Source organism: Narcine bancroftii, chromosome 1 (genome assembly GCF_036971445.1).
Source record: "Narcine bancroftii isolate sNarBan1 chromosome 1, sNarBan1.hap1, whole genome shotgun sequence".
Classification (NCBI taxonomy): Eukaryota; Metazoa; Chordata; class Chondrichthyes; order Torpediniformes; family Narcinidae; genus Narcine; species Narcine bancroftii.
This window is the reverse complement of record NC_091469.1, coordinates 144,779,005-144,923,183: the sequence shown is the minus strand read 5'-3', so window position 1 is coordinate 144,923,183 and position 144,179 is coordinate 144,779,005. Positions and strand designations below refer to the sequence as shown.

Genomic DNA, 144,179 nt, shown 5'->3' with positions numbered 1-144,179 from the left:
ACCGATAGTGCCCAACATATAATGACTTGTAGACTTGGCATTCTTCACATCAATACATTTACGTTATTGCGCGGGATAGTAATTATCTGTTATATTTGTATTCATTAGACTTATCATAGTTTAAGCAAGATATTTTTTTTTTTTTGTTCGTATACACAAGCCACGTGACGTTACGTAAGGGCATTGTACTGTCGGGATGGTAGGAACCATTTTGATTTGAATAAAGGCACAACACTTCCTTGTGCGAGTGTATTTTTTCAGGAAACAATACACAGCCCATCCCATCCAGGTCACACTCTCACCAACCCCTTCCATCAGAAAGAAGATTCACCAGTACAAGGTCACACACAAACATATTCATAGATCGTTTCTTTCCCACCATGATCAGACTCCACAATGAGACTCCACTGATCCCTCTCTTTAAATCTGCACTTTTGTTCTGAGATTTAGTTCACTTAGTCTGAGAAATCCCACTGGAAAACAAGTTCTATCACTTTGGCCTGATACACAATGAAAGGTGAGGTGGAAGGTTGTGTTTTTGGACTGGAGGCCTGTGACTAGTGGTGTGACAGGGTTTGTTGTTTGTCACCCATATCAATGAATTAGATGAAAACATGCATGGCCTTATTATATTGTTTGCAAATGACACTAAATAACAAAATCAAATCTTGAATGGTTGGGCAGGTAGGCAAAGGAATGGTTGATGGATTTTAATAGAGTTATGTGGGGTATTTCCTGTTGGGAGTTCTAACATAGGTAGTGCTATTCTTGATCTTCATGTGGGATTAACACATAACTGACTTTATTTTCCTTGCATTGCTTCAACTGACTTGGCGACTCCCCCATCATATGTCACTTCCGGTTTCCACCCAACCAAGCACGTTGCATGTTGGGAAATCAAGTTCTTATTTACATGCATACTGACGCATCTTTCTCCTTTCAAAAGAAAACATCACAAAAGTATCTATATTCCCTGGCCAGTCTCTTTCCGTTCAGTAGCTTTCAATTAGTCTCTGAAGTGGTTTAATAGTCCTTTATGGTCTGCTATGTGTTTCTGAGATCAGACTTTTGTTTTCATTTGGCTAAAGAGAATCATTTGTGAAGATTGCTGCATTGTAACTTTAGTGAGTGGCTTGGAATTACCTATGCTTTTTTGAAACCTCTGTTTCTCTGGATGTACTATGCTCTTTGGAATCTCTTCAGCAATCCCACCTTTGGTTATGTAAGATTTTCACAGAAATAACCCATCGTTAAATATTATGTCTTGGCTTTGCTTTGCAGACCAATTGTTTTATTCAAACATACATATTTCACAACGACCTGAAGAAACACACAAAGATCAGCGTGTACAGAGCCATTGTCATACCCACGTTCCTGTTCGGCTCCGAATCATGGGTCCTCTACCGGCATCACCTACGGCTCCTAGAACGCTTCCATCAGCGCTGTCTCCGCTCCATCCTCAACATTCATTGGAGTGACTTCATCACCAACATCGAAGTACTCGAGCTGGCAGAGTTCGCAAGCATCGAATCCACGCTGCTGAAGACCCAACTGCACTGGGTGGGTCACGTTTCCAGAATGGAGGACCATCGCCTTCCCAAGATCATGTTATATGGCGAGCTCTCCACTGGCCACCGAGTCAGAGGTGGACCAAAGAAGAGGTACAAGGACTGCTTAAAGAAATCTCTTGGTGCCTGCCACATTGACCACTGCCAGTGGGCTGATATTGCCTCCAACCATGCATCTTGGCACCTCACATTTCGGTGAGCAGCAACCTCCTTTGAAGAAGACCGCAGAGCCCACCTCATTGACAAAAGACAAAGGAGGAAAAACCCAACACCCGACCAACCAATTTTCCCTTGCAACCGCTGCAACCGTGCCTGCCTGTCCCACATCGAACTTGTCAGTCACCAACGAGCCTGCAGCAGACGTGGACATACCCCTCCATAAATCTTCATCTGCAAAGCCAAGCCAAAGAAAGAAAGAAGGACATATTTCGTATTTTCAATTCTGCCATTACTGTTTACACTGGGTAAGTTTTCTGGATTGATCTTCAAAAATATTAATTGACAAAGTGACCACAACAATCACTTCAATTTCACGACATCGTGTTTACTGGGATGAGGCACGATGTTCACTGACACTAAGTTCATTCTGCGGGGCATTGTAATAGATTTCTCCCTTGTCATGAGCCCAAAGGACCCCAAAACCCAGCAGCAATAGACATTCACCAAGACAAATAGTTACTTAAACAAAAGTTGTTTTTAATTATCTTTAAACATGAAAACAGAATCAAACTTTAACTTATCTCTATTAACTTAACTAACCCAATTAACCCGCTTCTAATTCTAAGTGCACGTGTATGTAATGTGTGGGTGTAAATTTAAGAAAAGTTATTTGGTTCATAGTTCAATCTCACTTCTTCCAAGTTCACTGGTCGCAGGCAATTCTTAGACTGTGCACAGAATTTAACATGTATAAAGTTCACCAGGCTTTGGTGCTCAAAAAGTAAATGGTTACCACTCAGGAAGGTTCTCGTAGGTTTGCAGAGAGTGATGTGTGGTTGCAGAACATCCACAACTGAGGGACCACCATTAGTCATTTCAATGCCTTGCTGATGAAACTTGCCCCATCAGGGTTCTCCAGATGATAACCTCTTTCTTTTAGGCTTTCAAGGAGTTCCTTTCTGTTCTACTTATTCCAAGAGAAACATCAGACAGATAACACTTCCAGCCATCCGCCACTCTGGAGCTTCTGTTTCAGTTCCAACAAGCTTCTCCTGCCTTGTCACAGCTTTCTGTGTCACACACAGTCAAAGACTCCCTTCTGTCCATCTGTCTCTCTCTCTCTCTCTCTCTCTTTCTCTCTGAGATTCAAACTGCCAGCAGCATGTCCTTCTCTCTCTCACTTGCAAAACCCCTGACCTTCTCCAGAAAACAACAGGCGTTTCTCTTTTGGTTAATCTGTTGTTTTTAGGTAAAGAAGAACCTCTCAATGACCTTCCTGTGAAGAGCTATTAGGAGACAGCCTATGGCTTTAACGACAATAGTCCATTCATTCACTTCAATTAACAGCCACTTGTGAAATCTCCATAGCATTCTCCATCATTTCTGTAAAGTCACTGAATATGAATTCTTCAATACTTCAAATAGTATCCGTTTTAAAGTGTGTGTGTGTATATATATATATATATATATATATATATATATATATATGTCACCTACTCTGCTTTTCCCAATTTATCTTCCAAATACATTCCCAAATATTCCATCACATCTTCTCTTTATTGTCACTGGCTCTTTCTTGTGCCTCTTGAAATGGTTGTTCTTTTGCTTGCTGTAAATAGAAAAATGCTCCTCCTTCAAAATCATCTTCATTAATGAATTTGGACTTCTACAAAGAATTGGTTTTGTTGTGGACTCCTCAAAATCAGGATTGATTAAACTTTTGTTGAGCTATCTGGAGGCCCTGGGCTCTTTTCACACTGTTCCACTTCAGAATCAGGATTTATTGTCATGAACAAGTCACATAATTCGGTGTTTTGCAGCAGCGACATTTTGCAAACATTCATATTATAACCATCTTATGACAATGATATATATAAAAAAAATAAAAATATTAGTCCATGGAGAAAAAGACTGTGTCTTTGGTTCATTGATCGCTCAGGAATCTGATGGCAGCAGGGAAGAAGATGCCCCTGTGCCACTGAGTGCTCGTCTTTTGGCTCTTGTACCTCCTTCCCTATGGTAGCAGAGTGAAGATGCCGTGGCCTGGGTGGTGGGGGTCTTTGAGGATAGAGGCTGTTATTTTAAGGCACTGCCTCATGTCGATGTCCTCGATGGAATGAAGTCCAGTGCCTTTGATGTCGCAGGCCGAGTTAACAACCCTCTAGAGTTTAGTCTTGTCGTGAGAGTTGGCACCTCCATATCAGACAGGGATGCAGCCAGCCAGAATGCTCTCTACGGTACACCAGTAGATGCTTTCAAGAGTCTTCAGTTTCAAACTGAATCTCCTCAAGCACCATACAAAGTATTGCTGCTGGTAAGCCTTCTTTGTGATTGCATTAACATGGAGGCTCCAGGACAGTTCCTTGTAGATGTTGACACCCAGACATTTGAAGTTCTTGACCCCTACAGAGCCCTTAATGAGGACTGAGTCACGCTCCATCTATTGTCCACTTGTTCACCTACTTGAGGTTCCTGTGTATAGTTGCATCACCTTTTCAAATTGTGAAACACTTACTTTCCTCTTATTAGGAATCTGATGAACCATGGGAAAATTCTATTATTTCTGGTTGAATGTTCTGCAGATGATCGAGTTGTTGCTCCCATTCCTTCTGTTCAGCAAGTTCCAGATGTTCCTGTAATTGTCTATTTTTGTCTTCTAGCTGGCATAAGATGGCATCTTTATTTGGCAAACTCATTTTCCAGATTGTCATTCTTGTCATGTACTGAGGTTGATTCTCTCTGTACATTAAGGTAGAACTTCTCCAAAGTAGTTATCCTTTCTTCCTATCTTCAATCAACAAAGCCATTATGAAAACTCTTTTCATCAGGTCGAGCTCTTCACATGCACACAGACCTAATATTGGCTGTATTCTCTTTTTGATAATCAGAAGCTATGACTTTAGATGCTGCCCTCTGTGCTTCAAGGTCACCTTATAGCCCCCTTTCACTGGAACATTCTCTCCAGTGTAACCTATCACTTTTAATTTTACAGGATAAGTTTTGCTCTTTATGATGAAGGTCTGGAAATCATCCATAGATAACAGATTCAACTGGGCCCCAGTGTTGAGCTTAGATGGAATTGCTGTCTCATTCACAGTCTGTAGTGAATCCACAAAGAATTCCTCCATTTCTTTATCCACTGTAAAAAGTTTTATTTGGTGTCCCCTGCTTTGCAGCACTTTTCAAAATGATTCTTCTTCCCACATTTATAGCAAGACACATCTTTGGAATATGTGTACCTTTCCACCTGCAGCATTTGCTTTGGGAAACTCTTGGTGCTCTGGTTATCTGTTTATGCACTGTTGTGTCTATCCTGTGCAACTCCTTATAATGTGGTCTCTGCTGCCCTACACATATTCACAGCCTTTTCCAGATTCTAATCTTTTTCACACAACAGTCTTCTCTAAGACCATTATCTGGGATTCCACAAACTATTCTGCCTTTATTTTTCAAACCTCCAATTCTCAGGACTTACACAATGTCTGAAGCTAGACTAAGTATTGGTCAAATCTCATACCTTGTTTCTGGACACAGGAAAAAAAACTTGAATCTCTCAAACATAATGTTTTTACTTGGAACAAAATACTCCTCTATACCCCTTTCACATTTGTAAGTGATCCCAGGAATTAACCACCAATCGGCCTTTAAAGTGTCTAGTGTGAAAGCAAAATCATCTCTCGCCGGGAATTGATGGCCTCAACCCCTAGTACAATCCCCGTTGTCTGCAGATGCTGATGTTGCAATTAGGCAAGTGTAAAATGGGTAATTCCATTGTGGGATTTAAATGAGCCAAGTTTTTGTGTGAGTACGGGAACGTGAAGGAAGATGATTAAAATGAAGGTATCAACTTTGCTGTAGGAAAAATTGGTGGTGCTATAGCACACAACTTATAAAGACCATGAAAAAAAGCAAAGACAGACCTGACTTCCCAGAGGGCCATTGACAGAGAAACCCCTCCTTGAAAACTCCATTCTTGCAGCTGGGCATATAGCCTTTTTTCTGCCACATGGAATTCTGGGAGGGCAGGCCCACCATCACTTTTTCCCACAGCATTTATAAATTGTGTGCTATAGCGCTACCAACTTTTACACCCTGTTTAAAAATTGTCCGCTATTGCTATTTATTGCTAGTACTTTCCCATGGTCCCATATAAAGGTTTATATAGGTTGGCACAACAACAACTGGGGCTGAAGGGCTCATGAAACTTAATTATGTTATAATTAGGCATAATTAATTTTGTTCAAATATAACATCATAATACTTTGATCAGGTCCACCATGACATCACCAGTAGAAGGTAGAACAGTCCTAACCCTGGGAATGGCTCTTTGCAAGTGTGAAAGTGTTCAATGTTCAAGTTAGGAGTGGTCAAGTGTGAAAAGCCAAACCCCCATTCCTATCCCAGGACATTGAATGGCCAATTTAGTCGGATGCAAGTGTAAAAGGGGATACATTTTGTCACCAGAGTGTCCAACATGAAAGCTGTCTCATTAATTTGAAAAATTATTTGTAATAGATGTCCAAGGCATTTTTAACCCTGTGATTGTACAGATTCTATCACGGATTCTATCACCGATGTATATATGTGTATATTGTAGTATAGGGAACTGACCCGGGAGTCAATGGAGGGTTGTAAAAAAAAAAACAGGGGGGGGCAGAGAGAGAGACTGGTGGAAGGTTAGGGGCTGTAACAGTCGGGGGGCCTGATCATCTGGCGTGACCACCATGGTAATGGGATTGGGGCCGCTAGAGTCGTGTTGCTGATGGGCTCGTTGGGTGCATGCTCCATCTCACTCAATTCCCCAACGGTGTCGTTGACAGGCTGGCCTGAATTGTTGCCACTGCCACTGGTGGGGTGGTGCCGATCCCTGTTCAAGCACGTGACCTAGGGGAGAAGGAGTTGGAGGAGGTTGGGTTGGGAGCAATGCCAGGTCCAATCCGGCTTGGGCTTGGTCCCTTACCGAGACTGTGTCCTCCCGCCCGTCCGGGCACACAATGTATGCATAATGCGGGTTTGCATGGAGGAGCATCGCTCAGTCAACCAAAGGGTTGTTCTTTGAGTACCAGACATGGCGTTACAAGAGGACAGGTCCGGGAACCTTGAGCTATGCCGGCGTGGTTGTTCCTGATTCGGATTTCATCGGGAAAGAGAACATCCTTTCATGGGGAGTGACATTCGTTGTGGTGCATAGGAGGGAGCGGATGGAGTGTAGGGCACTAGTGAGTATGTCCTGCCAGTGAGTGGTGGGGAGGCCTTTGCACTGGAGGACAACTGTGACCGCTTTCCAGATGGTGGCATTTTCTCTTTCGACCTGCCCATTATCACGTGGGTTATAGCTGATGGTCCTGTTTGAAGCAATACGTTGCTGCAGGAGGTACTGCCGCAGCTCAGTGTTCATAAACGAGGATCCTCGGTCACCGTGGATGTAACTGGGGTACCCGAAGATGGTGAAGATGCTGTGCAAGGCCTCTATGACTGAGGAAGCAGTCATGTCCGAGCAGGGCACAGTGAATGGGAAGTGAGAGTACTTGTTGATCACCTTCAACCTTACAGTTGGTCGACGGTAGGGGCCCCTTGAAGTCCACGCTTAGACGTTCAAATGACCGGGTGGCTTTGATGATGTGGGTGTTCTCTGGGCAGAAGAAGTGGGGGTTGCACTCAGAGCTCACCGGGCAGGCTTGGGTCATGGAGCGAATCTCCTCGACCGTGTAGGGCAGGTTGTGGGCCTTAACGAAGTGCACGAACCTAGTGACCCCCGGATGACAGAGCTCCTTCTGGAGTCTCTGCAGCCTGTCCAGTTTTATATTGGTGCAAGTCCCCCTGGAGAGCATGTCTGGTGGGTCGTTGAGCTTAGCAGGCCGATACAGTAATTGAAGTCTGTGCTGGAGTCAGGGTCAGGGACTGGGTGGCTGTTGCTCTGTGTGGGCAGTCCAAGCGGGCCAATGTCATCGTGTCAGGGGTGGAGTGTACCTTCTGCACTCCCCGCCTGCCCCATGATGTCAGGTGCTGCTGCGCAATCGAGCCCTCGCTCTCATTGGACGAGAGTTCCGATGAAGAGAGGTCTGAATGAAGGAATGATGGTCGGGCCTCACACGAGGCACTGTGTTTGGTGGTGGCCATTTTGGAGAGACAGAATACAGCAAAGTGACAGTTTTTAAGGCACTTCTGGCACCTGGCTTTCCTTGCTGGACACTGCAACCTGCTGTGCTTGTCCCTCCCGCAGAAGTAGCACTTCGGGTTCGCATCAGGCAGTGTAGTGGCGGCAACCAGGCCATCGGTGGGCCGTGGGGTAGTAGGGTTAATGGGGGGCATCCTACTCACTTCATAACGTGGGGTCCAGCCCTGAGAGTAAGCCTCCATACTTAAGACCGCATCCTCCATCGTCTGTGTGATGCGGGTCGCGTCCTCTAGGTTTTCTCCCCCGTGTTCTAGCAGGCGCTGCCTCACCCCTTTCGATTGGACCCCAGCCACATAAGCATCCCGAATGAGATTGTCGGTGATCTCAGCACCAGTTCTGTTTGTGCAGGCACAGGCTTTGCCCAGTAACCTTAGTGCTTGGAGGTAAGCTCTACAGGACTCACCAGGCAGTTGCCTCCTGGTCGCTAGCTTGTACTGGGCATAGATCCTGTTCACAGGTCATTCGTAGAGTCCTTTCAGCACCTTGGTGGCTGCAATGTAGGTGGCTGCATCCTGGATGCTCTCGTAGACCTTTGGGAAGACCATAGACACCAAATCTAGTAGTCGATGGCTGTCCTCCTCCATAGCAGGGTCAGGTAAGCTTCGTAACACCTCACCCAGTGCTTGAAGTCATTCAGGACAGTAGTTAACTGCGGGTTGATGTTGAGGCGTTCCAGTCGCAGATAGTACGGATTCTATCACCGATGTATATATGTGTTTATTGTAGTATAGGATGGCTGTGATTGGCTGAGAGTGTAGGCACGGGCACCAGGCTTCACTCCATCGAGGACATGGACATGAGGCAGTATCTTAAAAAGTAGCCTCTATCCTCAAAGACCCACACCACCCAGGCATGACCTCTTCCCTCTGCTGCCATTGGGGAAAAGGTACAGGAGCCTGAAGACAAGCACTCCGTGGGACTAGGACAGCTCCTTCCCTTCTGCCCTCAGATTCCCAAATAATCAATCAACCAATGACCCTGCCGTACTTTTCGTGCACCACTAATTTTATTTTTTAAATGTATAGTAATGTTGTAAGATGGTTTCAACATGAAAGTTGCCACTGTGATATTTGCTGCAAAAAAAAATGAATATCCTGACTTGTTCTTGAAAATAAATTCTGATTCTGAATGAGTTGAGAAAGGAATTTTCTTTGTTGTGGAAAAGCTTGATCAATTCCTATTGTGCAGGACTGGATTTAGTGATTTCAGTTCATGAGTGGTCAATTTCAGCAAAGAGAGCAGCGAGAATACGGAGAGAGGCCACTTTCTTCACTGCAATTAAATGCAGAAATTTGTAAGGAAATGAAACTGAAGGAACAATGTTCAGGCACATGGTTTGAATCAACAACCTTTGTATTGGAAATAGTGAAGGACGAATTTACAATTATTATGATGGACATTGCCAAGAAGGGACAGAAATAACATCCTATAATATATAAACAAGAAAATGCTAAGAGGACAGATTGCATCGGTCAACCCAAAGTACCATAACTAAAAATACAAATGATTGATGGAACACATTTGTGTTCGATGTGTTCACAGAGCCGTCATGCCAAATGCATTGAGGAGACATCTTAGAATTTCACACTGAGCCCAAGTGATTTACTGGCTCCGATTGGAGAAGACTTTGAAGAGGATGTAGATAAGTTTGTGGAGCCAAAGTTTCTTTACAGAGATAGAAGCAGATAGAGGTTTTTCCAATGAGTACACTTTTTATTATTGTAAGATAGGATTTGACAGCTTTTGTACTCACCTGGAATGGATCGAGGTGAGAGTTAAAGACCTGAGATCCAGTTCCTTTTGTCATCACTCACTAGATGAACATGTATTAAACAATGGTCCTCAGCAATACCCCTGAGCATAAAGCCTTGCAAAAGGTAGCAGATGCAGGCCAGGACATCACATTCAAAACCCTCCCCACCATTTAGAACATCTACAGGGAACACTGGTGTCAAGGAGCAGCAGCAATCATCAACGATTCTCACCACCCAACACATGCTCTGGTCTCATTGTTACCATCAGGAAAGAGGTATAGGTGCCACGGGACTCAAAAACAGCGACTCCCTCATCCACCATCAGACTCCTCAACAACAAACTCAGTCAGAGACTCATTTAAGGACTCTTACTTTTCACCTTTTTATTTTTCTGTACTGTTTACATTTCTGCATATCTTCTTGAGTACAGTTTTTGCACTAACAGTAAGGGGTAATTCTGCCTCGCCCACAGGAAAAAGAATCTCAGGTTTCCATGTGATGCCATGCATGTACAGTATGCGATGGTAGCAGCAAGATCAGAGCATGTGCTGGGTGCTGTGGATGCTTGATAGCAGTGTTCCCTGTAGATGTTCTGGGTAGTAGGGAGGATTTTGCTTGTGATGTCCTGGGTTGCGTCCACTACCTTTTGTAGGGTTTTGGTGTCCCCATACTAGACCATGATGCAGCAGGACAGCATACTTTCCACCACACATCTGTCGAAATTTGTCAGGGTTTCCAATGTCATAGTAAACCTCTGCAAACTCTAGAGGAGGTACAGGCGTTGGCGTGCTTTCTTTACAATGCCATTAGTCATAATCTATTGTCATAAACCAAAGGGCAATAAAAATTATGAGCATTTTGGTAAATTTTTGTCAAGGTTGTAAGACAGGCTGAGTGGTGGGCCATGCAAGATATATTTATATATCTTTAGTTCTTTTGCATAAGGTTTCAGAGTTCTGTGCTCGGATGTGCTGAGAGCCTGCATGCCATACTGGTTAGATATGTTGAAAATGCCATAAGGGGAGTTGGCTTTATGCATCTCATGCTAAAAGCCTCTAGAATGAGCTATATCCTGTCTCAGAGACCTATTTATGCTTAATCTTTTTGTCTATATTTTGAGATTTTTTTATGATCAGTTCTTAATCCTTGAAATTTTTGCATTTATAGAGTGAACTGAGGACCTGATGACTCTACAGATCAAAGGATTAAAATGTCACAAATTAACTTTATTTGGCCCCAATGACGAATGTCTCTGGTAGCAAGTATCATTTTTCATAACTGCTCTGAGGCAGATCAGATTGGAAAAGCATGGTGATCTTGGCAGTTTAAATAGCTTTAGGCTCCTTGCCATCTGAATCATTTGGATATGAGTCTTTTTTTTCCCCCCGATAAGATATTGGACATTGGCTCGAACAGCACTGAAGACTGATTTGTGCGTGAAGTGTGGGGGAAGGGGAGAACCTGCATTTGCTGTCAATCCATCGAAATTCCTAAAAATTAGGTCAAGAAGTCTTTTCATGCAACCAATGCAAGAGTTACCTCAGAACTATAAGTGGTATTGCTTGAGATGGGTTAAACAAGAACGACTACAGATGTTGGGGTCGAGTGTAATGCAAAACTGTGGTGGTGAAACTCAGGAACCCTTCATCAGGAATGTCAGTTTCCCTTACGTCTTATGGATGCTGCATGACCTGTTGACTTTCTCCAACACATTTGTGCATTGTCAAGTCAAGTTTATTGGCATCTGATTGTACAAATACAACCCAATGAAACAGTGTTCTCCAGTCCTTGGAGCAAAAACTTGTAGGCACACAACCAGTCATAACACACATTCAGACACTTAATACATAGGCAAGATAAGTATTACAGTGATATAAATAATTACATAGATATAATGTGAGCGGTTCCTTTGGTCGTTCAGCATTCTCACTGCCCGTGGGAAGAAGCTATTCCTCAGCCTGGTGGAGCTGGCTCTGATCCTCCTGTATCACTTGCCTGACAGGAGCAGCTGAAAGATGCTGTGTGCAGGGTGGAAGGGGTCCTCAATGATTTTGCATGCCCTCTTCAGACAACGATCCTGGTAGATCAAGTCTATGGAAGGGGAGGGAGACTCCAGTGATCCTATCTGCCACTCATCATCCTGTGGATTGACCTCCGATCCATTTCTGTACCGTACTTTGATGCAACCGGCCAGGATCCTCTTGATAGAGCTCTGATAGAAGGTTGACATAACAGTGACTGGTATCTGGCTCGCTTCATTCTTTTCAGGAAATGCAGTTGCTGTTGTACCTTCCTGACATTGCTTGAGAGGAAATAGACATGAACACAAGTGGACTCTGCAGATGCACTGAAATTCTTGCTTGCTGCAGTCAAAACAGATCTGTAAGACTACAACAGCATTAAAAAAATCACTGCAAAATAGAACATTACACTACAGTACAAGCCCTTCAACTAACAACAATCTAAACTGGGGTCCCCAAACCTTTTAGACCGTTGACCCCTTCAGGGACTAGGTGGTCCTTCTTTGACCTCCAGGCATGGAATCCCGGCACTGGATGGGGGGGGCTGGAGGCTTAACTGGGGGGGTGGTGCTGGTTGAGGGGGGCTTGACAGGGGGGCAGCCACCTTGAGCTGGACGTTAATTTGTCCTTCATTTGGGAGTGTAGGGCCTACATCCTCAAACAGAGGACAAATTAAGGGGCAGAAAGGGCACTTAGCTGTTAAATGCAATGCCCAGGGGTCTGCAGGCCATGTGTGGCTGGCTGGCACATGTGAGATGAGGGCAAAATGTGACCATGGCACTCAAAGTTCTGGTTGGCGCGTGCACAATGAGGGGGAAGCATGATAGTGGGGCACAAAGGTTCATGGCAGGTAAGCCCCACATTGTGCTGGACCGGGCGGGATTGTGGGGGAGACGCTATTTTAAATCAACCCCTCACTTACATTATTGATCCCCCCCTCCAGAGTTATCAACTTTTTTTTGACTCTGCCATTTATCGACACCCTGGAAGATCCCATTGACCATTTTGAAGACACCTAATCTAAACCCTTCCCTATCCCACTTGCATAATCCATTGTTCATGCATCCATGTGTCTGTCTAAGAGGATCTTAAATTTTCCTATTGTACCAGCCTCCACCACCACTCATGGTAATGCATTCCAGACATCCACTAATCTCTGTGTAAAAACAATTTAGCTTTAATATCTACCCTAAACTTTCCTTACCTTAAACTCTGGAAAAAAATGTGGCTGTCCCTTGAGCTATGCCTCTCATAATCTTGTAGACATCTATTAATTTACCTCTAATCCTTCTTAGCTTTGTTAACCTGGCATCATAAGACACATTCTCCAATCCAGGCAACATCCTCCAAAGTTTCCATATCCTTCCTTCTATGAGGCAACCAGATCTGAACACAATATTTCATTTGTGACTTAACCAGAATTTTATTTAGCTGCAACATTAGCTCATGGAACTTGAACTCAATCCCCAAGCCAATGAAGGCCAGCATGCCACAAGCCTTCTTAACTATCATATCAACATATGCGGCAATCTTGGGAGATCTATGGAAATGGTCCTCAAAGACCCTCTGTTCTTCAACACTGTTAAGAATCATGTGATTAACCATGTACTCCACCTTCACGTTCAACTTTCCAAACAGCATTATGTCACACATCTGGATTGAATTCCATTTGCCACCAGTCCATCCAACTCTGCGTCCTGTCTATATCCTGTTCTTCTTCTTTGGCTTGGCTTCGCGGACGAAGATTTATGGAGGGGGTAAAAAGTCCACGTCAGCTGCAGGCTCGTTTGTGGCTGACCAGTCCGATGCGGGACAGGCAGACACGATTGCAGCGGTTGCAAGGGAAAATTGGTTGGTTGGGGTTGGGTGTTGGGTTTTTCCTCCTTTGCCTTTTGTCAGTGAGGTGGGCTCTGCGGTCTTCTTCAAAGGAGGCTGCTGCCCGCCAAACTGTGAGGCGCCAAGATGCACGGTTTGAGGCAATATCAGCCCACTGGCGGTGGTCAATGTGGCAGGCACCAAGAGATTTCTTTAGGCAGTCCTTGTACCTTTTCTTTGGTGCACCTCTGTCACGGTGGCCAGTGGAGAGCTCGCCATATAATACGATCTTGGGAAGGCGATGGTCCTCCATTCTGGAGACGTGACCCATCCAGCGCAGCTGGATCTTCAGCAGCGTGGACTCGATGCTGTCGACCTCTGCCATCTCGAGTACTTCGACGTTAGGGGTGTGAGCGCTCCAATGGATGTTGAGGATGGAGCGGAGACAACGCTGGTGGAAGCGTTCTAGGAGCCGTAGGTGGTGCCGGTAGAGGACCCATGATTCGGAGCCGAACAGGAGTGTGGGTATGACAACGGCTCTGTATACGCTTATCTTTGTGAGGTTTTTCAGTTGGTTGTTTTTCCAGACTCTTTTGTGAAGTCTTCCAAAGGCGCTATTTGCCTTGGCGAGTCTGTTGTCTATCTCATTGTCGATCCTTGCATCTGATGAAATGGTGCAGCCGAGATAGGTAAACTGGTTGACCGTTTTGAGTTTTGTGTGCCCGATGGAGATGTGGGGGGGCTGGTAGTCATGGTGGGGAGCTGGCTGATGGAGGACCTCAGTTTTCTTCAGGCTGACTTCCAGGCCAAACATTTTGGCAGTTTCCGCAAAGCAGGACGTCAAGCGCTGAAGAGCTGGCTCTGAATGGGCAACTAAAACTGAAAAGTGGCAAAGCAGCAGGTATGGATGGAATCCCCCCAGAAGTCTGGAAGGCTGGCGGCAAAACTCTGCATGCCAAACTGCATGAGTTTTTCAAGCTTTGTTGGGACCAAGGTAAACTGCCTCAGGATCTTCGTGATGCCACCATCATCACCCTGTACAAAAACAAAGGCGAGAAATCAGACTGCTCAAACTACAGGGGAATCACGTTGCTCTCCATTGCAGGCAAAATCTTCGCTAGGATTCTACTAAATAGAATAATACCTAGTGTCGCTGAGAATATTCTCCCAGAATCACAGTGCGGCTTTCGCGCAAACAGAGGAACCACTGACATGGTCTTTGCCCTCAGACAGCTCCAAGAAAAGTGCAGAGAACAAAACAAAGGACTCTACATCACCTTTGTTGACCTCACCAAAGCCTTCGACACCGTGAGCAGGAAAGGGCTTTGGCAAATACTAGAGCGCATCGGATGTCCCCCAAAGTTCCTCAACATGATTATCCAACTGCACGAAAACCAACAAGGTCGGGTCAGATACAGCAATGAGCTCTCTGAACCCTTCTCCATTAACAATGGCGTGAAGCAAGGCTGTGTTCTCGCACCAACCCTCTTTTCAATCTTCTTCAGCATGATGCTGAACCAAGCCATGAAAGACCCCAACAATGAAGACGCTGTTTACATCCGGTACCGCACGGATGGCAGTCTCTTCAATCTGAGGCGCCTGCAAGCTCACACCAAGACACAAGAGAAACTTGTCCGTGAACTACTCTTTGCCTATATCCTGTTACAACTTACGAAAATCCCTACTACACTATCCACAACACCTCCAATCTTCATAACTTCTGCAAACTTACTGGCCCATCCTTTCACTTCTTCATCCAGTGGTGTCACTGTTAGTGTAGTGGTTAGCACCACACTACTACAGTGCCAGCAACTGGGGTTCAAATCTGGCGGTGACTGTAAGGAGTTTCTAAGTTCTCCCTGTGTCTGCGTGGGTTTTCTCCGGGAGCTCTGGTTTTCTCTCACCATTCAAAATGTACCAGGGATGTTGGTCAATTGTGTGTAATTTGGCAGCACGGGCTCGGAGGTTGAAAGAACCTGCTACCTACCGTGCTGTATGTCTACGTTATTTTTTAAATTGTCCAGGCCATTTATATATGAAAAACTCACAAAGAGCAGGGAACCCAGAAGAGATCCCTGCGGAACTCCACTAGTCACTGACCTCCAGGCAGAATGCGTTCCATTTACCATTACACTCTGTGCAGGCAAGCCAATTCTGAATCCTCATATCCAAGATCCATGGATCCCTTGCCTCAGGATTTTCTGAATGAGTCTACCATGACGGAACTTACTAAAATCCAGATACACCACATCTACTGCCCTTCCTTAATCGATATGACAAAACACAAAAAAGAGATAATAAATACAAAAGGATAGATGAATAAATATTCACAGTTGCAGTTAAAGTTAGTGAAAAATGTTACATTTCAGTGGTGAACACCTATCTTTTTGTGATCCTGAAGTAGTTTATGGCTGGGGCAGGTGCAGTGCAAGGAGGTTCAAGAACCTGATAGCTGTTGGAAAGGATATATAGCAGATTCAGAGGCCTGTTATGAAGCAAAGTTTAAACCACCATGATCTTGAGAAGTGAGATGAATTGATTTTGAGCAACAATCTGTAAGTGATATATAACCATGTTAGAAAATTTAGAGTTTTAGAACCAGTGTCTCACAAAACTGGCCAGTTTTATATTACTATTTACAAGAGCTGGGAGTGTGCAAATTGTTTACTGCTCTCCTAACACTGCCACAGTGACATTTCCGGAGTTAAACAGAAGCTGGGGTCCAGTGCAGTGAAATTCATCAGGTCATCCAGCATTCCATAGGAAGCAAAAGGCAGTCTACGTTTTGGACCTGGGTCCTTCTTTAAGAATTCAGAAAATCAGGCAGATGCCCTAATAAAAAGGTGGGGATGGGGGGAGGGCAGGCAAAGAAGCACAAGGGAGCAGGTGATAGGTGGACACAGAGAGTCTCTTGCTGGCACTAGATGGAGAAAGATGCTGAGGGCATCACAGATATTTTTTTTTTTAAATTCCTTTCATTCTTTGAAACAAAATAAAATACCCAGCTTCCATAACAATCCTCTACCAATTTAATTCCCTTCTGTTCCCACATTTTCAAAAGCTGATTATTTCATGAAAAAGAAAAAAAGTTTATTACGAAACAAAGGATTTTTAGCCGAAATTTTGCCTTCCGCACCTATAATTCCATTCTTCTTAGTCCATAACTCCATTAAATGTTCCAACATTGGTAAATTATAACTCTGTAAAAGCTGAGAATTCCATTTATAAATAATAATGATCCATCAATCTGATACAACTCGATCTTGGCCCAAACCAAAAGTTTATCCACTTCAAACATCCTATTAATATATTTCAATTGCTCCAATTCATAATAATTCTGAAAATGAGGAAATTGCAGTCCTCCTAAAGCATGTTTCCAAGTCCATTTCGGCAATGACACACTCGCCGTTTTACATTTCCATAAAAATTTCCTCATTAAAGCATTCAGATCGTTGAAAAAAATTTGGGGGAAAATTCTTCAAATCTCCTGTTCACTTATTATCAGGTTAGAGCCTCACTGTTGGAAAATTTTGGGTGTACACTCCAGTTACCTAGGCGGTCTAAATTTGAAAGTTTACTTATTGAAGGGGGTAAGAGAGGATTTATATCTGAGATGTATGCTTTATTACAGAATGTGATACCTAAGCCGGAGATTCATAAATCTAAATTAAAATGGGAAAAATATTTATCTATAACTATTTCTCAAGGTGATTGGATGACTAAAATTGCACAGATTGGTTCATTATAATTTTATATACCAGTTATATTTAACTCCTGGGAAGTTAAGAAAATATGTTTATTTCTTCTGATTTATGTTTTAGGTGCCATAAAAAAGTTGGCTCTTTCTTGCACTCTACTTGGTTATATGAAACAGAGAAACCTTTTCAGAATAGAATTAACAAATTTTTAGAAGTTTTACAAATTTAAAATTTTGCTTGACCCTATGGTATTTTTATTGGATTATATTAAGAAATTAAGTTTGGAATTAAAATTAGATTGCTTTTCTATGATTGGCAGCTGTGGCAAGAAAATGTTTAGCAATTACTTGGAAAAATGAAACTGATTTAAGTATTCAACAGTGGCATTCGGAAATGAGGTCTTGTATTTCATTGGAAAAGATAACATATAATTTATGTAATAATTATCCTTTCTTCATTAAAATTTGGAGCCCGTATATGAGATATATGAGTTTGAATTGGTAATGGTTTTTTTTTTCCTCCACAGTTGTTGGGATTGCACTAAACCATGGCAATAGTTGAAGGTTATTATGCAAGTTGGTCTCTTCTTCTATCTTCTATTCATGAATGGCCTAAATAATCCAATTAAATGTAAGAATGTTTTAAGTGTGTTTAAAAGGCTTCAGGCTAACATTAAATTTGCACAGGAGGATATTTGATGGGAGGATAGTCAGCATTGTTTTTAATTTTGGAAAGACCAACAATTTCATTTTTCATCCCAAGCTAAAATTAAAGGAGTTTCAATTTTTATTGATTCTTTCACTCTGTTTATACATTTTGATTCAGTTTTTAATTATAACTGGTTCCCTATGTAAAACGAAGATTGAGCTGGTGAATATTTGTGCTCCTAATTTGACGATCCAGTCTTTTTTGAAACATGTATTTTCATTACTGCTGAATTTGAAAGAGCATATGTTGCTTATGGCTGTCTCAATCCTTTAATTGATAGATCAGCCTCGAATCAGATACTCCCAAATAAATCATCTACTTTGATTAATTCCATTTTGTTGGACGCGGGGCTTCTGGATCTTTGCAGGTGATAAAAAAAAATGTTCTCTCAGGTTCACCATAAATATTCTAGGATAGATTATTCCTTTAACTGTTACTCCACTAGCACAATCCATTTCTGCTGCTAATTATCAAGCGATTGTAATATCTGATCATGCGCCATTGAAGCTTTCAATTAAATTGTCCGATGTAACTTCCAGTTCCAGCCAACGGTGGTTTAATTTTACTTTGTTACAGGATGAAAAGTTCACTAACCTCATTGAAGAACAGACAGCTTACTTTTTTTGAAATGAATTCTACTAAAAGCATGTCTATCTTGAGATTATGAGATTCTTTGAAGGTCTATCTTTGAGGTCAAATTATTTCTTACTTAGCGTGGCTAAGAAAGCAAACAAATAAGGAAAGAATGTTGTTGGTTAATAAAATTAAAGAATTTGATTGATTATATTCAGTAGCTCCTAATTCTGACTTTTATAAAGAGAGAGTGGAACTCCAAATGCAACATGATTTGCTTTAAACTTACCCAATTTAAAGCCAATAGCTTGAATCCATAAGCCAGTTTTACATTCAAGGGGAAAAATCTGTTAAGTTATTGGCTAGTCAATTGAAAGCAGCAATAATTAAAAGACAGGTTATGAAAATTCCATAAGCAAGACTATTGATTATGATGAAATTAATAAGGCTTTCCATGAGTTATATTCCAGTTTGGACAAATCTGATTTTCGATATAATTCAAGTTCAATAAATAATTTCCTGGTCGATTGACCAATTCGCATAACAATTGTGTATCTTTAGAGGAACCTATATGTGAGAATAAGATTTTTAAAGATATTACTTCTCTTCAGTCGGGTGAGGCACCTGGTCCAGATTGGTACACGGTTGAGATTTTCAAATCATTTGCTGACCTATTTGTTCCTTCGTTATGTAAAGTGTTTCAGAAATCTCCCTCTTTGGGAATCCTGCCTCAGACATTTTATGAGGCATCAATTTCTTTAATTCTTAAAAAGAATAAAGATTCTACTGATTCTGCTTCTTATGGACAAATATCATTATTAAATGTTGATTCAAATTTTTTTCTAAAATTTTAGCTAGTAGGTTGGATAATGTTCTTCCCTGTATTACTGATAATGATCAGATTGGGTTCATTAAAAATTATTAGTCATATTCAAATATCTACAGATTAATGAATATAATGTCATTTCATTGGATTCTGAGAAGGCATTTGACAGGGTGGAATGGACTTATATTTTTGAGGTTTTAGAGAAATTTAATTTTGGCCCTGGTTTTATTTCTTGGGCTAAACTTATCTATCACAATCCTTTTGGATCTGTTGTTACAAATAATCAAACATATTCTCTGTTTATGCTTCAATACAGAACTAGTCAGGGCTGTCCTCTTAGCCATTTACTGTTTGATCTAGCTTTGGAATCCTTAGCAATTGTGTTTCAAGATTTGAATGATATTGGGGGAAATAGCATTCATAAAATATCCTTAAATGGAGATGATATGTTGCTATATTTTCAGATCCAGATAATTTTATTCCTTCTATGTAATCTTTCATGTTGCAATTCATTTTTTTTTCTGGCTATAAATTAAATCTTCACAAGGTAAACTACTTCCCCTGAATATTTAGGTACCTATTTATGAGCATATACAGTTTAAAGGTTGTAAAGGGTTATTTTACCTATCTTGGTGTTAAAATTCCTAAGAAGTGTAAGCTAAATTTCTTTCCTTTGATTGATCATCTGAGTCAATCCCTCTCTGGGCGGTCCCATTATCATTATCATTAATGGGTCGTGTTAATGAAATCAAGATGATTATTTTACCTACATTTTTGTATTTATTTCAAGCCATTCCAGTTTTCATTCCGTAATCATATTTGGATATTATTGATTCTAAGATATCTCCCTATATTTGGCAGAATAAAAATGCAAGGTTAAATAAAGCTCAATTACAGAAATTGAAAAAGGATAGGGGCTTGACTCTACCTAACTTCAGATTTTCTTATTGGATAATTAATATTAGATATATCATATTCTGGATATTTTTATTCTATTAGATTTAAAGTCCATCATGGATAAATCTGGAATTGAAATCGGTTGAGAGATTTTCAATAGTTTCTCTTTTGGGAGATGCCCTTCCTTTTGCGCTTACCAAGATTAGTAAATTGATAACCAATCCTTTACCCAAGCACATACTATGGATATGGTTTCAGTTCTGAAGGTTCTTTGATTTTTAAAAAATTACTCTATCTAATTTTATTCTAATTATTTTTCTTTTAACCATCTGTGAATGACTGAACTTCTTCTTTTGGAAGGGTAAGGGTATTCTTTGTTTTTGGGATTTGTTTATGGAAGATTATCTTATTCTTTTCAGCAACTTTCAAACAAATGTGGTTTACATAATTCACATCTGTTTGGATATTTTCACATTAGACATTTTTTGAATGCTCTATTATGTAATTTTCCCGGGCTATATCATTTGGATGTGGTTGATGGTATTTTTTGTTTGAACCCCGCCTAGAAGGGTTGAATAGAAATAATATATGATATGTTATTAAAATTCCAACCAGTCTTGTGATAAATTTAAAAGAGCGTGAGAGCAGGAGCTTCAACAATCTCTTTCTGCAGAGATATGGAAGAAGTTTCTTAAACGAGTTAATACCTCATCAATGTGTGCTCGACACTCCCTTATTCAATTCAAGGTAGTACATAGGGTCAATATGTCTTTGGACAAACATGCCCAAATTTTTCCTAATCTTAATCCAATCTGTGACAGGTGTAATTCACAAGTGGCTTCATTGACCCATATGCTTTGATCCTGTCTGGTTTTGGAATGATATTGGAAAGATATCTTTGGTCCTCTTTCAGCAATCCTTGCAATTGATTTACAACCAAATCCCTTAACTGCTCTTTTTGGAGTTTGGGGAGCAGTTGTAGGTCACTGGCAGGCATCTTCTCATCAGATGATAGCTTTCACTACCGTAATAGAGCAATTATTTTTTGATAGAAGGAGCCCACTCCTTCTACTGTCATCTAATTGTTTGAATTTTGTGAAAATTAGAAGTGCCACATTTGATTGGTCTATTAAATTTGAAGAAACTTAGTGCCCATTCATACATTATTTTTGTGTGATACAAGTTCCAATGTTTTTCTTTTGGAGTTGTTGTCCCTTCCTGAGACTATCAAATTTCTCTTATGGGTGAGGAGCGGACTTCTTATATCTGGTGAATGCTGTTCCAAGGCTTTCCAGTGATTTTGTTTTTCATACTTACTTTTATTTATAGTATAGGGGGGTTTAGTATGATGTGAATTTCTTTTTCCCTTTCACTCTGTATGGGGAGATGAAGGCTATTATTTTTCATAGATTGTTGTATATTATAATCTTGTGAATCATGTATCCTCACTTTCTCTGGGAACTGTCTATTGTTTGTTTTATATTACATTAAAATTCAATAAAAAAATTGAAAAAGAAAGATAGGTGGATACAGGTGGGATGGGGATGGAACAGAGAAGTGACAAGGGGAGAGGGAGGAGGGCTGAGAAAAATAGCTGTCTGATAGGAGAAGGAAGGAAAAGGGGGTGGGAAGCTGGAGGAAGGGAGACAGTGGGATTAGGGGAAGAGAGAGTCTGGGGAAGATGTTTAGGGAAATTGGAGGTTGATACCATTGGGTTGGAGACAGCTGAGATGGAATATAAGGTGTTGTTCCTCCAATTAATGAGTGGCCTCAATTTGAGGCCATGGACTGATATATCAGTGAGCAGTGGAGTGTGGAATTGAAATAATTGACCCTAACGAGTACTTCAGTGCTTATTAAGCTACATTGGTGTAAACTGAAAGCCATATGCAATGAGCAATAAGATTTCAATCCTTTTTTGAGGGACTGCTGGTATTCAGAGTTATAATCAGACAAATTAATAGCCTTTGTTAGCATGGAAGTTGGTATCCAATTGCACTAATCCATGGACAATATAAATTTCTAGTCTTCTCATCATCAATCCTCCTTAACCTTGATCCATTATGAACACAGAATGGTTAATTCATCGGTGGTAAAACACTGTTGTATGTATTTGTCTGGTCGGGCTCACCCATTTTGCTGGCTGTATCTGTGGCCCCTCCCTCAGTCTTTGAATAATTGATGCCGCATCATCATCTAGATAATATTATTGGCATGTTTCTGCTTCAGGATATCAAAAACTATTGAATATTTAGCAACAGTTATCGGAAGCAACCAAAATGGGCACCAACATAGCACTCATCACTGGTGCTCCTCAACGCATGTAAACTCCTGACTATTTTCCTTCCTCACCCATGGCTGTACTGTCCCAACACTATTTCCCATTTGCTGGTGACACCATATTCATAATCTGAGTATCAAATAATAGCAAGATGGAATACAGAAATGAAATTGAAAATGTAGTCGCATGGTGCCATTAACCTCTCCTTCATGGTCAACAAAATGGAGGAGATGACTATTGACTTTATCAATCACTTTGTTCCTCACAGTCTTCACCTTCAACACCTTTATGCTGGTCAACAAGCTCCAAACCTCTGGCCTCTGCAACAATCCCCCCTGCCACTGGATCCTTTACTTCCTCATCAGTCAATACGAATTGGAAACAACATGTGCTCCTCATTGACTATCAACACAGGCGCACCTCAAGGTTGCATGCTTAGCCCACTGCTTTACTCAGTAAACACCCATGACTGTGTGGCCGGGCACAATTCCAATGCTATCTACAAATTTTCTGATGACACCACAGTTGTCGGCAGAATCGCAAAAGGCAATGAAGAAGCATACAGGAGGGAGATAGATCAGATCATTCAATAGTGTCACACCAACCACCTTGCACTCAATGTTAGCAAAACTAAGGAGATGACTGTGGAGTTCAGGAGAAAGTAAGGAGAACAGATCCAGTAGTGGAGTGGGTGAAGAACTTCAAATTCCTGGGTGTCAACATCTCTGAGGATCTGTCCAGGAGCCTCCATGTCGATGCGATCATGAAGAAGGTTTGCCAGTGGCTATACTTGGTGAGGTGTTTGAAGAAATTTGGTGTGTCACCGAAGACTCTTGAAATCTGCAGGTGTACCATGGTTAGTTACCATCGCTGTCTGGTTCAGAGGTGCCAAGTCTCAGGACGAAAAAAAACTCCAGAGGCTGTTAACTCAATCTGCGACATCATAGGCACTAGTCTTCTCTCCATCGAGGACATCTACAAGAGGCGGTGTCTTAAGTAAGCAGCTGTTATTCTCAAGGACCCCCACCACCCAGGGCCATGCTCTCTTCACGTCGGGGAAAAGGTACATGAGCTTAAAGATTAGCACTCAGCAGCAAAAGGACAGCTTTGTCCCCACTGCCTTCAGATTCCTGATGATCAATGAACCAAAGACACTGCCTAACTTTGACTTTTGGTGCACTATGTTTAGTTCTTTTTGTCTGGAAGTTTGCACTGTGAATGCAGAACAATTAATTTTGTGATTTGTTCATGACAATAAATTCTGATTCTGAACACTTAATGGTGCTATCAAGCTGCCCTTTCTTGGTGTTCATTGCTCTTTCTTTTCATTGTAATCCTGTAGATTTGGCTCCTGACACAGCTGAGGGAAATAACCTGTCAGTCTGCTTGCAGAAGAACCCTGAGTGTTTTGTGACAAATAAACTTAGTCAACGTTCTAACTGCAGAAGAAAGAAGCATTTGGTGAAGCTTTAAAAAATAAGAACAAGATAAATGCCATCATCCGGGACTGTTAGCCTAATGGTTAGCACCTGAACTGCAGCGCCAGCAATCTGGGTTCGAATCCAACACTCTCTGTAAGGAGTTAATATGATCCCCCCCGTGTCCGTTTGGGTTTTTCCAGGTACTCCTGTTTCCTCCCACCTTCAAGGTTCAAGGTTCACGGTTGCTTTTATCGTCACATATTAATATATACAAATGTAATATACATGATATACTTCAACTTTTGTCTGCTGTAAGGGAAACAAAGTGTCATGATGAGGTTTGCACAGTGTTCCTAACAAAAGGATGTCTCCAGTGCTCCCACAGCCTCTGCAGTCGCACAGACTCCAGTTCAAACCATCAGCAACCCACGCTCCAGACAAAATCCTCCAATACAATCTGTGCCCGAAGCCCTTTGGGAGAACTTCCGGAGCTCTTTACAATTTATTTATTTATTTTTATGCACACAGCACAGTATTCGGCCCGGGAGTCTGCGCTGCCAATTTACAACCAATTAACTTACACCCTCCGGTACATTTTGAATGGTGGGAGGAAACTTGAGCACCTGGAGGAAACCTGTATAAGCACATGGAGAACAGAAAAACTCTTTACAGACACTGGGAGATTCGAAACCTAGTCCCGATCGCTGGTGCTGCACTAACCGCTAGGACAACTCTACCGTCTTTACTTGTCATCAGAACCGTATCAAATCCCAGTTTTGATACCTGGTACCCATGAGCCAGTTTCCAGCAGCCTGCAGCTGGTTCCTTCAACTGCTGGTTCACCACCATGGTCATTTTCCTATGCTTCTCTTCGATAGGGTGTGTTCTCCCTGTTTCTGGGTTGCTGCTCTGGCCCATTGCTCCCCTGGATTCTGCAATCCCTCATGCCCATCTTGGGCACAGACCCTGTGGGTGCAGGATTTACAAAAAGCACTGTTGGCTCCTTTAACAGGCCATTTAAAGACAGAACAGAGCTGTCAGCATTAGAAGCGAGCAGTCCAAAACTGCGGAGCAGTGTTTTGTCTCTGCTCCCCGCTCTCTGGGCGGGCAGTGCTGTTAATGTTTATTTTCAAAAGAAGAATGATTGGAAGCATTTTGGTTTGCGATGATTGATACTAGTGATAGAGAAACCTATTGCTTTGACCTAACTCCAAAGCACAAGTTGCATTTTCAGTAGCCTCGCAAACCTTCTGAACATGAGTTAATGATTCAGCAGTTTTTTCCCCCCACGGCTGCTTCCTGACTTGTTGACTAAATCTCCCATCTGACTCCTCTCTTTCAAAGATCATCAAGATGTTCCCAATACAGCTGTTGCATTCTGAAATGAGGCAGGGTCTCAGAAGAAGTGGACAGGAGAAGAAATGGTCAATGGCAAACAGCATTTTGCACATCTTTCCAATTTTATTTCTTAAACTTAATATGGGACAAAAATGAATACCAAGGTATTGATGTTGACATTTTGGTCAAGTTATGTCTCGAGTAATGATGTCATGGCTGCTGTCTGCATGCTATCTAAACTACAAGTCTTTGTTGTCCGACAGAGGGGAGAAGATTTATTGCTTCAGCTTGTGAAAGTTGATAAGATTAATTGTGTTTTTAGTTGTGTGAGTCACAGAGAGACCCGCAATTATGAAATAAACTACCACTACATTCTTGTGGGAAAATTAAACAAAAAGTAAGGTGAAATTAACTTGAATATTTTTAAAAGCAAAACTTCATAATTATACAAAAAATATGTCTTCAATCATTAGTAAACATAATTTCCTGTAAAGATTGCAATCCTTTTTTTCAAGCTGAGTTGCTAATGTTAACCATCCAAAAGGATGTCATGACTTTAGATTCTGTTGGTAGTAGCTCTTGAGAACCAGATATAAATAAATCCGTAAGTCACCCATTTAAATTATATTTAACAATGAAAGATAGTAATGAGATGAAATAAACAACAGTGGCATTTTAGTAACATAATATAAGGTAAACCTGTTATCAGGAAAATTACAGAGAGTGACTGAAATCAATGAAGAAGGGGAGAGTTTTGAAGGATGAGAGGGTTTTAAAAATTTGAATTTACATTAATATCCGTTCACCCTACTGACCCAGGTCAGCATTGTCAGATCCATCTCCAACAGTGTCATCAAGATAGCAGATGGCGCAACAGTAGTCGGCCTCATCAGCAAGAATGAAGCGTGACACTACGGAGAAGAGGATGAAAATCTTGTAATGTGCTGTGAGTGTAACAACCCAAGTCACAACATGGACAAGACAAAGGAGATGATCGTAGACTTCAGGAGGTCCAGCAACGAACATCTTCCACTACATATCAACGGCTTTGTAGCGGAGAGGAGTGGAGAGCACCAAGTTCCTCGGAGTTCACTTAACTAGAAACCTATCATGAACACACAACATCTCCTCACTTGTTAGGAAGGCACACTTCCTAAGAAGACTGAAGAGGCCAGGGCTACCTGCTACCATTTTGTCGACCTTCTGTTGGAGCTCCATCGAGAGCATCGTGGCTGTCTGCATCACAGGGTGATCCAATTATTGCAGAGAAATAGATTGGAGGTCAATCCACAGGACTATAAGAGTGGCAGAAAGGATCACTGGTCTCCCTTCCCCCATGAATGTGATCTACCAGGATCGTTGTCTGAAGAGGGCCTGAAAAATGATTGAGGGCCCCTTCCACCTTGCACACAGCATCTTTCAGCTGCTCTCATTAGGGAAGAGATACAGGAGGCTCAGAGCCAGCACCACCAGGCTGAGGATCAGCTTCTTCCCACGGGCAATGAGAATGCTGAATAGCCAATGGAATTGTTCTCATGAACCATCCGAGACTCTCATCTTCATGAAACAATATTTATTTATTTGTATATATGATCAGTTCTCCTGCCTATGCATTGTTTGGCTCTGTGTGTGTTATGTCTGGTTGTGTGCCTGCGTGTTTTGCACCGAGGACTGAAGAACGCTGTTTTGTCGTGTTGTACTTGTGCAATCAGATGGCAACAAACTTGACTTGATTTTTGAGTTCAGGACAGCTGAAGACATGAGAAGGAAACGCAAGAACTGCAGATTCTAGAACCTTGAGTGAACAAAGACAGGCTCGAAGGGGTCAAGAGGTCAGGCAGCATCCATGGAGAGAAATGGTCAGTCAGTGCTGTGGCCTGGGCCATTTATCAAGGCTAAAGTGGAAAAATGAGTTAGCATGCATAAAAGGAGGAACAATTATATGTTTTAAAGATTTTTTTGGTCAATCATTTTAATATATGAGCCCCAGCACAGTGGTTGAGCAGATGGCACTCCTGCCGAACAGTGTTAGAGCCGGAATAAGATGCTTTTTTATAGATTTAGACATACAGCACAGTGATAAACACTTTGGGAATCTCCTGTATTGCCCACCCCCCTCAAAATCCACAAATTAATCTACAATCCCTGTACTGTTTTTGAAGAGTGGGAGGAAACTGGAGCACCTGGAGGAAACCTGTATAAGCACATGGAGAACAGAAAAACTCCCTACAGACAGTGGGAGATTCGAACTCTCGTCCCGATTGCTGGTGCTGTAAAGGCATTGCACTAACCGCTAGGACAACCCTACAGCCCTTACTTGTCCTCAGAACCGTCTCGAATCCCAGTTTTGATACCTGGTACCCATGAGCCAGTCTCCAGCAGCCCGCAGCTGGTTCCTTCAGCCACGGAATCCTCTCACCATGGACACCTTCCTATGCTTCTCCTCAATGGGGTGTGTTCTCCCTGTTTCTGAGGTCCTGCTCTGGCCCCATTGCTCCCCCGGATTCTGCAATCCCTCATGCCCACCTTGGGCACAGACCCTGTAGGTGCAGGATTTATAAAAAAGCACTGTTGTCTCCTTTAACAGGCCATTTAAAGACAGTACAGAGCTGTCAGCATTAGAACCGAGCAGTCCAAAACTGCAGAGCAGTGTTTTGTCTCTGCTCCCCCCTCTCTGGGGTTCACAACTACACTAACTGTGCCACCCCTGACCTCAGGTGCAGTTTGTACGTCCTCCCTTAGACAGCTGTGGATTTCCTGCGGATGGTGTGGGTTATCTGCACATCCAAAGGACTTGGTGGAAGGATCAATGGTCTGTCATCAGTGAATGGTAGGAGAATGAGACTGGAGACAATTATGAGAGAGAATATGCTGCAGAAAAGTAAAATGGGGTGAAATGCTCTGAACTGACATGGAGAGTGGGCTGAAAGGCCTCTTTCCATCCTGTGTGAGGTACAGAAGCTCATTGGGGACTACCAAAGATATATTCAAAAAGGAGATGGTTGGGGCCTTACTGGCTATAGGGATCAATGGATTTGAAAGGGAGAAATCTGTAACAGAGGAAGAATCAGCCATGGTTGCATTGAATGCACACATCTCCTCACCTGTCAGGAAGGTGCAACAGTAACTGTCAAGGTTACCAGCCACCGTCTTTCTACCGGGAGCTGTATCAAGAGCATGCTGGCTGGCTGCATCACAGTGTGGTATGGTTACTGTAGAGCAGTGGTTCCCAAACTTTTTTGGGCTGCTTCTCCCATGGGAAGTGAGGCCACTGAATGAACCGCTCTTACAAATACTCTGAGACCCTACTCTTTATTAAACAATATTTATTTATGTTTACATATGCATATACATACTGCACATGTATTATTCGTCTGTATATGCGTTATATTTCGATGTGTGCTTGCATGTTTTTTGCAGCAAAGTCTGGAGAATGCTGTTTCAAAGAAAGCTTATTGTCATCTGATTGCTCAAGTACAACCTGATGGAATAATGTTTCGCTGGGTTAAATTTGTACAACTGGACGATAATAAATTTGTATTCGAACTTGTAAGGGTGGACAAGGCTCAAAGGGCAAAAAGATCCATTCCTGTCCTGAATTTCTCCAATTCTATGAAAGGAAAGTGCGAAATTAAAATAGAAAATACCTGAAATCATCCAGTATGTTGCCTGGAATGGGATTGGAAAATAAGTCTGAGGAGGTAAGGTTGGAAGAGCTCTCTTTGGAGCGAAAAGGATGAGAGGAACCTTAAAGATTCTGAGAGGCATAGATAAGGTGGACAGTCAGCACTTTTTTTTTCCCCCAGGGAGAGGACATCTGTACAAAGTGAAGGGAGGGAAGTTTAGGGAAGACATCAGGGGTAAGTTTTTCACACAGTGAGTTGTGGGTGCCTGGGATGGTGGTGGGGGCTGTGAAATTAGGGTCATTTAAGAGACTCTCGACAGGCACATGGATGCAAAAAAATTTGGAGGGTTAAGACATAGGGAGGGTTTTGGTTAGAATATATGCCAGCACGACATCACAGGCCAAATCACCTGTATTATGCTGCCATGTTCTGCAGTATGTTCTATGGCCAGAATATCATCCAAAAATATGATTCAGTCTTTTTAACTGTGAGATACCACAATATTCACAGTAGCCCTTTCCACACTTGCATCCCACTAAATTGGCCGTCTGTATCCCAGGATAGAATGGGGATTTAGCTTTTCACACTCGACCACACTGAATGCTTTCACACTTGCAAGGAGCCATCCCTGGGGTTAGGACTGTTCTACCTTCTACCGGTGATGTCATGACACACCAAGTGATGGTGGAACTGCCCTAAATCCTTAATCGATGTATTATATTTGAACAAAATTAATCATGCCTAATTATAACATAATTAAACTTTATGCACAGCACAGTATGAGCCCTTCAGAGCCTGTTGTTGTGCCGACCTATATAAACTGCGTGGGAAAGTTGGTAGCGCTATAGCACACAACTTATACAGCATGGGAAAATTGGTAACTTTTTCTCATGGTCTTTATAAATTATACACTATAGCACTACCAACTTTCCCACACTGTTTAAAAATTGTCTGCTATTGCAATTTATTGCTATATATTTCTCTCTCTTCTCTCTCTCTCTCTCTCTCTCTCTCTCTCTCTCTCTCTCTCTCTCTCTCTCTCTCTCTCTCTCTCTCTCTCTCCCCCTGTGTGACTTTCCCATGGCAAGCTTTATACCTTCATTTTAATCATTTCCTCCTACATGTTCCTGCACTCAGGCAAAAACTTGGGTCATTTCCATCCATTCTACACTTGCCTGATCTCAATGTCAGTGTCTGCAGATGCTGAGGATTGTACTAGAGGTCAAGGCCATCAATCCCCAGCATGAGATGACATTATCTGACGCCAGCATTGAGAAGAATTTCCTTGCACATTAGACACTTTAAAGGCTGATTGGCCATTAATTCCTGAGACCACTTGCGAGTGTGAAAGGGGCTAATGATACTCCAATACGATGAACCAGCAGGAAATAGCAGTTCCTGCCAACACCAAACTTGAAAGCAATTTTTTTTTGTTATGTATTCACTGATTCAACGTTCTACTGGCCATTCACAGCGGTCTGGGTCTGTGTTTGCATTGTGTAGAATGAGGTGATAATTATTAGAAAGGTGTTGCATTTATTGCTGATTTTTACACAGCTCATTTTGGCCCAGGGCACCTTTGACACCTTTGCTTAACTGTTGGCACTAAACTGCCAATTTTATAGGATAACTGGGGATTTTCCACAGCAGTTTTAATTTTTCCCATTAAAAAATCTTGGTTCCTCTAGGACAACCTGATCTGATGCAACAGCCTGGGACGGGGACAAAACTGGGAGCTTTAACAGAACCAAAACTACTTCTAACTTAAATAAGTAAAAACACACAGAAATGCTGGAGCAACTCAGCTGGAAGATGAGGTGTTGTTCCTGCATTTTATGGATGGTCTCAGTCTGGCAGCGCATGAGACCATGGACAGACATGTCAGCAAGGGAATGGGATGGGGTATTGAAATGGGTGACCACTGGCATATCCACAATATTGGAGCTCAACAAAGTGATCTCCCAGTCTGCGTCCAGTCTCTCCGATGTAGAGGAGACCACAACGGGAGCACCAGATGCAGTAGTTGGGCCCCTTGCAAATTCACAGGTTGAATGTTGCTTCACTTGAAAGGACTGTTTAGGGCCTCAAATGGTGGTGAAGGAGGAGGGGTGGGCACAAGTAGAGTAGCTCCTGTGGTCACAGGAGTAAGTGCCAAGAAGATGATTAGTGGGGAGGGAGGAGTGAACAAGGGAGTCATAGAGTTAGTGGTCCCTGTGGAAGGCAGAGGGGGAGAATGTTGCTCATGGTGCAATTACCTTTATTTTAGTCACAGAGCCCACCTCACTGACAAAAGACAAAGGAGGAAAAACCCAACACCCAACCCCAACCAACAAATTTTCCCCTGCAACCGCTGCAACCGTGTCTGCCTGCCTGTCCCGCATCGGACTTGTCAGCCACAAACGAGCCTGCAGCTGACGTGGACATTTACCCCTCCATAAATCTTCGTCCGCGAAGCCAAGCCAAAGAAGAAGAAGAGTAGGTGGCAGAAATGCCGGAGGATGCATTGACACAAAGACTAGCGGGGTGGTAAGTAAGGACAAAGGGAATCTTGACCTTGTTGAGTGTAGGGGTGCAGGGGGCCAGGGCAGACCAGTATCTTGAAGAATGCTTCATGCTCGAAATGTTGATAATAATCTTTACCTCTTACGGACACAACAAGACCTGTTGAGATACTCCAGCATCATTGTGAGTTTTGCTACAATCACAGCATCTGCCGACTTTTGTGCTTCTCTCTAATTTAATATCCATAAACACTGTGGGTGCTTGTGTGCATGCATGCACATGTGTGTGCGTGCATTTGTGGGCATGTGCATGTGTGTGTGAGTGTATGTGAGTGTATGCTGTGTGTGCATGTGTGTGCATGTGTGTACATGTGTGGGTGTGTGCATGCATGTGTGTGTGTGTGTGTGTGTGTGTGTGTGTGTGTGTGTGTAGGAGTGTGTGTGGGGGGTGTGTGTCGGGGTGTGTGTGCGCGTGTATGTATATGTGTGTGTGTGGGGGGATGGGTGTGGGTGTGTGCGCGCGTGTGTGTTTTTCACTGCCCATGCATATGCCGTTTATACAAACTCTCCTTTTATGCAGTGCCCCATGGGGACTAGGTATAAAAAGTGATTCTACATGGTCAAACCAAAATGTATGCGAATAACCTTGAATAAAATCTGGAATGTGCACTTTAATCTCATGTGAATTGTTTGATTACAAATGTAAAACTGTGGAACACAGGGGAAAATAAAGGGAAAAAATTGTCTTTGCCCCAACATTATGGAGGACCTTATATAAGAAAGATTTCCTCACCATCCAGGTTCATGGCAAAAAGAGAAACACAAAAACTGCGAATGTTGGAACATCGAGGAAACAGCACGAAGCTGGAGGGACTCAACGGGTCAAGCAACATCCCTGGGTAGAAATAGTCATCAACATTTTGGGCCAAAACCCAAGGCAAAACGTATTTCATATTAGATCAATGTTCCTGTCTCTCCACTGTATAAATGTAGAAGGTGCAACAGCAAAGGAGGTTAGAACTTCAGCAAATACATAGCCTTCAACTAGCATCAGTCCAACAGAGGTGCTTGGATTTTGCAGGAGCACCAACAAGGAATGGGCGCATGTACCATCATCATTAGCTGATTTGCAATCAGAATGTTTTCCCAGATCCCTCTGTACTACCGCACTCCTCAGTGCCCTAACTTTTACTGTGTATGTACTACCTTGGCTTGTCCTTCCAAAATGCAATACCTCATATTTGTTCACATTAAACTCCATCTGCAATTCTTCAGCTGGTCCAGATCCCTTTGCAAGATTTGAAAACCCTCCTTCGCTGTCCGCCACACCTCCAATCTTTGTGCCATTTACAAACTTGCTGATCCAATTTACCACATTATCATCTAGATCACTGATATAGATGACAAACAGGGCATACCACTAGTCACATACTTCCAGTTAAAGAGACAATCCTCCACCATCACTCTCTGGATTCTCCCACAAAGCCAATATTTAATCCAATTTACTACCTCATCCCAAATACCGAGTGAGCGAACCTCTTGACCTTGATCTGCAAGACCTTGTCAAAGGCTTTACCAAAGTCAATGTTGACAACATCCACGGCCTTTCCTTCATCAACTTTCTAGGAAAACTCTATAAGACTGCGTTAACATAACCTACCACACACAAGGTCATGTTGACTATCCCCTAATCAGACCCTATCCATCTAAATACTTGTACATCCAACCTCTTAGAACACCTTCCAATAGCCTACCAGTCTTGAGCAGACCAGCTCCTGTATGATGCTGTGATGCATCCAGCAGGTAGCTTCCCATGGAAGTTGTTGAGGGATCAGGAGAACATGAATAAGTTACATAAGGCCTCTCTAAAGTTTTTAACATCGTAAGCCATCTTTTTGTCCATAATTTTTTGATGTACTAAGCCATAAATGTTACTTAGTAAACTCTATTGTAGTAAAAGCAAAATCTCCTTGCATAAATACGAAAAGTATATTTTTTTCACTTTGTCTATAAATTTATCCATAATTAACATTGACAACATGGTAGTGGTTAACGCACACTGTTACAGCATCAATGGCCAGGGTTTGAATCCGGCGCTGTCTGTCATGAGTTTGCACTTCCTTCCCGTCTCTGCGTCGGTTTCCTCCAGGTGCTCCGATTTCCTCCAACCCTTCAAAACATAGAGGGGTTGCAAGTCAATTGGTGTGATTGGTTGGCACAGACTCATGGGCCGGAAGGGCCTGTTACCGCGCTGTATGACTAAATTTATCAATTTAAATTTATATTGTAGCAACAGGGCCCCTAGCCCAACCTGGCCACACCGACTGAAATATCCTACCTGAAATAATCCCACCTGCCAATGTTTGGCCCCTATCCCTCTAAACCTACACCATCCATGTATTTGTCCAATATTTTCTTAAATGTTGCAATAGGATCTGCCTCAACCACCTCCTCTGGCAGCCCACTACCCTCTGTGTAAAAATGTTATTCCTCAGGTTCCAGTTAAATCTTTCCCCCCACACCTTAAAGCCAGATCCTCTGGTTACCAATTAATCTCTCTATTTAAAAAATAATAATTTAGACATACAGCACAGTTTGGCCCACGAGTCCATGCTACCCAATTTACCCCAAAACACTCCAGTATATTTTTTGAACAGTGGGAAGAAACCGTAGCCCCCAGAGAAAACCCATGGGGTAAAATCACAAACTCCTTACAGACGGCCCAGGATTTGAACCCCCAGGCCTGATCCCTGGTGCTGTAAAAGCGTTGTGCTATCCGCTATGTCAACTGTGCCTCCTTACTCCGTCAAAATTTGTCTAATGTCCAAATCCATCACCGGCTTCGACCTCCCATCTATACCTATGTGAGGCAAACTTCCCAAAATGCATTACCTTGCACTTCTCAGGATTTACTTCTATCTGCTGACTGTCCGCCAATTTTTCTGATTTACTGCTATACCCTTCAGTGGCCTTAGAAAGCCTTCTTCACTATTGAGGACACCATTTACTTTCATGTCACTTGCTAGTCATTCCTCCACATCCAAATCATTCATGTCGATCCCAACAAAGGTCCCTGCCATATACCACTGGTCATAGGCTTCCAAATGGAACAGCATCCTTCCACCACTAATTGCCCTCTACATCCAAGCACCAAGAGTTTAGAAGATTGAAATGTCCTTGCAATTTTATTATTTTAATCTCAAGATTTCACTAGTGATAGCAATAATAATTTATATTTAAATGGTGTAACATCAAAATTGGTGTTATTCCAAGCTTTGTTTCTTCATCTCTTTTGAAAGATTAAGATCTGTGGTTAATAGAGCCTGCCGCGTCCTTTCGACCTGGGCCCAGACTACAGCCCTCCATACCTCTCCCATCCATATACCTATTCAATCTTCCATTAAGTGTTGAAATCAAACGTGTATCCATCACCTCCACTGGCCGCTCATTTCACACTCTCACCACCCCCTGAAGAAATTCCCCTGAATGTTCCCCTTAGGATTGGCATAGCGCTTAGTATAACGCTGTTGGAGTGCCAGTGTCCTGGGTTTGAAACCAGCGCTGTCTGTAAGGCATTTGTACATTCTTTCTATGTCTGCGTGCCTTTTCTTCGGGCCCTCTGATTTCCTTCCACCTTTCAAAATATATGGGGGTTTTACATTTATTGGGATATTTTGGTGGCACAGGCTTGTGAGCCAGAAGGGCCTGTTACCATACAGTAGGTCTAAATTTAAATTTAAACATTTCACCTCTCATCATATAACCATATAACAATTACAATATGGAAACAGGCCATCTCAACCCCTCTGATCTATACCGACTTAAGTGAACTCCTCAAGTCACAACTACCTGCTCTCTGTACATAACCCTCCATCCCTTCATGTCCATGCACTCATCCAACCTCCTCTTAAATGACAAAATTGACCCTGCTGCAACCACCTCTTCCAGAAGGTCATTCCACTCAGCCACCACACTCTGAGTGAAGAAGCTTCCTCTCATGTCATCCTTACCCATGCCTTCTCATTCTTGTCGAACTTAACATCAGTGGGAAAACCCTGCTTACGTTTACCCTATCTATACCCCTTATCATTTTGTATACCTCTGTTAAATCTCGTCTCATTCTCTGATGCTCCATTGAATATAGTCCTAACATATTGAATCTTTCCCTATAATTAAGCTCTTCAAGTCCAGGCAACATCTTCATAATTTTTCTCTGAACTCTTTCAGTCTTAGTGATATCTTTCCTGTTGGTAAGTAGCCAAAACTGTGCATAATACTCCAAATTTGGCCTCATTAATGTTTATATGATGTTGATTTTCAAACTCCAGGTCCTGTGCTGTAGAGATGTTTTCCATATAAAACGTAAGGCAGAAGTGAATGATGAGCTACATTAAGTACAAATCGTACATTTGAACATTACAATATTGATCCCAATTCATTCTTACAATAACATACCATATAGTACATGTAATGTGGGAAAAAAGCCTCAAATAACAATCCAAGACCCAAGTTCAAATCCTACCCCAGAGCTGTGGAATTTAAATTTAGTTAATAATCTGGATTTGTTTTAAAGAAAGGAACAGCTAATTTAGTAAATGGAGACCACTGAAACTCACAAAAATAAATTCTGATTTATTAAAGTCCTTTGGGGGAAGAAACTTGTCACTCCTATCTAATCATTTTAGATGACTCTCAACCAGGAGTAATCTAGATAATGATTGAAAGGCCCAACAAGTCAGTTGTTCTGAGGAAACTTGAGGTCGGCAACAAGTGCATGGTGGGATTTTCTCTTTGGAGTGACGAAGGATGAGGGGTGACTTAATGGAGGTGTATAAGATTATGAGGGGCTTATATGGGATGGACAGCAGGGTACCTTTTTCCCATGTGTCCAAGAGCAAATACCAGAGAGCATCTGTTTAAAGTGAGTGGGGGGAGGGGGAAAGTTTAGGGGAGGTACATTAGAATGGAGATGACCTGAAATGTATTGATGTGGGTGGTGGTGGAAAAATAGCAACTCTTAGATGTGCAAATGGATGTCAGAAACATAGAAGTTTATGGGTGTGAGGTAGGGAAGGATTGTTGTGGGTAGATTTCTATAAGTACATTAAAAGTAAAAGATTAGTGAGGGATAAAATTGGACCCCTTGTAGATAGTGAGGGTAGGCTGAGTGAGAAGTCAGAGGAAATGGGGGAAATTTTGAATGATTTCTTTGCCTCGGTTTTTTTTCACTAGGGAAAAAAAAATTGAACCAGTTGAGGTAAAGAAAAATAGTGGGGAGGTAATGAAGCATATAAGGATAACCGAGGAGGTAGTGATGGCTGTGTTGAAAAAGATAAAGGTGGATAAATCTCCATGTCCAGACAAAATATTCCCAAGGACACTCAGGGAGTCTAGTGGACAGATGGTGGGGCCATTAACAGAGATATTTAGGATGTCACTGGCCACGGGGGTAGTGCCAAAGGATTGGAGGGTGGCGCATGTGGTTCAGTTGTTTAAGAAAGGGTCTAAATGTAAACCTGGGAGTTATAGGCCCGTGAGTTTGACGTCTGTGGTGGGCAAGTTGATGGAAAGTGTTCTGAGGGATGGTATTTACAAATATTTGGAGGTACAGGGATTGCTAGGGAATAATCAGCATGGTTTTGTCAGGGGTAGATCATGCTTGACAAACCTGATTGAGTTTTTCGAGGGGGTTACAAAAAAGGTTGATGAAGGGAAAGCTGTGGATGTTGTCTATTTAGACTTTAGTAAAGCTTTTGACAAAGTTCCCCACAGGAGGTTAGGAAAAAAGATGGAGGCATTAGGTATAAATGAGGATGTAGTGAAATGGATTCAGCAATGGTTGGGTGGGAGGTGTCAGAGAGTAGTGGTAGAAAATTGTTTGTCCAATTGGAGGCCGGTAACTAGTGGAGTTCCTCAGGGATCGGTCATCGCTCCACTATTGTTTGTTTTATTAATATTAACGATCTGGAAGTAGGGGTGGAGAATTGGATAAGCAAGTTTGCGGATGATACAAAGATTGGTGGTGTTGTGGACAGTGAGGAAGATTACCATAGATTAAAAGGTGATTTAGGAAGGCTGGAGATATGGGCTGAGAAATGGCTGATGGAATTTAATACAGATAAGTGTGAGGTGTTACATTTTGGAAAGGCAAATCTAAATAGGTCATATGCATTAAATGGTAGGCTATTGAGATGTGCGGAGCAACAAAGGGATTTAGGAGTTGTGGTAAATAGTACCCTCAAGGCTGATACTCAGGTAGATGATGTGGTGAAGAAGGCATTTGGAATGTTGGCCTTCATAAATCGGAGTATTGAATTCAAGAGTAGGGAGGTTATGATGAAATTGTACAAGGTATTGGTGAGGCCAAATTTGGAGTACTGTGTACAGTTTTGGTCACCAAATTATAGGAAAGATATAAACAAAATAGAGAGAGTGCAGAGAAGGTTCACGAGAATGTTGACAGGATTTCAAGGTTTGAGTTACAGGGAAAGGTTGTGCAGACTGGGGCTTTTTTCTCTGGAGCGTAGAAGATTGAGAGGGGACTTGATAGAGGTGTTTAAGATTTTAAAAGGGTCAGACAGAGTAAATGTGGATAGGCTTTTTCAATTAAGAGTGGGGGAGATTCAAACTAGAGGGCATGGTTTAAGATTGAAGGGGGAAAATTATAAGGGGAACATGAGGGGAAATTTCTTTACGCAAAGGGTGGTGGGGATGTGGAATGACCTTCCGACAGACATGGTCGAGGCGGGATCATTGGTTACATTTAAGGAAAGACTGGATAGTTACATGGAGAGGAGAGGACTGGAGGGGTATGGACCGGGTGCTGGTCAGTGGGACTAGGAGGGTGGGGATTTGCTACGGCATGGACTAGTAGGGCTGAACTGGCCTGTTCTGTGCTGTAAGTGGTTATATGGTTATATGGTTATTTCCCTAGGTTGGCTGGTGCAACATAGTGGGTTGAAGGGCCTATATTGTGATGTAATGTTCTATGTTCTAAATCAGTGGCAGTAGGGTCTATTCGATTTGTGCTCACCACAAGTTAGGTCACTGATAGCCACTACCAGTAACAACAGAGACTAGACTGAGGGAATGATAGGCTTTAATATACAGAAGAACCTTGCTGGCCCGGATGCAGGTATAGAAATGGAGGGAAGGGAGAGGTGGCTTGACCTTTATGGCCCAGGACCATGGGGTAGTCAACAATAACTATATACAATGGAGGAAACATATCACTACAGTCACAACTGATGTTGTCACCTCATAGGAGCAGAGCACAGTTGTACAGGCTCAGAGGCGCTTTTGCGATCAGTTCCATTTGCTATAACATAGCAAGAAAGTGTATTGCGAGCAGCGTTGCATGTGCAAGGATTATTTCTATCAGATCTGCAAACAACCCTGCTTAACTTTAGCACAAGAATGCCTTGATCCCTAAAAATGAACGACTTAAAAAAGTGCTTCACAGGACTGTTTAAAGAATTAACATCTAGCTACCAGGAAATTAAGGTACAGACAAACAGAGATTTGACCAAATCCCTAAATTGAATAGTCTTAAACATAGTTGGAGATGTAGAGAGTTTGCAAGGACAATTCCAGACCTTAAGGCCTTGGAAGTACACCATAGAACCACAGAACACCACAGCACAGAAACAGGACCTTCAGCCCATCTAGTCTGTGCCAAACTGCTGTTTTGCTTACGCCCATTGACCTGCACCCATTCATGTACCTATCCAAATTTCTCTTAATGTGGAAATCAAGCCCATGTACACTTGCTGTGACTTACAAGGCATTGTAGCAACAGGTTTGTCTGCAGGTTAGGTACACAAAGGGTACAATAAAACTACTGGACTAAACAGATTGGAGACGCGTGGGATACTGCAAATTCTAGAATCTGGTGCTAAACGTAACCTGCTGGTGGATCTCAGCAGGTCAAGCAACAGTGGAAGAAAAAGAGTGGTCGACATTTTGGGTTGAAGCCATTTACCATGACTGGGGATACGGAGAAGACAAGGTCATGCAATAGGGCAGGTGGGAGGGCCAGGACAGGGGCCCGGAGTAGGATTGGTGAAACAGGGAGAGACAAAGCATAACACACAGAGGCAGAAGTTTGGCAGATCCCAGACAAAGGGAGTGAGAGGCAAGAAATGCAAAGAGATCAGGAGGAGAACTGGAGTGACAATTTGAGAATTATCCATCAGTCTTTTCCTCTCTCTGGTGCACCAGACCCACATGAAGTCTTTGTCCCACCTTGACCTCCTCACACTAGCTTCACTTCTCTACACCACCAGTTTTGATGAAGAGTTTTGACCTGAAACATCGACTATTCTTTTTCTCTCACTAATGTTGCTCAATCTGCTGAATTTCTCCCCCAGATTGTGTTGAGCTTCAGATTCTAGCATCTGCAGTCTACTGGTTTGGAAATAGTGCAGTAGAAATCCAAAAATCCCGCATACCAGAAATCCAGACTATATTAGAATCCAGACTTCACTAAACTCCCAAACTTTTCAAACTTAGCGGTTTTTTTTTGTCTGCGCATGCCTCCACTACCAATGCACAGAAGTCACAGAAGTGAGCAAATAAATATTTATTTCCTCCTTTATATTTAGTATTTTATATGAAAAAATGTTTTGTTCATAAAATCAAAATTTACCTGTTCATCTCTTCTTTATTCACCTTAAATTTGAATTTGAAAAGTAATGCCGAGAATCCAGAAATCCAAAAACCTGGACCGACCCAATCCCCGAACAGTTCGGATCTTAGGACTTTTACTGTAGATTTATTGCGCCCCTGTTCGACCCGTTGTGTTCCTCCAGCAGATTGTGTTTGGGCCAAACTTGGGACCTGTGATGATGTAATGGTGGGGGGGGTGGGGGGGGGCGTATTATACTGACTGCTTGCTATTGGATATGGCTGTAGAGATACTCCACCCTACTGGTATAACAGATGGAGAGCCTTTTCCCACTGGCCAGTTTAGAGATGGCTTTTCATCTGTTAATAAAAGCCCAGTAATGGAATGATTTGTCCTTGTCTTTGGCATATCAGGACCCTTCCAGTTAAATAAGATAGTCTGCAGATGCTGGGATTGAGTCCAATACACAAAAGTGCTGGAGAAATTCAGGAGGTCACGCAGCAGCCCTGAGGTCGAAACGTTGATCATGTTTTATTTCTGATGGCTGCTGTTTGACCTCCTGAGTGTCTCCAGCCCCTTTGTGCTTTGCACCATCATCTTCCAGTTTGGGAGGAGCAGGTACTGGACTATCCAGAGAATTTCGGATCAAATCCTATGAGAACAGTTTGAGAATTTAAATTCAATTTCAAAATGCCTGTGTGGTGCTACACCACCGGCCTACTGCAGGGGGCAACCTCTGTACCTGCAGGAGTGTAAGGGAACAGGACAACACCTGGCCGGCTGTCAATCAGTTGGCCTGAAGGGATCAAGCCCCACCTGGTCGGGTGCCAATCGCCCTCTAGAATATAAGCCTGCGCCGGCCTCCCGAAGTCTTACTCACAGTTACTACAGCTACAGCCAGCCTGGCTCTGTGAAAGTCTTTATGGATTAAAGCCTGTTGTACAGTCTTTACCTTGTGCGTGTTTAATTCTGGCTAACAGCGCACCACAGCATGTTCAAAGTGAATGCGATGGAACTTGGTCGTAAATAAAGAATAATCACAAATAAGTCCGGGCTGGGAATTCAGGAGAAAATTCATCACTCAGAAATTGATAAGAGTGCAGATGAGGTTGCCATAGGGAGGAAGAGGGGCAAGTTATATTTTTAAGAGCTGATGGAAGGATATGATTTGTTTTTAGACATACACCATGGTAACAACCCCTTCAAACTTACAAACCCATGCCACCCAAATATGCCAAATGACCTACAAGGCCCATACATTTTAGAAGAGGGGGAGGAAACTGGAATACCCAGAAGAAACCCACACGGTCATGGGTACAATCTACAAACTCCTTACAGACTGCGTCAGATTCAAACCTAGGTCGCTGACAGTGTGATAGTGTTGAGCTATCCGCTATGCTAACCATGTCACCCTTACACTACTGAACTTTGCTTAAGTTCTAGGGAAGCATTTGGTGTGGAACCTAAACTCCAGCTGCAACCAAATGGCCTATTTCTGTGCCACAGTTGCTTGATCGGCACTTGATTCATATCCTGGGAAATTTCAGAGGTAGTCACGGCCTGAAGTGTGTGCACTTGGGACTATTGATTTTTGCTCATTAAGGCAAACTTGCAGTGGACAAAAACAAGAAGCAAAAAAAATAGAAGGCTTGTGAAGAAAAGAATTTTCAATTGATTGCTGGTTAAATAGTTCAGGATAATTAAGTTAAGAGGAGATCATTTGGACTCAACTGAAAAACATGCATTTCCCATTGATAGCAGTTTTATCACAGCACAACGGAGCCAGGGTGGAATTAAAATGAAGAGCATCAATTATGGTTTTTAGACAACAATGTTTGGAAAATCGTGGAAAAAAGTATTTAACAGAGTCACTGCCTGTGACTGCAAGTCCATGAGTGCAACAGTCCCGCTGGTTGGACGTGCAGTGGAGAGGATGACCGTGAACAAATATTTCTGGTACAATTGACACTGCAGACTTCCTCCAAAAAGTTGTGGAGGTCCTACAGGACAAATTGTGGGGCAGGGATCGACTCAAAATCCCTGCAAATTCCTTTGTAGACTGCCCGTGTCACGGCAGAATTCCTCGATTGTGCCGCTACTTGCCTACAGTCCAAAAACCATACAAACACCCATCCCCATTATCATTTGAATGACAACATAATACTTCACAAAACCGTGGTCTCTAGTCCGACTGGAAAGAAGGAATCCAGTGACATTTCTTCCTCTATCCCTGTACAAAGATCTGGGATTTAACTTCTTGAGAACAAAATTCAACACTTGCTTGTTAAAAATCTGTATGAGGTGTTGGTGTCTGCTTTTTACAAATGGATTTTAAATAGAAAAAGGTTATAGCCTGTAGTTACTGAAATTTAGTTTCACATGTGTGAACAAGACACATTGGCAAAATTTGTCACTCCTACAATATATTTTCACACTCAATCTCACACACATTCGAATAATGGCCACGATGTCTGCAACAATCTGTATTTGTCCCCTGGGACTCATGCACCATTATGTTGCCAGTTTAGTAACTTGATCCACATATAGCAGTTCAGGAAATATTGTTGTACTTGTAAAACAAGATACAAAAATTAGACTCACTCTCAAATGGAAGAGTTCATGTTTCTTATATTTTTCAAGCAAGCTTCAAAAGATCCTGGCTATTTCAGGAGGGACGATCAGCCTAGAATGAGAAGGGAATGTGATGGGGGTGACCTGATTAGTGGTTTGCGGAACACAATTATAGCGCCAGCAACCTGGGTTCGAATCTGATGCTGTTTGTAAGGCATTTGTATCTTCTCCCCGTGTCAGCATGGACTTTCTCCGGGTGCTCTGCTTTCCTCCCGCATCCGCGATTAGTAGGTTAATTGGTCATATGTGTGTATTTGGACAGTGCGGACACATGGGTTGGAAGCCTGTGCTAGTGATGCCTCCCTCCCAGATACACAGAAAAACTTCTACACGCGTTTTGAAGTGAAAAGCGACATGGTAGTGAAGAAGATTCAAGATTCAATTTATTCCTTTTACCTGAAATTTCTTTTTGCCTGCTACAAGGCAGACAGATTCGCCACTGGCAGGAATTGCCTAAGCGCCTTTTAGATTTCCTGCAGTCTGACTTACAGTCAGAGAAAGAGAAGCAAAAGGGACTCCCCTCACAGAGCCACCGAGTGTCCGTAGATTTGCCCCCAGCGCTTCTGCAGCCTCTGCAGCCACACAGAGTCCAGTCCAAACCATTGGAAACCTGACTGCCAGATCCCAACCTCTGACACGGTCAGGGACCCTTCAGCACCTTTGGCACCCCCTCACATCCCGGTTCCGATACCTGGTACCCCTTCAAATAGTTTCAAGCCAGTCTCCAGCAGTCCACAGCCCCGGCACAAGTCTCTTGCAGCCTGCAGCTTCCGTGGGTTCCTCGCCTCGAGTTGCCAGCAGCTTGCCCGCAGAGCCTCCTCACTGGTCCACCTCCATGGTCACAGTAAAATGGGTCGTCTCTTCTGCTTCTCCTTCTCAGACGGGGGGTGGTCTTCCCGACTTCCCGACCTCTGGTGCTGTACTCCAGTCCTCCACTTCCCCAGAGTTTAATTGCTGCCAATTAATAGGCGCCACCACCTTGGGCGCAGACCCCACAGTCGCGGGATCTCAAATAAAACCACCGTCGGCTCCTTCAACGGGCCGTTCCAAGCCCGTGCAGAGCTGATGGCAGTTGACTGGATGGCTGGACCCCATGGGAGCGCAGCATCTCTGCTCCTTGGTCCCTGCAGGTCTGCACCTGTGGAAACCCTGCTCTCTTACCTTTCCTTCAAATGATCAGGTGCTGTGTCTTGTAATGGCTGACTTGAGGTGAATGTTAGGCAAGGTCAACCCACGAAAGGCTGCTGGACCGGATAGCGTTCCAGGCAGAGTGCTCAGGGGAATTTGCAGCTCAGCTAGCAGGTGTTCTCACTGATATCTTTAATCTCTCCCTGAGAAGCACTGAGGTCCTTACATATGCTTCAAAGCTGCCATTATTGCCCCTGCACCAAAGAAACTGTGTGCTGCCTCAATGACTACCGCCCTGACCCAGTCATTAAATGCTTCAAGAGGCTTGTCATAGGGCACATCAAGCTCCTGCTGCCCCCATCACTGGACCCCCTGCAGTTCGAATACAGATCTAACTGCTCTCTAGACAATGGTATTGCCACCGCCCTCACCAACCTGGAAAATAAGGACTCGTATGTTTGAATGCTGTTTATTGACTTCTCTTTGGCATTCAACACAATCATATCTCAGTACCTGATAACGAAGTGAGTCTGCTGGGTCTAAACACCTTCCTTTGCGATCGGATGCTTGACTTCCTGTCGCGGAGACCTTAAGCAATCCGGATCAGAAACAGCACTTCCAAAACCACCACTCTGAGCAAGGGGGCCCTCCAGGCCTGCATGCTTAATCCAGTGCTATCCCATGACTGTGCAGTTAAACTCAGCTCAAACCACATCATCAAGGATTCTGACAACACAACCGTAGTGGGCCTTATTGGTAACAATGAGGAGCTGGGATACAGAGATGAGGTGCAGTCGCTAACGGACTGGTGCAGAGTCAACGACCTGTATCTGAACGTTAATAAAACAAAATAAATGGCTTTCGACTTCAGGAGAGCCTGGGGGAAACAATGCTCTGCTGATCACTGATGGCTCGGCAGTTGAGGTCGTCAAGAGTGTCAATTTCTTGTAGTACACTTGGCAGAGAATCTCACCTGGTCCCTTAACTCCAGCTCCATAAACAAAAAAGCCCGGCAGAGCCTCTACTTCCTTTGAGGGCTGAGGTAAGTTCATCTCCCACCCTCCATCCTCACTACATTCTGCAGAGGATGTATTGGGGAGCATCCTGTGCAACTGCATCAACTGCATCACCGCCAGGTTTGGAAGCTGTACCACCTCCGACTGCCAGACTCTGCAGAGGATAGTGAAGCCAGTGGAAAACATCATCGGGGGCTCTCTTCCAAACATGAAGGACATCTACAATACTCGATGCAGGCGAAAGGCAATAAACGTTGTGACGGACTCCTCACATCCTTCATGTAAACTGTTCTTCTGCCATCTGGTCTGAGGTACCGTAGCACTTAGGCCCTTACGTCCAGATTGGGTAACAGTTTTTCCCCCCAAGCCATCAGGCACCTGAATTCCCAGAACATATATGGATAGTGTATCATGGACTGTAACTGTATACATCTTAATATTTTAATATTTAAATGTATTTATGTAAATATGTTCTGTTGTCCTGGAGAAACATTATCTCATCTTTACCTTGCGAGTATGGTTTGAACAATAAATAAAGATGACTTGACTTGTATCTCGAAAATTTTAAAAGACTATTGAAGACTAATTCCAGTGTAACTGACCGGATTGGACATTACGTCTCCTGAATGTGACTCTTTCACAGACTGATACAATCAATTTTGTACAGCTTATCCAACGCCTCTCAGTAAAGTCTTGTGTTGTAATAAATAATTTTAAATTACAATGAGCACTCTTATTTAAGTCAAGCAAATAGTTCTTTTCACACAGGCAAATCCTTAAGATTCTTAAATGGAGCTGACAAAGTTGCAAAGATCTTAGAAGTTGTATCCAGCTGTTTCAGAGGGTCATCATCGCTGATAGAAAGGTAAATTGAGGGACCAACAATGGTAGAGAACAAGTGAAAGGCAGTCATATTCCACATGATCTTCTGGTAAGAAGACCAGACCTTGAGTATTGTTCACTTCTGAACAATGAGGCACAAGGGAAGCCTTCATCCCTGTAGGCAATTTAGAATTGAACCAAGAAATTGTTGTTTTGCTTCAGAGAACTGGTTCATGAGACTCAGCTTAAGTTTCCTTCAGGTTTGAATGAGGGTGACCATACAGAGGTAGATACCAATAAAAAATAAAGTGATAAATTTCAACTTCAAAATGATCCATATTAATAGGACCAAGGGATAAAGTTGTAGAACAATGAGAGAGGTTTCCTGCATTCCTTCAGGGACTGTACTTCAAATACTACAAAGACAACAGTATGTGTCCATCAAAGACTCAGTACATGTCTATCCATGGCCTCGTGCACTGCCAACTCGAGTCTGTCTGCAAACTGGAGGAACAACACCTAATATTCCTTCTGGGCACCCTCCAACCAGACAGCATTAATATCGACTTCTCCAGTTTCCATCGCACCCTTCCCTTAGACTCTCTCTTTCCCTGTCCCTCTGACTCCATTCCTCCAGGACCCTGCCCCTTCCCTTCCCTCAGAGCTACCCACTCCCCCTATCATCTCAGCTTTTTTTTCTCTTCTACCATCCCTGTTAATTTAAAAAAATTTAGTAATGCAGCACGGTAACAGGCCCTTCCAACCTACAAGCCCATGCTGCCCAAATAGCCCGATTAACCTACAAACCCATGTACATTTTTCAAGGGTAGGAGGAAACCGGAGCACCCAGAGGAAACCCAGCAAACACGGAGAGAGCTTACAAACTCCTTCCAGGCAGCACCGGATTTGAACCCAGGTTGTTGGCGCTGTTATAACGTTGCGACAGCCTGCACTCCTCCCCCTGCCCCTTCCTCTCTCCTTTCCTCCTCCCACCTCTTTATTCAGGTGCCCAGCTACTTTTTGCTCATACCCTGATGAAGAGCTTAAGCCCAAAATGTTGGTTACCCTTTTCTTCCTCAAGATGATGCCAAGTTTCTCCACCACTTTTCTGCGAAAGAACAGTGTTGCCTTTGTGTCATCTTGACTTGCGGGAAAATAAAAAAGTAACAGGTAAATCCCGTTATCCCAGTAAGGCTCACTGTCACCGAGTGACAGTGTTATACAGCACAGCAACAGATTCTTCTCCTCAAATGACCTGCTCGTAAAGGGTCAGTCTTGATCAAGGATTTCACCCCAAAACGCTGACCGTTAATTTTCTTCCACTGACGTTGCTTGACCTGCTGAATTTCTCCAGTAGATAATATTTGTCTTCAGATCTCAGCATCTGCAGTCTCCTCTGTGATGCCAATCCTGTAACCTACCTGAGCTCATTCCATTTGCCTGTGTTTGTCCTGTATCGCTCTAAATATTCCCTATTCAAATACCTAAGCAAATGTCTCTTAAAAGCCATATTGTCACCTCCTCTACAGGATGGGGTGGAGAGCACCCACTCCATCCACTCCATCAAGTCTATCTGCATAGATAGATAGATAGATCAGTGGTTCTCAACCTTTTTCTCTCCACTCAAAACCACTTTAAGTAATCCTTATGCCATAAGGGCTCTGTGATTAGTAAGAGATTGCTAATTCCCTTATATTGAAGAAATATATCTAATTCCCTCTTAAATACACACACACACACACACACACACACACACACACACACACACACACACACACACACACACACACACACACACACACACACAGCTGACAAACAAATATAAAATGCATTCACTCGTTCCTTCTGCCACACCACGAAGTCAACTTTCTTTTATTAGTCATGAGACACGACATTGCATTCTTCAACTCCCCAAATACCACCCAGATAAATTCCTCTGACCTTCTCATTGGCTCACCGCCACACGGGTGATCCTGACCCTCTCACTCTCCTCCTGCAACTGAGATTCATCACCTGTATACCGATGCTTAACACACCTGCGCATGCGGGCATAGATAGATAGATCTTATAACAAGAGCCGGCACCACTCCTGATGAAGGTAAGTACGCAACCACGACAGCCATCCCCATACCCCCTTCAGCCTCTGAGCCATGTAAGGAGGTGACTGATTAGTTTTGATTAGAACCGTCCAGAGTTCGGCCTGACCTCGTATGATAGTGCAAGACAGGTGAGGCATCGTCCGACTAGCAAGGGTGCAAATGGTCCTCTCACTCTGGTTCTGATGCAGGACATGGACCGTCAATATGTACGCCGGCTTCAACCTGTTGATGGAAATCTTGTCAGCTTTTCCATTCCTGTCAATCACAAAAGTCTTCAGGTGGTGTCGTAAAACCTGAAAGAGACCATCATAAATGGGCTGAAGTGGTTTGCGAACAGCACCACGCTGAAGGCACACATCAGTACAGTGTTGTAAATCATTCGGCAAACACACTGCAGGTGACGCCTTCCATGTAGGAGTAGGTTAGAAACATAGAAGATAGGAGCAGGAGTAGGTCATTCGGCCCTTCGAGCCTGCTCCGCCATTCAATGAGATCATGGCTGATCTTAAAGTTCAGTCCCCTGTCCCTGCCTTCTCTCTGTAACCCCTAATTCCCTTATATTGAATAAATATATCTAATTCCCTCTTAAATATATTCAGTGAGCCTGCCTTTACTGCTCTCTGTGGCAATGAATTCCACAAATTCACCACCCTCTGGGTAAAGAAATTCCTCCTCATCTCGGTCCTAAATGGTTTGCCTATTACCCTCTAATCATGGCCCCGGGTTCTGGACTCCCCCACAATTGGAAACATCCCTTCCGCATCCATTCTGTCCAGTCCTGCCAGAATTTTATATGTCTCTATGAGATTCCCTCTCAATCTTCTAAACTCCAGCGAGTACAATCCCAATTTGCGCAATCTTTCCTCATAAGTCATTCCTGCCATTCCAGGTATCAGCCTGGTGAATCGCCTCTGCACTCCCTCCATTGCAAGAACATCCTTCCTTAGCTAAGGTGACCAAAACTGCACACAATACTCCAGGTGGGGTCTCACCAAGGCCCTGTACAGCTGCAGTAAGGTATCCTTGTTCCTATACTCAAACCCTCTTGATATGAAGGCCAACATACCATTTGCCTTTTTAACCACCTGCTGTACCTGCATGCTTGCCTTCAGTGACTGGTGCACAAAAACCCTTCGGTCTCTCTGCACTTCCCCATCTCCCAATCTATTGCCATTCAAATAGTAATCTGCCCTCCAGTTTGTATTACCAAAGTGGATAACCTCACATTTATCCATACTGTAGTGCATTTGCCATGTATCTGCCCAATTTATCCAAATCACACTGGAGCTTCCTGACCCCCTCTTCCGTGTACTGTAAGGTAAAAACATCATGAGATGGGACCGGAGAAGGAGTCACCCAGTACTAAGGAGTAACAGAATGCAGATGTGACCTTGTACACTCAAGATAAGCTTGGCACTAACAAGAATGATGTGCAGCAGACTAAAAGAGAAGGGTAGCAACAGCTTATTCATTGGACAATGTCATGGTATGATAATTTACTAAGTACGTATCCTGAGGTATAAAAAAAACACCACTTGCTGATAACGGCAGAATGTGCCTTCTCCAACTAACACTGTTCGTTGCAAGTGTTACAATCCGGTAATAAAGAACAAAGAACCTTGATTTCGACTCAGTCTGGTGTCTGACTCACTCATTCATGAACAAAGCAGACCTAACAGTACACAACCCCTCCTAGCTTAGTGTCAACTGCAAATTTGGAGATATTACATCCAATCCCCTTATCTAGATCATTAATGTAAATTGTGAAGAGCTGGGGTCCCAGTAAAGATCCCTGTGGCACCTCAATGGTCACCGCCACTCTGTCATCTATCTGCCAGCCAGTTCTCAATCCACATCAGTACCTTGCCCCCAATCCCATGAGCCTTGATTTTGCATGCCAGTCATTTATATGGGACCTTATCGAAAGCCTTTTGGAAATCCAGGTACACCACATCCACTGGCTCTCCCCCATCTATTTTACCTGTCACCATCTCAAAGAATTCCAATAGATTTGTCAAGCACGATTTACCTTTTGTAAATCCATGTTGACTCTGTCCCATCCCTTCTCTACTAGTCATATGCTCCGCTATGACATCCTTAATAATGGATTCCATCATTTTGCCCACTACTGATGGAAGGCTCACCGGCCGATAATTCCCCGCTTTTTCTCTACTCCCCTTTTTAAATAGTGGGGTAACATTAGCTACCCTCCAATCCATGGGTACTGATCCTGAGTCTATCGAGTTCTGGAAAATAATTCTGAAAGCATCTGCTATCTGAATGGCCACTTCCTTAAGTACCCTAGGATGTAGATTATCAGGCCCTTGTGATTTATCTGCCTTCAATCCCATCAATTTCCCCAAGACCATGTCCTTAGAGATACTGATTTCTTTCAGTTCCTCCCTTGCATTAGTCTCTATGTTTCCCAACATCCTTGGGAGGTTATTTGTATCCTCTCTTGTGAAAACAGAACTAAAGTAAGAATTTAATTGGTCTGCCATTTCCCCTGATTCCGACTGCAAAGGACCTACTCTGGATTTCACCAATCTTTTCCTCTTGACATATTTATAAAAGCTTTTGCAGTCGGTTTTTATATTTGCCGCAAGCTTACTTTCGTAATTTATTTTTTGCCCTCTTGATTAATCCCTTTTTTCTCCTTTGCTGCATCTTGAACTGTTCCCAGTCTTTGGATTTGGTACTTTTTTTGGCCAATTGATATGCTCTCTCTTTGGACCTAATGCTGTCTCTAATTTCCCTTGTTATCCACGGTTGAGTCAGCTTTTTTGGTTTATTTTTATGCCAAACCGGTATAAGCGATTTCTGCAATTCTTCCATTAGATCTTTGAATGCTTTCCATTGTCTATCCACTGTCAACTCCCCCATAAACACCACCCAATCAATCTTACTCAACTCCCGTCTCATACCATCATAATTCCCTTTATTTAAATTCAGGACCTTGGTCTCGATTTTAATTTCTTCACTCTCCATGTCGAGTGAGAATTCGATCATATTGTGATCGCTCCTACCCAAAGGGCCTCGCACAACAAGATTGCTGATTAGCCCCTTTTCATTACATAATACCCAGTCTAAAATGGCCTGCTCCCGAGTTGGTTCCTCGACATATTGCTCTAGATAACCGTCCCATAAACATTCAAGGAATTCCTCCTCCTCAGTATTTTTACTAATTTGGCAAGTCCAATCTATATGTAAATTAAAGTCTCCCATGATGATAGCTGTTCCCTTATTGCACGCTTTTCTAATTTCTCTTTTTATGCCTTCCCTCACCTCTACACTACTATTTGGAGGCCTATATACCACCCCCACTAACGTTTTCCACCCCTTGCTATTCCTCAGTTCTACCCATATAGATTCCGAATCTTCTGAGTTAATATCCTTCCTGTCACGCGTGTCGGTCCCTTCTCTCACCATCAATACTACCCCACCCCCTTTTCTTTCTTGCCGATCCCTCCTAAATATTGTATACCCCGGGATGTTAAGTTCCCAGGCTTGCCCACCTTGCAGCCATGTTTCTGTAATCCCAATCAAATCATATTTGTTTGTCTCAATTTCCACAGCCAATTCATAGGAACATAGGAATATAGGAAGTAGGAACAGGAGTAGGCCGAAAATGGCCCATCGAGCCTGCTCCGCCATTCAATACGATCATGGCTGATCTAACTTATGACCTAACTCTACCTACCTGCCTTCTCCCCATATCCCCTAATTCCTCTATCATGTAAAAATTTACCTAACCGAATTTTAAATATGTTTAATGAGGCAGCCTCAACCACTTCCCTGGTTAGAGAATTCGAAACATTCACTACTCTCTGGGAAAAACTATTTTCCCTCATCTCTGTCCTAAATCTACTTCCCCCGAATCTTGAGACTGTGTCCTCTCGTTTTAGTTTCCCCAGCCAGCTCAAAAAACCTTCCAACATCTATCCTATCCATACCCTTCATAATCCTATATGTTTCTATAAGATCTCCTCTCATTCTTCTGAACTCGAGCGAATACAATCCTAGATGATTTAATCTTTCATCATAAGTCAACCCCTTCATCCCAGGGATCAACCTAGTAAACCTCCTCTGGACCGTCTCCAAAACCAGTATATCCTTCCTCAAATATGGAGACCAGAACTGGACACAGTACTCCAGGTGCGGTCTCACCAGTACCTTATACAGTTGCAACATTGCCTCCCTACTCCTGAATTCAATTCCTCTAGCGATGAAGGCCAACATTCCATGTGCCTTCTTAATAACCTGCTGCACCTGCAACCTAACTTTTTGCGATTCATGCACAAGCCCTCCCAAGTCCCTCTGCACAACAGCATGCTGTAGTTTTTCACCCTTTAAATAATATTCAGCTCTTTTATTTTTCTTGCCAAAGTGGATAACCTCACACTTACTAACATTGTACTCCATCTGCCAGACCTTTGCCCACTCAACCAGCTTAACTATATCCCTCTGCAGACTCTCCACATCCTCATTACAATTTGCTCTTCCACTCAATTTGGTGTCATCCGCAAACTTGGCTACACCACATTTTGTCCCCTCCTCCAAGTCATCAATGTAAATGATGAACAGTTGTGGGCCTAACACTGACCCCTGCGGCACCCCACTTACCACTCTCTGCCAACCTGAAAAACTCCCATTTATCCCGACTCTCTGCCTCCTGTCAGACAACCAATTTTCAATCCAGGCCAATATACTTCCGCGGACTCCACTTTCCTGTAACTTACTGATAAGTCTCTTGTGCGGCACCTTATCAAACGCTTTCTGGAAATCCAAATATACAACATCAACCTGTTCTCCTCTATCCACCACACCCATTATATCCTCAAAGAATCCTAACAAGTTTGTCAAACAAGATCTTCCCTTTCTAAAACCATGCTGCGTCTGCCTGATTGAACCCTTACGTTCCAAAAGTTTCATTATTTCTACCTTGTTCCAAATGCTTCTTGCATTAAGATATAAAGCCTTCAGATTTTCTTTTTTCACCCTCCTTGCTCTTTCTGATTTTTTACTTTCGCTGCCTAACCTAACTTTTCCTATTTTATCTTTCCTGTCCTTTGCCCTATCATACAGGTTCCCATCTCCCTGCCAAATTAGTTTAAACTGCATCCGGCGGCTGTACCAAACCTATTTGGAGGTTGGAGTAATCTTATGTTTGTCCCAAAGAAGATCAACATAACTAGCCAGATCATAAAGCGTTGTGCTTGTACTCGGATTCACAAACTCACCCGGCAAGGTTAACATAGTGCCATAGACTAGCTCTGCCACTAAATATCCAAGATCTGCTTTAACAGCAATACGCACACCAAGGAGAACCATGGGCAAACGTTCGCTCCATGTAGATGCATCACCACCTGCTGTTAATGCTACCTTCAATTGTTGATGGAAACGCTCAACAAGGCTGTTGACTTGTGCAAATAAACATAATGCCCAGAAGATCAGTGAGAGCTGGGAACAACGGTGACACAAACTAAGATCCTTGATCCTTTGTAATAGTGACCACACCACTGAAAGATGGAATCCAATGATCCACAAAAGCCCTAACAACCATCTCTGCAGTGATTTCAGTGATAGGAATGACCTCCTGCTATCTGGTATTCTGATCTTCACATGTAAGCAGGTAAGTATATCCCCGAGTTGGGGGAAGCAGGCCTACCAAGTATAGTGAATGTGCTTGAAACAGGAATTCAGAACAATAAAATCCTCAGCTTGGATTTTGTGTGCCTGGAGATGTTAGAGTGTTGACATGGCAAGCATGCCCTTGCCCATAATCCAAATCCCATTTAACATGAGGTCAGGTAAAACATACCATAACTAGTTTGATTGATGCCCTTCCACCAGGATGCAATAGATTGTGAACGACTCAAAAATCTCCCACCTCAAAGCCATCGGCACAAAAGACCTAATCCTTTCTGTGAAAAAAAAACACAGACTAACTTTTCACCCAATTCATCCAGGGTCACATCTTTTTTTAATTTTTAAAAATGTTTTCACACTATGAACCATATTAACCAAAATATACACAAACATTTCCCTCTTGAATATACACAGTGTCATTTTCTCCCCTTTTCCCCCCCCCCTCCCTTCCCTCCCTCCTTCCCACCTGACTTAGAACATTGGAAAAATTTACCACTAACTCTGATAGGAAGGGTAAATTTCATTGAAATGAATATCTTCCCAAGGATACAATACTTATTTCAATCAATACCAATTCCCTTAACAGGGAAATTCTTCAATGAACTAAAGAAAATAATAAGGAAATTCTTATAGACGGGGGAAACCGAGAATAGCGCTAGATAAATTAACAAAATGGTACAAACAAGGTGGTTTGCAGCTACCAAACTTTAAGAATTATTATAGAGCAGCACAATTAAGATATCTATCAGATTTTTATCAAACAAGGGTAAAACCAGATTGGACCAGGTTAGAGCTAGATAAAATAGGGGAGAAGGTACCTGAACATATACTATATAACTGGGATGAAAAGCTAGTGCAACATGGGAATTCACCAGTACTGCACCATCTGCTCAACATTTGGAAGAAAATTCACGTAGAAAGGAAAAAAAACAAATTACCAACTACCAAAATTATTATTGATGCAAAATCAACTATTCTCTTTCACAATAGATAACCTTTCCTTTAGAGAATGGAAGAAAAAAGGGATTGAAAGAATAGAAAATAGTTTTTTGGGAAATAATTTATTATCTTTTGAACAAATGAAGTACAAATATGGAATAGCTCATATTACAATGCTTGCATACCACCAAACTGAAAACCTACTTGAATGACAAATTCGGAAGCAGATTGAGTTTACCAAAAGGAAGCAGCTTTGAATATGTGATTACAGACACAAAGATAATTAAAAGATTTATAACAAACATGTACATCAAACTGCAAGAGAAAGAGAACGAGGAAACAAGCTGTAAACCCAAACAAAAATGGGAACAAGATCTAAACATAAAGATAAAAAATGAAAAATGAGAAAAGCTGTGCTTTAGAACTATGAGAAATATAATAAACATGAGGTTACGCATGATACAATATAATTGGTTACACAGGCTATACACTACGCCCCAAAAGTTAAATAAATGGGACCCAACAGTATCAGACAGATGTTTATTCTGTAAGAAGGAAACTGGAACAACAATACATGCAAGTTGGGCATGTGAGAAAGTGGAAATGTTTTGGGAAGATCTAAATCAGGTCTTAAATAAAATCACTAAAAGCAACATACCAAAAAACCCAGAGATCTTTCTTCCGAGTAATATAAGAAGTAGAATTAGGCCTCAAACTGGAAGAAGCACAAAAACGATTTATGATGATAGCCTTAGGTGTAGCAAAAAAAATGTATAATGTCAACCTGGAAATCAGAAGAGAGCCTGAGAGTACAGCAATGGTACATAGAAATGAATAAATGTATTCCATTTGAAAAAAAATAACATAATTTAAAAAATAACATCACAGTATTCGAACAAATTTGGGAACCGTACATGGAACACAACAGAGAGGGCCTACTGTGGACCTCCACCCCCTAAAATGATAGAATGAGAAGAAGACAAAATGAACTGCCCCAGTGGGTAAAAGTAGATGACACAATTTTCTTGTTCATTTTCATTGTGTGATGTCATTGTTTAATGGGTTTATTGCATTGTATATGTTGAACATTGAGTGGGCAAGGTCACATCTTGAAGATGGAGACAAGAGTTGATCAGGTGATACTAGATGAGATTGAGATCGGGGTACTGTGCACAAGCAATGGCGGTGAAATCAATGGCAGTAGTTGTATGTAAGCCATGAATGTCATGCCTAGACATGGCATTCGCTTTTTCTCAGATGTGTCGTATGTCTGATGAAAATTTTCAGCTCCCACCACCCACAAGCATGGTATACCACATAACTAAACTAGTTCATGCACATGAACCTGAACTCCAGTGCCCACTCCTGCTCAGGATCTGGGATGGGCTCATTGTATTCAGCCCTCCAGAGTTGCCTGTGGCTCACCGTGATGGTCTCCGTGCAGCAGCAAGAACAGAGAGAGAGACAGACAGGCAGACAGACTGCATGTGCTCGTCTTTTTCAATGCAAGAATCATCTATGTGACCTGTGAGGACTAATCATGCATCAGTCTCACTTGTGGGCAGATCTAACCCTTGATTGGCATGTGAGGTAACTTTTGACTAGGCTCCAGCAAGAGAGGTCTCATGACCCTTCACAATCCACATTACATTCCACCGCTCAAAATCACCACACATTTACAGTCTAGTACACTGCTCAAGGGACTGGTCCTAGCTCGTTTCATTTGTTCACTGACTCTCGTGTGGTGAATGAGTGGTATTCCCCAACTGGCCCAGAATATAAATGCAGCGCATCATGTAAACAACAGCACTGAGCAGGTAGTCCAAGGCCAATACGACTCCTCCTTATGCAAGTGCCACAGCCATCTCATTGGCCAACGTCTCCACCTCAGTGAACATTTGTCTGGGTGCTACTTCAGATTTGCGAGCCATATGGTGGCACATATCCCCGATAGCAGGTACCATACCGTCCCATGGGTAGCCAGGGTTCACCCTAGGAACCACGCATCCTGGATGTATCATTTAGCCCCCAGGGAGCATCCACCTTCACTGGGCTGTCAGCTGCAGATGCATAAATTATACTTAAATCCTCGAAAAAATTTAAAAATTGAACCCTACGTTATCAGATCTATGTTTTAGATGTGGTCAGGGAGTTGGATCTATTTTGCGTTCTACTGGAAATGTCCTAAGGTTAAACCTTTTTGGTTAGAAGTTGGGAATGTTTCTGGAGAAAATAATAAAGGCTAAGCTCCCTCGAGATCAAATGTTATTTTTTTGGGGTAATATTAAAGCGATGAGACATAAATTGAGGTTAACAATGTATAAAATTGAATTTTTTACAATTTGATACATTGCTATTTCTAGGAAGTGCATAGCCATTACTTGGAAATCAGGTACAGATTTAGGGATGGAGAGATGGCTTGCTGAACTTTGCAGTTGTATTTCACTTGAGATACTTACTTAAAACCTATGTAATAAATATTTTTTTTAATATGGCACCCATATTTGCAATGTGTCCATTTGAAAATTTAATGGACTCTCTGAACACCCTGCCTATTGGTAATATACGACTCCATTATTAATATTAAGATTTTATGATGTATATTTTGTTTTACATGACTTTCTCCAGTTCTTTTAATTTCTTTTCTTTTCTTCTTTTTCTTTTCCTTTTTTTGGGTATATTCTGAGGGGGAGGGTGGGTGGAGGGACAGGGGGAGGAAGGGAGGGGGGATTATATATGCCACATGTATAATTTTTGAAGTTTTAATGAAAACATATTCATTGAAATGGTTTTAAAATTGTTAAATAAAATATTCAAAAAGCATGTAGGCTCTTGACTCCATTGGTTAATGTAAAAAAAGTGCTAATTAAGTAATGTTTTAAAGTTATTAACATTTTTAAAATACTTTTAAATACTTCTATTTTACATTAATAATGCCTCCGAGAAAAGACAAACTACTGACAGTTGCATCTGGAGCCCGACGGGAAGAAAGGAAGAAAAGAGACTTGAGGCCTACCTCGACGGTGAAGCATGGAGCTAGCATCCGGTCTGTCCCCCAACCAAGTGAGTCTTTAGAAAGGCCCTCTACTGGTATCGCCCATCCGCAACAACAGAGAGATGGCGTCGGAGCGGAACCTGGAACTGAAGTCACACATGCGCGGTGTGGGTATACCCAAGGCATTACTGGGAATAGGGCAGCAGCATATTGAGAAGTTGGGAACCTCTACCTCAGCTCCTGAAGATGAAGACTCAGGCTCCAGAGGAGGATCAGTGGCTGAAGATGAGAGGAAGAAGAAGAAGAACAATAACAACAACAAGAAGAGGAGGTAATTGGAGAAATTAAAGTGATTTCACAACCTAAAGTAGAAGAGTTATCCACAATGATAATTCATCAGGTTAAAGTAATGAAGGGGGAAATGAAAGAAGGATTGAAGTGACTGAGGATGAAATGAAAGAAATGAATGCATAAATGAAAGAGGAAATTAATAAAGTGCTCGATGTTGTGAATAAAATGGATGAGAAAATGTAACATGTTGAAGACAGGGTATCTACTATGGAAAATGCAACTACTAGTTTAATCACAGTGAACCAGAAGATCTTAGACCAAGTTGATGAATTAGAAAATTTAAGCAGAAGAAATAATATTAAAATACTAGGCCTTCCAGAAGGAAAAGAAAGTCACAATACAATTTGTTTCAAGATTGGATTCCTAAAGTTTTGGGAAAACAGTGTTTTGAAAATTCAATTGAATTTGAAAGAGGTCATAGGGTTCTGAGATCAAAGCCTCTTCCTAATCAAAGACTGTGTTCAATATTAATTAAATTTCCACGTCATCAAGACATATAGAAAGTTTTAAGTCTTGTTGTGGGAGGGGCGAGGGAACAGCAAGTCACGTTGCAATGGGAAGGAGATAGAATTTGTTAAAGAGAAGGAGAGAATTCAACCCAGCTAAGAAAATTCTCTTTGATAAAAGCTATAAATTTGTTTTTCGTTACCTTGCGACCTTGAAGATTTTTGTGCCTTGAGACCAAAATAGATTATTTACTAATTTTACTCAAGTGCAGGAATTTGCTCGTATTCTCCGTAGAACACCAGCCCTCAAGAGGACAGTGTATTTTGATGGGATGAACTATTTTTGTTTTTTTCCATTTTATTATTATTCAAAATGGAGAAGCTTGTGAGTTGGAAGAAATTGTATAACAATTGTTCTCCTTTCATTTCTCTCTTTCCTTTTGATTTCCAGAAAGCTATTTTAATTGTGGTAATCTAATTAATTAATTAAAATTTCATGTAATAAATGTACCAAGGGAGTTGGGAGGAATGGTTGGTGCTGATCGCTGTGGGATTTTGTGTGTTTTTGCGACTTTAGTGACAACCCATAAAATGGGGGGATGTTGTAGCCACTTTTAGATTGCAATACCTGGGTAGCCCTCCAAGGATCAGGGTGCGATCAATGGAAGCACCTTATAAATTGCAGGGGGATCAAACCATTAAATCGCCAACCCAATCATTTAAGGGGGTTCCGCACCCCCCCCCCCCCCCCGCATTGACGCATCAGCCACTCACTGGAAGTACTGCAGGATGTTCAGATCCTGGCTGCCCAGACTCGTGCACGCACACACACACACACACACACACACACACACACACACACACACACACACACACACACACACACACACATACACACACACACACACACACACACATGCACACTGACATCACAGAATAAGTGGGTCGGCCATTTTCATTTTCAAATTAGGCATGGACAAGACCTAGGGTAAGTTTAATTGGGTTCCCTGACTACCTCTGAGGTAAGTCAGGGACCTGGTTGGATTCCGAAAGGTTTGTCTCCGTTGGTCCCTTTCTAACTATTGCGTAACAAGGGGGGCTAACCAGGAAAATTGCCCTATTAACCCCATTTTACATGGCAATTTGAAAGGGCCTAGTACTATATTCTTAAAGAACACTTAAGGGGGAAGGGTTCTTTTATATCAATATAGTCATAAGTATGGGATTATATATTTTTTAAAATCTTTATTTGTATTTCTATTTCTCTTTGGATTGCTGGAGGAGATGTGTACTGGTGCAGGAAATATTTCTTATTGGAATTAGAGGAGACTTGCGGAGGGAGGTGATTGAAGGCGAATGATTATATCTTATCTCAATGAGTAAGGTAATGAAGTTTGTAAATTTTTAATGTTAATGGGTCAAACAGAACTGTAAAAGCGAAGAGAGTATTAACATATTAAGAAAATAGGAGTTGATGTGGCCTTTCTGCAAGATAAACATTTAACTGAAAAAGAACATTTAAAATTAAAAAGAGATTTGGTTGGGCACATACTGTCTTCTTCTTCTAACTCGAAGGCAAGAGGTGCGGCAATATTGATTTTAAAAATCTTCCAATTAAAATTCAAAATGTGTGATAGACTCAGCAGGGAGATATATATTGGTACACTGCCAAATATTTTCTGAACTATGGACATTTTTAAATTTGTATGCTCCGAATATTGATGATGAGAAATTTATTCCAAAAACTTTTCTTAATCTAGCAGAGGCACATGAGAATATTTGAAAAGGAGTTGTTTTTAATTTTTGTTTAGATCTATTGTTAGATAGATCTACTCGTGTAATGATGAGAACAAAAGCACCTAAAGCTACATTGGTTTTGATGAAAGATTTGAATTTAATAGATTTGTGGAGAAAGATTCTTTCAAGAAAGAAAGACTATTCATTTTATTTGAGTACTCATGATTCCTATTCTCGAATTGATTCATTTTTGATCTCAGCACAAATGCAAGCTAGAATTCTTGAAGCTGATTATAAAATGAAGATTTTTCCTCCCATACAAGGAGTTCATTTGTCCTGTCAGAGGTGGGATACTGCAATTGATGAGAAAATATGGGCAGATTTACATAGGCTTTGTGTGTCCAGTACTATTAATGTAAAATATAGATTAGTTCAATAGAAATTTTTTCTCCAGTTGTATCTTACATCACAGAAATTGAATAGATTGAAATCAGATTTATCAGATCAATGCTTTAGATGTGGTGAAGATGTAGAAACTTTCTTGAGTTCAACTTGATTGTGTCCTAATGTATGGCCCTTTTGTGCAAATTTATGAAATTTTTTGGAACAAGTTATAGAAACTGTTTTTCCACAAATTCTGGATTTATATTTTATTAGGAAATATTGAAGGAACAAGACCCAAATTAGAACTATCAATTGGAATTTGTTAAATTAACAAATGGTGAGGTATGTATTGCCGTGACTTGGAAATTTGATATATCTTTGGGTATGCCAAAGTGGCATAAAGAAGTTCAAAGTTGTATGCCTTTGGAAAAACAATTATATATAGCTTGAGAAGTAAGTATGCTATGTGTTTGCAAATTTGGTTCCTGTACATCCAGATATTAGGATTTAATTTGTAATAATGTCCTTACTATGCATTTAGACCTCTGAGATTCTCCTCTGATTGACAATGAAGAAATTTTATATATGTATGTTAGATGATATCCCGCTGTGCAATCCTAAAAATAATTTTCTTTTTGTTTAGGTTTATATAGCTATATTGTATCTTTTATATTAACTGTTGCGAGGGTTGGGGGTGGGGGCAGGCTTGGGATGGGAATGAATACCATCATGTATGCAACTTCAATTTGTTTCTTTTGCAATCTATATGATTATGTGAATTTTGATAACTGCATGTATGGAAAATTTTAAAATAAAATATTCAAAAAAAAGAGTTGTGGGTGCTTGGAATTCCTGACCGGGGTGGTAGTGGAGGCTGAAACAATAGGGGCATTTAAAAGACTCCTAGACAGGCCATGGATGAAAGAAAAATAGAGGGTTAAGAAGGATTTTGGCTTTATTTGGTAGGACATTGAAGGCTGAAAGGCCTGTACTGTGCTGTAATGTTCTATGTTCTATGAAACCTTCTCACTGTATCAGGTATGATGTAACAGTGTACTTGAACTGCAACCCCTCCAACACTACAGGGAAAATGTTCCAGTGTATCCGACCTCTCAATTCATGGTAACATCTTGTATCTTTTTTACACCATTTCCATCTTAATTTTAATATTGCAGTCAGTTTGTTTACATTTCTTTATTTGTTTACGTGTATATGTATCTTCTTGAGTATAGTTTTTACCAATAAGTAGTAATTCTGCCTTGCCCCGAGAATAAAGAATCTCAGGGTTATGGATAAAGAATCTCATGAATGTACTCTTGACAATAAAACTGAACTTTGCACTTTGAAAGTTTTCAATAGCATGACAACCCAAACTGCACACCATGCTCCAAATGTGATCTTGCACACCTGTAACATGGCAGCCCAACTCCTGCCCTCAGTGCCATGAAAACTGAAGGCAAACACCTATGTCACTGCACTGATTGTTACCTCTATCACCCCTTTCTGGGATACTGTGCTTGTACCATAAGGTTTCTCTGTTCTACTGCATTCTCCAGGGCCCTGCCATTTTATCAAATGAGTATCATATTACATGAACCTTACTTCCTCGATGAACTTTCTTTTCCAAATAGTTACCCGTTTTCCTCTTGGACGTCTAAGTCACATATGGACTTCAACAAGTCCTTCTCATGCTCTCTAACCTCAGGCAACATCCCACTACCTGTACTCTGATGGCCACCAAGTGCTGATCACTTATTATTGCCATTGTTTTGTCGAGCAAGATAAAAACAATGGTAGGCGATTCTAGGAAAAGAGGGCATGATTTCAAGATAAAAGGGCATCAATTTAAAATGGAAGTGTGGAAAAGTGTCTTTAGTCAGAGGGTCGTGAGTCTGTGAACTTGTTGCCACAGGAGGCTGTGGAAGTGAGGTTGTTGGGTGCATTTAAGGCAAAGATTGACAGGTATTTATTTCATCAGGGCATAAAGGGCTTTGGGGAGAAAGCCGGGGAGTGGGGCTGAGTGGATGGATGGATGAGCTCATGATTAGAATGGTGGAGCAGTCCCGATGGGCCAATTGGCTTACTTCTGCTCCTAGATCTTGTGATCTTGGGATTTCGAGAATTCAATTTTAAAATTCTGATGACTGAGCTTTACTCAGGGGACAGGAAATTACAGGGAGCTGAGGATAACTGGATCCCAGATAATCTTCGCAGAGCAAGAAGATCATTGAGTTCATCAAATTTACATGGACTCCGCAGGAACACTCCAGTGAGTCACATTCTGTGATGCATTGCTGCAGCAGTAAGAAGACACAAAACTCGAGAAAGAGAGTACAACAGGCTGGAGTTGTAGTTCAGTTAAATGTCTCTGCTACAGTGGTAATTGTACTAGTGACTCCTGAATGACTGGCTCGGGAGGGGCCGGCTCAGGAGTATATCCCGGGCAGTGGATTGACAGCCGGCTGGGTGGAGTTAGGTCTATTCAAATCGGCTGATTGACAGCCAGCCAGGTGGTCTGTCCTCTGGTGATCTTCCTGCGGGTACAGAGATCGCCCCCTGCAGTAGACTAGTGGTGTTTCACCACACATTCCCCTGTTCTTTTCCCTTCAATGGCTCATATTTTCTGCCCTGAAATATTTCTCTATAGTACAGAGACCTTATTTATTCCAATTTTGTGATTAAATCTTGTTTTTATGTCTCTCAAGGAGTTAATTGGGCAGTATGGTTAGCACACACTGTAACAGCACCAGCGATCCAGATTGGGGTTCAAATCCAGCATTGTCTGTAAGGAGTTTATATGTTCTCCCCATGTCTGCGTGGATTTATTCTGGGCACTCCGGTTTCCTCCACCATTCATAAAAGGAATCGGGGGTTGTAGTCAATTGGGTGTAATTGGGCGGCATGGGCTTGTGGGCTGAAAGGCCCTAATGTTACTGTGCTGTATGTCTAAATTTAAACATTTAGCTATCACAGCCCTATGTCTTAGACGTCCGCCGGTGGTCTCCTATGTTCCACTGTACCTTCAGCCAAAGGCACAGTCAGCATAATGGTTAACACAATGCCATTACAGTGCCAGAGAACCAAGTTCGAATCCAGCGCTGTCCGTAAGGTGTTTGTATGTTCTCCTCTTGCCTGCATGGGCTTCCTCCAGGTGCTCTGGTTTCCTCCCACCCTCGAAAAATATATGAGGGGGTTTATAGGTTAATTGGTGTAATTGAGCTGCACGGACTCGGGCCCGTAAGGGCCTATTACTGTGTTGTATGTCTAAATTTTTTTTTAATCAAAAAGTTTCAAGGTCATGTCACATTTGCTCTGTCCCAGTATTGATCAAATATGTCGAGATGCTTGGATATTTTAAAGAACCAATCACCATCTTCCATGCAATGGTGAAGTGTTTCCATACCACCTGTGCTGAATGTAATTGTAGAGATGCTGTTTCAACGAAAAGCCTGGTTTGCAGAGAGAAAAAAATAATCTCAGGGTTGCACTTGAACTTGAACTTGAACTCTTGATTTACACAACTCCATGTTGTGTTCTCAAAACCAAGTAGTCATTGTAAGTTATGAGTTTACATAAGTTTGACACCAGGCTCTGCTTAATATCAATGTTTTCCAAATGACCTTCCTGCCATCTCATAATAGGAAGGCTGGAATCCAGGAATTACTTGGGAAATTATCAGCTGTTTGTGGGCAATAATCCTCAATAATTTGCATTTGGCTTGTTCATCTGATTTGTTTCTGTAACCTGTTGAGATTTATGGAGCTACTTTGTCTTTATTTGAGGGGTCTCGTTGCTGTGTACTGCAGGGTTGAGGTATTTCCTGAGTTAAAGAGTGGATTCCATCTGTCAAAAGGTACGTTGAAAAAGATCTTCACTGCTCCAAGAAAAATAGAGTGAGAGACATCATCTGCTGCCTTTGGCCTTGCTCCCTTCTACAAATACCTTCGACTCATCAAACCCATGGAATTATTGAGAATGCATCTCAAATTTGTCTGCTGTCAGCATTTCATCCCCGTTCAATGTCTGCTACACATTGTGCATGACTCATCAGCATTACTTAGCCTGTGACCCATCAAGATGGAAAAAGAGCATTTGGGAAGGCACCAAACATTTCATATCTCTGAGATATAAACTGTAGAAGGCCAAACAAAAGTGGCATGAGGTGTGCACCATATCGCTCTTTCTACCTATTAAAGTTGAGAAGACTTTATACTCACCTCAAATACATGAGGTCCTTCTTGCCCGACGATACTGCTGGAGAAGAGGCTGAAAGCTGAAAGTCAGCAAAAGGAAGTCTCTAAATGTTGATTTAATGCACTCTAAACAAAACCTGGATTAGGATCCGTTTGCATCTCAGGAAGTTTACGAACCACAAAGGAAATCCTTTGCACTTGCATTGTAATGGAATGGTGAAGGGAGAAAGATATTCTCTGCACTGACGTTAGGTCTGTTCAAAGTTCAAGTTAGAGCCCTGGAACATTACAGCACAGAAACAGGCCTTTTTGGCCATCCTAGACTCTGATGAACCCCAATTCTTCTTAAATGTTAAAATTGAGCCTGCATTCACAACTTCAGCTGGCAGCTCATTCCACATCTCACCACTCTCTGTGTTGAAGAAGTTCTCCCTTCATGTTCCCCCTAAACTTTTCCCCTTTCACTCTTAACCCATGTCGTCTAGTTTGTACCTCGCCTGCCATCATAGGAAAAAGCCGATCTAGATTTACTCTGTCGATCCCCCTTATCATTTTAAATACCTCTATCAAATCTCCCCTCATTCTTCTATGCTCGAGGGAAAAAGTCCTAACCTGTTTAACCTTTCACTGCAAATCAGTTCCTGAAGTCCAGGCAACATACTAATGGATCTTCTCTGCACTCTTTCTATCTTATTGATATCTTTCCTGTAGTTAGGTGACCAAAACTTCACACAATACTCCAAATTTGGCCTCACCAATGTCTTATACAATGTTACCATAACATCCCAACTCCTATACTCAAAACTTTGATTTATGAAGGTCCATATATTATCTTAGTATCATCTGCAAACATGCTGATCCAATTTACCACATTACCATCCAGATCATTGATATAGATGACAAACAGCAATGGTCCCAGCATTAATCCCTGAGGCACACCAGTGTTGGATCTGCTATTAGGAAATGAGGTAGGTCAGGTGACAGAGGTGTGTGTTTGGGAGCACTTTGGGTCCAGGGATCACAATACTATTGGTTTCAAAATAATTATGGAGAAAGATAGGGCTTTACAGAGTGCTAAAATCTGTGCTTCAAACCAATAATGATCCTATTAATAATGACCCAAGATTATTTAAATTAGCCAACAGCAAGGTGTGCACTAATGGGTGGCTGGAGTCCAACCTTGATTGACACGTGATGTGACTTCTGAATAAGTTTCAGACAGGGAGGACACATGACCACCTGCAATACACACATTCCAGACAGGCAGGGAGGCCACACTTTTTCCACACACAACATGCAGGTCATGTTTATAGTTTTTTGAGGAGGTGATCAGGAAAGAAAGATTGTGGATAATGTCTACATGGAGTTTAGTAAGGCCTTTGACAAGGTCCCACAAGGTCAGGAAGGTACTGACGCTTAGGTATACATGATGAAATAGTGAAATGAATTTGACAATGGCTGGAAAGGAGAAGCCAGAGAGTAGTGGTGGATGATTATTTCTCAGATTGGAGGACTGTGACCATATAATATTTAATCATATAACCATGCCGCAATCACAGCATAGAAACAGGCCAACAGCCCTCCTAGTCCATGCCAAACATTTTCTCCCATCTAACCCCATTGACCTACGCTCCTGTAACCCTCCATTCCTTTCCCATCCTCAACATCCTCAACATCCCTAACATCGAAGTACTCGAGATAGCAGAGGTCGACAGCATCGAGTCCACGCTGCTGAAGATCCATCTGCGCTGGGTGGGTCACGTCTCCAGAATGGAGGACCGTCGCCTTCCCAAGATCGTGTTATATGGCGAGCTCTCCACTGGCCACCGTGACAGAGGTGCACCAAAGAAAAGGTACAAGGACTGCCTAAAGAAATCTCTTGGTGCCTGCCACATTGACCACCGCCAGTGGGCTGATAACGCCTCAAACCGTGCATCTTGGCGCCTCACAGTTTGGCGGGCAGCAACCTCCTTTGAAGAAGACCGCAGAGCCCACCTCACTGACAAAAGGCAAAGGAGGAAAAACCCAACACCCAACCCCAACCAACCAATTTTCCCCTGCAACCGCTGCAACCGTGTCTGCCTGTCCCGCATCGGACTTGTCAGCCACAAACGAGCCTGCAGCTGACGTGGACATTTACCCCCTCCATAAATCTTCGTCCGTGAAGCCAAGCAAAGATATATATATATCCAACTTCTCCTTAAATGCTAATATTGAGCCTACCTCCACCACTTCATCTGAAGGCTCATTCCACACACCCACCCCTCTCTGAGTTAAGCAGTCCCCCCCCTCATTTTTCCTCTAAACCTTTGCCCCCTAACTCTCAGCTCACGTCCTCTCATTTTTATCACCCCCTTTCATAAAGAAAAATGCCTCTCTACATCAACTCTATCTATACCCCTAATAATTTTAAATACCTCAATCAAATCCCCTCTCAACCTTCTACGCTCCAAAGAATAAAGATCTAACTTATTTAACCTTTCCCGACAACTTAGACCCTGTAACTCCGACAACATTCTAGTAAATCTTCTCTGCACTCTCTCCAATTTGTTGATGTCTTTCCAATACTTTGGTAACCCAAATTGTACATAATACTCCAAAGTTGGCCTCACCAATGACTTGTACAATTTTAACATAACATCCCAGCTCCTATACTCAATCCTCTGATTTATAAAGGGCAACATACCAATAAGCTTTCTTCACCACATTATCCACATGTGACTTCACCTTCAAGCAACTATGTACCATTATTCCTAGATCACATGTATGTTCTATTTTGATTATCCCTTCTAAAATGTAACACCTCACACTTATCTGCATTAAACTCCATCTGCCATCTTCCAGCCCACTCTTCTATCTGGCCTCAATCCCTCTACAAGCTTCGAAACCCTTCTTCACTATCCACAGCTCCACCTATCTTAGTATCATCTGCATACTTATTAATCCAATTTACCACCCCATCATCCAGATCATTAATGTATATGACAATCAATAATGGACCCAATACTGAACCCTGAGGCACACCAATATGACAGTTACCTACCATTACTCTCTGACATCTCCCATTCAACCATTGTTCAATCCACATCTCCTCTTAGCATTTCTAATGTCCTCCTTAAGATTCTTTTTAACATTCTTATATCCCTTGAACACTTCATTTACTTCCTGCTGTCAGAAAACCTCTCTCTTTTTCTGAACAATATTTCCAATAACCCCTGAACCAATAACTTTTAACCTTTCCTTGCATCCAAACAGGAGCATACCATCTCTGTACCTTTAAAATTTCACCTTTGAATGCCCACTATTTTCCTTCTACATCCTTCCCATAAAACTATTTATCCCAGTCCACACCTTCCAAATCTAAATGAGGTCTCACCAGTGCCCCATAGATCCTTATCAACACCTCTTTACTCTTATACTCTATTCCCCTTGAAACGAATGCCAACATAGGATTCGCTTTTTTTTTACTGCTGATCCAAGTTCCTTTGCACTTCTGAATTTTGAAATTTGAATTTTATCCCTATCCAAATAATTATCTGCCTGTTTATTTCCTCTTCTAAAATGTACAACTGTACACTTCTTAACATTGTACCTCATCTGCCATTTCTTTGCCCACTCTCCTAAGCTGTCCAAGTCTCTCTGCAACCTTTTGGTTTCTTCAACACTTCCTACTCCACCACCGATCTTGGTGTAACCTGCAAACCTAGTCACAAAACCATTCACTCCATTCTATAAATCATCAATATACATTTTAAAAATAAGTGCCCCCAACATCAACCCCTATGGAACACCACTAATAACCAGAAACCAACCAGAACAGGATCCCTTTATTCCCACCCTTTGCTTTCTATCAGCCAGTGTTCCACCCAATCTAATATCTTTCCTGTAATTCCATGGGCTCTCGTCTTATTAAGCAGCCTCTTATGTGGCACCTTATTGAAGGCCTTTTGCAAATCCAAAATACACAACATCCACAGCCTCTCCCTATTTGAGATTTCCTCAAAACATTCTAATAGGTTGGTCAGGCAGGATCTTCCCTTTATGAAACCATGCTGACTTGGACCCATCATGACATGCACCTCAAGGTATTTCATGTCCTTGAGGATCAACTCCAATAATTTTCCAGCAACTGTCTGTGGTGAATGTCTGCCAAGCTGCCTGTCTCCCCTCTGGTGAGCCTTGCTGTACTCACATTGGCTGTGCATTATCTCTACTGTTAAGAACACTCCTCTTGGATATAACTGTATATGCATCTATTGTCTTTCATTATTGTACCATGAGTTTCTGCTAATAAAAGCCATGATTATTGTTTGACCACATCGTCTTTGTCTACTTCATCAACTGGAACTTCATTGACATCAGACTAATAAGCCTATCATTTCCTTTCTTCTCCCTCCCTCCTTTCTTAAACAGTAAAATTATATTTGCAACCTTCCAATTCTCCAGAACCATGCCAGAGACTATTAATTTATGGAAAATCAATTCCAGTGCCTCCACAATCTCCAAAATCACCTCCTTTAGAACTCATGAGTGCACCTCATCTGGTCTGGGAGACTTATCTACCTTCAGTCTATTCAGCTCACTAAGCATTATCTCTCTAATAATCCCGACAGTACTTAATTCTATTTCCTGAAACTTTTGACTATCAGTATATTGCTATTGTCTTCTTCAGTGAAGACTGATGCAAAATACTCATTTAGTTCCTCTCCATCTCTTTGTTACCCCTTATAATTTCTCCAGCATCATTTTCAATCAGTAATATATTTACACGTGTCCCTCTTTTACTCTTTATATATTTTTAAAATATCTCTTAATATCCTTTTGTATGTTATTTGCCAACCTCTGTTAATAATTCATATTTTCTTTCCAAATGACTTTCTTTGTCTCTTCCTGTAATTTTTTAAAAAGTTTCCCAGTCCTCTTTTTCCACTAATTTTTGCTTCCTTGTATGCTCTCCCTTTTGCTTTTGTTTTAGCCTTAACCTCTCTTATTAGCCACATTTGTGCCATTTTTCCATTCATAATTTTCCTTTTTCTTGGAATATTTCTATCCTGCACTTGCTTTATTTCTTATAGAAATATCATCCAATTCTGCTCTGCCGTCCCTCCATCCAGCTTACTTTTCCAGTCAACATGATCCAATTCCTCTCTCATACCACTGTAATTCCCTTTGAAATATGGGCACACCCTGATATAAGGTTTTCCTTTACAAATTTGAAACTAAACTCAAACATGTTAGGATCACTCCTTCCTAAGGTTTCCATTACCTTTAATTCCGTAATCACCTCTGGTTCATTACACATCACCTAATCCAAAACTGCCGATGCCCTGGTGGTCTTATTGACAAGTTGCTCCAAAAAAGCCATCTCGTAGGCCTTCTACAAACTCTATCTCCCGAGATCCAGTACCTTCCTTACTTTCCCAATCGCCTTTTGTGTTAAAAATCCCCCATAATTATTTTGACAGTCTCCTTCTGACACGCTTTTTCTATTTCCAGCTGTAACTCCTAGTCCACTTCCCAGCTGCTGTATATAACTGCTAATAGAGTCCTTTTACCCTTGCCATTTCTTAACTCAGCCCATAAGGATTCTACTATTTCCAACCGTATGTCCCTTCTTTTGGAAAATAATATCTCAATATGCAAATTAAAATAAGTTCACTTCCAAAAGTATTTTGCTTGATCTCTGAGCAATGGCTAAAAGATCCCATTTAAGTGGAGGTTAGATTAGTACATGGATGTGAGGGGGTTGGAGGGTTATGGGCTGGGAGTAGGTAGGTGGAACTAGTGGAGTTTCAGACTATAAGGGCTGATATGGCCTGCTTCCATACTGTAAATTGTTATATGATTATATTTTAAAAATCAGTTGATCAAGTTGATAACATTAAAAAAAACATACTCATATTTTGCATGTAACTCAATGAACAGCATTCTTCTCCCTGAGTCAATTCCAACTGTAAACTCAAGAACCAAATGTCCTGAGTGATAACGCCATGAAACCAAGAAATGATCTGTAGAATACTTTGGCTAACAATACTGCACTAACAAGAGATCAATAGAGAATTTTCACACTTAACTTTCTCTTTTCACAAACGTTGCCTGACCTGGTGAGTATTTGCAGTACTTCCTTTTTTCTACGCTATAAAATGTTCTTTTTTTTATCAACATTGTTCCACAACTGGTTGCATGATCTTAGTAGATTGCTAGATTTCCCAGGTTTTAGAGACTTTTTTTCAAGACTACTTAATGCACTAAACATTTGAGGGGTGGGGGGGGTGTCCTGAAATAATTAGCAATATCTTATGAAGCCAAGACTTTTTTTTTCACTTCAGAAGGAAGAAGCTGTATGTGTTCAGACTAAACTTCTGGTTTAATTTTATGCCTCCACTACGCTTTAACCAGTAACAAACTTCAAAGCTTTTTCAATGCCTGGTGTGACTGGGGAAATGCTGTTTAAAATGCAAAATCCATAAATATTCTAGCCCCAAGCTTCCATGTTAAGCTGCGTCAGAAGCATTTTCAGCAGGCAGTTGGGGCCTGTTACTGAAGGAGTAAAGGATATTCTTGTTAGTGTTAAATAATCTCCAGTGTACGCATGCCATTAACTCCAGCCCCTCTCCTGTGTTCAACCAGCAACTTCAGTAAGTTGGTAGAAGACTGGAGTTCGAAGAGAAAACATTTCAGAGAGAGAGAGAGAGAGATGAGCCGAAGGATGTCAAGGAATTGAGCATAGTTATCCCAACATAGTACAAGCCCTTCAGCCCAAAATGTTGTGCCAACCTATATCAACCTACTCTGTATCAGTCTAACCCTTCCCTCCCTCATATCCCATGATGCTCTATTTTTCGTACATCCATTGCCTATCTAAGCGTTTCAAAATCTCCTATTGTACTGACCTCTACCACCACCCCTAGCAATGCATTCCAGACAGCCACCCATCTGTGTGTAAAAAATCTATCTTTGGTTTCTCTTCAAAATTAGAACATCAAACATTACAGCCCAGTACTGGACTTTCGGCCCATGCGGTTGTGCTGATCTATGCAAACATACTCCACAACAATCCAAGCTTTCCCTCTATCACACCCATAATCCTCTATGTTTTTTTTACATTCTCTATTGTACCATCCTCCACCACCACCCCAGGCACACACCACTCTCTGTGTACCTTAAACAAATTGCTTTCATGTTCTGATCAATGAGTTTGTGCTCTTTCAATTATTCCATTCAGTGCTCCCACACAATTAATGGTATGCACTGACTCAATTCCTTATCACCTTCTCGAAGAAAAATGATCGAAGGTCAGTGGAACAGAATTTTGGAGGCAGCTTGCAACGTGCCATTGTTTGGCAACATCAACCTGGGATAAGTATCTGGGCAATTGCATTCCCGTGAGAGATTTATAAGACAGATAGCATATATACTTTTCCACCTCAGCATCAAATGTGTGCAGAATTATAATTTGGCAGATGTTCTCACCACTGAACGTTACATTTCATTGAGTTGAGTTGAACCAAATATGCGGACAGTAAAACCAGCAGCCAAGATTCCAGCATATGTCTAGACAAATTTCTCCCCAAAGATTTTGATATCATTTAAGATTATAAATTACTGCAAAGACACAGGGATCATAATGCGTTCTTCATTTTAATTGTGGCATTTAATTGGATTGCTATTTTAAGATTAATACTGTATTTCCATAGAATAGCCAATCATTTTTAGCTGATTTATGTGCTGTGCACACATGAAATTAAATTGGGAGGCAACTCCAAAGTTCCTGAAGAAAACTTAAAATTAATATTGAGCAGGTCAAGGCTAACCTATGTACAAAAATAATTCAATAGTCAACAAAGCACATTTGTAAGTTTATTCATTTTTGACTCTCAGGAAGAAGAGAGAGAAGTACCTGAGGATTGGAGGGTTGCAAATGTTATTCCGCTGTTCAAGAAACAGAGTAGAGATAACCTAGGAAATTATAGACCAGTGAGTCTAACTTTACTGATAGGCAAGCAGTTGGAAAAGATCCTGAGAAGGAGGATTTATAAGCAATTAAAGAGACATCATCTGATTAGGAATCACCAGCATGGCTTCGTCAGGGGGAGGTCCTGTCTCATGAGTCTGGCTGATTTCTTTGGGGATGCATCAAAGCTCATTGATAAAAGTCGAGTAAATGGATATGGTGCACTTGGATTTTAGTAAGGCATTTGATCAAATTCCCCATGCAATGATCATTCAGAAAGTAAGGAGGCAGGGAATCCTTGCTTTGTGCATACAGAATTGGCTTACCCAGAGAAGGTGGTTGTAGAAGGTTTGTATTCTGCCTGGAGGTCAGCCACCAATCTGCTCTGGGGCCCCGACTCGGTGTGATTTTGACAAGTGACAAGAATGAAAATGTAGAAAGATGATTAAGTTTGCAGATGACAAGAAGGATAGTTTGGAAGGTTGCCAGAGGTTACAAAGGGATATTGACAGGATACAAAGTTGGATCTGAGAAGTGACAGATAGAGTTTAACCCTGGAAGCCTGAAATGGTTCATTTTGACAGGTCAAATTTGATGGCAAAAGATAATGGGAGGACTCTGAGCAGCATGGTAAAACGGAGTGATCTTGAGGTCCGTGACCAAAGCGCACTCAAAACTGCTGTACAGGTAGATAATATGGTTAAGAAGGCATATTGTGTGTTGGCCTTCATTAACCAAGAGCTGTGAGGAAACATTGCAGCTACTGAGGACAAGACTTTAGTTAGGCCCACTTGGAATTTTGTGTTTACCTCTGGTCATCTCATGAAAGGAAGGATGTATTGCTATAAAGAGGATCCACTGAAAATTTACAAGGATTGGAGAGCATGCCTTATGAGGAAAGGCTGAGTGAGCTTGGAGTAATGGAGGATGAGGGGCGATCTGATGGAAGCGTATAAGATGATAAGAGGCATTCATCATGTGGCAGGCTAGAGATCTTTTCCTAGGGCTGAAATAGCAAACATGAGGGGCATGGATTTAAGTTGCTTGGGAATAAGTACAGCGGGGATGTAAGAGATCATTATTTTAACACAAGGAGCAGTGGGTGCTGACATTGGTGGTGGAGGCAGATACAATAGGATCTTTTAAGAGACTATTAGATAGGTACAAAGAATTGAGAAAGGAAATTCTCAACAGTTGTTAGAGCAGGTTATTAGGTCAGCACAGTGCTATGGGCCGAAGGGCCTGAATTATGCTATAGGTTTCTATTTTTCATGTTCTAGGTATGGCTAGTGTTGAGCAAACAGAAAACAGCATAGGTTTGTTGAGCTGAATAGGATGTTTTGTGCAGTACATTCATGACACTACATATGCTCAAATTACAGATGCTAACAGCACAGAAAGAAACATGTAAGGATGAGCACTTTGGACAAAACACTGGTCAATGGGATGAGCATTAGTGGGTACTTCATGGCCGGCATGGACAGGGTGATCCGAAGAGCCTGGTTCTGTGCTGCAAGATTCTATGAGTCCATTTGGCCCACTGTGCCTTTGCTGGTTTCTTCTGCAGGAGCTGACCCCTGCTGGTGGTGCAGGAACTTAATTACAAATCTAATAAAGCCAGTAAAATGGATCGACTTTCAAATCCTACTCCAGCAGTCCGTAAACTAAATTCAGTTCATAATTTGATATTTGAAAGAAAAAACAACCAATCTTAGTAATTACGACCACTAAATTACATATTGCAAATCTGGTTTACCCCAGAGTCAGAGATGTACTGCACAGGAACAGACCCTTTGGCCATTGGGGTCATGCTGTGTAGTCTCCCTCTCTTCTCTGACTCTATTTGCCAATCATCAATGGTCTTCGATGACTTGTTGATTTTTCTAGATGCTTCTCAAATATTGAGTGAGTACTACCTTCACTTCCTCTTCAAGTAGCGCTTTCCAAGCTCCAACACATGTTTTCATCAAACAATACCCCCTGAGATCCCTGAAACCTCCTATCCTTCACTATAAGCCCATACCTTCACTTCAACACATATATAATGGGGGAAATTATCTATTTTTTTTGCCTTCATAATTTTATTATCCACTCCTGAGAGAACAAACTCAGTTGATTTAATCTCTCCTTATAACTGACATGTCCCAATCCAGGCATCATTCTGGTCAAAGGCTGTTGTTTATTGACTGTAGCTCGGCATTCAACACCAATAAAGCAGCAATATGTATGACCAAACCATGGGATCAACATCACAAAGACCAAGGAGCTTATGGTTAATTTCAGGAAGGAGAGGCGAGGGACCAATGCATTGATGGGATGGAGGTGTGTTATTAGCCTGAAGCATTTCAGACAATGGAGTCGTCTTCCTGCGTGCTCCCTCCGTTAAAATCAAAAGGCTTCCAGAATCAGGATCCACTTCTTGGGAACACGCACCTTCCTCCAGAGAACGGGCAATTCAAGCGCTATCCTTCACTTGGTGAGTTGTAGACATTTTTTTTCAGCTCCCACAGGCAGGCTTTGTAGTTTAGGCACTGAAGAAATTAAACCTGAGGCTGTAGCAAGTTGTTTAGGCCCCAAATCTTCAGTACTTCGAAAATGTAACTTCTTCTGCACTTGAGGTTTAATCTTTTTACCATTAATGGCCATAATAGTTCCTTAATACTTTAAACTAAAATTTAAGTTTAAACTTGAAAACAAAGGGTTAAAAAATGGGTACTTAAAAGTCCGGCCAGATAGGTCGAGATTACACGTTAGGCTCTACGACATCTTGCCACGCCCCCACCCCCCCCCCCCCCCCCCCCACACCTCTACTTCTTAAGGAATCTGAGGAGATCAAGCATGACGTCGAATAATCTATCAAACTTCTTCAGGTGCACAATGAAAAGTATTCTGCTGCCTGGCTGCACTGCACCCTGGGAGTTTGAATGCTCAAGAATGCAGAAGGCTGCAGTAGGTAGTAAACATAGCTAGGTCCACTGCAAGCTCTGACTTCCCATCCTCTGAAGGCACTCCCTCAGAAAGGTACCAAAATAGCCAAAGGATGCCCATCACCCTGATCAGAGCCTCTTCTCACTGCTACCTTCAGGCAGAAGGCAAAAATCCTGAACACCAGCATTTATATATTTGTATATATTTGTATATATTTACATATAGTAGTCGTGATTGGCTGAGAGCTGTAGCCATGCCTACTTGCAGGTCATAAAGGGCTGCTCCGAACTAGACCCAGGTCAATCTGGACTGGTCGACCTCGATGTAATACGCTCCAGTCTTTTGCTAATAAAAGCCTTGGTTTGAGTCAACAAGTCTTTGAGTCATTCGACATGCTAGATAGGTTTAAAAACAGTTTATTTTTCCCCAATGGCTATCAGGCTCTTGAACCTCTCCTCATCATGGGCTGCTCCAAGGTCATAACAGGACTGTCTGTTTGCACGTCTGTGACACAACGTTCTTGCACTGGGGTAACTGTGAATATTTATTATTGCCTAGTATCTTTTGTATTTATTATCATTTTGTAATTCAATTTGACGTATTTTAAAATGTATTTAGACAAACATTATTTCAATCCACGAGTCCGTGCCGTCCAATTTATACCCTATTAACCTATGCCCTGGTACATTTTAAATGGTGGGAGGAAATGGGAGCCCTGGGGTAAATCCACACAGACGTGGGGATAATATACAAACTCTTTGCAGACGGGATGGGTTTCGAGCCCCACTCCCGCTCACTGATGCTGTAAAGGCATTGCACTAACCGCTACGCCAACCTTGCCATCCTTATTATTACGTATGATGTCAGCTAATAAATTCCAGATGATTACAACAGGCTACATTTTTGAAAATCTTGCTTCCAAGCTTCGTAAAGCTTAGGTCATCTCAAAAAAGGTTTCAGAGCCAAAACATTGACTGACATTTTTACCAATGGATACTGTCTGACCTGCTGAGTTCTTCCAGCAATTCTTCATCTAATCTTAAAGCTAAAGCTGTATGTTTCTTATGCTGACTGGTCGTCCTGAGGGGAGAGGTGAACAGACACACCACGCCGGGTAATTTCACCTATCTAGGTAGAAGGTTGGATTGGCTGAACATTCCGAATAGTATTTTTGCCATTTGACACTGCATTTTCATTGACCTCTAAATAGATATCATCCCAGCTTCTGTCTGAGACTAAACACTAAAACCTAGCCAGTAAAGCTATTGTTACACATATCTCCCTTCTCCTCTCTGCATTCAGTGTGTATGAACAGTGAAATTCAATAGGAATCTGCATTGAGCCATATTTGGGAAACCGTGCCTGATACATAATATGGAACATGCGCGCGCGCACACACACACACACACACACACACACACACACACACACACACACACTCATACACACACACACACACACACACACACACCCCCACACACACACACACACACACACACACACACACACACACACACACACACACACACACACACACCCACACACACACACACACAGAAAAAAATAATATTGGCAATTGAGTATTAATTTTGAGGCAATGTTTTTTCTGTTTCCTTTGAAGTTACAATCTCACTGCTGGATACAAAGATTTTTTAGGAAATATTGAACCTAACGAGTCAAATTATGAAGACATGTTACTTTGACTTTTCTAAATTCCCTTAAGTGTAGATCATTGAGGAGTGACATAATTGAAGTGTTTAAGATGATAAAAGGAGTTGATAAGGTGGATTTTTCCTCTCAAGGGAAAGTCCAGAACAAGGGGTCATGCTTCTCAAATGAGAGCACTGCTATTCAGGGGTGAAGGCAGGAAGCAGTTCATCACACAAAGGGTAATGAAAATTTGGAATTCTGTTCCCCAAAAAGCTTGTAATTGAGATCAATTGAAAATGTCCAAATTGAGATTTATAGGTTTTCATTTGCTGAGGGTATTAAGGTCAGTACTGTGCTGATGCAATGTTTCAGCAAAAGGAGGTGTAAGGCACTCCTTCCATCCGATAGCCTACAGATCATCCTTGGGCAAGGTGTAGTACCTGTTTAGCCTCCCAATCAGGGTCACGTGAAGCCATGGATTGCAGATGGTGGATAGTTTTTACAAGCACATTTGACAAATTGGAATTTATGGTTGTAAAATTAAAAACACTGGGCAGATGAATCTGTGAGCAACGGTCATGGTTACCTGCCCAGTATGGACACTGAAAATGAAAAAGGCAACAGGAAACCACTTCAGTATTTTTCCCTTGTATAATCATGAACTCAACATCGACTACGGTCTCAGTTCAAAGATAGAGCCTTCACCAAAGGACTACAATTAGAAGGGTCAGAGATCATGACGGATGAGTTGACATGATCTTCCATGCCAATCGGCAAGGTACCTGAATGAATGATTAAGATCTATGAAGTCAAAATTGAAGATGGCAGCAAGGAGTAGAACAGTTATTGATCCAATTGAATTCCAAATTAGATGGGGGGTCAAATAATCTACTTGCATTTGTACATTTCATTTGGTCTTAGTATTATTCTCCACTGAGCTGAATAAAATATTTTCATATAAATCATCTGCACTGAATGTGAAGTGCAAAAAGATATTGAAAGAAGTTACATCAAGAGGGTTAGAACATAAGGGCAGGGATGTGATGTTGGAGCTTTATAAGGCACTGGTGAGACCTCACTTGGAGTATTATGAGCAGAATTGGGCTCTTCATTTAAGAAAAGATGTCATGATCTTGGAAAAGGTTCAGAGGAAGTTCATTAGGGTGATTCTGTGAATGATAGGATTATCTTATGAGGAGTGTCTGACAACTCTTGGCCTGCATTTGTTGGAGTTGAGGAGATTGAGGAGGAATCTCAATGTAGCAATGTTGAAAGGTGTGTACAGTGTAGATGTAGAAAAATTGTTTCCAATGATGGGGAAGGTCTTGGACAAGAGGGTACAAATTTAGGATTGAAGGATGTCTACTAAGAACAGAGATGCAGAAGAATATCTTTAGCCAGAGTATGGTAAATCTATGGAATTTGTTTCCATAATCAGTTGTGGAAGCCAGGTCATTGGGTGCATTTAAGACAGAAATTGATAGGTTCTTCATTAGCCAGGGCATCAAGGGTATGGGAAGAAGGTCAGGCAGTGGGGATGTGTGGGGAAATGTATCAGCTGATGATTAAATATCAGGGCAGACTTGACGAGATAAGTAGTCTATTTCTGCTCTATGTCTTAGATCTTATGCTCTATTGATCATTATATATACCTCCCAGGCATATACAGGTTGGACCTGAAGCTATATAAGTCTAGAAATATTTTTTTCAGAGAGCCAGATAAAACCACAGCATCCTTCAGGAGAAGGTCTGTACAATTCTCACATCCTTTTGTATTGATTAGGAATCTTATCTTCTGACCCATTTCCACCCCACCACCCAATATTTAAAGATAAAGATATGTTTAGAACAACACAAATAGATCTGCATTGACAATGTTCCAAAGTTACAGGAAGGATGTGGAACATATGAAAAGGGGACAGAGGAGATTCACCAGGATGTTCCCTGGTGACCAGGTTAACAGAATTAGGGATCTTTTCTTTAGAGTGAAGAAAGATGAGAGGTGACTTAATAGAGGTCCACAAGATAATGAGGGGCATAGATAGGGTGGACAACCAGCACCTTTTTTCTCAGGGCGAGAGTAGCAAACATAAGAGAACGTCTGTACAAGGTGAGGAGAGGAAAACCAGCACATTTTTCTCAAGGAGGCAATAGCCAATACCAGAGTGCATCTGTTTAAGGTAGGTGAAGTAAAGTTTAGGGGAGTTATTAACGGTCAATTATTTGCGCAGAGACTAGTGGGGGCCTGGAAGGCATTGTCAGGGTGGTGGTAGAGGCTGGTACAATAGGGACATTAAGACTCTTAGGCACAAGGATGTAAGAAAAATAGAGGGTTATGGGTTCAAGGTTGGGAACGTTTCCTTTGTTGAGTGGGTTTATGTAGTTTGGCACCATATTGTAGGCTGAAGGGCCTGTAGTGTGCTGTAATGTTCTATGTTCTGCGTGTTGGATGCCTGGATAAGAAATTATATAACCATATAACAATTACAACACAGAAACAGACCAGTTTAGCCCTTCTAGTCCATCCCAAACACCTTCTCCCACCTAGTCCCATTGACCCGCACCTGGCCCATAACCCTCCACACATTCATATACCTATCCAAATTTCCTTAAATATAAAAATCAAGCCTGCACTTTGGACAGAAGTTCATTCCACGCCCTCTGAGTGAAGAAATACCCCTTCATATTTGCCCTATACTTTACCCCCTTCAATCTCAATCCATGTCCTCTTGTTTGAATCTCCCCCACTCTCAATTGAAAAAAAGCCTATCCACATTTACTCTATCTGTTGTCCTCATAATTTTAAATACCCCTATCAAATCACCCCTCAATCTTCTATGATCCAGGGAATAAACTTTCCCTAAAACTCAAACCCTGAAACCCAGGCAACTTTCTTGTAAATCTTTTCTGCACTCACTCTATTTTGTTGCTCTCCTTCTTATAATTTGGCAACAAGAACAGCGCACAAAGTTCCAAATTTGGCCTTATACAACTTCAACATGACATCTCAACTCCTGTACACAATACTCTGATTTATGAAGGCCAACATACCAAAAGCTTTCTTCACCACCCTATTACATGTGACTCCACTTTCAGGGAATTATATACCCTAATTCCTAAATCTCTTTGTTTGACTGCACTCCTCAATTGTCCACCATTGAACATATATGACTTTTGCTGATTCTTCCTACCCTAATGTAACACCTCACACTTATCAGTATTAAACTCCATCTGCCATCTTTCTGCCCACTCTTCTAACTAGCCTATATCCCACTGCAAACTTTGAAAACCTTCCTCATTGTCCACGACACCACCAATCTTAGTATCATCTGCATACTTACTAATCCAATTTACCACCCTACCATCCAGATTATTAATATAAATGACAAACAGCAATGGTCCCAGTACCGATCCATGAGGTGCTCCAGTACTGATCCATGAGATGCTCCAGTACTGATCCATGAGGCACAGCAGTACCTATCCATGAGGCGCTCCAGTACCTATCCATGAGGTGCTCCAGTACCAATCCATGAGGTGCTCCAGTACCGCTCCATGAGGTGCTCCAGTATCAATCCATGAGGGGCACCAGTCTTCTGGCTCCAATCTACCTTCAGGGCATTCATTGTAGCCACTTGGTTGCTCTCAGTTTGTGTATCTACCAAAATATTCACAGTTAAATTCGTTGCATGTTTTTATATAAAATATCAAAACAAAATGTCCAGAGACATGAAGAGAGAAAAGTGTGACTTGCTTTTACATATCAAGTTACATACGCTCAGGTCATCCCAAGTATTTAAAAAAAAATTTATAAAATAATGTCACTGTTATAATGCAGAAACATGCCGACCAATTTGTGGATGCAAAACAGTAACATGATAATGAGCAGATGAACTTTTCATTGAGAAAATAAAACATCAGATGCCCTGATCTTCAAACAGAGGGCAGAAAAGGACTCAACTTCATGGTTCATAATAAAAACAGCTTCTTTGATGATAATAATGATAAGTTTATGCTCATACACTTAAGTACAGAGTACAGATGCACCAATATTCCTACTTAATCCGGCCAAGCAGGTACATAGGATACACAAAAGACTTATCCGATGCATTAAATGACAACAGTCTGGAAATCAATAATAAATATAAAGGAGTGATAGATAAAGAATTGATAGGGGTGCTTGAGGAGATTCGGTAGGTCATCGAAGACTTTCATAAGCTTCTACAGGTGTATTGTGGAGAGCACTCTGGCTGGTTGCATCGGGTATAGAGGCGCCAACTCTCAGGACAAGAATAAACTCCAGAGGGTTGTTAACTCAGCCTGTGACATCACAGGCACCAGACTTCACTCTGTTGAGGACATCTACATGAACCTGTGTCTTAAAAAACCAGCCTCTATCCTCAAAGACCCCTACCACCCAGGCCATACTCTCTTCACTCTGCTACCATTGGGAAAAAGTTACAGGAGCCTAAAGACAGCTCAAGGATAGTTTCCTCTCTGCTGCCTTCTGATTCCTGAATTATCAATTACACATTGCCTTACTTCTCATGCACTCCTTTTTTATATATATTAAGGTGGTTCATAACATGAATGTTTGCAAGGTGATGCTGCTACAAAACACCAAATCATGTGGCTTGTTCATGACAATAAATTCTGATTCTGATATAAATACTCACAGTCACAGTTTGTGTTTGCAAAAAAAAAGTGGAGTTTTAACAGTTCAGGTCTTTTGGTGGTACTGGAGTAGTTTATAGTTAGAGAAGTAAGGGGAGGTTCAGGAGCCTGAGAGCCATTAAATATGAACTGATCTTGAATCTGGAGGGGCCAAACTTCTCTTCTCTACCTTCTTCCCAAAGTGAGAAGAGGTTGGGACCTGAGAGATGGGGTCCTTTATGATCCTCATGGCCTTCCTGAGGTAGCACTCCTCATAGATGTTTTCAATGGATAAGAGGTTAGAGCCTCTTTCTGTAGCCTCCTATCTATCAGGACAATCAAATAAACAACCCAGACACAACCAGTCAGTATACTTTCCACAGTGCAATTGATAGAAGTTAGATAGATCTCCTTCAGCAATGCACTGATGTTCCAGCTTGGATTTTGAACTGAAGTCTTCAAGGTAGAAAGCACAGCCTTTTATTAATGTATAATCTGACTATATCACACTCGCAAACTTTAAGGGTTGGGAATGCACAGTTCAAAGTGGCAAAAGTTACCAGATTTTAAAAGTACAATGAATATGTGCCTTCAGTATTGAAAACAAGGTCAGTAAACTTGTTGTTCGTCATCTATATCTATTCTGAAGACATCTATGTGAAACTCTTCCTTTATCACCCCCATCACAACCTGGTCACAACCTCTTCTCGCTGCTACCTTTGGGCAAATGTTGCAGAAGCCAGAAGCCTAGGACCTCTTGGATCAAGAGCAGGTTTTATCCAACAGCTATCAGGCTCTTGAACCTCTCTGTACTACCCCAAACCTAATCATAAGCTAGCTCATGATCATCAAAAGATCTCTTTGCACTATTGAAGCAGCTCTTTTTCTTTCACTAAACTGCAACTGTGAATATAAATCTCTATCCTTTTTATACTTATTATTTATCTTTCTGCCTTGGGATTTTGTTGAAATTTATGTCTACAATTGTTGTTGGTGTATCTTACACACCTGTTTGACTACAAGACGTAAGAATTTTAGTGCATATGTACATTGTACTATGTATATGACAATAAACACTCATTTCTCATTATTTGTTACATTCATAGTTTGGAGATCTTTTCTTCTCACTGATTCCAGAATTTATGGAGACACAATTCATGCCAAGCTATGGTCAGGAAACATTAAAACGAGCTTGGTAATGAGATATCTGAGCTGTGGAAAAATAAATCATAACTTAATGGAAGGACTTTCATGTTTCTGATATAATTGCCAACATCCCCTATAGCCAGTTAAGTGTTTCAAAGTCTCGTCAACTTTTCATTGCACACAGCAAGATCCTGCAAACATACTGGTGACTGGGTAATCTGATATTGGTTGAGGGTAGACATTTGTTATGTCACTGGGGACAACTTGGGAAAAGTATTTTAATGAGTGAGTGATGTAATGACAAGGATCTTACTGTCCAAGAGGGTATTGGAAACAATCATGGCTTTCAACAGCAATCAAGAGAAAATAATTTTCAGGGTAAGGGTATGGGAATGGGAATGAGTGGATTCATTTCCCCTGTAATTAGATGATGGAAAAGACCAGTCATTAGTAAAATGATACTACCCTTGCACAGTTTTAACAGCATTTTTTCTCCTTAAGACCGCAGATAGGTTGACTAGCCTGGATAGCATGCAATAAACAATTCAATTCAGTTCAAAAAGGAGCTGACATTGATTCAATAGCCAATGGCCTTTTTCCCCTCATTGAAATGGCGATCTTTTGAATCATTCTGAGGACAGAGAGCTTAAATTTAAAATAATATACGATGATCTCAAAATTGGAATTAGAAGTGTTTCTGTGTCACTCTTCTGTGAAGGTTGTGTAAAGCAGTCATTCCCAACCCTTTTCTTTTTAGCTATGGCTTACTTTGGACTTTGCTCAAAGTTTATGGGCCCCCTTCCCTGTGAAGCAGTCAAGTACTTCTCTCCAACCGACTACACAAAAAAATATATATTTATATAATGTGAGATGAAAAGAATACAAGGCTTTTACTTAAATGAGCTGTGCCTGCCAAGGGAGCTGCAGGTCCCCCTTTGAGAATGGTTGGTGCAGAGGGCAGGAATACCAGTTGCCAGTTTCTGAAGGGTGTTGCACATTTCCTGTGCAATGCCACAGCACGTCTGATGTTGTTGGCTTTAGAGCAGCGTTCCCTGCTATTGTGTTGCCAGATTTCACAGGACTCAGTGGGTAACATGGGAAATACGGTACACAGTTCTGGAAGAGCCATGTGTGAGCAACATTCTCCCATTTACTGGAGAGTGTATTTTTTAAAAATTTAGAAATATAGCACAGTAACAGGCCATTTCGGCCCATGCTGCTCAATCAACCCAATTAAGCTACAACCCCTTGCGTTTTGATCAGTGCGAGGAATCCAGAGTATCCCGAGGAAACCCACGCAGACACGAGGAGAATGTACCATCTCCTTACTGATAGCACTGGTTTACTGATGCTGTAACAGTGTTGTGCTAACCGCTATACTAACTGTTTCTCACTGAGTGGATGCTGAAATGAGAGGAGTGCTTCAAGGGGTTAAAGGATTGTGAATAGGCTGGTCAAGAACATTGGAGCAGAAATAGAGCATTAAGCCCTTTGAGTCTGCCACGCATTCAATCGTAAGTTGATCCATTTTCCCATGCAACCCCACTGCCTGGCTTTCTCCCCATAACCTTTGATGCTCTGTCTAATCAAGAACTTGACAATCTCTCCCTTAAATACACCCAATGATAGTGTCACATGAAGCATGTTACTTCTGCAAAAGAGACACAGTTATCTCTCAGGGCCACAAATAAGTGCTGCTGGTAGGATATTGCTAGGGACGTCCCTGTAATATAGAGAGAACAGACTTGAAGTGCCCCTGGGCAAGACAGGTAAATGTCTGCATCCATTCTACCATTTCTATAGGTTGAAATAAAATTGAATAAAGTGCGTTGAATGCGATTTTTGGACAACCTCCTTAACACAGCAGCAAGCAACAATCTGCTCATTGAGAACACTGTTCAACCGCCACTTTCTGAGATCTAGGTCACCATTGGTTTAATGCAATTACTAGTAATTAAAGCAATGCAGTATGGAACAAGCCCTTTGGCCCAACTCATCGATCTACCCTCAGCCTTCCCTGAGTTAAAAAAAATAAACCGACCTTTTCCTCAATTTTCCATGCTGAAAATGTCCGCATAATTCTGTTCAGCACTCTCTCCAGTGCAGTCAAGTCACAAGTCTCTCCTGTAATGCAGTGATCAGATGTTAGACATGACCTAATTTCCATTCTATACAGTTCAGCATAACTATATTAGATGATAGACAATAGGTACAGGTGTAGGCCATTTGGCCCTTCAAGCCAGCACTGCCATTCCCTGTTTTCTCTCTCCCTCCTTTCTTAAAAAGTGGGATAGCATTAGCTGCCCTCCAATCTGCAGTAACTGATCATGAATCTATAGAACATTGGAAAATGATTACCAATACATTCACAATTTCTAGAGCCACTTCCTTAATTACCCTGGGATGCAGACATCAGGCCCTGGGGATTTATCAGCTTCAGTCCCATCAGTCCACCCAACACCATTTTCTGTCTATTATGAATTTCCTTCAGTTCTTCCATTACCCTAGGTCCTCTGTCCACTATTACATCTGGAAAATTGTTTGTTTCTTCCCTAGTGAAGACAGATCCAAACTACCTGTTCAACTCCTCTGCCCTTTCCTTGTTCCCCATAATATTTTCACCTGTTTCTGTCTTCAAGGGCCCAATTTGATCTTAGATATTTTTTTTTTCCCTCTTCACATACCTAAAGAAGCTTTTACTCTCCTCCTTTATGTTCTTGGCTACCTCACCTTCGCACCTTTCTCCCCTTATTACCTTTTTAATGATCTTCTGTTGCTCTTTAAAAGTTTCCCAATCCTCTGGCCTCCAGCTCATCTTTGCTATGTTATACTTCCCGTTTATTCTTATACTGTCCTTCACTTCCCTTGTCAGCCACGGTTGCTCCTTTCTCTCCTAAGAATATTTCTTCCTCCCTAGAATGAGCTGATCCTGCAACTTCTGTGTTATTCCCAGAAATACCTGCCATGGTTGTCTCACTGTTGTCCCTGCTGGGGTACCTTTCCAGTCAACTTTTCCCAGCTTCGCCCTCATGTCTCCATAATCCCCTTTGTTCAACCATGATATTGACACTTCTCATTTTCCCTTCTCCCTTTCAAATTGAAAATTCAAACACATCATGTTATTGTCACTACCTCCTAATGGTTCCTTTACCCTTGACTTTCCTTTATCAAATCCAGTTCATTACACAACACTAAACCCAGAATTGCCTTCTCCCTGGTAGGGTCTAGTACAAGCTGCTCTAAGAATCCATTTGGGGGACACTCCGCAAACCCCCTTTCTTGGGGTCCAGAACCAACCTAATTTTCCCAGTCTACCTTCATGTTGAAATCCCCCATAACAACTGTAGCATTATCTTTGCAAATTTCCAATTTTAACTCTTGATTCAGCTTGCACCCTATATCCAGGCTATTATTTGGGGCCCTGTAGATGACTCCCATTAAGACCCTACAATATCTCAGTTCCATACATACTGACTCTCCACCTCCTGATTCTATGTCACCCCTCACAAGCGACTGTATTTCATTCCTCACCAACAGAGCCACTCCATTCCCTCTGGACACCTTTTGATAGGATGTATAAGCTTGAATATTCATTTCCCAGCTCTGTCCTCTTGCAGCCATGAATCTGTTATTCCTACAACATCATTCTTGCCAATTTCCAACTGAGCCTCAAGCTTGTCCACATTATTTCTGAAACTTCATGCATTTATATATAATATTTTTAATCCATTACTCCCCTCCCCTTTCACATAGATTCCTATAACACTTGACTATAATCTCCGATCCCTTCCCAAGCTTTCATTCCCATTAATTAATTTGTCTTTCATAACTTTTCTTATTCTCTCTTTCCCTTTAACTCCTTACCTGAGCTCATTAAGTGTACAGCCCTTATGCTTTTTAAATTAACTTATTAATTTATGTGAGGAAGGGCTCAGGCCTGAAACATTGGTTATATATCTTTACCTTCTATGGATGCAGCAAGGCTTGCTGAATTCCTCCACCACTGCTATGTTTTACTACAATCACAGTGTCTGCAGACTTTTGTGTTTCACCCCCTTATAATCCAATTTGCAGCTTTAAAGATCTGTGAACGTGCTCCAAGGTCCTTCTTAACTTCCACACCTTGCAACAGCCTTCCATTTCTTGTTAATCCTTCTGCCTTGCTGCAAATCTCCAAATGAATTCTTTCACACTTACACTGAACATAGAACATTGGAACACATAGCCCTCCATTTTTCTTACATTCCCATGCCCGTCTAAGAGTCTTTTGAATGTTCCTATTGTACCAGCCTCAACCACCACTCCCAGCAATGCATTCCAGGCACCCATTGCAGGCATCGACAATTTATCTATCTCGTGGACAATTAAGAGTGTCTAATGAACCTATGAATCTGGTGTCACATTTATGATCAGATTGGTGAAGATGAGAGTTTACTGTCATTACATAATTACAATATACAGGTTTCAAACGTGTGCATAAGATTCACCAACTACAACAGCATCAATTAAATAATATGCCAACTAAAAAATAAATAATAAATATAAAAGTATTGCTAAAATGTCCGCACTTTGCACTTTGTGCAAAAACAGGTGATATTTCAGGCAGATTGTTGGATGGTTCTAGACTAGTTTATGGTAAGGTTCAGGCTAGTATGTTGAGGACAAAAGACTGATCGCTTTTGGGGAAAAAAAATGTTCCTGAACCTGGAGGTGCTGGTCTTCAGGCCTCTGTACTTTTTGTTTGAAGGTATCTGAGAGAAGAGATTGTTGCGAGGGTGATGGGAATCCTTCCTGAAGCTGGCTGCTTTCTTGAGGCAGCTTCTCAGGTAGATGGCTCCAATGGACAGGTCAGTGTGCAGCATGGACTTTCTGCACATTTCTGCATTCCTGGGCACTCCAGTTTCTAAATCAACCCATGGTATGGCTAGTCAGTGTACTTTCCACACTACATGTGCGGAAGTTCAACGGACTATTCGGTGACATGTTGAGTCTCCTCAGCCTTCTTAGAAAGTGGTGTGCCTTCTTCATAGTTGCCCTAATACACTGGATCCAGGAGAGATCCTCCTATATGTGGACCTCCTGTGATGAACATGACCAAATCTAGCAGCTTTCTGGGCTTCATTATCCATTCACATTTCCATCTCAGATTCAGATTTATTGTCAGTATACATACACGATATCACATATAACACTAAGATTCTTTTTTTCCTGTGGGTGCAACAGAATTACCAATAATTGGCAGGGCAAAAAAACCTGTACACATTGTAAACATGTAAACAAATAAAAAAACTCTAAACAAATAGTGAATGTAAACTGACTGCAATACAGAGAGAAGAAAAAGAAAAATCAATAAATTGCACAAATAAGAGTCTCTGATTGAGTTTGTCATTGAGCAGTCTGATGATGGAGGGGTAGCAGCTGTTCCTGAACCTGGTGGTGTGAGTCTTGTGGCACCTCTACCTCTTTCCTGATGGCAGCAGTGAGAACAGAGCATGAGCTGGGTGGTGTGGGTCTTTGATGATTGCTGTTGTCCTCCGATGGCAGCGTTCCCTGTAGATTTACTCAATAGTGGGGAGGGTTTTGTCTCATTTGTCACAGTGAGAATGTACAGATTCCTTATAGACAGCACAGGATTTGTGCCCTGGTCCCGATTGCTGCCATTGTACAGTGTTGGGCTAACCGCGATGTTAGCCGTGAAAAATTCAAAGGTTCCTGGTAGCTACAAGATCCAGGAATCCTTTATTGTTTTGTGATCATGCAAAAATTGTGATATTACACAAAATTTTCTTTGGTCTTCTGTAAAACTCTGCAATAGGAGATTTAAATTTAAATTTAAATTTAAACCTACAGCATGTTAACAGGTTATTTCGGCACATGAGTCCGTGCCACCCAATTTACATCCAATTAACCTACATTCCTGATACATTTCAGACAGCGGAAGGAAGCTGGAGCCCCTGTGGAAAACTCACACAGACATGGGGAGAATGTACAAACTCCTTACAGACAGCGCGGGATTCGAACCCTGGTCCCGATCTCTGGTGCTTTAAAGCATTGCACTAATCGGAATGCTAACCATGCCACCCCTGAAGCAAAAAGATAAGCATTCCCGCAGCCTCTGCAGCCACACAGACCTCTACAGGAGTTAGAGTTGTTGCAATCAGATCAGCTATGGTCCTCTTAAATGGAGAAAGTATGAGGAGTTGAGTAGTCCACTAGCATCCTTCTTTCAGACGTTCATACCTACACTTAAGTATGCGTAGGTATATCTGTGTATAGAGTTGTGATAGTACAGATCTATCACCAATGTACATAGTGTATATAGTTACTGTATCTAGACTGTCCTTACGGCGATTGGCTGAGAGCTAAGCCACGCCTACTGTCTGGGCCTTAAAGGGTTGTGTCCCTAGCCAGGTCGGATCATTCCGGACTGGTCGGCCACCTGTGAAGAGCTCCGGTCTTTTGCTAATAAAAGCCTTGGTTTGGATCAACAAGTCTTTGGTTCTTTCGACGAGCTCTACAATTTTATTAGCAAAAAGAATTTTTTTGAAAGGGATGGAGCGTTTAACTTGGCCAGAAAAACTTGATATCAACCCACAGTCAGCTACAGCCTTCAAAGCCTTTAAGTTCTGGCTGCTGAACTTTGAAAACTTCCTGAGATTCATTGAGGTGGAGGAGGATAACCAGCGTCTAACAGCATTGCTGTCTATGGTGTCCTTGAGAGTCTACGAGAACATCCAGGATGAGACCACTTACACCGCAGCCATAAAGGTACTGAAAGGACTGTATGATCAACCGGTGAACAGAGTTCATGCCCGGCTCGTGCTTGCGTCGAGGAAGCAACAGCCCGGCGAGCCCAGCAGGGCATATTTACAAGTATTAAAGGCATTGGGCAAGGACTGTAACTGTGTGGACAAAACTGCTGCCGAGATCACAAATGATCTCGTCCGGGATGCCTATGTGGCTGGGCTCAGATCGAATGAAGTGAGGCTGCGCTTGCTCGAACAAGGGGTAGAAAAACTAGAGGACGTGGCCCGGATTGCAATTACAATGGAGGATGCAGCCTTAAAGTCCACCGAGCTCTCTAGGGACTGGACCCCTCGTTCTGATGTGAGTAGAGTGCCCTTCTACCCTACCCCTGACGGCCTGTCGGCTGCTGCTACACTGCCCCCTGCGAACCCAAAATGTTATTTCTGCGGGAGGAACAAGCACAGCAGGTCCCAGTGCCCAGCAAGAAAAGCCAGGTGCCAGAAGTGCCTTAAAAACGGCCACTTTGCTGCAGTCTGTAGGTCTAAAATGGCCGCCGGCAAACACAGTGCCTCGTGTGAAGCCCAATCGCCGCTATCCCATTCAAACTCTTCTTCCCCAGAGCTCTCGTCCAATGAGAGCGAGGGCTCCCCTGCACGGCAACACCTGACGTCACGGAGACGCCGAACCCGGAAGGGGTAACCCACCCTCGCAACCATGGTGATGGCCCGCCTCTCCCCCCGTGCGGAACACTCGACGCTACCGCCGCTGCTGCCGCCGCCACAGCCGCCCCCGGGGCCGACGCTACCGCCGCTGCTGCCGCCACCACAGCCACGCCCGGGGCCGACGCTACCGCCGCCGCTGCTGCCGCCGCCACGGACGCCCCCAGGGCCGACGCTACTGCCGCTGCTGCCGCCACCACAGCCACCCTCGGGGCCGACGCTACCGCCGCTGCTGCCGCCGCCACAGACACCCCCGGGGCCGACGCTACCGCCGCCGCAGCCACCCCCGCGGCCAACCAGGTGCTCACCCTAGCGTCCATCGCTGACGACCGCCAGGGCCCGACCGCCGCGACCACCGACCTACCCACCGCCAATCGCGAGCAACTACAAACCCCACTACTTACCATTCACCCGCCAACGCCGCCACAACAGCACTTCCGGGAGGTCCTCCAACCTGCTCCTCGAGTGTTGACTACGTCATCCCGTTGCGTGACGTCATCCCGTTGCGTGACGTCATCACGCAAAACTCCCCTGTCAACTGCTTCAATAACATTAAACCAGCAATGCTCTCATCCCCTCACCAGAGCAATGGAACTGATTAAAGTGCATGGACACGACACCAATTGCTTATTTGACTCTGGGTCAACTGACAGTTTTATCCAGCCAGATCTGGCCCTCCGTTGGGGACTTGACATTATCCCCACTACCCAGAGGGTCTCATTAGCGACGAGGTCGCACTCAACTGAGATAAAGGGGTATTGCATCGCCACGCTGGAAGTACAGGGCGTAACGGTCACCCACTTTAAACTATTCGTCCTTCCCCAATTGTGCGCCCCAGTGTTGCTGGGATTAGACTTCCAGTGTCAGTTCCAAACGGTGTCCCTACACTTTGGGGGACCCCACGCCCCCCTCTCGGTCTGCCATCGCCCCACTCCCGAAGCACCCGAGCAACCTGCCCCCGTGCCCCGGGGCCAATCCTGCGGCCTTTCCACACTCCGGATTGCCCCGCCAGCACTCTTCGCAAACCTCACCCCTGGCTGGAAGCCTGTGGCCACCAAAAGTCGGCAATATAGTTACGAAAACAGGGAATTCATTAGGAGTGAGGTGCGTAGATTGCTGGATGAGGGCATCATCGAACCCAGTTCAAGCCCCTGGAGAGCCCAGGTGGTGGTTGTCAAGAATGGGGAAAAACTACGGATGGTGGTCGACTATAGCCAGACCATTAACCGCTTCACACTCCTGGATGCGTACCCCCTGCCACGCATCACGGATGTGGTGAACCAGATCGCCCAGTACCGCATTTTCTCCACTATTGACCTACGTTCGGCCTACCACCAGCTCCCGATCCGCTGCGAGGACCGACCATTCACGGCCTTTGAAGCGAATGGGCGACTATATCAATTTCTCAGGGTACCATTCGGGGTCACGAATGGTGTCGCGGTCTTCCAGCGGGAAATGGACAGGATGGTGGACCAGAACGGGCTAACCGCTACCTTCCCGTATCTGGACAATATCACCATCTGCGACCATGACGTGCAGGACCACGACGCCAACCTAGACAAATTTCTTCAAACTGCCCGTCAGCTAAACCTGACTTACAATTTGGACAAGTGTGTCTTCCGGACCACACGACTCGCTATTCTAGGTTGTGTGGTGGAGAACGGGATAGTCATGCCAGATCCTGACCGCATGCGTCCCTTAATGGACTTACCCCCCCCCACATACCCAGAAAGCTCTCAAACGTTGCCTGGGCCTTTTCTCGTATTACGCCCAATGGGTTCCAAACTACGCCGACAAGGCACGTCCTCTTATCAAGACCACCTCTTTTCCCCTCTCGACCGAAGCCACAGCGGCTTTCGATCGAATCAAATCTGACATCGCTGCTGCGACGCTGCACGCGATCGATGAGTCTGTCCCATTTCAAGTCGAGAGCGATGCATCCGACTTCGCCCTGGCAGCCACCTTGAACCAGGCCGGTCGGCCTGTAGCCTTCTTCTCCAGAACCCTCCAGGGTCCGGAGTGTAGACACTCCTCGATCGAGAAGGAGGCCCAGGCCATAGTTGAAGCGGTGCGTCGTTGGAGACATTACCTTGCTGGGAGGCGCTTTACACTGTTGACTGATCAACGCGCGGTCTCCTTCATGTTCAGCAACACCCAGCGTGGTAAGATAAAAAACGACAAAATCGCCAGATGGAGAATCGAACTCTCCACCTTTAACTATGACATCCTGTACCGGCCTGGTAAGCTCAACGACCCGCCTGACGCGCTCTCCAGGGGGACGTGCGCCAGCATACAGATGGACAGACTACGGAAACTCCATGAGGCGCTCTGTCATCCAGGGGTCACTAGGTTTGCTCACTTTGTCAAGGCGCGCAACTTACCCTACACAGTCGAGGAGATCCGCTCCATGACCCGAGCCTGTTCGGTGTGCGCCGAATGCAAGCCCCACTTCTTCCGTCCGGATAACTCCCACGTTATCAAAGCCACCCGCCCCTTCGAGCGTCTTAGCGTAGACTTTAAGGGACCCCTACCGTAATACCTACATCCTTATGGCCATCGACGAGTACTCCCGCTTCCCATTCGCTGTGGCCTGCCCAGACACCACTGCCACCTCAGTGATACAGGCCCTTCACAGTATTTTCACCATCTTCGGGTATCCCAATTCCATCCACAGTGATAGGGGGTCCTCATTCATGAGTGCAGAGCTGCAACAGTACCTTCTGGAGTGTGGTATTGCTTCAAGCAGGACCACGAGCTATAACCCACGCGGTAATGGCCAGGTCGAGAGGGAGAATGCCACCATATGGAGAGCGGTTACACTGGCTCTCCGGTCTAAAGGTCTCCCCACCTCTCACTGGCAGGAGGTTCTCACTAGTGCCTTACACTCCATCCGCTCCCTCCTATGTACTGCAACAAATGCCACCCCCCACGAAAGGATGTTCCTTTTCCCGAGGAAATCCGAATCGGGAACCACTGTACCGGCATGGCTCACCGTCCCTGGCCCCGTCCTTTTGCGACGCCACGTCCGGCACTCAAAGAACGACCCCTTGGTCGACCGAGTGACTCTACTCCACGCGAACCCACATTACGCATACGTGGAGTTCCCAGACGGGCGGGAGGACACTGTTTCGGTGTGGGACCTAGCTCAGGACGCGGTAGACCCAGCAAACCCCCCAACTCCTTATGCTCCAGGCCCCGTGCCGCAACAGAAGGACCAACAGCACCCCAATGACCCCGGCCACCCTGCCGACAAAACGACTGGGGAATTGAGCGACGGAGCAGTCGCACCTGACGAGCCCGCTGGTGACACCACTCCAGCGACCCCAATCCCGGCACCACGGTGGTCACGCCGGATGGTCAGACCCCCTGACCGCTACAGTCCTTGACCTACCCCTTCCTTTTCATTCTCTCCCTCGGTTTTGTTTTTTTTTTTCCCAGGGTCAATTCTCCAAGAAGGGGTGAATGTGATAGTACAGGTCTATCACCAATGTACATAGTGTATATAGTTACTGTATCTAGACTGTGCTTACAGCGATTGGCTGAGAGCTTAGCCACGCCTACTGTCTGGGCCTTAAAGGGTTGTGTCCCTAGCCAGGTCGGATCATTCCGGACTGGTCGGCCACCTGTGAAGAGCTCCGGTCTTTTGCTAATAAAAGCCTTGGTTTGGATCAACAAGTCTTTGGTTCTTTCGACGAGCTCTACAAGAGTGATGGAGATTCATAGTTATACAGTGCAAACAGGCCCTTTGGCCCAATAGATCTATGCGAACCAAGGTACCTTTCTAAATGAAGCCCATTTCCCTGTGTTTGGCTCATAACATTCTCTCCTCATCCTACACTGTACCTGTCCAAATGTCTTTTAAATGTACTAAATATACCAACCCACCTGGCAGATTATTCCATATACCCACGACCCTCTGTATGAAATATTTTCACCTTAGATCCCCTTTAGATTTTCCCCTTTCACCTTAAACCTATGCTCGCTCAATTTCCGTATCCTGAAAAAGCACACTGCTATTCAGGAGTAGGGTTCACTGCTCTACTCACTATACACCCATGACTCTGTGGCCAGGATCAGTTCCTATGCCATCTACAAGTTTGCCGATGCCACCACAGTTGTCAGCAGAATCACAAATGGCAATGAGGAAGCGTCCAGGAGGGAGATGGAGCAGATCTTTGATTGGTGTCAAAGAGGCAACCTTGCGCTCAACGCTAGCAAGACCAAGAAGATGATTGTGGACGTTAGGAGGGAATCAGGGAAACACGACCCAGTAAAAAATATAAATAATATTTTTTGTATTTTTCATTTTATTTACCTTATAAAATATAATAAAAAAGAATACATAATTTCATATTTTCTCCCAGCCCCACCCTCCTCCCTCCCTCCCCAAAAATGTAGGAAAGATAGAAGAAAGGAAATAAAAGCCTGGCTGATAATCATATAACCTCTTGAGTAATTAAATTTAAATTTACATAGTGATCTTGAACCTTGAACCTAAAGTGAGCTGGATCGGGAATGGCAGAATCAGTGGATGAACTCATAGCAATAAAATCCATATGAGGTTGCCAAATCTTATGGAATTTTTTTTCTGGTAGTATCTAAGTTCAAATCAAAAATATCTCCTAATAAAAATATTTTGTGATATTTCAAAACTTGCACCTTCATAACTCGTCCTAATAAAATACTTATATCTTCCTACGTTTTCACATTGACAAACTGCATGGAGAAAGGTTCCTACATCTTTATTAATCTAAAACATTTATCAGAACAATTTGAATTAATTCCATGTAATTTTTATGGAGTAAAATATAATTGATGTAAAAATGTAAATTGTATCATTTTGTATTTAACATTAGTTACACACTCATGACAGAAATTTGACCATAGTTCTTCTCGAATTTGTATATTTAAATCTCTTTCCCATCTCAATTTAGATTTAAATTGAGATTTAAATAAATCCTTTTTCTGCATAGTCTCTTGCAATTTTACAAACATATTAGTAATAAATATTTTGATAAACATATCAGTTATTAAATATTCAATTGACTTTGATCAGGTAATCAAAAATTCATCTCTAACTTTCTTTTAAAATATGATTTAAGCTGAATATAAGAAAAAAATTGTATTATTTGGTATATTACACTTATCTTTCAATTGGTCAAAAGTTTTTAAAAAAGCATAACCTAAAGAACAATCCTTTTCATTCTGCAATTATATCAAATGTCAAAATAAACATTATTAACCATAAAAGGAATTAAAGGATTTTGCTTTAATAACATTCTTGCCAACTGATAATTCTTCATTCTCCTTTCTACATGTATTCCATTCCATATTTTAAGTATATGTTTCAAAATCGGTGTATCAATTTGCCCTCTCAACAGTCTTTCATGCCATATATACAAAATAGGCTCAGAATTATTTTCTCCTATTTTATTCATTTCAATTTGTACTCATGCTGTCCCTTCATCAATCTGATAACAGCAGGGAAAAAAATTAAGTTGAGCTGCTTTATAATAATTTTTTTAAATTAGGCAGTCATATTCCCATGATCATATTTCCATGTTCATTATTCCAATGCCATCTGAGGCATTCTGTCTTGCCAAATAAACCTTCTTACACTTTTATTTAAATCTTGAAAAAACATCGTCGGTACAAAAATTGGTAATGATTGAAATAGGTATTGCATTCTAGGAAAAATATTAATCTTCACACAATTTATCCTTCCTATTAAAGAAATTGGCAAATCCTTTCATCTTGTTAAATCTTCTTTGATTTTCTTCAACAAAGATCTGTAATTTAATTTAAATAAATTACTTAAATTCTTATCAATATTAATTCCTAAATATTTGACCAACTCCTTTTGCCATTTAAATGTTGTCATTTTCTTAACTTGTGTGTAATCTGTCTCAGTCATTGCCATTACTTCACTTTTATCAACATTTCCCTTATAACCTGATATTAACTCGTATTCTGCCAATTGAACATTTACATTTTTTTAATCAACTTTCAGGGTTTGTTAGATATATTACATCATCTGCAAAAAGGCTAATTTTATGTTCTTTATCATTTATCTTAAAACCCTCAATCTCAATATCTATTCCAATTGTTATGAGCCCAGAGAACCCCAAAACCCAGCAGCAATAGATATTCACCAAGACAAGTAGTTACTTGAACAAAAATTGCTTTTAATAATCTTTATACATGAAGACAGAATCACCCTTTAACTTAACTTAACTAACCTAACTTAACCCCCTTCCAATTCTAAGGGCACGTGTGTGTAATGTGTGCATAAGTTCAGAAAAGTTCTTTGGTTCACAGCCCAATCTCACTTCTCATTCCTCCAAGTTCACTGGTTCCAGGCAATTCTTATACTGTGCACAGAATTTAACATTTATAAAGTTCACCAGACTATGGTGCTTGAAAGGTAAATGGTTACTGCTCAGGAAGGTTCTTGTCAGTTTTCAGAGAGAGATTTGTTGTTCCAGGACATCCACAACTGATTCCTTTTTAATCAGCCACTCCAGTGTCTAGCTGATGAAACTTTCCCCTTTCAGGGTTCTCCAGATGATAACCTCTTTCTTTCAGGTCAGCACAGAGTTCCTTCTTGTTTCACTTATTCCAAGTGAAACATTAGACAGCCAGTCCTCTCCTCTTGCATGAACCACAAGGGCTTTGACCAGGCCGTCTTCCAAATGGGGCTTCGCACAAGCTTTCCAGCTTTTCCTGTTCCTGTCCCAGCTGCCTCTGATGGCTGTAACATTGTAGAATTATCGATCTCTCTCTCTCTCTCTGAGAGAGAGAAAGACTGTTTGACTCTCTGCTTGCAAAACCAAATGACCCTCTTAGAAGAGCAAGCTCTACTCCAAACAGAAGGTGGCTCCAACAAATTCTTTCATCTGTTGCCTTTTGTAAAGAACAATCCATTAGTGAAGTCTCTTGGACACTCTCCAAAGTTCCTGTAAAAGCTGTTGAGCCGATATGTCTAGCATTAGCAGAGCTCCGGTATTTCAAATAAGATCTGTTTTAAAGTGTTTGTATGTAACATACTCCGACAAACCTTTCCCAATTTATCTCCCAAAAATATATAGATATATCACCTCTGCTAAAGGTTCTAGGGTGAGAATTCAACTTTATTTTAATGCTTAAAAAGCTTTCCCTTGTTGTTTGTTGTTGTTTGAATACTGTTATAAGTGATTTGCTTTCGCTATGGGCTATTTTTTAAAAAATGACTGGTTCTCCAAAAAAAACGTTTATCTGAAATGGGACCGGTCCCAACCATTTTGGATAATATGAGTTGTACTGCATAAATGATGAATAAAATTATATTGTACAAATCTATACCTCACATTAATTATGCTTAAAATACTTTCTCTACACAACTCAATCCAATTGTGCTCATCTATTTGTTTATTCAAATCTACTTCCTATGTTTGTCTTAAATTTTGAACACCTACTTTCTAAATGTTCTTTTTTTAACCAGCCTATACATTATTGAAATAATTTTTTTAATGTCTCCATTACACAACAATGACTCCATCTCTGTCCCTGCTGGAAATAACGGATCTTGACCAAAGTTTTCATGTAAGAATCTCATAAGCTGATAATAACAAAGTCTGATGTTCTCAGATACCCTGAATTTCTCCTTCATTCTCCTAAAAGTAATGAATTTGCCCATTTCAAAACAGTCCTCAATCTTCTTCATACCATGACGTTGCCAAATCTTTAAAGATTGATTTCCCATAAAAATGTGAATAAGTCTGTTTTGAAATACGGATTTTCTTCTTGACAATTAACCTCCTCCTTCTCCGATCTCTTTATCAACCTTATTCCAAAGCTCGATTAAATGTTTCAATATCAAAGTTTCTCTATTAATTAGTAACAATCTTGAATTCCATTTATAAATAAAGTCTTGTGGGTTTGTTTGTCCTATTTTACTAGTTCTATATTCACTCGAGCTGGAATCTTGTCTAAGTCATATATTACATTAATAAATCGCAACTGGGCTACTTTATAATAGTTCGTAAAGTTGGGGAGCTGCAAACCTCCTCAGTCATATTTCCATGTTAATTTTTCCAAAGAAACCCTTGCCATTTTCCATTACCATAAAAAAATGTACTAACACGAGCATTTAATTCCTTAAAACAATTTGGAGGAATTGCAATTGGAATCAATTGAAAAAGATTCTAGGAAAAACATTAATCTTAACACAATTTACTCTATCTTTTAAAGTAGTTGATAACACATTCCATCTTTCTCTTATTTTCTTTAATAATAATGAGTAATTTAATTTAAATAAGTTTTTTTAAAAATATGGTTCCACATATTTTATTCCAGCATCTGGCCATCTAAAATCAATTACTCTCTTGCATTGTGTCTAATCCCCATTGACTAAGGGTATCATTTCACTTTTTCCCAATTAACTTTATAACCAGATACTCATGTTCTTCCAATCTCTCCTTAAACTCAAGCCTTCCTAGCCAGTCAAAATCCTTGTGAACCTTTTCCCCACCCTCTCTTGCTTAATATCATCCTTCCCATAATGCGGTGACCACAACTCCAAATGTGGCCTAACCAATTATTTGCCCAACTGCAACATGATGTCCAACTAACAAAGACAACCATACCATCCACATTTCCGTCTCTCAGGGAACTACGTTCTTGACCATACCATCCACCTTTCTGACCACTCTGTCTCTCAGAGAACTACGTTCTTGACCATACCGTCCACCTTTCTGACCACTCCTTCTCTCAGAGAACTACGTTCTTGACCATACCGTCCACCTTTTTGACCACTCCGTCTCTCGGGGAACTACATTCTTGACCATACCGTCCACCTTTCTGACCACTCCGTCTCTCAGGGAACTACGTTCTTGACCATACCGTCCACCTTTTTGACCACTCTGTCTCTCAGAGAACTACATTTTTGAAATCCTCAGTCTCTCTGTTCACTCCTCAATCGCCTGGTTTGTCTTTCCAAAATGCATCCCTTCACATTTGCCTTCAGTTAAGTTCCAACAGCCACTCCCTTGCCCACTTTCCCAGTAGATCTAGATATTCCTGTAACCTTAGATGATCTTTGAATAATATTAGTTCAAAATTTCTGAGGCACTGTTTTGATATTTTTAAAATTTATTTTAGAGATACAGCACAGTAACAGGCCCTTCTGTCCCACAAGCACTTGCTGCCAATACACCCATATGACTAATTAATCTACAAACCCTACATGTCTTTTTAATTTAGGAGGAAACTGGAGCACCTAGAGGAAACCCATACATCTATGGGGAGAGCATATAATCTCATTAAAGATGGTTCCCGATTACAGATCTGTACCCGAGTACAGATGGTACTCTGGTGCTATAATAGCATTGTGCAAACCTCTACGCTAACCGTGCTGCCCTAAATATTGCAAAGAAGATCATCCTCACATGACAGTGTGTGGGAAAAGCCAGCTGGGCAGTGGGAGAAGTGGACATGAAGCAGTGCAGAAAGAGCTAGGCAGCAAATGATACCATGCTAATGCAAGAGAAATAGGAAAATGGCTGAGAATCATACCACGCTTAGACCTCCACTTTCCTCACAGGATATCACACATATGTACACCAGATGTACCGAGGCAAAGACTGTCAATAATCTTGACAATAATGGGAGGAACGCAGGTGTGAAGCTGAGCTGGAACAGCACCTCATCAGCCCACACAGCTAAATGACTTCCAAATTTGGCCTTCCCCTGTCCCCTGCACTTCCCTGCCTCCCCGCCACTAATCTAAAAAGGGAGCAATAAAATATCACAGAATCCACCGAGCTTTCAACAGAGTTGCTCATTACCAGCGGATGGCACACCTGAATACAGGCCATGGCAACCAGATTCAAGGTTGGGGGGGGGGAGGGGGGTTACAAATGTTTAAATGGAAACCATACTTGGAACTTGAAAGCTCTGTCATGAAGGGTAGAGTGAAAGCTTGCTGCAGAGAAGGGAACAAGATATATCCAAATTGGTGCGTTTGAACTGTGAGCCATTCATTCATTTCCAGCTTGTAATGTTGACATCTGTGATTTATTCAATAAAAGTACTCTCCCCACTATTCAGGAATTGCTCCAGTGCAGTGCACAAAAATGCTGGAGAATCTCAGCAAGTCATGCAGAATCCATAAGAAGGAAAAGGCTGTGGGTGTTTCGGGTGTGTGGCCTTCATCTGGGGTGAAAAGTTTGATTGCCTTTTGCATCCTATGGATGCTGTGTGATCTGTTGGGTTTTTCCAGCTCTTTTTATGTACTAGACCAGACCCCATCATCTCCAAGTTTTCTTGTTTATCAGGAACTGTTCCAGACTCTTCAGTGCAATTACAAAATGGTGCACTTCTCTGCAATTGCAATCTAATTTTGATAATCTTATTTTAATTTTTATGCTATGTAATGTCTCCTTGTTAAATGACACCCATTGCCCACTCCAGGCCTGATTATTCCAAACCCTCCCAGACAGCCTCCTTCACCCTGATGAAGAGTCCTCGATCTGACCGTCGCCTGCGTTTCTCTTCCCACAGGTCAATATCGAGTATTTTCACATTTTACCAGGCCATTCATAGAACATAGAACAGTAGAGCACAACAGCAGGCATTTCACCCTATGTGCCTGTGCTGAACACGATGCTGAAGTTAAAACACTACTGCCCCTGATGCACAGAGGGATATTCCCCATATATTCATGTGCCTGCCTCCTTCATTCAGGTGTCTTGCCATTCAGCATGGGTAATCGTGTCTCTCCATCCATCATGATCTCTGACCTACCAAATTGTAGTGTCAGGCCACTCGTTTAAGTGCTACTGGAACCATGTAACCCCAGCATTATCTGTCACATGGTTGGGTGGATGGCAACTAAACTGGCTCCCCCGCCAGCCTTGCCTGGTGCGGATGGTGGCTAGACACACTGCAGGATGGAAAAAAAGACCTATCAAAGGGCGGACAAAGCCTCTTGTAGGATCAACGGCAATCTAGCAAACACGTGCCGTGAAGCGCAGAAAGGGCATCCCCTGCATCGAAGCTTGGTCTGACCATTCACTGCAACAGAACTTCCCCCAGTCGTCTTGGACCTCACCATGCCACTGGATCTGGGAGGGGATGTCAAGAAGGTGGGACTGGATCTCTGCAACCCCTACTCACCTTAAATCCATTCAGCACATGCTGTTCCTTTCTGAGGAGTGGGGTATCCTCATATCAAACCCCACAAGCTGACTGAAGGGAACCATCATCATCCTATAGAATGGATACCCAAAGAAAAAGTTCACCTTCAGTGAATGCTCCATGTTTGAGCTGAGGCTGTACTCAATGTTGAGTTTATGATTATACAAGGGAAAAAAATACCAAAGTGGTTTCCCGTTCCCTTCTTCAGTTGCAGTGTCCGTACTGGATGGGTAACCCTGGCCATTGATCAGCAGATTCAGCTGCCCAATGTTTTTTGCTTTACAACCATAAATTCCAATTTGTAGAATCTGCTTGGAAAAAACTTGCCATCTTCAATCTATGGCTTCACCTGTCCCTAATTAGGAGGCTGAAGAGGTACTACACCTTGCACAAGGCTATCAGATGCAAGAAGCACCTTAAACCTCCTTTTTCTGAGCAATTGCACAGCATCATGTGTCCACCTCAAAGCCTCTTAAAGACCAGTATTGTATTCAAGATACTCTTGCCCTTGTCCTATTCCTGTTCACACACATGCAAGGTTGCTGAGTTATGCTGCCTTGATTTAACAGGATTTCTATCTGCCAATACTTATTGTGGGGTGTGCACACACTCACACACACACACGCACGCACACACACACACACACACACACACACACACACGCGCGCGCACACACACACACACACACACACACACACACACACACACACACGCACACACACACACACACACACACACACACAGGCACGCACGCGCACACACACACACACACACACACACACACACACAGGCACGCACGCGCACACACACACACACACACACACACACACACACACACACACACACACACACACACACACACACACCTGGTTTTATATGTACAATCCGATGATAATAAACTTGACCTTGAGCATGACCTATTGAAGTTGTTGCTTCTCAGTGCCAGAGACCTCAGTTCAATCCTGACCTCAGGCACTGCCCATGTGGAATTTGCACTTGGCCCTGTGACATTTACTGCAGACCATCTCAATTCCTCCCAAAGACATGCGGGTCAATTGGCCTCGGCACCTTGCCTCTAATGTGCACTCTAGGTAATCAGACCTTTCAATCCTGCCCTATCATTTATGCTGACCTCACCTCCTCTCCTTCAGGTGAATGGAGGAGACTGGGGGAAAAAATTCCTACAATGAAGTTTGACCATGGTCATGAATAATCTTATTACTTTGCTTTCACCATGTTTTCTCTGAATCATTTAAATCCAACATGGTACTGGTGAGTGGTGACTTTTTTGTTAACAATGCCTGGATAGCGCACAAAACTAAGATTTCCACAGTATCTCTGTGTGTATGACAGTGAACTGAGTCACGGGAGGTTGATGTTCATTGTGGACACAGGGAGGCCTGTTTCCATGCAGGCTAACTCTAATTCTTTGACTCCAACAAACAAAAGTAGGAGCAGGCTAGGCCATTCAGCCCTGTGGGTAGCAATATACTCACAGCTGATCAGCTCCAGGCTTCAGACACTCTTCCACATAACTCCATATAACTCTTCCATAAAATTTCTTGAGGGAATGAACTTCAACAACCTTCGGCAAATCCAATGCGTCATCTCAATAACATTTTCTTTGCGTATTTCGCGTTTATTCTGTTTTTATTTCAGATTTTTAGCATCTGCAATTCATGCATCTTCCTTTGATTCAAATTCTCAATCTTGTTGTCACCTACCCTCCATCATTTCACCCCCACCATAACCACTGCAACTTTCATCTTTAAATTAGCACAAACTTCACTCACAGGAGATAGGTCAAAGACAATTTGACACCTAGGGGATATCAGGGTAGATGACAAATGATTGATCGCTGTGTGGCTACAGATCATAGAATCACTTAAACTAAGGAAGAGACCATTTCGTTTATGAAACACATTTCAGTTGTCAGTCAAACAGTATATTAATTTCAACTGGGAAAGGAAGAAAACATTAGCTTTCAATGGCAGAGAAGATCAAACACCAATAGGCTGAGACCGAATGGACAACTGTAGCCACATCATTGGTTTCTGGTAAAAACACAATGCTGGAGAAACTCACATTTTTTGGCAGAGTTTGCAGACTTTCATGTTTTAATGAATGGATTCTGGATCAACTCGCTTGAGCCCCAAGTCACAATTCCATTTTGTGGAATAATGGAAGAGTGCTTGTTAATATCTGAGCCCTTTCCCTCAGCATTGTTCTCCAGAATATCAATGCCTATGTTTGTGCTACTTCTTGAACATATATAGAACTCAAAAATGTCTATCCTGCTCCCCCTTTCTTGTGGTCCATCTCTGACTCTTCCTTTCATTTCTGTATTGTAGTATGCAAAGAAACAAGTTCGACAAATCCCAAAAGAAACGAGGCTGAACACAGACTGGCTGGACACTGGGTTTTGTTTATATGGGTAGGGAAATTATAATAGGGATAAAATAAACACACACACACACACACACACACACACACACACACACACACACAAACACACACACACACACACACACACACACACTCGTTCCTGATTATATGACATGCTTGCAGCTGCTCAGAGATAGGAAGCTTTATAATCGCTCCAGCGTCACCCATGGTTCACAACCTGGAGTGGAGCTAGGTTTCAACCAAGAAGAGAAAGAGACAGATGCTGGAATTTATAGTGGCCGTCAGTTGAAGAACCTATTCCAGGTATTAACAAAACAATTAAAGGGGTTGATGACCAGGTTTATGCTAACCTGTGGCCCAGGCTTGACCTTGATTGGCTAGTAGGTAACTTCCAACAAGGTTCCAGATGGAGAGGTCACATGACTCTCCACATTCCATATTCCCAACAGGTTCCAGATGGAGAAATCACACAAACCTCTGCAATTCAAACTACAGGTATCTCTCATCTTCACCTCAGGGGAGAGGTCAGATTCAAACATGCATCTCAGTTATCTTGTCTATACTCCTTCCTCCCCTGTCTCCTGTGAGGATTCCATTCCATTGAATTCACTTCAGTGATGAGACATTACACATGGATTCATGTAAGATGCTTTCCATCTTCCTCAATTATAGCTTCTTTGCTACCATAGGGTACAGACTTCTTAATCATCAGAAATCTTGAGCTTGGTGCTGGACTATTGATGGCCCAAGATGTGCCTTTTCAGCGAGAACATTGTGCGTTTTGTGTATATGACTATAAAGGAACTGCGGAGCTTGAAGTTGATCAACTTCTTTGAGACATCATTCTTGTAAACTTCATCTGCACCTTCTCCAAAACTTCCACATTCCTCTGATGACCAGAACTACACATAAAATCCCAAATGTGGCCTAACTAAAATTTTCTACAGCTGACTCAATGCCTCAACCAATGAGGGCGATCACGCCATCTATCTCCCTATCCAGTTGTATTAACACTTTGGGCATATACCGTCAAATACATCTTTACATCAGTATTTCAGGAGCCCTGTGACCACTCTTCTTCCACTTCCCAGAAGGAAACACATCACATTAGCTTGGAATAAACTCCAACTGCCATTTCTCTGCCCAAATTTTCAACTGATCTATATGAGTTAAGCGCAATGAATTGTGATATATGCAACAAAATTCCTACTTGCCGCTTTCGTTGCCCATTCAGAGCCAGCTCTTCAGCGCTTGACGTCCTGCTTTGCGGAAACTGCCAAAATGTTTGGCCTGGAAGTCAGCCTGAAGAAAACTGAGGTCCTCCATCAGCCAGCTCCCCACCATGACTACCAGCCCCCCCACATCTCCATCGGGCACACAAAACTCAAAACGGTCAACCAGTTTACCTATCTCGGCTGCACCATTTCATCAGATGCAAGGATCGACAACGAGATAGACAACAGACTCGCCAAGGCTGCAGCCAAATACTTTGTTTAAATAAAAACCACAATAGTGGTTGAACTTGAAAAGAGATAATAAATGCAAAAGATAGACAATAAGCACTTACAGTTACCATAGTGCAAGGAACAAAAGGGTGTTTCAATAGAGGAGACTGTCCTCTTTTATAATGTCAGAGTATTTTATGATGAATGCCATAAAGGAAGGTTTAAGAGCCTGACAGCCATTGGAAAATAAATTATTCTTGAACTGCTCTTTCAATTTCTGTACCTTCTTCTTGAAGGTAGCAGCAAGAAGAGGATGTGATCAGAGTAATGTAGATCCTTTATGATGTTGGATGCCTCCTTGAGGCAGCATCTCATATGGATGATTTCAGTAGATGGGAGCTTAGAACCTGTGATGGACCGAGCTACATTTGTAGCATTCTGCAGCGTTCTGTGTTCCTGGGGACTCAAATTACCCAACCAGTCAGTACATTTTCCACAGTGACCACGCGGACGTTTGATGGAGCATTAGACAACAGGCCAAATCTCATCCGACTTCTTTTAAAGCGGTTGATGTAGCAGTTAGCCCAATGCCTTTATAGCACCAGCGATAGAAACCGAATCGGGGTTCGAATCCTGCGCTGCCTATAAGGAGTTTGTACGTTCTCCCCGTGTCTTCTTGAGTTTTATCCAGGGGCTCCAGATTCTTCTCACCATTCAAAAAATGTACCGGGGGGGGGGGGGGTGGGGGGGTTTAGGTAAATTGGGCAGCATGGATTCGTGGGCCGAAATGGCCTGTTATTGTGCTGTATGTCTAATTTATTTTTTAATTTAAAAAAGTATTGATGTGCCTTCTTCACAGTGCCACAATGTGCTGACTCCAGGAAAGGTCTTCTGAAATATATACTCCCAAGAGCTTGAGGCATCGAAGTCTCTCCTCCTCCATACCATCTATATGGACAGGCATGCGGTCCTTCAATCTTCCCTTTCTAAAATCAACAATAAACTCTTTGGTCTCCTTGATGTTGAGAGCAAAATTGTTGCTCTAGCACCACTCCACCAGATTTCCAAACTACATCCTGCTATACCCTATAACAACCTTTCTCACGATCCAAAACCTGGCCAATGTTTGTGCCATTTACAAATTTACCAGATTATTTATGCACCAAAACTCTTAGTTTTGCAGCCACACAAATGCATAAGATGCACCAACTACAAATCAAGCCTGTTGTAATCTTAGATATTGCCCATAAATCTATCAACTGGAGTCAGCTGCAAACTGACCATGTTAACTAGATTGTCATCCAATGTGTTCAATTAGATTTCAAACATCACTATATATCCTCACTGGTCACAGGCCTTCCATCTGAACTACCCTCCATCACCACCATCTGACTCCTTCCACTATATTAGTTTGAGGTCAATTTATTGGCTCAAGCTGGGTACCATGTGACCCTAGCTTTCAGAACAGATGGAGCAGAGTCAGGCGGAGTTACAGATATGGTGACCTGATGATGATGTGATTGTGCAGTGTGGAGCTTGGTTTGAATATGCTGATAATAATGAATAAGGAAGAGAAGTAGGGGTAAACCATTTAGATCATTTCAATAAGATCTTTCACCCGAGTGCTGTTTAGCTGGACTGACCCCAAATCTCTTGATTCCCTTCATATCCAAAAAGGTATTGTTCTCTGAATGAATAGCAGACAAGCCACAGATCCCTGAGTGGTGATTTCTAAAGATGTTTTACCATCTGGATCTTTTCACCTCAGTCCTGAGTGGTTGATTCTTTTATGTTGAGATCCTGAGGACTATCTCTGGATATTACAGTCAGGGGAAATAACTGACTGGGGTGTTGAACCACATATTCAAGTCAGAATTTTGTGCATTTAAATTAGATCATATCTAGGAAAACACAAGACCAATCTCTCACCAATGGACCTGCCCAGCACTTCCCATCCCAGGAATCAATGCAATGGACCTTCTTTGTGCTCCAAAATTGCAAGCGAATCTTTCCTTTGACATAATCGTGGATACTTTTCAAAACTTGGCCTTATGAGGACCTTATATAATAGCAGTAAGGTTGCTTAAGTCAAATCATTTTGTAATTGCTTTTCTAGACCACAGATTGGCTGTGGGTTTCTGCAGGAAGACAGAAATAAGCAAACTCTCAGTGGGCAAAGAAAATAATGGAACAGAGAGGGGTCTGTCAATGTATAAGCCACCCATAACTGATGGAAATGGCTTCAGTGTTTGTCATCTTGGAGAAGTGTCAAGATCTACCACAGCAAATTGGATTATAACCCCAGTTCAGTATACAGTACATGAAAGAGTTGAGTTTTCTTTGATATTCTTATCAGTCACAAAAATCTATCTTTATTTTAATGCACAGTTTATACAACATATATAACCATAGAGGAAAAACAATACAAAGATGAAATGGAGATACTCATTTACTTTCTCAGTGATCTCAATATTTATATCTAAATAGGCAGATGTTTCCATTATTTTTATTCCTGCGTCTTTTTCTTTATTTATGTCCAGCAAAAAAAAAACAGATGGCTCTCAAATCTAATTGTTGGAACCATAATCCACAGTCCTTCCACCCTGGCCAACCTAATCTCCAAGAACATCGAGGTAACTACATTAAGGGACACAAGCAGGTATCTGGAGAACGTCACTGTTGATTAGCAAAAATGGAATAATATACTCTGCCTCTTGTCCTACTGACTTGCCAAATATCTTGACCGAAGATGGCGATTGGCTAGGGCTATAGAGTGGTAGCAATTACCATTGATAATTGTGTTACAGCGAACTAAGGAAGAACAAAAAGAGACACAAGATCTAATTAGCTATGACAATCAGTGAACAGACTTGTGATTTATTGCTTCCTTTTTCATTGCTGCTCTCCAGCCATGAATACTGTATGCACATAATTTTCAAAACAAGCCTCTTATCACTGGCAGTTATCAGGAGGACAGTCTAAACAATATTTATTTAAACATACTTTAATGCTCCCTTCAGCAATTAAGAATTGCCCATTGGGAGAAGGTCTGGCAATTAGACTCACGTTACTCATCAATAAGATTTCTCTACTTCACCTTGGGTTGCAGATAATTGCCCACAGAATTGAATGATTGTAACCCAGGCACGCACTTCCCATTAAATATAAGCAATATACTTGTTAATTTGTAATTTTTGATATTTATCATTTGAAAATTTGAACGGTGAATATATTTGGTCAAAAAACCCCTTTCCCCAATATCGCAGGAGGTTGGTTGACACAACTTCAAATGCCTGCCCATATGCATCATAAACTGAATTTGGAACAAGAGACTTTCAAAACCCAGTGCTCAAATGCCAAATTTTCAATCTAAGAGGTGAATTTTTTTCTACTAATTCACACTCACATTCCAAGCCTTAAATTTCCATAGGTCATTATGTGTTAGATAAAATTAGAACCTCAATTTTAATCAATGAAATCCCAAAAAAACCTCTCTCTTCAATAATCATCAGGGAACGTGCTCCTTCTCTTGGTGTTGGAACGCTGTTGAATTGACATTTTAATTCAGTTTTGGTCTCGGTGGCAAAGAAAAATCATTCAATCAGATGTGCTGGGCAGTGGAAAATGAAACAATTGACTCTTTATGTCGGGGACCCTTCAGCCAAGAAAATAAATATCCGTGTGTTGGCATTGGAGAGGCTTCACAAGAAAGAAGATTCACCAGAATGATTCCAGGAATGAAGGGATTAGCAGATGAAGAACATTTGATGGCTCTTGGTCTGTACTCGATGAAGTTTACAAAATGAACGGGAATCTAATAGAAATATTTGGAATCTTGAAAGACCTGGTCAGAGTAGATGTGGAAAAATTGCTTCCCATGGTAGGAGAGTCAGGAACAAGAGGGCACAACTTCTAGATTCAAGGGCGCCCATTTAAAACAGAGATGTGGAGGAATTTCTTTAGTCAGAGAGTGGTGAACTTCTAGAATTTGCTACCATGGGTGGCTGTGAGTCCAGGTTCTTGGGTTTAGTTAAGGCAAAGACTGATAGGTATCTGAATAATCAGGGTATTAAAAATTATGGGGAGAAGGCAGGGGAGTGGCACTAAGTGGGAGAATGGTTCAGCTCATGATGGAATGGTGGAGTGGACTCGATGGTCTGAATGGCCTACTTCTTAATGATTTATGGTCTCAAATCCAGCTGGGTAATCCTTTCATTTTAGAATCACAGAGTCATATAGTTTTACAGCACAGAAGCCGGATCTTCAGCCCAGCTTGTCTTTGCTGACCAAGTTGCCCATCTGAGCTAACCCTATATGCCCATATTAAACCCAAATCCCTCCAAGCTTTTCCTACCCAAGTATTCAAATTGTCTTTTCAATGTCACAATTGCATCTTGCTCTACAACTTCCTCTTGCAGTATATACCATCTCCCCATCCCCGCTAAGTGAAAACATATCCACTCAGATCTCTTTTAAATCTTTTAGCTCTCCCTTTAAACCTATGCCCCATAGTTTTGGGCTCCCTTTCCCAGTGAAAAAAAGATTGGGGCCATTCTCCCTGTCAAAGCATCTCAAAATTTTATACACAGTTGCCTGGTGAACAATCCAAGTTTGTCCATCCTCTCCTTTCAGCTAATATTCCAGCCTAGACAACATCTTGGTGAATCTTTAAAGCCTTCACAATCTTCCTATTGTGTGGCAACCAAAAAGTCACACGATTCCCCAAATGTAGCCAAACTCAAGTTTTATACAGCTGTGGCACGACTTGCCGATGTTTATATTCAATGCCATGACAAATAAAGGTAAGAATGTCCTTTGCCTTCCTTAACATAACATAACATAACAATTACAGCACGGAAACAGGCCATTAGGCCCTTCTAGTCTGCACCGAACCAAACACCCCTCTCTAGTCCCACCTCCCTGCACAATGCCCATAACCCTCCATCTTCTTCTCATCCATATACCTGTCCAACCTTTTCTTAAATAATACAATTGACTCCGCCACCACTATTTCTCCCGGAAGCTCATTCCACACGGCTACCACTCTCTGAGTAAAGAAGTTCCCCCTCATGTTACCTCTAAACCTCTGCCCCTTAATTCTTAACTCATGTCCTCTTGTTTTAATCTTTCCTCCTCTTAACGGAAATAGTCTATCCACATCCACTCTGTCTATCCCTTTCATAATCTTAAATACTTCTATCAAATCCCCTCTCAACCTTCTACGCTCCAAAGAATAAAGACCTAATCTGTCCAATCTCTCCCTATACTCTAGATGCTTAAACCCAGGTAACATTCTGGTAAACATTCTCTGCACTCTCTCCACTCTGCTTATATCCTTCCTATAATTAGGCGACCAGAACTGCACACAGAACTCCAAATTAGGCCGCACCAACGTTTTATACAATCTCAACATCACCTCCGAACTCCTATATTCCATGCAATGATTGATAAAGGCCAGCATACTAAAAGCCTTCTTCACCACCCTATTCACGTGAGTTTCTACCTTCAGGGAACGATGTACCGTTACTCCTAAATCTTTCTGCTCTTCTGTATTCATCAATGCTCTCCCATTTACCACATATGTCCTATTCTGATTCTTCTTACCAAAATGAAGCACCTCACACTTATCAGCATTAAATTCCATCTGCCATTTTTCAGCCCACTTTTCTAAGCAGCCCAAATCCCTCTGCAATCCTTGAAAACCTTCTTCATTATCCACTATTCCACCTATCTTAGTATCGTCTGCATATTTACTAATCCAATTCACCACCCCATCATCTAGATCATTAATGTATATAACGAACAACTACCCTATCCACACATGTTGGCATTTTCAGGAGGCTGTGGACCTTCACCATCTGCACAACAATGCTTCTAAGGACCTTGCAATTTACTGAATACTTTACCCGCCTTTGACCTCCTGACACTTGTCCAGATTAAATTCCAACTGCCATTTCCCCTCACAAATTTCCAACGCATTTATCCCGTTACCTCCTTTGATAGCCTTTACTGCTGTCTGCCACACCTCCACCAGTTTTCAGGTCATTTCAAAACTTACGAATCAGACCACTTGAATTTTCATCCAGCTCATTAATGAAAAGTGGTAAAATGTGAATTTGTCCATTTTGGCAGGAAAATTTGAAACAGCATGCATTTGAATGGCGACAGTTTTTTTTTATGACTCTTTAAATGCAGAGGGATCTGGTGTCCCCCAAGCATAGTTCAATAAGCATAAGAACACAGGAGAAGGATTGGGCCATGAGACTTGTCAAACCAGCTCCACATGCTGGGCTCAATGCTTCTTCTGTGTCATTTATTCATCCCCCTCTGTTCCTCAATCCATCAAATCCACCTCCACTTTCTATACTTCCTAATGATCCAGCTTCCAACACCCACTGGGATAAAACATTCCAGGATATGGCACCCTCAGTTTTAAATGATTGACCCCTGTTATGTCGCCTTGTTCAAAACTCTCCCACTGGTGAAAGCATCAACCCAGTCAAGGTGCCTTTTGTATACATATCAATAAAGTCACCCCTTATTCTTCTGCACAGTATGTAATATCGTCCCAAGCTATTTAGTTCTTACGAATAGCACAATCGTCTCTCCTCCCAGGAAATAACTTGTTAAGCCTCCTTTGTACTCCCTCCAATGTTACTGATTTTTTTTTCCAGTGGAGGATGACCCAAAATCAAAGCCAATATTCCAGGGGAGTTCTCAGCAACGCCCTGTACAATTGCAACAAAACCTCTCTTCTCTGACTTATTGAAAGGTTACACAGAACATAGAGCATGGAATAGGCCCGTCAGCCCTCAATGTTGTGCCGACCTATATATTTCTTGGAAAATAAAGCAAAATCTTTCTTACCTAGTAAGCCACTTTCTATTTTTTCTTCCAGCATGTGCCTGTCTAAGAGACTTTTAAATCCCCCCTATGCTTTAGACTCCACCAACATCCGTGGAAAGACATTCCAGGCACCAACAACTCTCTGCATAAAAAACTTACCCCTGATGTCCCCCCTAAACCTTCCTCCCTTTACTTTATTCAGATGCCTTCTGATGTTTGCTATTCTTGCTCTAGGACAAAGGGGCGAGCTTTCTACCTTATCTATGCCACCCAGAATTTTGTAGACCCGATTAAGTCACCTTTCATCCTCTTTCGCTCCAGAGAGAAAAGTCCAAGCTCTGTCTACAGATTACTTTTGCCTGTGTCTTCCTTCACCCAATCATGATTCCAACCCAAAAGGATTCCACTACTTTTGTATCACTCAGCACTACTTTAGTATCTTCCTTACTTAGCAATGCCGCTCCATTCTTTCTCCTTTGACCTGTTCTTCCTGAAGAATGTATAACCTGTAATTTTGATACCCAGCCTATGATCACACTCATAGGATCATAAGAACAGAGGAAGTAGGAACAGGAGCAGGCCAAAAATGGCCCATCGAGCCTGCTCCGCCATTCAACACGATCATGGCTGATCTAATTTATGACCTAACTCCACCTACCTGCCTTCTCCCCATATCCCCTAATTCCTCTATCATGTAAAAGTGGCCACTCATATGTGGCCCACTTGTAATAATAACTCATCTATCTTGTAGCAAAAGGCACATACATTCAAATCAAGAGTATTAAGCTTTGATTTTTTTAAACCATTAAATATATTTTTTGCATATTTTCATCTATATCTTCTGCTCCAACCTATCACACTGTTGTCGATAATTACCGGGACTGTTGTTGAAATAGGGCTTAAAGAACTAAGGAAGACTCTTTTCATCCCCCGCACAGTATATTTGAACCACTACCATCAATAAGGAGGTACAGGAGCATCAAAATCAAGACAGGGGAATAGCTTCTTCCCGTGGGCTGTGAGATTAATGAACTGTATCCTGTAACGAAGTAAATCATCCCAAAATATTTATATATATATATATATATATATCTTTAAATATTGGTTTAAAATAACCATATAACAATTACATTACAGAAACAGGCCATCTTGGCCCCTCTCGTCCGTACCAATCTACGTGATCTCCTCTAGTCCCACCTACCTGCACTTTGCCCACAACCCTCCAATCCCCTCCCATCCATATACCTATCCAACTTTTCCTTAAATGACAAAATTGACTTTGCTGTGACCACCGCTTCCGGAAGGTCATTCCACTCAGCCACCACTCTCTGAGTAAAGAAGTTCCCCCTTGTTACTTCTAAAATTATTCCCCCTAACTCTTAACTCATGACTTCTTGTTTGAATCTCACCTCCCCTAAAGGGGAAGAGCCTATTCACCTCTACTCTATCTATCCCTCTCATTATTTTAAATACCTCTATCTAATCCCCCCTCAACCTTCTACGCTCCAATGAATAAAGACCTAATCTACTCAATATTTCTTTGCAATCCAGATTCTGAAAGCCAAGGCAACATTTTAGTAAATCTTCTCTGCACTCTCTCTACCTTATTGATATCCTTCCTCTAATTTGGTGACCAGAACTGCATACAGTATTCTAAATTTGCCTCACCAATGCCTTGAATGGTCTCAACATCACTTCCAAATTTCTATATTCCATGCTTTGATTTATAAAGGCCATCATACCAAACCTTTCTTCACCACCCTATCCACATGAGATTTCACTTTCAAAGAATTATGAACTGTTAATCCTAGATCATTCTGTTCTTCTTTATTCTTCAATGCCCTCCCGTTTACTGCATAGGTCCTGTTTTTATGATTTTTTTCCACATTGAAGCATTTCACACTGATCAGCATTAAACTCCATCTGCCATCTCTCAGCCCACTCTTCTAAGCAGTTCAAATCCCTCTGCAATCTCTGAAAACCATCTTCACTATCCACAACTCCACCTATCTTTGAATCATCCGCATATTTACTAATCCAGTTTACCACTCCATCATCCAAATCATTAATGTAAATGACAAATAACAAGGGACCCAATGCCAATTCCTGAGGTACACCACTTGTTACTGGCCTCTGACAGACACTTATCCAACATAACTCTCTGGCATCTACCTTCTAGCTGCTATTGAACCCATTTGACTATCTCAAAATTAATACCTAGCATCTGAACCTTCCTTATTAACCTTCTATGTGAAACCTTATTGAAGCCCTTACTGAAATCCATATAGACAACATCTACTGCTCTATCCTCATCAACTTTCCTAGCCACCTCCTCAAAAAATTCAACAAGGTTGGTCAAACATAACATTGCACACACAAACCCTGTTGAGTATTCCAGATCAGACCCTGTCTCTCAAGATACTTATATATATGTTAACTCTAAGAATACTTCCCATTAGCTTACTGACCACCTACGTCAAACTTACAGGCCTATAATTCCAGGCTTACTCCTCAAACTCTTTTTAAACAAAAGAACCACATTTGTGATACGCCAATCCTCTGGCACTACGCCCCTCTCTAATGACTTTTGAAAAATCACTGTCAGAGCCTCTGCTATTTCTCCCTGATTTCCCTCAAGATCCTTGGGAAAATCCCATCAGAATCTGGAGACTTATCCACCTTTATATGCTTCAAAAGCTCCAATACCCCCTCTTTGCTGACCCCTATATTTTCCACAATTAACAGTTTTGCTTCCCTTATCCTCCACAATTTAATATCCTTTTGTCTAGTGAAGAAAATAACTTGTCCAATATCTCCCCATCTCATTTGGCTTCACACACAGTTGTCTGCTCTGATTCTCTAATTTTGTCCTTCACTCTCCTTTTGCTATTTACATATTTGTAAAAACGCCTTGGATTTATTTTCACCCTGTTTGCTATAGTCACCTTGTACTTTCTTTTCACTTTCCTAATTTTTTTCCTTAAGATTCTTTTTACAATCAATGTATTTTCCAATCATCTTGTTTACACTTTGCTTCTTATATTTAATGTAGGCCTCCCTTTTTATTCAAACCAAATTTCTAATATCCCTTGAAAACCATGGCTCTCTAGAACTTTTGGCTCTGCCTTTTATCCTAACAGGAACATAAAGATTCTGTAGCCTCAAAATCTCCAATTCTCCTCTACATCCATAAAACAAATGATCCCAATCCACTCCTCACAAATCCTTTCTCAACTCTTCAAATCTGGCTTTTCCCCACTCAAAACCCTCAATCTTTATTTAAATTATATATTTGTATGTGAATGTGATAATTGTGTTCTGAGGATTGTGTGTATATGTTTGCGCACCATGGTCTGGAAAAATGCTGTTTCATTGGTTGTATATGTACACCACCAGCGTTGTCTCCGCTCCATCCTCAACATCCATTGGAGCGCTTTCATCCCTAACGTCGAAGTACTCGAGATGGCAGAGGTCGACAGCATCGAGTCCACGCTGCTGAAGATCCAGTTGCGCTGGGTGCGTCACGTCTCCAGAATGGAGGACCATCGCCTTCCCAAGATCGTGTTATATGGCGAGCTCTCCACTGGCCACCGTGACAGAGGTGCACCAAAGAAGAGGTACAAGGACTGCCTAAAGAAATCTCTTGGTGCCTGCCACATTGACCACCGCCAGTGGGCTGATATCGCCTCAAACCGTGCATCTTGGCACCTCACAGTTTGGCGGGCAGCAACCTCCTTTGAAGAAGACCGCAGAGCCCACCTCACTGACAAAAGGCAAAGGAGGAAAAACCCAACACCCAACCCCAACCAACCAATTTTCCCCTGCAGCCGCTGCAACCGTGTCTGCCTGTCCCGCATCGGACTTGTCAGCCACAAATGAGCCTGCAGCTGACGTGGACTTTTACCCCCTCCATAAATCTTCATCCGCGAAGCCAAGCCAAAGAAAGATATGTACAGACAGATGGCAATGAACTTGAACTAAATGTTCCCTTTCACTGTTCTGTGCTCCTGCTCTTCTATTTCTGCCTGATTTAATAAATCTTTCTGGAAGCCTCCCTGCCTCAGATTTACTTCATCCACAACCTTACTTATGTAAATTGCTGGGACATTGGTCCCAGGTTCACGTGGAGCCAGTACCTTACAACTCAGAACTGACTTCTCCCACATCAGGCTTTGAGATCTCGCTAATCTTATTTGCCCTTTGCCACATTGCATAGAGATTAGATTAGATTCATCTTTATTGTCATTGTACCAAGTACAGATGCAAAGCCAATAAAATGCAATTACATCTAACCAGAAGTACAAAAAATAGTGCTATTTCAAGTAACTGCAAATAAAAACAAGCACTCCAGCAAACAAACAAGTATAAAAGTACTGACAGTACAATATGGGTGTAATACTGCTCAGCACTTTGAATTGCATATAGCTGCAGAGTCTATCGCTGTTATGCTTCTGCTTTCCAATTTGGCCCTCAACTCCTCATAATCCTTCAACAAAACCTCCTTCCTTATTCTTGTTCTGTTGTTTGAGCCTACGTGCCACTGATCTTCCCCTTCAATTCCAAAAATATCAAACAGTGCTGCAATGGAACGGGTCTTTAGATTTCAAATTTCAGATTTATTGTCAGGGTACATATATGATATCACTTACAACCTTGAGATTCTTTTTTTCCTTCAGGCAAGACAGAATTGTCAATTATTGGTAATGCAAACTCAAGAAGATATGTACACATGTAAATGTATAAAAAAAATGTAAGCAAATTGACTGTGCAATATAGAGAGGAAAAAATCAATAAAGTGCAAGAGTCCTTAAATGAGTCCCTGATTGAGTTAGTCGTTGAGGAGTCTGATGGTGGAGGGGGAGCAGCTGTTCCTGAACCTGGTGGTGTGAGTCTTATGGCACATATGTAGCCTATGATGTCTGCCCAAAACATAATGCCCATATTAAACAAAAAAATCTGCTACTCGCATGTGATTCACCCTTCTATTCTCAACATCTTAGTGTGTCCATCTAGAAGCCAATTGAACACTATGATTGGATCTGCTACTACCATGAGGCCTGGAAGCCTGTTCAAGAACCTACTACTTCCTGTATAATTTTAAATAAAACCTTGCCTACATATCCGGGGGGGGGGGGGGTTGAAAACTAGATTGAAGATGAGAGAGATACTGGTGCAAGTATAATGTTTGAAAGGCAGGTTCGTCGATAGTAAAAACAGACAGAAATGCTGGAGGAACTCAGCCAGTCTCACAGCGTCCATCAGAAGACTGATATATTCCCAACAAAGGAAGAGGGACTGAGGCCCGAACTATCAGTAATTAACTTTACCTCCGATGGTCACTGCAAGGCTGGCTGAGTTCCTTCAGTATTTCTGTGTGTTTTTAATGCAATCACAGCATCTGCAGATTTCACGAGGTTCATGGATAGGAAAAGTTTAGTGGGATATTGGTCAAATGCAGGCAAAATAGACGTGAGTCACATGGGTGATTGGGAGCAAAAGGCTTGTGTCTCAGTGAGTCAATGTTAAAACAGAGCATGGAAACTTTCTCTGGTGTTCTCAATCTCTCAATCAGCGTAGTTACTTGATCATTTGCACGCCGCTATTTGTGGGGATCAAGAATCAATGCAGCAGAGATGTGGTTCTTAAGAATGCTGTTCATATCATATATGGACAGAATAACCAACAAATAACTTCTACAGCAAACAAAAACAAAATGTGAATTACTTAAAAGAATCAGACTCCTGTTAACTTGTCCTTGAACTTTCCTGGTATTCCTCGTACAAAGAGGCCTTGGCGTTCTAATTTGACCTTACTCTCAGATAAAGATTTTTTGAACTTTATGGAAGAGCAGATTCAGTTTTTCTTTACCACAAATTCATCTCCAACAATTTCTAACATGATAGTTTGGGATACTATGGAAGCATATCTGAGAGGGCAAATTATTTATGCAGCTATATAATACAAAAAAGAAGACAAACAAGGAGAAATTAGATTTAATCAATCAGATTTTATAAAATTGACTTACGGTATGCACAAGTTAAAAATCCTGATTTATATAAAAGGAAAGTTGAACTTAAAATTAAAATGATTTTCTTTCTACTTCTCCCATTGAACAAAAACTTTTGAGAAGTAAGAATCACTTTTGGGAAGTGGTTGAGGCTGCCTCATTAAACATATTTAAAATTCGGTTAGATAAATTTTTACATGATAGAGGAATTAGGGGATATGGGGAGAAGGCAGGAAGGTGGAGTTAGGTCATAAATTAGATCAGCCATGATCGTATTGAATGGCGGAGCAGGCTCGATGGGCCATTTTTGGCCTACTCCTGTTCTTACTTCCTATGTTCCTAAGTAATCAGTTCTATATTCATGGTGAAAAAGAAGCAGAAAACAGTAATCAAAATTCATTGGATATATCATGCCAAGGGATGCATTAGAACAGTGGTTCTCAACCTTTTTCTTTCCACACACGTGCCACTTTCAGTCATCCCTCTGCCATCAGTGCTCTGTGATTAGTAAGGGATTGCGTAAGGTGCTGTGTGAGAGGGAAGGGAAGGTTGAGAACCACTGCATTAGAACATTTAGTTACCACTGGAAAGCTGGAAGGGAAAAGAAGCAGAGGCAGAAGAGAATGAAAATGATAGATGGATTAACTTCAGGGGAGACAACGACTACAATCCACAGGGTCAGGATCATGATGGTTGGTGAGACATGATCACCCATGCCGAATGTTAAGGCACCTGAATAATAATGATACTGAATTTGTCAGGATTTACGGAGCACAATTTGGCTGCTGTGTTTTCCAGTATTACACCCATAATAATAATTCAGTTCGAAGAAGACGTTGTTGTGCTGTTCACGTATGGACACGAAGGGAACTTCGCTGTCCCAATCTGGAAGCGCAGATGTGGGCACTGGAAGTCCGTTGTTTTAATAACTGTGGCTGCTGCTTAGTGACGCCTTTTACGGGGTGGGGGGGGGGGGGGGTTCCATCAGTTTTTGGCAACATCTGTCTTCAAAACTGGTGTAGGTTTCATAGCACAGGGCTCGCCAATGGGATCTGACAGCAGCTGCAGCTTCTAGTTCTCTTGGCTGGATGCAACAGTAGCGTAGGGTTTCCTTCACAGCGTCTTTATAGCACTTGCGTTGATGTCCTTGAGGTCTCCTTCTGATCTTCAGTTCACTATAGAGCAGCTGGTGAGGCATACGGTGGTTGTCCATTCTGATGATGTGTCCAACCCAGCGCATTTGGGCTCTGATAGATTTCACGTGATCCAAGACCTCCAAGTTGGAGATCCAGTCTTGCCAAGGATGGAACGGAGGGTGCACATGTGTAATTTCTCCAATTGCTTGATGTGACGTTGGTGCAGAGTCCAGGTCTTATATCCATATATTATAGAAGGGATGACCACAGCTCATAGACGTTAAGCTTTGTGGAGATGCGGACGATGAGTTGATTGAGCGCTCTGGTCTGTAGCCTCCCCAGAGCCTGGATGGCCTTGCTGATCCGACAGTCAATTACTTCGTCCAAAGCCCATCACTCAAGCTGATGCTCCCCAAATATTTGAAGCTGTTTACATTTGTCAGCCGGGTGACGTCAACAGTGAATTTTGGTTATAGAATAGACTGATGGAGTACCTCAGTCTTGTTCAGGTTGATGGTCAGGTCAAAGAGTATTTGAGAATTTGTTCAGCATTAACTGTAGATTATTGTCTTTGTGCGCCAAGAGCGCACAGACATCAGCAAAAGGGTTTCTTGAATGACTGTGTAGAGGCACTTCATCCATGCGTTCAAGCGGCAAAGGTCAAAGAGAGAGCCGTCCAATCAGTACCTGATGTACACTCCTTTCACCAGACCTTGGACAGCATGTAACAACATGTAAGTCAAGCCCAGATTGAACAAGAATGGGGCAAGTGCACAACCCTGCTTCACTCTATTAGAAATGGCAAATGCAGCTGATGTATCACCACTGCAAAGGACCACACTTCAAAAATATCTTTTTTCCCCCAAAGCACTCTACAAATCTTTGTACTCTTAGTGTATTCTGGTCAGTTCTGGTCACCTCATTATTGGAAAAATGTAGAAGCTATGGAGAGGGTGCAGAGGAGATTTACCAGGATGTTGGCTGGATTCAAAAATAAGTCTAGTTTAGCAGATAAAGTGGATTTTTACTCATTGTTCATACTATATTTTCATTTTTTGTAATTTCCACTGGCAGGTGAATCTTTTGCGGTGTGATGCAGAGCTGGTATAGAAAGTTGTATTGAACCAGTCTGTATCTAGAATTAATAACTCTTGTCATACTGTCTCTACACCAATCTGACCAACATCTCTCATTAATTGTGATGCCCAGGTTTGACACCATCTCTCTCAATCTGTGTAGCCCCTGCTTGGGATTTTCACCTTGGAGTACTGAGTACATTCTTGATATAAATTTGGCTGCATTTCCCAGTCGAAGCAACCCTTCAACCGACGTTTCTGGCTTGAGCCCTTCATCAAGGTATGGAAAAACCAAGAAATTTTAAAAATAGGGGTAGAGTTCCCGCATTGTCCCTGTGATTGCATGAATTGCATCTGGGTGAGCCAATTTCCTCCCTCTTTCCCAAAAAAACATGCAAGTTGTTAGGTTACTGGAAACTGTCCTTACTGATAGAATCTGGGGATAATTGATGAGAGAAGATAGTGTGGATTAGGGTAGTGTAGGATTCATGTAAAATCTTGGCGATCAGCATGGACTGGATGGGGTGACAGGTGTTGTAACTCTCTGAGAAGCCATGACTCTATCTGCAGATTTTTGCTCCAATCAGTACATGTTGATTATGAATTCTACATTCAGTTGTCACGGAACAATGCTCTTCTTGTATTGTATACAGTAAATTCCAACCATACATTTGATCAATGATCTATTACCCAAATTACCCAAAGTAATAAACCTTCATCAATATGAATTATTTCCCATTTGACAGCTACTCTGTTACTTCAGCTACAAAAGCAGAATAACATAAACACTCGAAATCTAAAATAAGACTCGAAAGTGCTGTGAATTGTGAAGTGAAACAATGCTAATGGAGAGAGATGCAGAGAAATTTTCAGATCTCTGACTTTTATCAAATGTAATTTTCCATTAACTTTTCCTCCACTTCCCCTTTCTAAAAGTACCCTTGAGCTTCTTTTAACTACCTTTTTTTAAAAAAAAATTAGAATGAGCCAAAATTCTCCAAGTTTAGAAGAATTCACTGAGACTCATAAACTCCTTGGAGGGCTTATCAGTCTGGATGCCGGCTATCTCATCAGGGCTCAGCAGTGGCCGTTGATCTGATGATTAACTGGATTGATATGGGATGAAGAGAAATTTCTTCAGAAGGTTGTGAATATTTGGAATTCTCATGACTTCAAAAGGTTGTGTGATGTTTAGTCACTGACCATCTTGCATTGGGAAATAGATTTTCCATCAGTAAGAGGATAAACAGAGAAATGGAGATCAGAAGGAATGCATTGAGCTTCATATTCAATCTTTATCTAGAGTCATTGAGGCACACTGCAGAGAAATAAGTCCTTTAGCCCAACTAGTACATGTGCATCAAGGCAGGGAATTAGATGCTGGTTACATGGACTTTAGCAAGGCCTTTGACAATATCGCACAGGAATTGAACTGCACAATATCTCTCTCTGCAATCCAAAGATTATTTTTTCACTTTCTCCTTTCTTTCTCTTGTCTTTTTATACCTATAATTTTTTAAACTTTTTCACCCACAACTCTCTGCGTAAAGAACTTACTTACCCCTGACGTCTCCCCTAAATGTCCTTCCCTTCACTTTGTACGGATGTAGGGTGAAAGAGGAAAGATTTAAAAGAAACCTGAGGGGCACCCACTTCACTCAGAGGGTGGTAGCTATATGGAATGACCTGCCAGAGGAAGTAGTCAAGCCAGGTAAAAGACATGTGGACAGGTAAATGCATTTGAAATTTGGAGGGACATAGGCTGCACACAGTCAAATGGAACTGGCTTCATTTGCACGGACAAGTGGGGCTTATTTTAGTGCTCTAAGATTCTTATGACTTAGTGACTCTATAATAATGATTTTCCCTGCGGCAGGAGATCAATTTATCCCTTAATCAATATTCATTGCTGTTGGTTATATTGCTATTTTTGGGAGCTTGTGCATCCAAGTTAACTTACGCATTTTCTATGGTAGAAATGTAGACTCTCACAAATAAAAGTTGAGAATGTCAACGATGCTACATAAACAAAATACTGAAACCAAAAATAGTGTCAGGCTTGCTGTATCATGTAGGAAGTTGGAGATACATTAAGTTAACTTTTATTGAATTAAACATGTTTAATCACATAATGATGCTGACACATTGCATCAGTTCAACTGACCTAAATAACCCTAACCCTAACCCTAACCCTAACCATTTGTACTCAGCATCTGATGGCTCTGTGGTGATACGACCACTAGCCTACTGCAGGGGGCGATCTCTGTACCTGCAGAAGGACCACTTGAGGGCTGACTCTACCTGGCCGGCTGTCAATCAGCCAACCTGATTATAAGCCTGTGCTGGCCCCTCCTGAGCCAGTCACTTGGGAGCCACCACAGCTGAAACTGGTGTACAGACTTTTAGCTGAATAAAGCCTATAGTAACAGTCTTTTGTGTTTTGTGTCTGCTTGCTGCTACCACAGGGCGTCACAGTGTCCGACAATAGTCCGGCTAGCGTTGATGGATACAGTTTTTCCATGGTTGCAATTTCCTGGTGAAACCTTTTGCTGTGTTCGGCACTGACTGCACCAAGTTCAGCAGGGAAGAAGTCCCAATGCGAATGTGTAAAATGAATTTTCAGTGACACGTTGTGCTTCATGGTTTTATCTGTTTGCAGTAGAATTAAAATATGACAGGAAATCACAAAATAGGTTATATCTAAAAACAAAGTCACGTGACAGGAAATTTCTAAGGTGATTTTCGTGATCAGTAGCCCAAAATCCATAAAACACACCCAAGAGTGCTCAGGGAGCAAAATCTTCATTCTCCAGTGCAATTAGGTTCTTACCTCCTTTCTCTATCTTGTCACCAGATGAAAATCCCATGCTGTTCCTGTGCTCTTGTTGCCTAAGGTAGGCGAGGAAGCTGTAAACATCAAAATAGGAGGCAATATTTTTTTTAATTGGAAGATTGCAAAGATTTCAACAGCTTTTACTGGTTATTAAACAGAAGAGCAACTTTCCTGTGTTAACAACTATTCTAACGAGGAAAGAAAGTAAAAACACTTAAAGTAAAACAGTACAAAGTTCTGTTCACATGCAAACCTCAGTCTAGTATTGTATCAAAATGAACAAATAAACAAAAGGTTTATGGTCATCTCTCGACAGCCATCTATCACTTTGCTTAGTTAGAGGAAAAAAATCTCCACTTTAAAGCTGACTTTAACGGCATGCAGGAAATGATAAAAATTAATTAGCGTAAGAGTCGAGATATTGAAGTAGTGTTCTGTGCATATTAACGCGTCATTTGGCGCCTGGAGTCTCTCTTTAAAATTAAAAAAAATGGGCTGTCTGGGTGTTGCAAGAGGCTGCAGTTCAGGGAGAACAGGACAGTGCTCTGAACAAGGCTGAACTATGGGCACAAGTTGAACCACCAGCTGAGAGCCAGAAGTGCTAGGGTTAGCCAGGTGCAAAGGTTTATGGCAATGCCACCAGCACAGATGCCAGTGGAAAGAAACAAAACCTGTCCCATTTTCCCTGAAAAAGAGGAAACTCTTGAATTTTATACTGCCCCTTTTACAATCTCAGTGCGCTCCAAATTATTTTAGTCACAGGCTATTCAGTCCACCACATCTGGCCAGTAGGTACCATTCTGTACTAACCTCTTTGTTTGGGGAGGTTCGATATGGCAGCGAAGACTCTCGAAAACTTCTACAGTGGAGAGCATTCTGGCTGGTTGCATCACTGCCTGGTACGGAGGCGCCAATGCTCAAGACAAGAACAAATTCCAGAGGGTTGTTAACTCGGCCTGCGACATCACGGCCACCTGTCTTCACTCCATCGAGGATATCTACAAGAGATGGTGTCTTACGAAAGCAGGCTCTATCCTTAAGGATCCCTACCACCCAAGCCATGCCTTCTTCACACTGCTACCATTGGGAAAAAGGTTCAGAAGCCTGAAGACGACCACTCAGCAGCACAGGGACAGCTTCTTCCCTGCTGCCATCAGATTCTTGATTGATCAATGAACCAAAGACGCTGCCGTACTTTGACTATTCATGAACTATTTTTATTTATTTTTGTAACGCGGTTTATATGAATGTTTGAACTGTGATGCTGCCACAAAACAATAAATTTCATAACTTGTTCATGACAATAAATTCTGATTCTGATTCTGTCTAGCCCTTGGCCTTCTGTTCCTTGGTGGTTCTAGTGCTCACGCAGAATGCTGACAGCAACTGTACTTTGTTACGAGCCCAGAGGACCCATAAACCCAGCAGCAATAGATATTCTCCAAGACAAATAGTTACTTAAACAAAAGTTGCTTCAAATTATCTTTAAACATGAAAACAGAATCAAACTTTAACTTATCTATTATTAACTTAACTAACTTAACCCCCTTATAATTCTAAGCGCACATGTGTGTAATGTGTGTGTAAGTTCAGAATCGTTCTTTGATTCACAATCCAATCTCATTTCTCATTCCCCCAAGTTCACTGGTTGCAGGTAATTTTTCTATTGTGCACAGAATTTAACATTTATAAAGTTCGCCAGGCTTTGGTGTTCGAAAGGTAAATGGTTACCGCTCAGGAAGTTACTTGTTGATTTTCAGAGAGAGATTTGTTGTTCCAGGACATCCACAACTGATGAATTTCCATCAGTCACCTCAGTGTCTTGCTGACGAAACTTGCCCTATGAGGGTTCTCCAGATGATAACCTCTTTCTTTCAGGTCATCATAGAGTTCCTTTCTGTTCCAAGTGAAACATTAGACAGCCAGTCCTCTCCTCTTGCATGAACCCAAGGGCTGTGACTAGGCCATCTTCCATACTGGAGCTTCTGGCCAGATTTTCCTGTTTCAGTTCGAGTTGCTCTTGCTGGCTGAAACACAGTCAGAGTGATCTCTGCTTTTCTCTCTCTCTCTCTCTCTCTCTCTCTCTCTACCACTAACAAAGGGAAAGATTTCCCACACATTACCCAATCCATACCTCTCATTATCCTATGTACCTCAATCACTTAACCCCTCCACTCCAGGGAAAGCTGACCTTGTCTCTTCATGCACTAGAACACCAAGTTCATTCTGAACCCTTTATGGCCTTCTCTACATCAGAGCGACTGATGCAAATTTGGAGATCGTTTCATTGAGCACCTTCAATCCATCTGCTACAGTAACAGAGGCCTTCCAGTAGCCAAAGATTTCAGTTCTGCGTCACACTCCCATACTCACATATCTGTCCATGGCCTTACGCACTGTCCAACCAAGAACCACCAAATTGGAAGAACAGCACCTGATTTTCCATCTGGGCACTCTCCAGCCAGATGGTAATAACATCGACTTTTCTGGTTTATGCTAACCTGTTTACCCCTTCCCTCCCCTTTCCAGTTCTCCTCCCTCCCTTCACCTAGCCATCCCTCCTCCCCTTGATGGCTTCTGTGCACTCCCTCCCTTCTCCACCTATCACCTCTTGCCTTGTGACCATCCCTTCCCCCACTCCCCTACTCTTTTGTTTGGATGCCTACAGATGTTTTCCCATGAAGGGCTCAAACCTGAATCGTCGGCTATATATTTTTACCTTTGCCATATGAAGTGCACTGCTTGACCCGCTGAGTTTCTCCAGCTTTGAGTTTTTACTTCAACACGGTGTCTGCAGATTTTCATGTTTTACTTCACTCTGAACTTCTCTATTTAGATAATTATCCAGTTTTAATTCCTTTTACCGGAGTCCATGAACTTACACTTCCCTGCATTGCACTCTAACACCAAGTTTTCCCTCAATCATTCTACATCAAATTGCAGAACTCAGCATCCTGTCAATAAAATTAACCGATTCAGAGACCTCAAGGTTCATTTCACAGGATTTATTTCACATGTATATCATGGAGAGTAGACGGCAGTTTCCATTGCTATCCGACTCCAAAATCTATCTCTACAAGCACATATATATAGAGAGAGAGACAAACAAGCTGTTACAGAAAATGGGATTGCATTATGGAATAAACTATCAAAAACTACATCAAGACCTTCGCTACAATTTTTGAAATTAAAATCTTATTTTATCTAAATATGAAGGAAAGAGTGTCAATACTCACAGTTAACGACATCAACCACTGCTAGCTGTGTTAAGGCTTAACTTCTAAATATCTCACTGCATAGATGCTGTATTAAAACGAGCTGTTCGCCAACTATGTTTAGTGTCAATGTCAAAGCTGCAACACAAACTTTCTTTCACAATGTGACAGTATCAATCTTCATAAAATTTCTTCCACATTCCTCATCAGAAAATTCCCTTCCACCTATTTTTATCTCATTGTCCAATGTGGAAACTTTAAATTTCATTCCCTCCATGATGAAATTAATTTAAATACCAGTAATCCGTAATTTACAATGGGGTTCTGTTCCGGTAAGTCAAAAAAAATCATAACTCAAAAAAGAACACCGCACTTAGCATTTTTAAAAATTAAATATTGAATACAACATGTTCAATGTTGAATACTGTGGGCGTTGTTGATTCAGTGTCTTGAGAAGTAGGTTATTCTCGCGCAATGCTGCCATCACCCAGAATCAAGCGCAAGTAGTGCGCCGCCTATCACAAGCACAGGGACACATCGGAACTCGAAATTGAAAGTACGGATCTGAAACATCTTAACTTTGAAAATATGTAAGCTGGATCATCGTAAATCGGGTACTATCTGTAGTAAACCATTGAAGTTCCCTAGGAGACGCATCCCTTCAACCTGAAAATAACCCATTATTCTGAATCAGTGCTGTGTGACAGCTTTCAATTCATGCTAAAACACTTCCTCCAATACTTTGGACACTAAATTTTTGTGACTCCTTGTCAAATGCTTTTTCAAAATCTAGATACATTTTCACCTTGTCCAAGAATTCAAGGAAATTTGTCAAACATGATTTGTCATTCATAGCACAACGTTTGATTTTATTCAGCTTTCCAAAATGAATAGTTAGTAATTATACCCTTTTTCTGGCTAGCTCCCTTCAATCTAATCATGAATGATCAGAATCAGAATCAAGTCAAGTTTAATGTCATCTGGTTTCACTACGAAATAGCGTTCTCTGGTCCTTGGTGCAAATCAAGCTGACCCACAGCCAGACATAAAACACATACAGACAAACAATACATATGTAGGACTCATTTAGGTGGCATGAATGGCGTAACAGTTAGCGCAACACCTTTACAGCACTAGCAATCGGAACGGGGGTTTGAATCCCACACTGCCTGTAAGGTGTAAATTTGACGGCACAGACTTGTAGGCTGAAATGGCCTGTTACCTTGCTGTATGTCAAAATTTACAAATTTAGTATTCATAGATAAAATTAAATATAAGATCTTGGATGGTCACTGTGAGCAGCTCCTTTGGTCATTCAGCATTCGCACTGCCCATGGGAAGAAGCTGTTTCTCAGCCTGATGGTCTGATACTCCTGTATCTCTTTCCCAACAGGAGCAGCTAAAAGATGATGTACGCGGGGTGGAAGGTGTCCTCAATGATTTTGCGTGCCCACTTCATTCAACAATCCCAGTAGATCACGTCGATGGCAGGTAGGGAGACTCCAGTGATCCTCTCTGCCTCTTTTATGGTCCTGTCCATTGACCTCTGATCCATTTCTCCATAGCAAATGCATCAGAATCAGAATCAGGTTGATTGTCATGAACACGTGTCATGAAATTTGTTGTTTCGCAGCAACAGTAAAGTGCGCTACTAATGCAAAATTGCTATAAATTACAATTCAGTAAATACAATATTTAAAAATAAATTATTAGTGCAAAAAAGAGAAAAAAAGTGAGGTAGTATCTCTAGCAGTGGTTCTCAACCTTTTTCTTTCCACTCACGTACCACTTTTCCCTAAATATTCCCTCTGCCATCGGTGCTCTGTGATTAGTAAGGGATTGCTTAAGGAGGTATGTGAGTGGGAAGAAAACATTTGAAAACCACTGTTTTAATCGTCCCTAATTGACTCGTTATGTGCATGGTTTCATACCTCGAAAGGAAATGGGCCAATGACAATTTTTCTCAAGCAAAATATTTCAGTAACAATTAAGTCTAGTGATTCTTAACCTTCCCTTCCCACCCACATACCACCTTAAGCAATCCCTTACTAATCACAGATAACCTATGACATAGGGATTACTTTAAGTGGTACGTGAGTGGAAAGAAAAAGGTTGAGAACCACTGTTCTATAGGTTCATTGTTCATTCAAAATTCAAATGGTGGAGTGGAAGAAATTGCTTTTGTTCATCTTCAGGCTCCTGTACCTCCATCCTGTCTATATCAATGAGTGAAGGGCATGGCTTGGGTGGTGAGGGTCCTTGATGACAGAAGATGCTTTCTTGAATCATCGCCTCTTAAAGATGTCCATAATGGAGTGATGACTAATGCCCATGATGGCGCTGACTGAGTTCACAACCTTAGCCTTTTCCAGTCCTGTGCATTAATATCTCCATACCAGACAGTGATGTAACCAGTCAGAATGCTTTCCATGGTAGACCTTTTCAAATTTGCAAGAGTCTTTGGTGACATACCAAATCTCCTCAAACTCCTAGCAAAGTATAGCTGCTGGTGAGTCTTCTTCATGATGGTCCCAGGATAACCCTTCAGAAATGTAGACATTTGGGAATTTGAAGTTTTTTTTTGTACCCTGTCCATTGCTGACCCATTGATGAGGACTGAATTGTGTTCTCCGAATTTCCCCTTCCTGAAGTTCACAACCAATTTCTTAGCTTTGCTAATATTGAGTGCAACGTTGTTGTGACACCACGCAACAAGGCGATCAATCTCACTCCTGTATGTTTCCTCATTGCCGTCTGTGATTCTGCCGACCAACCCCAGTGTCATTGGCAAATTTGTAGATCATCCATCCTGTCCTGTCTCTCTCTTCTCCCCATATCTCTCCATGCAAAATGAAGGAGGTGGTCACTTGGGTGGCACAGGCTCGTGGTCCTGAAAGGCCTGTTACTGTGCTGTGCTAATCTTTTTTTTTGAAACCTCATCAATGGCGCTACTTTCTCCAAAGCTTGACGAAATTCAGCATGTCCTCAATGTCTCTTACCAATTTTTAAGGTGCCTCACAAGCTGGTATCCTATCCACATGCAACATGAGTGTTGAACATATTCAGCACTTCATATTCATATATATTGTTCTGAGGAAGGGCCATCAACCAGAAATATTGTTGTATTGTATTGAAGGGGTCATGGGGTGCATCAGCAAGCAAGCTCCAAGACTCAGATCACAATACAAAGATCTTTATTAAATCAACTCACAGCGCAGCACATCGGCTCTCCCACTACACACATGCATACAAGCTCTCACACACTCACGCTAACTCGCACCCAGACCATGGAACCCATCAGGGAAGAAAGGGGCTCAGTGCATTGGGATAGCCTGGCTAGCCTTAGGGGACACGATGTCCCATTACCTGCGATCCTCATGGACGTTCTACTGTAGCCATAATGATCCAGGCAGGGAAAAGGAAGAAACAGCCCACTCATGCTTAAATATGCCCCGCTCTGCAGAACAGTGGCAAATGAAGGCATTTGAATTTCCCGCTCTGCAGAGCACGGGCCAATGACTAGGGCCAGCCAATGGCAGTGCGCGCTCAGGCTTGTGGGCAGGTATGCACCTAAATGACTTTCGGAAAAGGAGATCGCTGATTGGCCAGCAGTACAATTATTAATGCACAGAAGTTCAGGAGATACTCAGCAGTTCATGCAGCATCGGAAAGAAGTAAAAGAGAGTTGATGTTTCACGCTTGAGCCCTTCATCAGGAATGTGGAAAAACAGATAGAAGCCTGAATAAAAATTGGGTGGAGGAGGGAGGAGGAGAGGAGAGGAGGGAGAGGTAGGGGAGGATCACAGGCTAACAGGTAGAAAGAAGGTGGATATAGCTGGGAAAGTAGATGTGGAAGAAAATGAGAAGTGATAGGAGTGAATCACAAAAGTCTGCCAATGCTGTGATTGTAGAAAAAACGCAGAAGTGCTGCCTGCCTATACCTTGTCCATACAGTTCAACTTCCACTATCCCAAATCAGATTCTCCAAAATCCTAATTTATCTGATTTTTTTTAAAAAATCAGCTAAATGAGGATATCTGAAACAAATCAAAAATCTGAAATTGTTTTTTGAAGTCGAACTGACCTCACAGGTTGAAAAAGAAATTCACTCAACATGAAATTTGAATGATGATTGTCCCTTCCCCTCCCTCTTTCCATTTCTTCTTTGCCTTCCCCTATTGACATTTCTCTCCAACTCTCCCTCTCAATCTATGTGGTGCTGTATCCCAACCACAAGGTTGGAAGCATCCCTTGTCCTAGCTTCATCAAGGAGAACGACTTCCCGACAGCAGAGGGGACATCAGGCTCTCAGCAGCAGGCGGGACATCAGGCTCCAGGCAGGAGCAGGGCCTCGGTGGGGAGGTGTCAGTGATTGGCAGCGGCCAACATTTTTGCTTGGTGAGAATTAAACATTATTTAAATGCTTAAAAAACCTTCCCTTGTTTGTTGTTATTTAAGCAATGTTACAAGTCATTTTCTGTTGTTACTGGGCTGTTAAAAAATTACCGGTTCTCCGAAAAATAAAACTTATATCCAACATAGCGCCCGGTCCCGACCATTTTGGATAATCGGAGTTGTACTGTACCTTGATAAAGGGTCAAGCCTGAAATATTGGCTATGTATCTTTATCTTTGCTATATAAAGTACACCGTTTGACCTGCTGAGTTTCTCCAGTATTGTTTTTTTTAACATACACCACGGTGTCTGCAGACTTTCGCACTGGAGAAACTCAGCAGGTCTCATAGCGTCCTTAGGGTGCAAATATAATATTACCAACGTTTTAGACCTGGGCCTGAAACATCAGTTATATATCTCTCCTGGCTTCTTCTATGTAGCCAAGTATCACCTTTTGTCTCTCGGTCTGTCTCCTGCCCCCGCTATTTCATTTATTTAGGTGCCGCCTGCTTCTTCTCATACCTTAAAGAAGGGCTTTTACGGGAGGTGAAAGGGGGAAGGCGCAGAAGTTAAGAAGGGAAGCTCTCTGACTTTGATAGGAGAAGGAAGAGAAGGGGTTGAGGAGCTAGAGGAAAGGTGACAGGTGGGGGTGTCAAAGAGAGAGAGAGACGAGGGATGAGGGGTTAACCGAAATTGGAGGGCAATATTGATGCTGTATGGTTGGAGACTGCCGAGACGTAGCATAAGATGCTCTTCCTCCAAACAGAGGCTCTCATTCTACTAGCCTTACATATCCCAACATACTTCTCACCGCCTGTCAAGCTTTACTTCATTCTCCTTCTCAGCAGACTCATTTCACCAATGCTGATTTAACCCTTAACACCATTCCTCCATGAGATGATGTCACGAATTATAAACATCTGGGACAGCAACAATGAAATTATATTTAATTGACTGAACAATCCGCAAAGAAAAACTTCCTTCCATCTAAACGCTTCATGAGTAAATCTAACTGGATGTAAGAAAAAAAAACAGGAAGCAATAATAACAATCTACTTGAGATATCAAATGATTTCAACGGGCTGTGCAAGTCAGGTTGCAAATACAGTTGTAAATGCAACAATAACAAGTCGTATTACTTCCCCGTTCTACTTTAAAGGCTACACATGTGAAAATAATTCTCCTTTGGGCAAATGCCATGCCGTGCAGCTGTTTTTTTAATAACATAATTTAGTATCAGCTTACCCTTACTGTGCTCATCAAGATGTGAAATAGCAGCCAGTCAAAAATAATGGAAAACCTCACAAAACAAAATAAGGCTAATCAGTTCACTAAGCACTCTGTAATCATTCTTACAAATCTGCCTCTCATTCAATTTTTTTTTCCCCTGAAGTTACTGACGCATCAGGTTCCAGCACCTTTTCAGGCAGTGCATTTTGGATTTGAACTCCATTTGGTTTCCCATTCTCCAGCCATTTGCTGATGAACGATTGAAATAATTACACTTTTTTTGTCTCTCTGCGCAGATGCTGCCTGGCCTGACGAGAATTTCGCGAGCTCTCTGCTCTCCATTTGAAAGGGGAAATTTATTTAGCAGGGGTTCTGAAAGGAGTAGGGAGTTTTCTTTTACTTTCTACAAAGGCCCACTACTTTAACAAATCCATGATTTTTTTGGAAAATAGGAAACCAGAGAGACAATATCATTTTTAGCCTCCGCAGGAAATCTCAATCCAAACAAGCCATTATGTCATCTTATTGAGTTACTAACTCTGCAGCAGCTGTGATTCTCCTCTTTCGAGCCCAGAGGGTTGATGAGTTGTCCTAAATGTGCTGTTGATAATTATGATGCACTTTGGCAAGATGAATAGAGGGAGTCTGCCTCCTTTGGTGAATGGAAACTTAGTTTAGTCGGCAGAAGATTAAGGGGGAAGTAACTACTCGTGTAGCCTTGCTGACTTTAGAAGAGGGTCAAGAGGCCTCATCTCTGTCCACATCAATGGGGGTGAAGGGGAAGGAGGAGAAAACTTCAGGTGCACAGGAAAAAATATCTCCAATGGCCTGACCTGGGTCAAGAAAGATGGCAGGAAGGTCTACTTTCTCAGAAGACTAAGGAAATTTGGCATGTCCTCCTTGCCCCTCAACTGCCTCTATAGAGGCACCATAGAAAGCAGACTTGCTGGGTGCATCACAGCATGGCCTGAGATATGCACTGCTCAAGGTTGGAAAAAGCTCCAGAAGGCAGTTCAAAACATTGCATGTTCCCTCCCCTCCATGGACTCTATCTACATCTCCTGCTGCCTACGGAAAACTATCACACCCCAGATACACTCTCTTCTCCCTCCTCCCATCAGAAAGATGGCTCAAGAGCATGAAAGCATGCACCAACAGGCTTAAAGACAGTTTCTTTCCTGGAGCTGTCGGGCTCCTGAAACAAAAGAAACCCACAACAGTCCTATCAAGCTACTTTGCTTTGTACAAATTGACCTCCCTTTTCATGTTCTGTGAACTGTGCTCTGTACACAGTGGAACGAATGTTAGAGATAACCCATGAGGTTACTCGCAGATGAACCCTTCTCCCAATGCTCAGTATAATGAGACAAACTTACATTTAAGATCTAGAAAGCATGGCACGAGGGGGGGTCATACCCTTCAAAGCACAATTACATAATTAGGTAAAGAGCTTTAATCTTATGTGGAAAATGCATGGTGGGTGGGTGGGTTGGGGGGAGGGGGGGTGCTGAACCGCAATACTTATTAAAGGGCCATCCAGGTCCACATCAATGGTATTCCTTCTGTAGGAATCGAATGGCTTTGGTGCTAGAAGTATGTCAAAAGGTAGCTATCTACTGGCAGGTAAATGCTCAGAATCAGAATTTATGAACCTGTCACGAAATGCATCACGGTGCAAATATTGCTATAAATTACATTTCAAAATAAATAAATTAGGGCAAAAAATAAGTTGAGTCAGTTGGCGTAGCAGTCAGTGCAACACATTTACAGCACTAGTGATTGGGACTGGGGTTCGAATCCCGCGCTGTCCGGTTTCCTCCCACCCTTCAAAATGTAACGGGGATGTAGTTAATTGGGTAGCGCGGGCATGAGGGCTAGAATGGCCTGTTACTGTGCTGAATGACGAAATTTAAAATTTAGAATGTGAGGTGGTGTCTATGGTTCATTGTTCATTCAAAAATCTGATGGCAGAGGGGAAGAAGCAGTCCTTGTGCCTCATCAGACTCCTGTACCTCCTTCCAAATAATGGCAGTGAAATGAGGGTGGCTGCGTGGTGATGGTCCTTGAGGATAGAGGCTGCTTTCTTAAGGCATTGTCACTTGTAGACATGCTGAATGGGTGGAGGCTGAGCTCACAACGCTGTGTAGTTTTTCTTGTCCTGTATTTTGGCACTTCCATGTGGTGCAACCAGTCAGAATGCCCTGCTCAGTGTAATGAGACAAACTTACATTTAAGATCTAGAAAGATCTTGTACACCTGTATAAATTTGCATGAGTCTTTGGAGCCGTACCAAATCCCCTCAAACTCCTCATAAAGTATAGCTGCTGGCGAGCCTTCTTCATGATTGTATCGACATGGAAGGCCTAGGTCTGATCCTCAGAGATGTTGATAACCAGGAACTTGAAGCTATTCATCCTTTCCACTATTGACTCTTTGATGAAAACTAGTTCATATGATTGTATGCTGTGCCCGATGTCCACATTGTTGATGGCTGTTCTGCTGTCAAACTATTCATCAATTGACCAAAGAACTCTGATTCCATGCTCTCTTGGCAAAGTCACCCCATCCCCCATGTCCCTAATATAGGTGCAATACACCAGTGATTTAGAGCAACCAAAGAACAGATTTGCATTTAGATGAGTAAACACCAAGAAACATTTCTACTTTCATTGAATGTATAATTGGCACTCGTCAGCTCATTATACATATATATTATGCCAAGGGTGTCACAGTTCGCGTAGTGTTTCACACAACACCGTTACGGCGCCAGCAAACCAGGCTGAAATCCAGTGCTGTCTGCAAGGAGTTTGTATGTTATTCCCATGAGGGTATCCTCCAGGTACTCCAGTTTCCTCCATGTTCCATGTTTATTAGGTTATTTGTTATTAGCCCCCTCATGTTTTCTCTCTGCCCGTCTCCCCACCTCTCACACTTTTTGACCATTACCCTATCACATCTTGGCCCCTCCTCTAATTCTTTTATACATGTCATATCACCTTTTCACTGTTAGCGTTGATAAAGCGTCTCAACCCAAAGCGTTTACTGACCATGTCCGCAAGATTTGGGCTGGGTGTTTAGTAGACTGAACGGTCATCTGAGTCTTGAGAAACAAAAGGCTTACATTTACATAGTGCCCTTCATAACCACTGAATGTCAACGTTCAAAGTTCAGATGTATTTTCAGTGTACCTACCTAATATCACACAACTTTTTATTTGAATATTTTATTTTTGATTTTTTTCTAAAATATACATAGTAATATTTTAAATATACATTAAACTTTTCTTACAAACAAAATAAAAATAGTCCCTCCCTCCCTCCCCCCTGCTCCCCTCACAAATAACAGATCCATTCACCATCAGAGCTTACATCTATTTTAATTATATAGAGTACAATTGGGGGAATAGTTACTTTTATACCCTTTTCTTTATTACTGTGGGCCTCTGTATGATCCAGGTATGGCTGCAAGACCTTTACAAAAGTGTAATATTTATTCTCTAAGTTATATGTGATTTTTTTCCATAGTTACACAACTGTTCGCTTCCGCAGTCCATTGTGCTATAAGTAGAGGGGAGTCAAACTTCCAAGTGATCACAATACCACTGCAGCCAGTGCTATGTTTATAAATGGTTTGATATTTGGTCAATTTGTTGATTTTTTCCATAAAATTATTTAGTAGATATAGCTCAGGGTCAGCCACAAAACCACTCCTGTTATCCTGGTTAATTTTTCTGCAATTTCTTGCCAAAATGGCCTCACTTTCACGCATGACCATGTGGCATGTACAAAAGTTCCTGTCTCAGTCCCACATCTGAAACTCATCTCCGAACATTTGGCTTTTGATCACACCGATCACTTTTGTGCGGTAAGATATAATTGGTGTAAAAAATTATACAGAACCAGTCCATATCTTGCATTTATAATTGATGTCCTACTCTCCTTACACCAATCTGGCCCGCGTCTATCCGAAATCACAACTCCCAAGTCTGACTCCCATCCTTCCCTTGACCTCTGCAACCCTGGTTTTGCACTTTCACTCTGGAGAGCATAGAACATTTTTGTTATAAATTTGGATGTATTCCCCATCCAGACCATTCGTTCAGTTTCACTAATTTCAGCTTGGGGTCAATGTTGGTCCCCATCTTTCACTTAAAAATGATCTAAGCTGGATAAAACAGAAGAAGGTCCCATTGGTCACTCTGTATTTGTGTTTTAATTGTTCATAAGAGTTCCTTCTGTGTAACAATCCATAATATATCCTATGCCTTTGTCATACCATGAATTTAATATTCATAGGCAAAAACACATTTTTACACAGTGGTGCTTTTATTGATATCCCTACTAATTTTTTCATATACATTTATTAATTTCTTGCCACGTTCTAATCATATGTATTAGAATGGGGTTATCCATCTTTTTCTTCAGTGATTTGACACTCCATTTATAGATAAAGTCCTTTGCTTCCCGCTCCTCCATTGAGTACATTCTCATTTGAACCCAAGACAAGGGGGAAGGCTGCGAGAAATCTAGCCTGTGCAGCTAGGCAATGTTGTTTGTAATCTGGAAGTCTAAGTCCTCCCAGCTCGTAGCCCCATGTCAGTTTTTCCAATGCAATTCTTGGTACCTTATTATTCCACAAGAACTGTCTGATGTGGTTGTTTAGTAGCTGAAAAAAAGCTTTTACAAAACAGAATAGGCAGTGATTGTAAAAGGTATTGTAGTCTTGGCATCACTTTCATTTTGACACAGTTAACCATTCCCACTAAAGTAATCAATAACTCTCTCCATTTCTGTAGGTCTCTTTCCATCTTCCCAAGAAGAGGGACATAATTTAGTTTGTACAGATTTTGCAGTTCTTGTCAGTTTTTATCCAAAGATATTTTATTCCATCCATCTTCCATTTAAATTTACTTCCTTTTTGGTAACTTTCATGTTCAAAATTTGGTAATGGAATTTTCTCACTTGAATCCATATTTATTTTGTAGCCTGATATTCTTCCATATTTTTCTAGTATTCCTTGTAATTTTTACAAATATTTAGCCAGGTCTGATAGGTATGATAGCACATCATCAGCGAATAGACTGATTTTGTGTTCTTCTTGGCTGACTTTGAAGCCCTTTATATCCTGATCCCTTCTTATTATCTCCGCCAGTGATTCAATCGCTAAAATAAAAAGCGCTGGGGACAGGGGACATCCCTCTCTGCTCGATCTACTCAAGGGGAACACTGCCAACATCTGACTATTTGTTATAATTTTAGCTTGGAGTTTATGGTATAATGTTTTTATCCAAATTATAAATGTTCTGCCTATACCAAATTTTTCCAGCGTTTTAAATAAAAAGCCCATTCCAAATGGTCAAATACTTTTTCCCCATCTACAGAGACTGTAATACTTGGATTTTGTTCAGATTTTGCCATGTGTATTATATTAAATAATCTTCTTGGACTATTTGAGGAATGTCTTCCTTTAACAAGTCCTGCTTGGTCCGTATGTATCAGTGTTGACAAGTATTGCCCTATCCTATTAGCCAATGCTTTCACTAGTATCTTATAATCAGCAATTAATAGGGATATTGGTTGGTATGATGAAGTTTTTAACAGGTCCCTATTCTTTTTTTTGATAACACTAATAATTGCGGTTGAGAACGATTCTGGGAGGGTCTGTGTTTCCACGGCTCCATCCCATACAACCTTGAGAGTCTTTTTTCCTGCAAGCCAGGCAGAATTTCTACTTATTTGTCATGCAAGAAAAGATATGTATACAAAAGAGAGAATTGTAAACAAATAAATAAATGTAAACAAACTGATTGTGTCATACAGAAATTAAATATTTAATAGTAAATAATGAGCAAAGTGTCTTTAAATGAGTTTCTGATTAAGTCTGATGGTGGAGGGGTAGCAACTGTTCCTGAACTTGGTGGTGGAAGTCTTGTGGCATCTCCACCTCTTTCCTGATGATAGGAGAGAGAACAAAGCATGTGCTGGGTGGTGTTGATCCTTGATGCGGTCCAATGGCAGCATTCCCTGTACATTTTCTCAATGGTGGGGAGAGCAGCCTGTGATGTCCAAAGATATCTCACTATTAAGGACTTCTCAAGTGTGGTAATTCGTGTAAATGTAAGGTATATGGTATCAATCTCTGCCCAGCTGGCTTCCACAAACAGCTCGCAGATTTTATTTAAATGTTTTCTTTAATTTAGAAATACAGCGCAGTAACACGCCATACCGGCCTACAAGCCCGTGCCACCCAAATCCACCAATTAATCTACAAACCTGGAGGGTGGGAGTACCAGAAGGAAATCCATGCAGGTCTCATAGAGAACATACGCACTCCTTATGGTCAGTGCTAGGTTCAAACCTAGGCCATTGGCGCTGTGCTAACCTTGACTAACCAGCTGAGTACCTTCTACATTTTCTTTATAGTTCTGATTTCCATCACCAGCATATTATGATCTTGACATGATCATGTGTTTGCAGAGTTTTGTGTTTCAATCTGATAATGTGTTTTTGTGGTATTGTGAAATTGCATCTTGCAATTCATTTGAATGGTCCCTCAATGTCTTCCCTCAATGTTGTACTGAGGCATTAACATGGATTTGGCACTCTGTTCTCTGGAGTTGAACTTACTCCCATTGTCTTCCAACCAAGGCTTGAAGGAATCAAATGATTATTCCCTTCTTGCATTCATATCTCTCTCTGTCAAGTAAAAACCTGCCAGTGGAAATACAATCCAGATTTTATGCAATCCTTCCAAATGTCAGATCTGCTGTAACAACTGCACTGGTGCTGGTACAGACCTAGGAGAGTGGAGAGGGGAGACACAGCGATGCTCCAAAAGGTTCAATCACCTGGTCCTAATGCTGACTGTTTAGTACAGGCTTTAAGTGGCTTGTTAAAGGAGCTGACTGCATTTGTCAGAAAAATACTACAATTGTACAATCTGTGCCCAAGACCACAGCGCCTGTGCTCAACAGTGACCACGAGGAATTTAAGACTCTGGAGGAGAAGTAGACCAGTGCAGGGCACCAGAAAGGGGAAGAACACCTCCTATTCCCACCCCCCCCAACCCATTCCCATTTAGAAGGAGAAGCAGAGTAGACAACTCTCCACAATGATGACCACTGAAGGGCTCAGTGGGTGAAAGAACCACACAGGCTGCAGACTACATGCAGTTGAGTGGCGGGAGGGGAGGTGAGGGGGGGAACCCACATGGGCTGTGGGCTGCTGGCTCATGGAAACAAGATATCAGAGTTGGGATTCACCAGGGTGCTAAGGGCAAGAAGGGTCCCAAAGGGCCTTGGGTGCTGAAAGCCTCCTTGTTGTGTCAGATGATTGATTCTGGAGTTCGGATTCCCGATGGATTGAACAGGAGTCTATGTAGCTGCAGAGCTGTGGGACACTCAGTGATTTTAAAGAGAATCTCCTTTGCATCTCTTTCTCTCATACTGTAAGGAGCACCAGACAACACTAATGGTGACTCTTTGTCTGCTTTATGGCAGGGAGAGGGCAATTTTGTGTAATATTACATGTTCTGTACCATTACATGATAATAAGGGAATCTTGAATCTTAAATCTTGCTCTATTGTCATGTACATTATTTACTTTTGTTAGCCCGTCAAGACACCCAAAGAGACATTACTAGCTTGCCACCGCCACCGAAACAAGAAACAGAGGCAAAAAAAAGGCTTTTCAGAGACAGAGTGCCTGTGGATCCCACCAGTTCTACTGATGCCACCGTCTACTGTAACCTCCATAGTCGCACGGCCTCCAGTGGTGAACCCCGAGCTTCAGACATCCATGTGACCCTCCTCAGTGTCTGGTTCCAAATCAAAGCCGTTGATGCCAGAGGCCCTTCGGGATCTATGCCTGCCGTCGGCGCTCTCACGAATCTCGGACCCGATGCCTCATTCCCACGAGCTTGTTTCCCGCAGCCCAGAGCCTGGTGTGAGTCCTTCGGCCGCCAAGCTCCTCGCTGGTCCGCTGCTGTGGTCTGTGTGTGGAGAGAAAGTCCATGAGATAGCCCTCAAATGCACTGAGAAAGTGAAATCATTTGTTTGGCTGAGCAAATTGAAATGACCATCCAGCTGGAATAATTGACTCAAGAACAAAACTTTTCACTTTTCAATGTACTTAGCCCCATGTTGTGTTTGTAGAACATAAACCATTGATATAATGGCTCATTGGCTTTAATGTAGCATTGATGTGAAGACTAAATATAAGACCCTCATTTAATGAGTGATTGTGAACCACAATATATGCACATTAGATGCCAGTAATTTGTTCCAAAAGTAGTAAAATACCAACGGCCGCCAATGTTTTTGTTAAACCAACTTTAACTGACTTTTCCCCACTCCTTGCTCTCTTATCAAACAAAACTCAGCAATTCATGTTAAAAATAAAGAAGTAAATATTTTCTCCTACTTCCCCACCACATCATTTCTGGGCATCTAATGGCATGAAATTGCTCCCAATCACAATTACAACTAACAGATGGCGTTTAAGAAAGTTGAAAAGGAGCCTCGCCTCAAAGTACTTCTCATCGAGTTCCTTTGTCTCTGTGGCCAAGAAGCGCCCTAATTTTAAATTGGATAACACCACAATGTCAATTAAAATAGCGAGCCCAGAACTTTCACAAAAAACCTTGTCCTCTGCAAATATGTTCATTTCAATCCTTAAATTCCCCAAAGAAATTTAACCGCTTGGATGAAGATAATATTGAGAAATATTTACCATGGGTGGGAAATGCTACTTTATAACTCTTTCAATAACTCAACATGGACAGGAATCATGGCAGACCAGCGAGGGGGATCAGCGGCTGAGGGACCCATGCAGACTGCGGGCAACTTGGGGTCGGGGGAACCATGCAGCCTGTGGGCCGGCTCACGGTAATCAGGTATCAGAGCAGGGTTTTGAGAGGGTGCTGAGGGCAAGAAGGGCTCCTGAAGGGCCGAGGGAGCTAAGGTTTCCTGATTGTATTAAGGTTTTGATGTGAAGCTCGGGTTACCGATGGAGCTAACAGGAGTCGGGGAGGATATAAAGGCTGCAGGAATGCTGGAGGTGAATTCACGGACACCCCCAAGGGACTCCCTTTTGTTTCTCTTTATCTCTTACTGTAAGGAGTGCTGGGAAACACTAATGGCCACACTTTGCCTGCCTTATAGCTGGCAAACATTAAAGTATATCATGCATGTTATATTTTAACGGATTATGACATGACAATAAAAGGAACCTTGAACCTTAATTCTCACCTCTGTGTTCTGTCAGTTGTGTTTATCTGCATCAAAAGAAATACTTCAACTTGCCCAAAGTGATGGGCCAAGTTATTACTGGATGTCGCACCTTTGAAGTAGTTGCACTGAATAGGAATCACAAGAAAGGTTAGACCTCAGTTGCGAAACATGGATTAGCACGTGAGATATAATGGACCAGATATAGAGTTAGCTCACCAGTTGTTCTGCAGAGTACATCATGTGAACTACAACCCCCACTCTGCCCCTCCACCCGCCACTGGCACCACATTTGGAATTCTACATCTGTGACACTGCAGTGTGGAAGTCAATAATCAAATCCCTCACTCCCACCTCCCGGAGGAGGAGTGAGTGAAAAAGGAGGCATGTTTAACAAGTTCAGTGTTATATGGAAACAGGCCCTTCAGCCCAACTGATCCATGTTGATCAAATTCCATTTGATTGCTTTTGACCCATAACCCTGTGCAAATGTCTTTTAAACATTGTAATTGCACTGCTTCCTTTGGTAGTTTATTCCTTATCCTCAACACCCTCTGCATGAAAAATGTACCCCTCAGATTTTCTTTAATTTTCTTTTTAAATTTAGACATACAGCACGGTAACAGAATATTTCATCCCCCAAGTCCGTGCCACCCAATTTACACCCCATTAACCTACAACCATGGTACATTTTGAATGGTGGGAGGAAACCAAAGCCCCCAGAGAAAACCCACGTAGATGAGGGAAGAACATAGAACCTCTTTACAGATAGTGTGGGATTCGTACGCCCGTCCAGCCTTGATTGCTGGCACTGTAAAGGTGCTACGCTAACTGCTTTACCAACTGTGCCTCCCCCCTCACCTGAACCCAATACTCTCAATTATTTCAGATGCCCCTGTTCCTGGGGAAAAGACTGTGACAATCTACCCTTTCTATGCACCTAACAATTTTATAAACGTCTGCAAGGTCACCACTCAGCGTCCTTCACAGCAGGGAAGCCTATTCGATCTCCACCAATCTTCAAGCACCCTGCCGAGAACTGTTCATTGCAGGCTTCATCCATCTCACTGAAGTTCACCTCATCCCCTCAGTTTTATCTTCTCTACAGGAGCCCATATCCTAACAAGTATAAAAGCAGGCAGCTTTATATTTCAGACTGTGGCAGGCTACACCAAAGGAAAACACAGGCACAATGCTGTTTGGGGCAACACAGCTTTATTCCACTCTCATAAAAGCTTTATTCCACTCTCATAAATATCTAGTTGGCTGCTAGCTCTGCTTACAGTGTGATCCCGGGGAGAAAGAGAGAGGACACGGTCAGGTCCTCGGCTTTATACCATGGGCCCTTTGGGCCCACCTGGTGGTAGGATGTCATTAGGCCGAGGGCCGTGTCTTTAGGCCACCTGTTGGCCGAGTGATGTACCGCAGTGTATCATCACATTCACCCCCTTTTTAAAAAGTCCTGATATTGCTCACAAGTCCAGGCGCACCGTTGATTTCTGCATTATCGGCTCGATATTGGCGGGGTGTCAGCGAGTCTAGCAGGGTTGGAGTGGGGAGCTTGGTGCTGTGGTCAGGGAAATATGCCCCAAGGTTTTTTCTAGCTGTCTCCATTGCTTCCACAACCCTCACAGTCTCTTCCAGGGACACCATGCTTTGTTCTAACAGCCGCTGATGGATTTCATTTGACCGGATCCCCGCCACCAGCGTGTCCCTCATCAGATCCTGTGCCATTTGCTGTGGGGTTCTAGCGCAGAAGTTGCATGCCCATGGTAGGGCTCTTACTGAGAGCATAAAATCCCGGAAGGACTCCCCTGGTTGCTGTCTTCTGGTCAGGAGATGGAGTCTCACGTGTACTTTGCCTCCCCCTTGGAGATAATGGGACGGGAACATGTCCATAGCCTCCCTGTATGAGGTGCAGTCCTGGACTAACGAATACGGGAGGTCTCCCAGCTGGGCTACTAGCACCATGAAAAGGTCTTCCGGGTATGCAGTGGGCATCATCACATGAGCACAGTTTGGGAAACAATGCCTCCAGTGGCTGAAGTGCATGCGAGTGCCAGGGGCCCGGGGGTCTAGTCCCAGGCATTCTGAGAGGTACTGCCGTTGATTCATTTCTAGGTGCTCCATTCGCACTGGGGCTGGGGATTGTTATCTCCACTGATGGATGTGGGGCTTCCCCAGGACCTTTAGGCCGCCTGTTGGCCGAGTGATGTACCACAGCGTATTATCACACAAGACCATTTGAGAAAGTTGCTAAGAAAATTGATCAGGAACATTTCATATCTGTCCTCTCAGCCAACTCTAGCCAACATATCGAGCATGGAATTATTTGACAGAGCCACTCATCTTCAGTTAAAAAGTAACGCTTTTTATTTATATTTTTCACATTTAATTATCATATTTTAATATGTTAGTTATTAATTTCATTTTTATTTACTAAAATTAATTCAATTACATCATTGGATTCATCTGTTTCCAAATGATGCTAGTAGTTTTCTTGCTCTTTCTAGACTGGAATCCTTGAGGCACTATCCAGTCTGGATCAATGTTGAGGGTCCCCGTGGCTGTTCTCTTCTGTCTATACCCATCCCCATTCACAACTCTACCCAGTCAGGGAATCTGATGGAGAATCTGGCATTTTGGGCTCTATAAGTTCAAATGTATCAAGGTGGTTCTTGATTGGTTTGTGAGACAGCTCTCTCCATTCACTCATGAACTCCCTGAAGAGCAAGAAAAGAACTTTAAAATAAATTTAAACTTACAACATAGCAACATCCCTTCCGGCCCATGAGGCCAGGTCCCCTAAAGACAATTCCTGTACATTTTTTAAGGTTGGGAGGAAATGGTGGGTGGAACAGTTAACAAAGCGGTTAGCACAATCGTGTTACAGCGCCAACGATCTGAGTTAGAATCCAGCACGGTCTGTCAGGACCGTTCTCCCTGTGTTTGTGTGAGTTTCCTCTGGGTGCTCCAGTTTCCTCCCACCCTTCAGAACGTACAGGGGTCATAGGT

The 144,179-nt window shown here is 42.1% G+C and overlaps 1 protein-coding gene and 1 long non-coding RNA gene across 2 annotated transcripts; one reads left to right on the top strand and one right to left on the bottom strand.

The window, feature by feature from the left end:
• Positions 1 to 83,018: 83,018 nt before the first annotated feature.
• Positions 83,019 to 140,151, top strand: LOC138745439 (uncharacterized). Its single transcript, XM_069902513.1, has 4 exons — positions 83,019 to 83,086; positions 127,707 to 127,804; positions 130,551 to 130,711; positions 139,549 to 140,151. The coding sequence occupies exons 1-4, from the start codon at positions 83,048 to 83,050 to the stop codon at positions 139,950 to 139,952; spliced, it is 702 nt and encodes a 233-aa protein (XP_069758614.1). The 5' UTR covers positions 83,019 to 83,047; the 3' UTR covers positions 139,953 to 140,151.
• On the bottom strand, positions 84,750 to 126,419 carry LOC138745398 (uncharacterized). The gene is made up of 3 exons (XR_011346252.1): positions 126,335 to 126,419; positions 123,096 to 123,172; positions 84,750 to 84,832 (listed from the first exon to the last, which is right to left on the bottom strand). It is a non-coding gene; the product is annotated as an uncharacterized lncRNA (long non-coding RNA).
• Positions 140,152 to 144,179: the final 4,028 nt, after the last annotated feature.

What these genes read in the sequence shown, in the direction of transcription:
- LOC138745439 (XM_069902513.1), top strand. Translation starts at nt 83,048, where the DNA reads ATGGCTTTCAACAGCAATCAAGAGAAAATAATTTTCAGG. An exon ending in GTAGATCACGTCGATGGCAG is followed by an intron (nt 127,805 to 130,550) that starts GTAGGGAGACTC and finishes CCCAACCACAAG; the next exon opens with GTTGGAAGCATCCCTTGTCC. An exon ending in GCGGCCAACATTTTTGCTTG is followed by an intron (nt 130,712 to 139,548) that starts GTGAGAATTAAA and finishes TACTTTTGTTAG; the next exon opens with CCCGTCAAGACACCCAAAGA.